Source organism: Canis aureus, chromosome 6 (genome assembly GCF_053574225.1).
Source record: "Canis aureus isolate CA01 chromosome 6, VMU_Caureus_v.1.0, whole genome shotgun sequence".
Taxonomy (NCBI): Eukaryota; Metazoa; Chordata; class Mammalia; order Carnivora; family Canidae; genus Canis; species Canis aureus.
Genome location: NC_135616.1, coordinates 23465434 through 23587041, shown reverse-complemented (window position 1 = coordinate 23587041; position 121608 = coordinate 23465434). Strand labels below are relative to the sequence as shown.

The 121608-nt window shown below is 38.3% G+C and overlaps 2 protein-coding genes and 1 non-coding gene across 8 annotated transcripts; 1 reads left to right on the top strand and 2 right to left on the bottom strand.

Annotated features, from left to right (window-relative positions):
- Positions 1–24000: 24000 nt before the first annotated feature.
- Positions 24001–57751, bottom strand: RNF138 (ring finger protein 138). Of its 5 annotated transcripts, XM_077900368.1 has the most exons (9): positions 57670–57751; positions 57050–57251; positions 41863–42028; positions 40567–40682; positions 37255–37317; positions 29954–30010; positions 29046–29154; positions 27431–27538; positions 24001–25605 (listed from the first exon to the last, which is right to left on the bottom strand). In XM_077900368.1, the coding sequence occupies exons 2-9, from the start codon at positions 57157–57159 to the stop codon at positions 25537–25539; spliced, it is 798 nt and encodes a 265-aa protein (XP_077756494.1). In that variant the 5' UTR covers positions 57160–57251; positions 57670–57751; the 3' UTR covers positions 24001–25536. The 5 variants fall into 5 exon arrangements, with proteins under 5 accessions (XP_077756494.1, XP_077756496.1, XP_077756497.1 ...); XM_077900370.1 differs by lacking the exon at positions 37255–37317; XM_077900371.1 differs by lacking the exons at positions 57050–57251; positions 57670–57751 and adding an exon at positions 56312–56653.
- Positions 57752–65051: 7300 nt separating this feature from the next.
- On the top strand, positions 65052–65158 carry LOC144316659 (U6 spliceosomal RNA). Its single transcript, XR_013382583.1, has one exon. It is a non-coding gene; the product is annotated as a U6 spliceosomal RNA (small nuclear RNA).
- A 7379-nt stretch (positions 65159–72537) lies between these two features.
- RNF125 (ring finger protein 125) lies at positions 72538–109283 on the bottom strand. Of its 2 annotated transcripts, XM_077900374.1 has the most exons (6): positions 108980–109276; positions 92687–92840; positions 90174–90268; positions 87932–88022; positions 80010–80117; positions 72538–76604 (listed from the first exon to the last, which is right to left on the bottom strand). In XM_077900374.1, the coding sequence occupies exons 1-6, from the start codon at positions 109141–109143 to the stop codon at positions 76518–76520; spliced, it is 699 nt and encodes a 232-aa protein (XP_077756500.1). In that variant the 5' UTR covers positions 109144–109276; the 3' UTR covers positions 72538–76517. The 2 variants fall into 2 exon arrangements, with proteins under 2 accessions (XP_077756500.1, XP_077756501.1); XM_077900375.1 differs by lacking the exon at positions 80010–80117 and having other exon boundaries at positions 108980–109283.
- Between the last annotated feature and the right edge of the window lie 12325 nt (positions 109284–121608).

Below are 121608 nucleotides of genomic sequence, written 5' to 3'. Positions count from 1 at the left end.
TCCTCATTATTATTCCTAATCTCTCATTTCTAATAAATGGGGTAAAAATATCAATTGAATGGATCGTTGGGAGAATTAAATACGTTAATAACATACAAACTCCCAGAAAGCGGGTAATGAATGTAACAGGTATTAAATATTACCGGTCAGTCTGGGTGGTCTAAACTGTTCCCACGGTTTCACTGGCCTCCTATCCATAAGCTGCAGATTCAAGATCCAACTCCTGCTGGACATCTCTCAAAATCAACAGGTCTAGAACTCAACTCACTTTGGTCTCTGGGCAGCTCCATCTTCTGCAAGCTTGTCACAGGCTCCTTGCACTTGGGCACATCAACCAGAATGCTGGTTCTCATACTCCCTCTTTAACATTTTGAAAACCATTTCTCTCCTCCCTTCTCTCCTCTATCATCATCCTTCCTACTGTAACCTTTCACCCTCTCAGGCATTTTTTTTTCTAGACTTTGACCTCCTAACTGATTATTTCTGTCAATGTGGCCCCCTGATGACTCTCTCTTCCACATATGCAGAGTGATCTGTCCAAAACACAAATACTGTGCCACTTCCTGGAGTAAACATTTCGGTGGTCCAGTTTATACTTAATGGTGCTCAATGCCTCTCACGCTACATTTACTTCTTTAGCTACATCTCCTGCTCCTTCCAACCTGGTACTTTATATACCAATTAGACTAAGCATTAATGGCTTCCCTGCACAACACTCCCCAAAACTACACCCCCTAAACTGTTGAGTACCTCCATGCTGATGTCTGATTACCTTTCAACTCTCAGCTTTGGCATCATTTCCTCCAAGGAGCTATCTCTGATCCAGCTTAAGCCAAGTGCCATTCCTCAGGGCTTTCACAATATCAAATCCAAACACCTGGCACATTACATGTGCTCAATAAATTGGTTGACATTATATTAGATGAACTACATCTAATTGATCAAACTACATAAGATAATATCTTGAAATCCTTTCCAGTACTATGGACACAGCAGCAGGTATTTTTCTTTTGGTCATTTTTTAAAGACTATTTGAGATAAAGAGAGTGCATAAGTAGGGGGAAGAGGAGGGGAGCAGAGAGGGAAGATGAAAGAATCTCAAGCCAACTCTGAGCTGAGCGCAGAACCCAATGTGGAACTCAATCTCACAACCCTGAGATCCTGACCTTAGCCGAAACCAAGAGTTGGATGCTTCACGGACTAAGCCACCCAGGCACCCCATTAGGTCATTCTTTTTTTTTTTTAATTCCAGTATAATTAACATAAGTGCTATATTCATTTAATGTATATAATAGATTCGACAATTCTATACATTACTCAGTGATCATCACAATAAGTGTATTCTTAACCCCCTTCATCTATTTCACCCACTCCCACCCACCTCCCCTTTGGTAACCATCAGTGTGTTGTCTAGAGTTAAAAATCTGTTTCTTGGTTTGTCTCTGTTTGTTTAGTTTCTTAAATTCCACATATGAGTGAGTTCGTTCAGTGTTTTCTTTCTCTGACTGATTTCACTTGGCATGATACCCTCTAGATCCACCCATGTTGTTGCAAATGGCAAGAACTCATTCTTTTTTATGGCTGACTAGTATTCCATTGTATCTTCTTTATCTACTCATCTATTGACGGGCCCTTGAGTTACTTCTGCTTCTTGGCTATTGTAAATAAACCTAGGGGTGCATATATCTTTTCAAATTAATGTTTCTTTATTAAGTAAACACCCAGCAGCGGAATTAGAGGATCATATAGTAATTCTATTTTTAATTTTTCTAAGGAACCTCCAACTGTCCTCCACAGTTGCTGCACCAGTTTGCATTCCCACCAACACTGCACAAGGGCTCCTTTTTCTCCACATCCCCAACAGCTATTGTTTCTTGTGTTTTTGATTTTAGCCCTTCTGACAGGTGTGAGATGATACCTCATTGTAGTTTTGATTTTCATTTCCTTGATGATGAGTGATGTTGAGTATCTTTTCATGTGTCCGTTGGCTCTTTTGATCACAGTCTAATTGAGGTATAATTCACATGCCACACAATTCACCTTTTTTTTAAAAAAAAGATTTTATTTATGTATTCATAGAGACACACACACACACACAGAGAGGCAGAGACACAGGCAGAGGGAGAAGCAGGCTCCATGCAGAGAGCCCGACGTAGGACTCGATCCAGGGTCTCCAGGATCACACCCTGGGCTGCAGGTGGTGCTAAACCGCTGCGCCACCAGGGCTGCCCCATTCACCTTTTTGATGTGTAGAATTCAGTGGCTTTTAACATATTCATAGTTGTGTAACAAGCTCCACAATCAATTTTACAACATTTTACCCAAGAATAAACCCTATACCTTTTAGGTGTACCTCTCCATTTCCACACAACCTACTCAAGCCTTGGCAATGCTAGTCATCTTTCTGTCTCTGTAGCTTTGCTTATTTCAGACATTCCATATAAATGGAATGTTACAATATGTGATCTTTTGTGTCTGGCTTCTTTCAATTAACATAACATTTTCAAAATCCATCCATATTATATGACGTATCAATGTTTCAATTTTTATCACCAAATAACATTTCACTGTATGAATATGCCACATTTTATTTATCCATTCATCACTTGATAAACATGTGGATTGTTTCCAGTTTTTGTTTACTATGAATAATGCTGCTATGGGCATTCTTGCACAAGTTTTTAATGTGGCTATATTTTCATTTCTTTTGGGCATAGGTGTGGAATTGCTGGGTTCATATGGCAACTCTATATTTAATCTTTTGATGAACTGCCAAACTACAGCAGGTGTATTTTCCCATTACACAAGTGAAAATGTGGATACCATTTGTCTTTACAGAAGGTTTGTGCTGCAACCTTTACAGAAGGTTGGCTGGAGGTCTTGAATAAGAATTTTGGATTCAGGTTAGCTGGCCCTTTGACACCCCACGGGGTATAGCAAACTACCGTTATGTTGGCCACAGAAAACCCCTTTCAAAACTGAGATCCTGCTCTGAATAAAAACCCAACCTCTAGGTTGGGTTTGGATCATGACTTCCAAATAAAGCCATGGCCATTGTTCCTCTTCATTCATCATCCACTCCCCAGTAACATCAGAACTTAAAATACTGTGTTTAGGGCACCTGGGTGGCTCAGTCGGTTGAGCATCTGCCTTTGGCTCAGGCCATGATCCTGGGGTCCTGAGATAAAGCCCTGTGTGGGGCTCTCTGCTCAGCAAGGTGTCTGCTTCTCCCTTGCCCCCCACTCCCACTAGTATGCAAGCTCAACCTCTCTAATAAAGAAATAAATCTGTAAATCTATTTTAAAAATTACTGCGTTTAAAATAGCATGTGCTTCTTGTATTTATTTTGTGATTCAGTTATAATTGTGCAATAAATCTACTGGCTGTAATGCATTTGAACATTTATATACACATAGTAGCTACAGATTGTTTGGATAACTTCTAAAAAAACAAAATAAGGGGCAACTGGGTGGCCCAGTCGATTAAGTGTCACACTCTTGGTTGTGGCTCAGGTCATGATCTCAGGGTCCTGGGATGGAGCCTCCCGTCAGGCTCTGCACTCAAGGTAGAATCTGCTTGAGATTCTCTCCCCCTCTTCCTCTGCCGCCCCCCACAGCCACTCTCTCTCTCTCTCTCTCTGAAACAATAATTAAATAAAGAAGTAAATAAATAAATAAATAAATAAATAAAACATCATCTACATCTCTCATCATACCCAAACCAACATACATGGCATAATCAATCTGTCAGCAATTCAGCCTCCACCAAGTCACTAGCCTCATCAGAGACCTGTAGTGTGGCTGGTAAAGAACAGACTGCTGGCTTGGCTCCTGGGGAGTCCTCAGCTCTGGCGCCCTGAAGGTATCTCAGCCTTATCTCCTGCCACACCCTCCATGAACTTCTGTTCTGTCCACCCTGCTTTTTTTACCATCTTCCGAGCACACCTTCCTGAGCCTGTTTCTTGGTCCTCTGCTCCAAGAATGCCCCTTCCCCCACCCCCCTCCATCCTAGAATTATCTAGATGTGATTCATGTACCAAAGTCGAGGACAGTGGCAGTCTCCTCCATGAATGCTTCAACGTCAGAAAAGGGATCTCTCCCTCCTCTGGGCTTCTACAGCATTTATTTTGCCTTCATTATTCAATATGTTTGTATAGACATGTCACTTTTTCCCACCATTACAAGTTCCTCGAAGGCAGAATGAAATAGTGACCTTTGCCCTACCTATAGGCATTGTTTTGAGCCTAGTGTGTGTGTCTGGGGAAAGATGATTTTACTAAAATGTAATTTCGATTTGGTAGATACTTAACAAGAGTTATGTTTTAAGTAATACACAAATGGTTTAGTAGAAATAGCATTTCCTTTTAATGACTCCAGTCATTCCCTATATTCATGTGTTTCGGTGCTTACCTTTTGAACTTCTTTTTGGGCAGGTTGGGTTTGTAATCGGGCTTTATCCAGTACTTACTCTGAGCACAGTACTGGGAATAGTTCAGACTGCATGTGCCCTCAAAACTTTGCCCTCTAGTAATCAGGTTTGTTTGTTTTTTTTTTACTAAAGTCTTATTTTTACTAAAGTTTCATTCTCATCTTAGAAAAACTGGTGTTCAAATCACTAGAAGGAACATGTGAACATGGTGTCAGCTTGGATCAAAACTGAGGAAGATATCGTGGGTCTCAAGGACCCCTGGAAGTGGTAGGTTTGCTCAGAGAAGAGGCAGAGAAGTGGGCATTCTCTTTTTCACTTGTTTTCTTATCCCTCTACACTATGTTGAATAGTGTATGACCCTCTACGCTATGACCCTCGACACTATGACCCTCTATGACCCTCTACACTGTGACTCTTTACGACCTCTACACCGTGTTGAATTTTTGCTCTGCTGCCAAGTCTGCACCTTCCTTTTCTGGACACTATCTCTGTTTCCCTTCAGTAAACATACATTGAGTACCTACTGCATGCAAGGAATGATGGAAAGCACTGGTTCCCTGATGTATCAGCATATGTCATATATTTTTATAACACATACAGTGTGTTTATGTATAATCTATACACACATTTATAAAAGTATATTTTCATAAGCAGGGTAGAGGAACATATTGTACGAGGATGAAGTTCAAAAGTAAGCATGTTAGGTGAAAATCAAATAAAAGCACAATTACCCTCAGGAAGTCCTTAAAGAGTCTATGAAAGCATGCAGTAAGTGGTACAGAGGAAGTGAGGGCCACCTGAGGACAGCCAGGTCAGGCATGGAACATCTCAGACTCACAGTGGGGCTTCTTGAGAGTGAGGCAGGTTCGGGGTGCATTCGATGAGACTTTCTGGGGTCTGGGTGTGGACATGTGTGCTGGACTTTTATTCTAGGGGAAACAAAAGTATGAAGATGTATGCAGCAAGCACTACCATCTCTTTCTCCATTTATTTATTTATTTATTTATTTATTTATTTATTTATTTATTTATTTATTTATTCTCCTTTTAAATTGTTCCACTGTACCTGTCGTCCCTTCTCCACTCTGGAGAGTGTTGCAAGGTACTCCGGCTGCGGACATTTGATCCAGAATGTCCTAGTTCTAAGCTGCCACCTTGTGGCTGTTCCATGTACCTGCGTCAGCCGGCCCTCACCAGCACTCGTAATTTGATGCCAGCCCTCCTCAACCTTCTGCATTTTCATCACTACAGCGAACTCCACTGGCATGTAAGAGCAATGCATTACCTACATGACAGATTAAAAAAAAAAAAAAAAAAAAAAAAAGTCAAAATACGTGCTTCCTTCCTCTGGAGCTGCCAGTTTTCCTACCACAGAATCATGAAAATGCATTAACACTATATCCTTCAGGATAACAACTGGCCCAAGAGCTTAAAATCATGGCAGGGTTGAGCATCACTTTGCAGTCTACGCATAATTATAGTTTACTCCTGTCCCCAATTGCCATGTAATCTTTATTTTAAAATAGCGGTATCCCACAAGCAATGGCAAATTTCCTTCGTGGGCGTTTACTGAGCTCCTGGGAGCCGCAGCCTTGAGAAGAGACATGAGGGTCTGCGGGACAATCGCTGGAGGCAATCTGCTTGCTCTGGGGATCCCCCTACACTGAGGGCTGGGGCTGGGGAAGAGCACTGGAATCTCTCCAAAGGGGTCAGTGATGTCTTCACAGAAGAACCTAGACTGAGGGAAAGCCAGGAGGTCAAGGGGCCAAGGTTGGGAGGGGTCCAGGCCAAGAGAAGGAAAAGCAGTGGTGTTTTGCTGAAGGAGCTCACACAGCACCACTCTGGGACTTCATTTCCAGAGTTCTGGCAGCCCAAGTAGCACTCCAGAATCTTGCTTTTTTAACAGGCTGGTTTAAATATTCTTAGGAGAACTCTTTCCCCTCTGACACCTTTTTTTTCTAACAAAATCTTACACTGACCCATGGTGGATTCCTGATACATGTACAATTTGACCAACCACTGTGTTACCCAATGTGTATTTTCTCTTTCCTTAATATAATTTCCCCATTTCAAAATTATTGAGTCTAAAGCAAAAACCATCCATCCCCTAAAACTGGATTGGAAACTGGCTGAGATCGGTGTCTGCAAGAAGCCACTGGAAAATACACTTCTGGTATGTGGTAGTGGAGGGTAAAAGAGAGAAGAAAAAGGTCTTGCTCTCTTTTTTTCCAGTAGCAGATGCCCACAGATTTGCTCAGGGAAGGACAACCCACGGGTACCAATCCTGAAAGCCTTGGAGAAGATAAGGAGGCCACAGGTTGTAGCAAGTGTTGTCTATATGGTCAGTAGTTAATATTCCACAAAAATAAGAAATGTGGTTCAAACTTATGTAAATGTTTGAATCATAAATTCATTTAGTGTCCTGGCTGCATTAATCACACTGAATATTTTGTCAACCATAAAAATCAGCCACTCATCCATGTGGGGAGGTCTGAGAAACTTTTTGAAGTTTGAAAGGAGTTTGTAATGCTGGAAGAGACTGGAAGAACTAGTTTAGTTCTCGACCCTGTTTTTATCTAGTTCACACCTACTTCTTCAGAACTGGTTTTCAGTAGGGATCTTTTCTAGGACCTCTCAGACATAATAAAATCCTGTGAGTCTGAGCCCTCATAGCATCATGTGCTTCTTCTCTGTAGAACTTATCACAGTTGCAGTTGGGGACTTGTGTGTACAAATATTTAATGTTTGTGTCTCACCCACTGCTATAAAATGTCATAAGGGCAGGGACTGTGTCTTTCTGTTCCATATTGTCTGCTAGCGTGCAGCACAGTTCCTGGCATACACTAATCACTCATGAAATAAAAATCAGTCACTAAACAAGTAAGTAGAACAAGTTTTAAAGTCCTGAGTCTCGGTTCTGGGAAATAATTATAGGGAAAGCATGTAAAAATATATCATTTGGGGCCTTAGTGACTATAAATAACTCCAGAGACCTAGGTCCAGAAGAAGATCTCCTTGGAGGGGAGACCCAGACATGTAGAAGAAAGGGAATGTGGATTCATGAATGTCTTCTGCTAGACAATCAAACTCAAGGACGATTCATCCTTGGTGGGTAGCCAGTGTGTGGAAAGAGCATTGGATTAAAACCAGGGACTAGGTTCTTGTCCTAGCTCTACCTACTATCAAGCTGGAATATAACCCTGGACCATCACCTAACCTCATCTACCACGACTCGGAGTCCCCATCTGTAAAATGGGAATGATATTTGCCCTGTACACCATCATAGTGAAACTCAAGCAAAACAAGGGGCCCCAAAGTACATTAAAATTATAGAGTATTTAATAAACAGAGGGATGCCAAGATTGCTAGAACTCATACAGCAATTTGGCAGTGTGGCAGGATACAAAATCAATACCCAGAAATCAGTGGTATTTCTACACCCTAACAATGAGACTGAAGAAAGAGAAATTAAGGAGTCAATCCCATTTACAATTGCACCGAAAAGCATAAGATACCTAGGAATAAACCTAAAAGAGGTAAAGGATCTATACCCAAAAAACTACAGAACACTTCTGAAAGAAACTGAGGAAGATACAAAGAGATGGAAAAATATTCCATGCTCATGGATTGGAAGAATTAATATTGTGAAAATGTCAATGTTACCCAGGGCAATTTACACATTCAATGCAATCGCTAACAAAATATCATGGACTTTCTTCAGAGAGTTGGAACAAATCATCTTAAGATTTGTGTGGAATCAGAAAAGACCCCAAATAGCCAGGGGAATATTAAAAAAGAAAACCATATCTGGGGGCATCAAAATGCCAGATTTCAGGTTGTACTACAAAGCTGTGGTCATCAAGACAGTGTGGTACTGGCACAAAAACAGACACATAGATCAATGGAACAGAACAGAGAACCCAGAAATGGGCCCTCAACTCTATGGTCAACTAATATTCGACAAAGCAGTAAAGACTATCCACTGGAAAAAGGACAGTCTCTTCAATAAATGGTGCTGGGAAAATTGGACAGCCACATGCAGAAGAATGAAACTAGACCATTCTCTTACACCAGACACAAAGATAAACTCAAAATGGATGAAAGATCTAAATGTGAGACAAGATTCCATCAAAATCCTAGAGGAGAACACAGGCAACACCTTTTTAGAACTTGGCCACTGAAACTTCTCGCAAGAAACATCCATGAAGGCAAGGGAAACAAACACAAAAATGAATTATTGGGACTTAAGATAAAAAGCTTCTGCACAGCAAAAGAAACAGTCAACAAAACTAAAAGACAACCTACAGAATGGGAGAAGATATTTGCAAATGACATATCAGATAAAGGGCTAGTTTCCAAGACCTATAAAGAACTTATTAAACTCAGCAGCAAAGAAACAATCCAATCATGAAATGGGCAAAAGACATGAAGAGAAATCTCACAGAGGAAGACATAGACTTGGCCAATATGCATATGAGAAAATGCTCTGCATCACTGGCCATCAGGGAAATACAAATCAAAACCACAATGAGATACCACCTCACACCAGTGACAATGGGGAAAATTAACAAGGCAGGAAGCCACAAATGTTGGAGAGGATGCGGAGAAAAGGGAACCCTCTTACACTGTTGGTGGGAATGCGAACTGGTGCAGCCACTATGGAAAACTGTGTGGAGGTTCCTCAAAGAGTTAAAAATAGACCTGCCCTACGACCCAGCAATTGCACTGTTGGGGATTTACCCCAAAGATACAGATGCAATGAAACGCCGGGACACCTGCACCCCAATGTTCATAGCAGCAATGTCCACAATAGCCAAACTGTGGAAGGAGCCTCGGTGCCCATCGAAAGATGAATGGATAAAGAAGATGTGGTCTATGTATACAATGGGATATTACTCAGCCATTAGAAACGACAAATACCCACCATTTGCTTCGACGTGGATGGAACTGGAGGGTATTATGCTGAGTGAAGTAAGTCAATCGGAAAAGGTCAAACAGTGTATGGTCTCATTCATTTGGGGAATATAAAAAATAGTGAAAGGGAATAAAGAGGAAAGGAGAGAAAATGAGTGGGAAATATCAGAGAGGGTGACAGCGTATGAGAGACTCCTAACTCTGGGAAACAAACAAGGGGTAGTGGAAGGGGAGGTGGGTGGGGAGCTGGGGTGACTCGGTGACGGGCACTTGAGGGGGGCACTTGATGGGATGAGCACTGGGTGATATGCTATATGTTGGCAAATTGAACTCCAATAAAAAAAATTTAAAAAAAAATAAAGAGTCTGGGGATGCCTGGCTAGCTCAGTGGTTGAGTGTCTGCCTTCAGCCCCGGGGGTGATCCCGGGGTCCTAGGATCGAGTCCCACATTGGACTCCCTGCGGGGAGCCTACTTCTCCCTCTGCCTATCACTCTGCCTCTTACTCTGTGTCTCTCATGAATAAATATATAATCTTAAAAAAATCAAAAAGTAAAAAAGTAAACAGAGGGATGGTATTTTCAAACTATTTTTCTTTCATGATTCTCCTCCTTAGTGTCTCCTAATACATAATTTATTCCTTATCTTTCCTTTTTTAAACCCTCAGGGTCTTTCTCAAGTTTCTCTATGAAATGCTTTCTATTGTTTTTCTGGATATTATCTGGTTTTTTAAAAAATTTTATTTGCATTTATTTTATGCAAAATTTACTTCCAGGTCGTAAATTTTTGTTTCTTCCGTTTCTTCTGGGTATCTTTTTCTTCTGTGCAACCTCCTCCTCTGGTTTAGGAACAATCTGCCCTTTTTCATTCAGTAAGGATCATGTCAATGTGGCAGGGAGAGCTCACATAGGGGTTAATCTACAAGCCCTGTAAATTCAATACTGCATTTGGGGGGCTTTGTTTACCTGGATGTGCTCAATAACCAGAGAATCTACATCTAAACCCTTCGGTTCAGCATTACTCTCTGCATTTTTAACCATGTACTGTCAAAATTCTGCACTCTTTTTGGGCCACCAGCCCTGTGTCCAGCCCCAATGTTTGGCCCTGGGCACACCTACGAGCTCTACCACAGTAGCAAACCATGGCACACATTGTTTCTGCAAAGTGACAGCTGTCAGATACTTGGTGGCTTTTCAGATATGCATACCCTTGATGGCCTGAGCAGCTTAACGTGGGTTCTTACAGCTCACATGAAAATTTGAACCTCTTGTTTGCAAGATTTCATAGGATTTTCTGGGGCAAATGAAAAGCAAACCATTTTCGGAGATCACCTCAGGCCACTTATGGGAAAAGCTGATTATTGTCTGTTAATTTTTATTGATTATGCATCTTAATAATTATTTAAATTAATCCAATTTCTTAAAGTGCCCATCCATCTCAACATCTTAGTCCGGCAGTAAAAGGAGAACCCAAACCATTTTTCCTTACTGCCAAAACAGTTCAACAAACACGTATTGATTGCTCACTCAGTGCTAGGTGTTGGGTAGTACCAAATGAGCGCCATAATCACACCCTCAAAAATTTCATAGTCTGGTCTGTTTTGTTTTTAAGATTTATTTATTTATTTGAGAGATAGAGAGAGAGAGAGCACATATACACATGCAAGAGTTGAGCAGGGGGTGGAGGGGAGCAAAGAGTTTTAAGCCACCTCACTCAGAGCCTGGGGCTGGGCTCAGTCTTACTACCTGAGATCAGGGCCTGAGCCAAAACCAAGAGCCAGGTGCTTAGCTGACTGCCCCACCCAGGTGCCCCTGGTGCAGTGATTCTTAACCCTTGGCTGTACACTAGAATCATGTGGGCCTTCCCCCAAACCAAAAAAAAGTCAAAATCCCTAGAGATGGAACCTGAATATGAGTGCTTTTCCAAAGTTTCCCAAGTGATCCTATGGAGCAGGCACTGTTGAAAACTGGTCTAGTTAGGAAAAAGACTTAAAACAAATTAATTGTAATGTTCTGTTAGGGGTATAAACAAATTGCTATCAAAGTTCTAAATTCTTCCTGAAGATCAAGGAGAATATAAGCTTCAGGAAGACAGAGATCTTTGTTTTGTTTACTGATGTATCTTAAGTACTAAAACATATCTAAGCTAGCCATTTATATTGTCGAGCTGTAGCTTTGAGAGTGAATAAATCAAATTTCAGCAAGATGAGGTATGGGAAAAGCATTCAAAGCAGAGATACTATAAAGAAAAAAATGAAATGAGAGTAAGTGAAGAGTGTTTGAGAAGAATTTCAAATAGTTAACTAAAACCAGATTATAGATTGTGTAATGGAAACTAGTGGAAAACTACACTGATTTTCATGCTAGAGGATTTGTTCTATAGTGTGCAGAAATTAGTAAAGATCAAAGAACAAAACAGTACACAACTGATAGTTTTCAAAAATAACACTCAAGTGCTAAGGTCATCAAATATTTCTCTTTCTGGATATGTGTTCCTATGAACAAGACCACTGACTGCCTCCACTTTTAGAATGGAAAAAAGTTGATGAAGTTAATCTTCCTGTGTTCAAAACTCCAGTAATAGTTGGACCAAAGAAGCTAAACTGGCAAGCGCCTGGCTTCATTACAGAAGCACAAGACATGAACAGAGATTCAGTTAAAGATTCAATACTGGAAGACAGTGAAAATCTATAATATTGTTGGGACTAAATATCACCTAAAATAAAGCAGATTATCAAAGTACAACCGAAAATAATTCTGAATGGAATATTTTAGTAGATTGTAAAAAAAATTCTTTAAGGGAAAATTTTCTGGAGGAAGACTCATGAATCAGTGGAGGGAAAAAAACCTCAGATTTCAATGGTTTAGACAAAGGTACCTTGATCCCCAGAGACATTCATTAAAAAAGACTTTTTTAAAAAGAAAAAAGTATTAGAAAAAGTATTCTAATAATGTTATGATAAATTGATGTCAGTGAGGAAGTAAAGGGAGAAATAGTTAAGGAAATCAAAGTAACAGCATGTCTGATTAACATCAATTTTTTTAATGGGATCAGTCTGGTAAATGGGTATATACAGGAATAAGTATATACAAGAATAAGTAGCTGTGATGGTCTAAAACTCTTAAATTGTTTTAAGAAGCTTAGTCCCCAAATAGCTAAGATTTTTTTTTTAAGATTTTATTTATTTAGTCATGAGAGACAGAGAGGCAGAGACACAGGCAGAGGAAGAAGCAGGCTGCATGCAAGGAGCCTGATGTGGGACTCGAACCCGGAATCCAGGATCACTCCCTGAGCCAAAGGCAGACGCTCAACCACTGAGCCACTCAGGCATCCCAATAGCTAAGATTCTTATAAAATTTTGAAGATTGAAAAAAAATTCTGAAGATTTTATTTTTTAACTTTTTAGAGATATATTTGGAACAAGGGGGAAAAGAGCTAGGTTTTCTGTTTGAGGAAGCAGGTATGACTTATTCCAATGGTTCTCACATTTTGGGATGCATAGGAATCATCTCAAGACCTTGTTTTTGGTTTTCTTTTGAAAATTTTATTTAGTTGAGAGAGAGCGCACAAGCCAGGGAGGGGGGCAGCAAGAGGGGCAGAGGGAAGAGAGAGAAGCAGACTTTCCCCTGAGCAGGGAGCCCGAGATCATGACCTGAGCTGAAGGCAGATGCTTCACTGATTGAGCCACCCAGGCGCCCTGTGAGGCCTTGTGAAAACACAGATTGCTGACTCCCAACTTCAAAGTTACTGTATGAGAGGTCTGGATTAAGACTTTGCATTTTGGTAGTTCCTGGGTGGTTTAGTCAATTAAGCATCTGACTCTCGATCTCAGCTCAGGTCTTGATCTCAAGGTAATCCATTCAAGTGCCACGTTGGGCTCCACACTGGGCATAGAGCCTACTTTAAAAAAAACAACAAAAAACAACAAAAAAAAACTTTTGTTCCAGAAACCAATTTCTGAGTAATGTTGACGCTGCTCTAGTCCAGGTACCACACTCAGATTTATGGCATAGCTTGGTTTGGGTTCCACAAGAAGTAGACACTAAGACAAGGATTCAAGTGTAAGTGGTTTATTTGGGGAGCTCAGTAAACACCCGTAGTGAAGGTGGGAAGCAAGTGCTCTGGAAGCCTATGGCCAGTATATGGCCATCACATGAGGTAAGAAGTGTTTTCAGATGAATAGATCATATACAGCTAGCTAGATGAGGAAGGGCATACGGGTGGAGGTATCCTCCGCTGAGGAAACAGCACGTGTGAAGAGTCTGTGGGAGGAATGCATTTGACCACGCTGGGGGGATGGGAACCTGGCCAACCTGCTCTGGTCTCTAGTCGGGAGAGCAGTGATAGATGTGGCTGTGAAGGTGTAACAAGAAGCAAACCAGGGAGGTTTGTAGCTGCCCTATGAACTTCTGTTTTGTTTCTTTTTCTCATGAGAACATTGGATGATTTCATCTAGAAAATGAGAAAATTGAGGATGATATCTACTAAAGGGAGCAAAGTAGATTCAGGAAGACTGGTAGCAATCTACGAGTAGGAATGATCTCTCTGAGTGATGGAATGTTAGTCAATAGGAAGAAAAGCAGAGATATTTAAGAGATAGGAGATAAACTAAACAGGATTTGAATTTGATATGTGAGGTAAGGGGAAATACAAGTTCCAAGGATGACTCTCAGGTTTTTTTGACTTAAGTAAGTGCTGGGAGGTACCATGATTCTGAGTTCTGGAATACAGAGGCCTGGGCATGAGAAGATAGCTAGCATGAGCTTGAGGTACTTGCAAAAAAAAAACCAGAGATACTGAGCAGATATCGGATGTACCTATCTAGTGCTCAGAGGACGGGTGTGGAAGAAAATTTGAGATTGGTTAACATAGATGGTACCTGAAACCTGTACAAATATGATCACTGATGTGCAAAAATGAGATGCTTGAAGAGGGATTAAGTGTGCAGTGAGAAAAAGAGGGATAGGACTGAGCCTTGAAGAACTCTTAACTTTTTTTTAAAGACTTATTTATTTGAGAGAGAGCAAGGAGGCAGAGGGAGAAGCAGACTCCCCACTGAGCAAGGAGCCCCATGCGGGGCTTGATCCCAGGACCGTGGGATCACGACTTGAGCAGAAAGCAGATGCTCAACCAACTGAGCCAACAGATGCCCCAGAATTCTAGCATTTAAGGTGAGCCAGCAGAGAGGGAGCAAGAGAGGGATCTAAGGAGAACCAAGGAGAGTAGAGTGCTACCTATGCCAAGAGAAAGCAGTATTTCAGCACAGTAAAATAAAACCAGTACAAACTAGCCCTGAGACTGCCATCCAGGAAATAAGGGACTTTTCAATATTAAGGTTCTCAGAATACAAACCCTGCCTCCCATCTTTTCTACTAAGGAAAATAATATATACCATAAACATAGTTAACAGAGAATCGAAGCTGGAGATACCTGAATACAAGTAAATAGCTACCTCGTGTGAGTTCATATCTCTAGTTCCAGATAAACTGTGTCTCACTGTAAGAGTGACAATCTCATGATAATGGTGACGATGATAGCTGTTTGCTGAGAGCCTCCCACATGAAAGCTTCACATCCAATCTCCAGAGAGCATGTAAAGAGTGGAAGGAGTGCCTCTGTTCAGAGGATCTCCTTCTGCTAAGGTTCACCTGAATCTAACCCACACCACAGCATACTCATGCTTCATTCCTTCTTTCCTTGCTCTGGGTCTGCTTCTGTGACTAGAAGCATCTCCTTTCCCCAACCAGTTCATTGTAGTTTACCTCTTCCTTCTTGACTCAGTGCTTTTCATCTGGACATGCATGAATAGACCTCTGGCTTCATCTCAAGATTTTGATTTTTGGACCTGGGTCCACAGATAACCTAAGACATACAGCCCAGGGCAGGCAGTCCTGTCATATTCTCAAGGTGGGTTGAATACCAATCTATAGTGGTTATGATGTTAATCGCTTTTAAACTTGTGATATCATAGAACTATCACAAATAATCCTTGAGCAATGATAAAGGCAAGACAAAAGACAAGTAAACTCATAATCCCTAGCCTTATTTTATTTTTCATAGTAATCTCTATGCCCAACATGGGGTTCGAACTCACAACCCCAAGATCAAGAGCAGCATGCTCCACTGACTGAGCCAACCAGGTGCCCCCAGTAAATCCCAGGTTAACAAAGACACAGACTTCATTGATTTCATGTGTACATTTCTACCCCTGTATTAAATGACCTGATGTCATAAACCCAACTCAAAGTGCTATAAAGTAAATATAACCTTTGCTGTATTATAGCTTTCACAAACTTCAAATCAACTTGCCTCCTTAACATCATATTTGGCCACATCACATAATAAGCAGTAGGGTCATTTATCAGGAATATGAAGGGAATATGCCTGCACATAGAACCTTCTCTTCTATTTAGACGTGTTTGCATGGAAAAGTGTTATACTCATGATATTGTAGGCCTTTAATAAGCACCACTCAGTACCTAAGAAACTCTATCAGAAAAAAAGAAAAAGAAGAAAGAAAGAAAGAAAGAAAGAAAGAAAGAAAGAAAGAAAGACAGACTATCTGGATCAAACTGCTCCCAAACTTTGTGCAAGAAATAATTCTTCAGAATCATAATGTCCTCCCTAATATTCAAGACCTAAATAACAAATTGAAGAAACGTAGATTTCCAGCTCTATTGAAATAATACACCCATCACTACTGAAGACCATACAATGGCCTACATATAGTCTCCTTTAAGCATTCCTGAAAGAGCTAATTTTCCAAAGAGAAATTACCAGTGAGAATTATGTTGCTTGGCAAAATTCTAGAGTAGTTGGCTTGTAAGCAATTAGAAAAGAAAATAGTAATTAAATAACCCACTGTATATTCACTAAGTCAAACTGAACTAAATCTATTTTATATTTTAACACATTTAATGGACGACTAGATGAAGAATTGTTAGTCTTGTGAACATTATTAAAGAGCTGGAGACTAGAATATTTAAGCATATTCATAAGTGGGGCTTGATAACCATACTCAAATATTAATAGATGAAACCTGACTAAAGCAGGCTTTAATGATTTGCTCCTGGGCTGGTTTGGTCATGTGCAACAAGGTCAAGGCCTCATTTACCCAATGTGCAAATGAATCTTGGAGTGATAGCTAATGTGTTGAATGCCAAAATTAAAAATCAAAATATGTATGTAGGGCAGCCCCGGTGGCTCAATGGTTTAGCACCTCCTTCAGCCCGGGGTGTGATCCTGGAGACCTGGGATCGAGTCCCACATCGGGCTCCCTGCATGGAGCCTGCTTCTCATTCTGCCTGTGTCTCTGCCTCTCTCTTTTTGTGTCTCTCATGAATAAATAAATAAAAATTTAAAAAATATGTATGTAGCAACAATGAGCCAAAACTAAAAAAGAAAATTCACTAGTCACAAATGGAAGGTCCTAAATTATGAAAAACATTTTAGAGGCTGTAACTGATATGAATTGCTATTAATGCCCATATATTCTTGAACAATTTTGATGAAAATATGGTTTCTAATACAATGCACATAATGGGGGTGCCCCTGGGTGGCTCAGTCAGTTAAGTGTCTGCCTTTGGCTCAGGTCACGATCTCAGGATCAAGGAATAGAGCCTGCGTTGGGCTCCCTGCTCAGTGGGGAATCTGCCTCTCCCTCCCCCGACCACTCATGCTCTTTCTCTCAAATTAAAAAAAAAAAAAAATCTTAAAAAAAATTTTAATGCACGTAATAGTACCAAAGCATTCTGCATCAATCAGAGAAAAAAAAAAAAAAAAAGTAAAGCACTGTATTGCAGTCAAGGAGCCAACAATTCAGACCATTAAAAACTGAACTGGGACCAGCTAATGAAGATCAAAAAGGTAAGTGATACTAAAACCAGGCCATGAGGAATGACTGAAGAAAATGAAAAAGTCTAGTCTGAAATGGAGTAAATATATTCCTGATATTGCAAGAGTTTCTTACTTTATGCATTCAAAAGAAGAAGCACCTACAGATTCAATACAATCCTTATTAAAATTCCAACGGTATTCTTTCACAAAAACAGAAATAATGCTAAAGTCCATATGGAATCACAAAAGACCCTGAACAGCCAAAACGATCTTGAGAAAGAACAAAGCTGGAGTCATCACACTCCAATTTCAAACTATATTACAAAGCAACAATAATCAAAATAATATAGTATTGGCATAAAAATAGACACATTGAACAATGAAACAGAATAGAACCAGAAATAAACCCAGACATATGGTCAATTAATTTACAACAAAGGAGCCAAGAATATACAGTGGGGAAAGGACAGCCTTTTCAATAGGTGTTGGGGGAACTGGACACCACTATCCTACACCATACACAAACATTAACTCAAAACTTAAAGCACTTGAACATAAGACCTGAAACCATAAAACTCCTAGAAAAAATAATAAATGGAAAGCTCTTTGGTGATAATTTTTTGACTTGACACCAAAGCAAAGGCAAAAATAAGTGGGATTGCAAGAAACAAAAAGCTTTCATACAGCAAATCAAATGATCAATAAAATGAAAAGCTAACCTACTAGGAAAAAGTATTTGCAAACCATTTATCTGATAAGAGTTTAATATCCAAAATATATGAAGAACTCTGACAGCTCAATAGCAAAACAAAAAATCCAGTTAAAGAATTGGCAGATCTGAATGGATGTTTTTTTCAAAGAAGATATAAAAATGGCCAATGGTACATGAAAAGATGCTCAACATCTCCAATCACCAGGAAGATGCAAACCACAGCCACAATGAGATGTCACCTCTTATCTGTTAGGATGGCTATTATCAAAAAGACAAATAACAAGTGTATGGTGACTGATGGTAACTAAACTTACAGTGAGCATTTCATAATGTATATAATTATCAAATCCTTATGTTGTATACCTGAAACTAATATTGTATGCCAACTATATTTCAATTAAAAAAAATCAAAGACAAGAAAGTGTTGGCAAGGATGTGGAGAAAAGGGAACCCTTGTGCACTGTTGGTGGGAATGCAGGTTGGTAAAGCCACTATGAAAAACATCATGGAGTTTTCTCAAAAAATTAAAAATAGAACTGTCATATGATCCAGCAATTCCACCTGAGTATATATCCAAAGGAAACAAAATCAAGCTCGCAAAGATATATTTGCACTCTCATGTTTATTGCATTTATAATAGCCAAGACACAGAAAAACCTGTCTACACACACACACATACACATTCAGCCACAAATAAGGAAATTTTGCCATTTGTAATATGATAGAATTTGAGGGCATTAAGCTAAGTGAAATAGGTCAGAGAAAGACAAATTATGCATGATCTCATTTCTTTGTGGAATCTACAAAACAAAAACCACACACTCATAAATTGAGAACAGAGTGGTGGTTGCCAGGAGAGGAGGCAGATGGGAAAAATGGGTGAAGGTGATCAAACAGTACAAACTTCCAGTTATAAAATGAGTTAAGACATGGGGATATAATGTACAGCATGGTGACTATTGTTAATGACACTGTATTGTGTATTTGAAAGTTGCTAAGACAGTAAACCTTAAAAGTTCTCATCAAAAGAAAAAAATTTGCAGCTCTGTGTGATGGATGTTAACCAGACTTATTGTGGTGATCTGCTGCACACCAGAAACTTAAGTCAATCTTATCTCAATTAAAAACAAACACAAAATCAGAGGTGGTAATACTGTTAATCAGACTAAAATATAGAATGATGATGGTGCATCTGCATGGCTCAGTGGTTGAGCGTCTGCCTTCAGCTCAGGTCATGATCCCAGGGTCCCAAGATTGAGTCCTGCATCGGCCTCCCCACAGGAAGCCTGCTTCTCCCTCTGCCTATGCCTCTGCCTCTCTGTTTCTCATGAATAAATAAATAAAGTCTTTAAAATGGATAAAATATAGAATTATGAAGTTGTTTTGTGGAGATTGCTTAGATGGGATGTCATCAGGCTACAGCCTGAAAATATTCTGGAAAATCTCAGTAGCTCAGCAAGTGCTCCTCTCAGCAATACAGCACTAACTTCACAGACTTGATTACTATTTTTGTTTGCTAGGCCATCACCTCTGTTCAACTCAGTCTTCCCCATAAACTGCCGGAGTTCTGCAGCTTACCAACTAAAGACATAGCTTAAATTTCAAAAGGCAGAATGCAAAAAAAGCCAAAAAAAAAAAAAAATGTTTTTTTCTTGGTAATTAACATCTGCCTAATCTGGTATAAAATACTTGTTTTTCTGTGGAATCCCTAAAATACCTTCTTAAAGTACCCAAATTACAAAAAGCATCAGCTAGTACACAAAAATGAAGTTTCCCACAACACATAGGTAGAGTATGGAAGCATGCTTGGATTGGTAATTAAAGAACTTCTACTTGAACTGCAAAGTTTTAAAAAGAAACTGCATACAATGTTAAGGATGTTGCCATAATAAGATGTTTGTTAGGACATATTCTTGGTTCTTTTTTGTTTTTAAGGAATAAATTTATGTTAGGAAACATCTTGCTTGATTAAATCCTAAGTGGAGGAACAGACAACCATCAGTTGGGAGTGTGTCAATTCTAAAAGAGCATTTTCTAGGAACTTTTTGTTAATACACCCCAACTAAAAAATAATAATAATAATACACCCCAACTATGTAAATGTTTAGAAAATTACCTTTTTTTTACACTTAGATCATATGCTACAGCAGAATTTTTTTTACATCAATCATTTGAGTGTCATGGTGTCTTGAGACCAAGACGGTTAAGAATTGTTGGTCTAATGAGCCTAAAATGACTTTTTAACCATGAAATAAAATGCTTTTAAGATGCAATGCATCAATTCTATCTAGAAATGGAAAAACAAAGTTAACATAAAGCAATATTCTCAACACTCAGGAATATTTCAAAAAGTTCAGAAAAACTATGTAAACCCTTTAAGAGGGACACATGGGTGGCTCAGTGGTTGAGTGGTTTGCCTTTGGCTCAGCGTGTGATCCTGGAGTCCCAGGATCGAGTCCCACATCAGGCTCCTTGCATGGAGCCTGCTTCTCCTCCCTCTGCCTGTGTCTCTGCCTCTCTTTCTGTGTCTCTCATGAATAAATAAAATCTTTTAAAAAATAAACCCTTTAAGACTACTGAATAACCTAGATAAACCTATCTATATAAGCTATTCAAGTGATGATATATAAACTATTCAAGTGATTTGTTAATATTGCAAAGTAAGTTTTTTCCTAGACAGCAAGTTTCTTCATGTTAGTTATTGGCTAAGAACTAGGCATGTTTAAAATAAAGTCGGTCATAATGCACAACATGAGGACTATAGTTAACATTGCTGTATGGTCTTTGAAAGAGTAAATTACAAGAGTTTTCATTACAAGGAAAAAAACCCTCTTTTTTTTTTTTTTTTTTTGTATGTATAGATAGGTGTTAACTAAACTTACTGTGGTAATCATTTCACAATTAGCCAATCAGCCATTATATTATACACTTTAAACTTCTACAGTGCTGTATATCAATTAAATCTCAATAAAACCGGGCCAGGGAGAGAACAGGCTAAATAAATTTCTCATCAATAAATCCTGGGCCTACATTTGATTACTTAGTATGAGTATCAACTGATTATTCTTTATAAGGATTATTCTAAAAGATATATTATTTTATTTAGAATTCCTCCTTATCTGGAGCATTTGTACTTCTTGGAGACAAAAAAAAATGTATCAGATTTTCGTGCAAAAGTTTAGGATAATAAAAACTAATAACCCATTAGGATCTATATTCTGAAAGGAAAAATACATTACCCCAGGCTTTCCTGGCAGGACTTATCGAGAGACTTGCCAGATATAAACAACTGGTATATATGGACTGAACACATGGGAAGAGTAAAGGTAACAAGCACTTTGTATATTAGCTTACTCAATCTTCACAACTCATAGAGGTGAGAGGCTGAGTAATTTGTCTAAAACTATGTTAAGTATCAACCCACAGAATCATCAAAACCATTCTAACCCAAGAAACTAGGCTTGGTTGTTTTAAACATTTTCAGTTTCCCTTCTTTTGTATTCAGTGTAACTCCTCTTTAAGTTTCTACTGGTGACATTAGACTCAATTTCCAGGAAATAGAGTCCTTACTTTTAGTAAAATCTGCTGCCTGCAAAATGTCCTGGAAAGAACCTCCTCCATGCAGCTGAGGAGAAAGGTCAGGGGCTACTCTCTTCATCCATCTTTCCCAGTTACTGAGGAGGGAAGGCCAGCCAGTTCTTAGTTTTCACCTATATCTGGTACCTGTGAGTGCCAACAACATACATCAGTCACTTGGAATAGATCTAACATTCATAAAGGCTTTTTATTTTAGCTTTTCTGTTCTGCACAAAAGACAAGTCACATATTAAAACCTATATATTAATTAAATTAAACCTACATATAAATTAAAACCTGCATATAAATACCTTAAAATAATGTTGAGCAGGGGGATCCCTGAGTGCCTCAGTGGTTTAACGCCTGCCTTCGGCCCAGGGTGTGATCCTGGAGTCTCGGGATTGAGTCCCACATAGAGTTCCCTGCATGGAGCCTGCTTCTCCCTCTGCCTGTGTCTCTGCCTCTTTCTCTGTGTCTCTCATGAATAGATAAAATCTTAAAAAATAATAATGTTGAGCAAAAACAGCCAGATAGAATTTTTATTGTGTGCTTCCTTTTCTATCAAGTATAAAAGTAGGCAAAACTACCTGTGGTATTAAAAATTAGTGGTGGTGACGAGTTTGACTGCAAGCCAAAATAAGGGTATTTATGGGATTCTAGTAATGTTTTGCCTTGATCTAAGGGCTATCATTCACTTTGTGCACATGATCATGCATTATTTTGCCACATTGACAAGTATGAAATTTCTTCATTCACATTTTATGTGTTCCTTCTCTCTATATATATAGAATGGCTGTAATTCAGATGACTAGTCTCCTCCACATTCAGTTTCGTGCCCTGCTCATTTTGAATTCTGTAATGGTATATCCTTCACCATTACACTCTCAAGAACTTCTATTAAATACAGTAAACTAAAAATAAATAAATAAACACAATAAACTGGTCTAGTTTAATGCAAGTTTGTCAGTTAAGTACATAATGGAATACACACATTATCTTTCTTATTTTGGGATGTGTGTATGTGTGTGTGGTGACTGTCACCTCAATCCCAGATTTGGACAATTGCTGTCATATTTGGGGGGAATGGAAGTGGTAATACTCATTTTCTTGAGGCTCCTATATTCTTTTAATTTCTTAATGTAACTCCTTTCTATTCCAGAATTTTTTTTCAAAATTGTATTGCATAATCAGAAAATTATATTGACACTAAGTCGAATCATGGAATGATTACTTTATTCATATTTCTATCATGAATTTTATTCTACATGTATTTACATGTTTTCTGGGTCACAAAGGCTAAAATGTCATCACCTCCTCAAAAGGTTTATTCTTTTGAGTAGCAGCCTTAATGGATTTCTATAAAAGTTAGGATTCAATGAAGGTCATAATTAGTACTTATTAAGTAGCCCAAAAGGTATATGACATTGTATTTAGCAATATGTTCTTACAACTCTGATATCTTACTTAAGGGTAACTTCTCCATATAAAAGTGTTTATTAACCACTTAACTACTTTTCTGCCTCGTTGCTAATAGGACTTGAAAATCTTGTTGCATAAACACTTGACAAAATAGCCTTATGAGTTGATTAACACTTAAAATAAAGATAAAATAGGTTTATAAAGTTAAATCCAACATATAGCATCAGCATGTGTTAGCTTTCCCCTATCTACTTTTTGAAGTGCAAAATAACGGGTTATCTCCTACATGTCTTCCAGGGTGAGTTATGAGAATTAAATGTTATCATGTTTGCCTCTTGACAAAATTTTAATTAGACACACAAGTAGGAGAAAACCACTTTTAATTGAAAAATAAAGCAATACATCTCAAATAAGACTCTGTTTAACAACATAAACTGTTTGCTGAGGGAAATAGCTTTCCTATAAGTGGTATTTGAAATTTAGGTTATCAGAAATCAATAGTTTCCCTCCTTTATTCTGACTCAGCTATAAGCATATTAAAAATAAGAATAAATTCACTTTTCATGAATTTAAACTGTAAATCTGTAAAGCCTGTCCCTATTCCTAATCCACTGACAAAAGGTGAGATTTTAAACAAACATTTCCATACTGAGGAATTCCCAGATAATAGCAAATAGTCAATATTTTCCTTATGAAAACGTTTATAGGAAAGACACACAAGACTATTATTGATATTTAACTAATCCACAAACTTCAAAACACAATTTCATCAAGATGATCTCTACTACAATTTTGCTTTAAAGAAACTCTCAAATCTCAGAATGGTTTAAAACTTGATATACTCGAAGTATTAACTTTGAAAGAAAGTAGTAAAGTTATTGCTTTAAACTGGAAAAACCTATGGTCAAAAATCTTTTAAAAAAGAGTTCATTAAACAGCTATTCTTACAATTACACTCATGTAACTGCAGAGAAAATGTTCAAGCACATAGTAAACATCACTCTTTCGAATGACAGAACAAAGGCATATGTTCATCAAGATGTATGGCTTTTTTGGTGATTGTTATTTCTACCCATAGTTATTACTGTTTGACTGAAAAACATTTTTACAAAACTCCACTTCCAAAATTAACATTTTTATTAAATCAAGTTAAAAAAAATGTTCACTGTAGAAAAGTCAACAAGGGCTTTAACAAAACCAAAATATACCCTTTCGTACAATATATGTATATATTAGCAGCAAACTACTTTTGAGATTTTCTTTTATGTTCTTTTAGTTATTTTAAAGAAAGCGTAAACAATGAATATTAGTATGGAATGTCAGCTAATATACTCTTCCTCTTTTCTGTGATTTAAGCCTTCTAGTACAAGTTATTTTGTGATTTTCATTAATAAATACTAAGAACAAACCCAGTTTTGACTAAGGAGTAGTGAAAAAGAGTGGCTGATAGCACCCATTCTCATTACTTCATAGTCATGCATTACCTTTGAGAGTAACAAATGAGCACCATATAAACAAGGTAATTATGTGTGTGTGTAAATTCAACTTTTAAGGTGTAATAGTAGCCAACTAGACCACTTAGCATTTTATTATTACTTTCTAAAAATTTGGTGATATATAAAATTTTAATCAAATCAGATAAATACTTCAATTCCATATTGCTTGTCCATTTTTAAAATTTTAATAGAAATTCTGTATATATATAACCTGACAAATTGCATGCATACATGTGTGTGTATATACACATACAAAAGTGTATGCATATATACATATACATCTTTAGCTTTGGATGAATTTCTAAACTGAGATGAAGCCAAACCTCTCATTTAAATATACATGTAGACTATGATATCACCAACTGAAAGTTTCTAATAAAAGTTTCATCTTAGCTAAAGAGAAATACTGGCTATTGAAAATTCTGAGGCCAAAGAGCTGTAATTCAGCTTAATATACTTTAGGCTTACAAATTAGCCAAACAGAATTTGAAATTACCAACAGTCCACTTAAGAAATAAATTTTTTTCTTAGTATTTCCTTCTAAAGCAAAAAGGGAGTGTCTTTACAATGAACTTTCATTTTTTTAAAGTTATAATTATTAAAGAAATCTCACAAGTCTTCAAAAATACTAAACATTATATAAATACAATTTTCTTATAGTTGAATTCTTCAGCTAGAATCTGTATTAAAAAATTTCCTTTGGATTGTTTCATTTAGCACTTCAAGTCTCCATTCTGCAACTCTGATAACTGGCTCAGATTTGGTAGGTTTGTATCAATCACATCTACTGTGTGTTACCTGTGTACAAGAACATCAATGGGAAGAACTGCACCAAATTTCAAAAGCAACATAAGGAAAAATTCAAGAATGTGTAATATAAAAAAGCTAAGTACAACAGGGAATCCCTTTTTTTCATTACATTAATGAAATATAATCCTTTCGGTATTTTTAAAGATATGTCCTAACTTTCAATTTTTAACTTATCAATAAGATGAAGCTTTTAGACAGCCCATCTTTATTTTTTAATTAAAAACCTAAACCAATAGACTGAATTACTTTTATTAATATACACATCAAGTTACTGAAACGGTGACTTCATGTAGTTTTCCCCTTAAAGATGGCACTTGCAGGTACAAAGATGCAGAGATGTCTATAGCCTTCAGATGTTTACTTGAAAAGATTCTTCAACAGCAGTTTGATACTGGGTTTCCTCATCTAGCTGAAGATTCTAAAAACAACAACGTCAACATGTCAATATGAAAAAAACATACTCAACTACTCAATACTTTGCCCAATACATTACACACACTTGAAATGGTTTATATTTACGTTACAATATATACACTATCCTTTAAAATATGACTTAAATACTTGAACTTTAGTAATTAAGTTCAGTTGTAATTAATCAAGAATAATTTTTATTAATTATTCTCAAATGGGATCAGCAGAGAATGAAATTTGAGAGTTACAGTACCTTATGATGAGGTTATTAATTAAAAGTATAGGTAAAGGTAACCTACAATTATAAATGATAATAAATTCTGTCATCGCTAGAAAAGAGTGTCAAGTGTCTAAAAACAAATTCATTTTATTTTTTTTAAAGATTTTATTTATTTATTCATGAGAGACACACACACACAGAGAGAGAGAGAGAGAGAGAGGCAGAGACACAGGGAGAAGCTTCCCTCTGGAGAAGCAGGCTCCACGCAGGGAGCCCGATGCAGGACTCGATCCTGGGTCTCCAGGATCATGCCCTGGGCTGAAGGCGGCGCTAAGCCACTGGGCCACCCAGGGATCCCAACAAATTCATTTTAAAGAAAATAAGCATTTGTTGAATGAAGAGAACTGAATAGCAGCTTATTCATAACATGAAGCTAAAAACTATAGCTCATCAATCTTAGTTATACTCCCATTCTTCACTTAATTCTACTTGCTATCAGTTATGTCCTATGGGTTTGCTTTAAAATAGGCTTCCACTTGACAATCTCAAATAATTAAAATTACAAACTCTTTTGTGGCATAATATAACTGGACAATTAGGTCAAAAGTGGTTCATAAAATATATTTTTGTTTTTCCAAATCATAGTTCTCCACAGTAAACTTTCTTAAAGTGAGAATTTAAGAATCTACAAGTATTTCATAAAAATGCTAAAATTATAAAAGTACACTTGAATTTTACGTTTGTTATTTTAAAACAGTATGACTAATAAACATGTAAATTCCACAAAATAGAAAAGCATTTATCAAGCCTGATATAATTTTAACAATGGAAAATTAGAAAAGAGAAAAATGTAAATTCTGTCCATGCCACTGTCAGAATTGCACATTGCCCGTGCTTACTTAAACTGGAAAACAAGTGTCAGCCATTCTTTGTCAGGATTAATACTGAATTGGTATGGTTTTAATTCATTCAAGTTGAATAAAATGTAATTTCAAAAAAAAAAAAGTCATCTAATTTTTTTTAAAAAATCATGACACATTTGGGAGGTATAAAGTAACCCCATGTTTTGATTTAGGGATTTGTTTTTATATTATATAACTTCCCTCATGCCCTGTGTTAAAGCCATCATCTAAGACCAGACTCTACTCAACTTGGCTTTATTTAATAATTAAGTTTCCTCATTTTTAAAAAGAATGTGTCTCACATGTAGATATGAGAACTCTGTTATAATAAGCAACTTATACTACATGAGAAATACACTCTCCTTCATCTGTTGTACCAATTTTACTTCTATAAGCACTTGGTACAACTATCCCTTAAATCTAGACAGTTTTCATATAAATCATCATTTTGTCAATCTAGGGGTTTGCTCTTCTTATGTTAATTATCCCTCTAGTATAGGAGGTGAACAGTAAATTCAATTTTCACCACTTCTCACAAGCCAAATTATTATTATAAAAACACCTATATTATTGTAAAAACAACAGAACTTGCTCTATAACCATCCAGTATGATACAGCAACTTGTCTCAAAACTCAAGTCTAGATCAAAAAAGTTAATTTAACTTGAATATTTATAGGGTACTTTCTTAAGCTTAAAGAATTTCACTTACCACAAATTCTCCATAATCAAACTGATGTCTTTGATTTAGATGACTAACGAAATTTCTAGTAATCTGGCTAGGATCTCCCCAAGGAAGAGACACACAAATAGGACATGTCTATGAGAAACAGAATGTTTAAGTAAAAAATAATGAAAAATAATCAAACATACTAATTATTTAAAGTATTAAAACAACACAGGCTTATGTTACTGAAAATATTTACATGAAAACCATTTCTGAGATCCAAATTTCAGGATAAAATCATTTCCTAATCAAATTACCTCAGATAAATTATATTAACACAACACAATAAAAATACAGATCTTATATATTGTTACTTAAATTGCCAACTACACAACTGTTTGAACAGAAACATCACACCCAAGCTTAATAATACCAATCATAGCTGCTATCATTAACCAGTATGTAATCTCATCTGAGCTACAAAACTATAATTATTAGCTTAATTTTATTTATAAGTAAAATGAAAGTGAAGTAAACTTTAAATTATATCCTTAAGGTTTCCAACGAAGGACACACTAAAAAGTAAATGGATGGTACGTTCAAATGAAATTAGAAGAAACTTTTGGGAACTTTTGCAACTTTCTAGCCAAAGTTCATGCTGTGCTGAAAATAATGCAGAAACAAAAATTTGCCAACGTAATATAAAACAAATGAAATATCTTAAACGTGAGATTTTTTTCCTGGAGACATCTTTGGCAATTGTATTTGTTTACTGAACAGTAACTGACCCTCCCCTAATGAGCAAAGTAGGTGGTGTGTTTCCCTTAGTGCTATGTAAGAGTTTAAGGCAGCCTCAATAGATACTGAAGCATATTCTTTCAAAACTTTCTAGTATAAGCAAATAAAACCACTTAGAAATACCTATAATCCTTTTTATTTATAAAATTTTCCTACTACTCATGTCTGAAGAAAATACTTATATATCAAAATGTACAGCTAAAAAGAAATCTCTCTTCCAGCTCAGTTTCTCCTGTTCCATTCACAGTTGAAATCACTTACCTGTGTGACTCATGTTCCAAAAGAGGACTTGTAGGACCATTAACACAATGCTGGAATCCTGCACTCCACTCTGTCTCCCTCATTCATCAAAAAGATCTCACCCCTTTCTTACACAGCCTCAAAATGGCATCAAAAAGATATCTTTGCATCAAAAAGTATGTTTCTTTTCCTTCCGTGCTTTATGCATTCATATACTAGATTCTGTAAGTGTATTTGTAAGTGTATTTACCTGCAGCAGAGCCATCAGACCAGATCCAGTTGCCTGCATCCTATAGACTAAGAAATCAAGAAGCTCCAACAGAGTCTGGTTCTGCCACTCCTCAAATGAAAATCCCCAGTTCACCTTTCACAATTTTACTTTCCTCCAGGCTGTTCTCCTATATTACCCGTACAGTAAGCATCTCCCTTTTTATAAGTGAGTTACTGGAATTTTAAATATCTCATTCTGCTTCACAGGCATTAATGTTTTTGTTGACAAAAACCTACCTTAATGATAATGCCCCATTGAAATTTAAATCAACTACTTTCCCTTGTACACATGAAGTGAAATAAATGCAACAACATATTTAAGCAGAAGACTGTCTTAAATATGGGTACTTACCACAGGAACTATTTGAAATAGGTGATTACTGTTACAGTGATCCAGTAAACGTTGTCTGGTAAAATTTGATTCTTGACACAAGGGACACTTAAAGGTAGGATGCCCAGAACTATAAAATAATTTTAAATGAAATGTACTTACTTTGAAATCAAAACATAAAAATGATGCTTTCCCATTCTTTGGACAATTATTGTCTTTTTTTTAAGTTATACTTATTAGATTATTCAAAGATTCCCTCATTTTGAAAAAACTATTTTCAGTAAATGATCTACAACAGATGTTTCCAAACAATCTCAGTTTACAGTACCCTTAAAATATCTCAGTACATTTTTTTTGTGCTGAGGTGCTTTTGGCCTAAACAAAAACAAACCTAGCTGTTACGTCCTAAAAAAGTTAAGTTTAGTCATTCAGATAAGGCCAACAGATGTCACTGTAACTCCCTTGAAAGTTGTAAATATCCTGTGGTGTCCCAGTTTGGAAAACCCATATCTAAGAACTCAAAACTTTTAAAAAGACTCCCATCAAAGTCAGATCTTTAGTCTATCCCAGTGTCTAGGAATCTAACGTACAAAATTCATAGGAAAAGTGAAAAACAAAAGCATCAATCATCAGAATGATCAACATTTCAAAACATTTTGAGGATCATGCATCACTGAAGTTTAATACCTCAGAATTTCAGCAAACGACAACTCTACCTAAATTATTCATGGAAGAAACCAGACCACAGTGAAAAAGGAGAGCTAGACTATTCTAATTTAACGTGATCTGTAAAAGCATCTGTGGCATTTATTTCTAAACTGCTAACCTAGCATTATGTCTGATGATTTCATTGAATAAAAAAATTTTATTTAAAAAAATCTATTATAAAGTAACAGATATTTACTAAAGTAGAATTTTCAAAAGCTTACCTTGTATTCTCTTGATAAGTTTCTGTGTTATCAGATGTAGATGTTTCACTCCTATTACTAAGAAGCATAGAGGGGGGAAAAGTTAATACCTCAAGTAATAAAGTACATTACAGACTCATTAAGTTGAATCACTAATGAAAATTACTAGTCTGAATTTGTTTTAAAAGCCTGAACTTCAGGATGCCTGGGTGGCTCAGTCAGTTAAGTGTCCGACTCTTGATTTCAGCTCAGGTCATCATCTCAGGTTTGTGAGATACAGAAACATGTAGGCTCCATGCTGGGTGTGGACCCTGCTTGAGGTACTCTCTCTCCCTCTCCCTCTGCTCCTCCCCTGCACATACATGCCCTCTCTCTAAAAAAAAGAAAAAGGCAACTTCAAATAGTTCTAAACTATGAAATAATTGTGGCCTTAATTAGTTTTTAAATAAATTCTGGTTAGAAAATTGCTTATTAAATCCTTATTCACATCCTTTAAAATTAATTGATGTAGTTACAAATAGGTAGAGAATATAGAATTTTGCAGAATTATCTTAAATCCCTAGCATGGTATTTCCCCAGGTTCTTCAGACTTTCAAAGAGACTCTTCTACCTAGCCTACTAGGTTTTTGAAGGGTGGGACAGAAGCAAGAATTTGTGAACTTTTTGACTTGTCACAGAATATGGTTTAAAGCTGCGGCCTCCAAAGTAGAGTAGGTCTAAGAAAACATTTAAATGTTCATTATGTTCATATTTCTCAAAAAGGAAATAGGCTTTCCAACATTTATTATACAGAACAATATGACATCCTCAATGGGACCCTATGCCAGAGCCATATGTTATATGCAGTCTCAGAGAAATTCAGAGGGAAGGGTGCATATATCCCAGATGGAGACTGTCACTTATGCCTTACAGAATTTCATCAAAGTGGTCAATTTTATAGAAATAAGATCTTTCAACAGCAGACACATTAACAGAAATTAGACAGGCAGTGGGCAAAAAACTATCATATAGATATCTGTTCTTATATCTCAATGGCAGAGTTAAAAGAGTTTTTAAACCTAGAAAACTGCTTATTCATTTTTCTTTTATAAAAAAAACAAGCAGTACTATATCAGCTGCCTAACATATCCTTTTCTTTTTGAACTTTCTTTTTTTGATTTTTCATAATAAAACTACATGCAACAAGGCTGTATTTGATGTAGGCACTCTCCCAATGACAGTCCCTTCTATGATGATAACCATGTTATCTCCCCACATGCATCTATCCTATGCTGAGCCAGCAAGCAAGCCTCCTAGTTTTCACTTCCAAAGAGGAGACTAGTAAACCACTATTTTCTGTATCTTTCCAGCAGATACTAATCTGCCTCTTCAGGTAAAGGTGGCATTTTAACAATGTGAAGAATAAACACCTTTTTAAAATAAACTCAAACTATGGAGACCTTTCCCTCTCCCTCTAGCTCCCCAACTCATACACCTGTGCAAGCGCTCTCTAAAATAAGTAAATCTTAAAAAAAAAAAAAAAATCTAGAAAGTATAGTCAACAATACTGGTTTTAGTAAAAGTATTTCTGCGACTTTAACAAAAATTTCTTATAACATTAGGTAAAGTAAAATTTTTAAAGTAATGATTTCATCTTTATCTCACTTAAATTTTACATGTATAATGTAGGTAAAGTACCAGTACTGTAAAATACATGAACAGTTTTTAATATTTCATATTTTAAAGATTTATTTATTTTAGAGAAAGAGAGGGAGCAGAGGGAGAGACAGAGGGAGAGAAGCAGACTCCGTGCTGAGTGCAGAACCTGACGCAGGACTCAATCTCACAACGCTGAGACCATGACCTAAGCCAAAACCAAGAGTCAGACACTTAACCAACTGAGACACCTTGGTGCCCCACATACAGTTTTTAAATAAACATATGCATACTTGATTTTTTTTCACTGATGGGGTATACAATCACAAAAGTGATTTAAAACATTTTAAGGGCAGGCCAGGTGGCCCAGTGGTTTAGTGCCACCTTCAGCCCAGGGCCTGATTCTGGAGACCTGGGATCGAGTCCCACGTCAGGGCTCCCTGCATGGAGCCTGCTTCTCCCTCTGCCTGTGTTTCTGCCTCTCTCTCTCTCTCTGTGTCTCTCATGAATAAATAAAATTAAAAAAAAAAACATTTTAATATCAAATTTAATGCCCTTTTCAAATGCTTTCTCCCTTCCCTCTCTCATTACAGTCCTCTATTTTCCAATAGAACTAATGATAATTCAATAGAACTGATGATAATTCATCATTCCGGCCCATTCTAATCATCCTATACCACATCTGGGCTACTGGTAGCCTACTCATTTATTCCAAAAAAGCATGAATGAGTTCAACAACTGGCACCCTATTATCAAGTAAAATTTTAAAAAGATAATTTCATTTGATGCAGAAAAAGCATTCAATAAAATTCAACCTCCGTAATGGAAACAAAACCAAAAACCCTGATCACAATGCTTTTAAAAATACAAATGCCTAGACTCTATCAGAATACCTGGGAATGGTGCCTAATATACATAATTTTTTAATTTCATAAAATATTCTGATTGGAACAGACTCATTTAATGGGGAAATCTTAAATTCAGAGTGATAGCATCATTACACAGATAAAGAATACCTATGTTAGAAAATTACAGTAAACATAATACTTAATAGTAAAATTTTAGATGCATTCTCACTTAAAATTAAAAACAAGAAAAAGGTGCTTGCTATATAATATTGAATAGAGATCCTAGTTAGGCAATAAATTGACATGAAGCACTAAGAGATAAAATCATATTAAAAAAAACAAAATAAACTAGGGGTGGTAGAAGGGGAGGAGGGCGGGGGGTGGGAGTGAATGGGTGACGGGCACTGGGGGTTATTCTGTATGTTAGTAAATTGAACACCAATAAAAAATAAATTAAAAAAAAAATAATTTTCCATATAATAAATCTAAAAGAATCTACAGGTAAATTATTTGGTGCTATCAGAACTAGTAAGTCAACAGTTGCTAAATACAACCTTAATGTAAAAATCTGTACTATTCCTACTCACTAGTAATAACCACTTAGATTATGAAACAGGAAAAAAGATCTATTTGTATAGCAACAAAAACTATAAAGTTTTACTAGGAAAAGATATAACAAAACTTACATGCTCTAAATGGAATTCTTTTAGTACATTTTTAAAAAATACTCTTTTAAAAAAGAGATGGGTCACCTTGGTGGCTCAGTCAGTTAAGTCTCTGCCTTTGGCTCAGGTCATGATCCCAGGGTCCTGAAATGGAGCCCCATGGTGGGCTCTCCCCACTCCCTCTTCCCCTCCCTACTTGTGCTCTCTCTCTCTCAAATGAATAAATGAAGTCTTTAGGAAAAAAAGGTAGAGATAGGCTGTATTTCTAGGATGGAATAATCAGTATCATAGGATGTCAATTCCCTCCAAATACATGATTTCAATATTCAGCCTCTATAATGCTTCTGATCAAAATCTCTTCAGAGATTTTCAGGAGACTCAAAAGTCTGATCCTAAAATTCATATGAAATTATCAAAGGGCCAAGAACAGCAGAGACAAGTTTATAAGTAAACCAAGAAAGGAAACTTTCCTTACCTGACATTAAGATTTATTGTTAAAGCCATGGTAATTAAGATAGCCTGATATCAGAGAAATAAACAAGTGAACCAACAGAACAGAATAAAGAGATGTATAGGACTGAAATGGCATTGTAAATCAGTGAGAAAAAACTGACCCAACAAATAGTACTGGGACAAATGACTAATGATATGGGTAAAATTTTTCCTACCACACATTACACATCCAAAATAAATGTGAAAAGCAAAGATTTAAAACGTTAAAGAAGAAAAGATCTTATAACCTTGATAGAGGAAAAAATTTCTCAAGCATGACACAAAAAGCAAAAATCATAAATAATTATACACACACACACACACACACACACATACTTTTGTACATCAAAAGACACCACAACAAAACTAGACAAAAACTGAGCAAAGACATTTGTCATCAGGAAACAAAAGCCAGAATAGACAAGTTAGGACTACCTTAATTAAAAAGCTTCTGCATAGCTAAGGAAACAATCAATAGAGTGAAAAGATGACCTATGGAATGGAAGAAAATATTTGTAAACTATGTCTCCGATAAAGGGTTAATCTCCAAAATATCTAAGGAACTCCTACAACTTAACAGCAAAGAAACTACCAACCCAATTATAAAATAGGCTAAAAGCTTGAATAAATAATTCTCAGATGATATACAAATGGCCAAGAGATATATGGAAAGATGCTCAAGGTCATTAAACAATTGAGAAATGCAAATCAAAACCACAACGAGTTATATTCACCTCATACCTGTTATGATAGCTACTATCAAAAGAACATAAAACAAGTGTGAGTGAGGGTATAGAGAAATTAAAACCTTTGTACACTGTGGTGGAAATGCAAAAATGGTGCAGCCACTGTGGAAAACAGTAGGGAGGATTCCCCTCCCCCCCCCAAAAAAAACCAAAACTATCATATGATCCAGCAATGTTACCTGTGGGTATTTATCCAAAACAACTGAAATCAGGATTGTGAAGAAATATTAGCATTCCCATGTTCACTGTGGTGCTATTCATAAAAGCCAAGAGGCAGAAACAATCTTGTGAATGCATAAATACACAAAGATATGAATGGATAAAGAAAATGTGGTATATATTTACCATTCAGCCTTAAAAGGAAATCCTACAAATGAATGAATCCTGCAAATGACAACATGAATGAACCTTGAGAATGTTCTAAGTTAAATAAGCCAGTCACAGCACAAATACTGCATGATTTCACTTATATGAAGTATGCAAAATAGTCAAACTCAGAGAAGCAAAGAATAGAATGGTAGCTGCCAGAGCCTAGGAGAGGGTGAAATGGGGAGTTACTAACCAACATGTATAAAATATCACTTATGCAAGGTAGGTTCTAGAGATTTGCTGTACAACACTGTGCCTATACTATAAGTAAGAATACTATATGACACACTTAAAAATCTATTAAATAAGTTAGCTAGCCAGCTCATGTTAAGTATCCTTCCCAAAATTAAAAAAAAAAAAAAAAAAAGAAAAAAAAGAAAAGAAAAGAAAAGAAAAGAGGCCTTTGGCTGGCTCAGTTCGAAGAGTGCAATTCTTGATCTCTGGGTTGTGAGTTTCAGCCCCAGGTTGTGCGTAAAGATTACTTAAATAAATAAAACTTAAAAAAAAAAAAAAAAAAGGAAGAGGGGGGCCTGGGTGGCTCAGTAGTTAAGCATCTATCTGCCTTTGGCTTAGGTTGTGATCCTGGGGTCCTGGGATCAAGTCCCACATCAGGCTCCTTGCAGGGGAGCCTGCTTCTCACTCTATGTTTCTGCCTCTCTCTGTCTCTTATGAATAAATAAAATCTTTAAAAAAAGAAAGAAAAAAGAATTAAAATTATGTAGGACTATGCCAAATTAAACACTATAAATCGCAATAGTTCTTAAAGCAAAGCTTTCAAACTACTAAAGTATTTCTAGTTTTTTAAAAATATGTAAAAATAAAAAAAAAAAATAAATAAAAAAAAAAAAAAAAAAATATGTAAAAATATGAAGAAAAATCTCAAAGTCTGTTTTTTTTCAAAGTCTATGTTTATGTGTTTTACAAAATGGCCAAAAAAACACATTTAATTCTGAATTATATATATATATATATATATACAGACACAAGCACACCACACACACACACACAAATACGTGGAATAAAGGATTAGCATCCACAATATATAATGAATGCTTATAAATAAGAAAAATTTTATCTAATACTTGTACCAGATTCCTTAACAGTTATTTAGCAGGGCATCTAGGTGGCTCAACGGTTAAGCATCTGACTCTTGATTTCAGCTCAGGTCATGATCTCAGGGTCATGAGATCAAGCCCCATATGGGCTCCTCACTGGATGTGGATATGGCGCCTGCTTAAGATTCTCTCTCTCCCTCTCTCACTCTGTACCCCCCACACCCATGCCCTGTACCTGCGTGCTCTCTCCTGCACTTGCTCAAAAAAAAAAAAAAAAGGTTTTTTAGCCACTTAAAATGTTCAACATCTTGGAGAGAAATTTGTTAGGAACAACATAAGACTGCTTGCAACTTTCATTCTCTTAGTCTTTGTGAAGAGCTATATTTGGACTAAATATGTAAACCTACTGATACCTACTTATTAATGTTTACAAAGAGTTAAAATTAGTAGGAAAAGCCTACAAACAGACCAAACAATTTGGTCTGGAAGATAAATAAAATATGTCTGGTATCTTAATGATTATATGCATCTTCCCTCCCTCTCCTCCTCTTCCTCACTTCTATAGAGGCTAAAGAAATCAGGAAGCATAGTCTTATAGATTAAAACCAGAATTTTATTATGAACTAGAAATGGCCTTAAACAACTAGCCCTGCTATATAATTACGACAAGCTACTCCTTACTAATGCAATAATTTTGTTAAATATCCTCTAACATTTATTACTTTATAGTAAACAGTTCTACCTTGAATGATTTGACTGAAACTAGTGGGCTAGTTTATCTTGAACTGCTCAACTGGTAGTTAAACTGTTTATATATACAGAAAAGGGGACTGCATCTGTTTTACTCATCCCTGTATATTCTAGAACATGTAGAGTGTGCCCAGTATTTAAAAGTATGATAAATCTACATTGAATTAATCAAATGATCTAATGGATTTATTTTGAAATATTTTTTACTGCTGAGATAGGTGCATGCAAATACCACTTTAAGAATTTCTACAGCCATGGAGTTCAGAGTTTAAATCATCCATTTGTACATATGAGGGAATACTATAAACCATATTCTGAGAAAACACATGCTCTACTCTTAGGTAGTCTTTTGACTTTGCCACAGAGAGGTCTTTTTTATTTTTTTATTTTTTTATTTTTTTATTTTTTTTTTTTATTTTTTTTTTTGAGAGGTCTTTTTTAAAGCAATGAATATTCATAAAATGCCACTAAATCCTGCTCAGCTATTAATTATATGGCTCTGTTCTTAATCAGCAATATAAAATGTATCTGTTCTCTAGTTACTTGACAAAGAGTAAGACCTTAAATTTTCCAAATTGAGCTGTTTATCAAAAGCTTAGCTTCTGGCAATAATCTTCAAGGAAAACTACATGAATATACAGATTCTCTCCATCCTACCACCACACCTAGATTAAGCCAGGAATATCAGAGAAAAGTCTCTAGAAGAAAAGTTTTTATCATATGCTACAGTGAAGGAGGCCTTTAAATTACAGCCCTATGTACCTTGTTTTGTATTTACCACAGGAAAGATGACGTTTAACTGTATGGTTTCTCCTTTTCAGGATGCTATGGGCAAAATCATTTCAGTATCATTTCTTTTAGTATCAGAAATACCTATGTTTCTCATTAGAAACTATTTTGTTTACAATATCACAGACTGTTGATAACTTAATGGATATTTTATTCTTTGTACTAGCTACTTGGAAGCTGTGAAACATAGTTTATAAGATATTACAATATATTTGGCTACTAACTGAAATCCTTATATATTTGGTATCTTTTGCCTCCCCCGATCTTCTCTCCTCCATTTTTCACCATGCTTTGTGTACTGACAGACTAACCTGCATCAACAGGCTCCCCTCTCTGCTTCCCAGTTGGGTTCAGCCCAGCTGGCAATTGGAAGGGTAAAACAAGAGGAGAGTTAGGATATTTATTTCCCAGACTCTTTCCCAGCAAAAGTGCCTTAGCTGGCTGCATACCTCCCAACTGCTCTCTTTATACAGCTTACTTTCTTCCAAGAAAGTATCTACTTCTTCCCCTCCCCTGCTTTCAGCAGACCCAGTACATCACTCACTACTTGTGATTTCTAGCTGCTCACATAGTATATCCAACACTCTACTCTTTGAAAATAGTCCCTTTAAAGGCTACATTCTCCTCAAACTACTTAATTTGAGCATACTATCTCTTTCCTCCCAAGACCTTTACTATATATTCTGGCTTCACATCTTCTATTTCCTACCATTAAAAAAACAAAAACAAAAGCAAAACAGACAAAAAAAACCCTTATTTTCCTTCCTTCACCAATTTCCTTACTAATTATTCATAAATAAACCCAATTTTTCCATTACAATTAGAATTTTGTATAGGACTTAAAATTAAGACCAAGAAGCCCTTTCTAGATTTCTAGATTTTAAAAAGACAGACAGTAAACAAATAAATATAATAAAGTGATAGAGGGTCTAGTTGGAGAATAAAGAACAGTTCTACCAAAAGGAAGAAATTCTAGAGGTCAGGAAAGATTTTACTGAGTAATACTTGGTCTAAATCTTCAAGAGAAAAAAAAGTCCACTGACTGGCTAAATATGGGTTGGGTGGTGGGAAAAGGTACTACTACCGGTAAAAGTATGGAGGTGAGGGAATGATGAAGGTGATAATTAAAAACTAACATTTCCAAGCAAGGGACTCTTCAATATGCTTTATCTTTATTAACCTATTTATTGTCTCCCAACCCAATGAGGTACTAATAGTATCACTACTATCCTCCTTTTTAAAACAGATTAAAAAAAATAATAAACTGAGGTGCTGTTTCTTGTCAAAATCATACAATTAGTAAGTGACAGAGCCTGGGACCCAGGCAGTCTGACTCCAAGAGTTCATTTTTTAAAAATCACTAACTTATACTGCTTCTCAAGGAAATAGTACAATTAATTCAATATGGTTAAGGCATATGATGCAATGATGGTTAGCCAAGAAAAAGAAAGACTAAAAAAGGCATGGGAAAGTGCCAGATCAGAAAGCACCTTAGAATAGAGAATTTTGTTGGATAAAACAGTTGCTGGATTTTAGATCATGGAATCTCTTAAGAATCTCAGCATTCTTTCCCCAGAAAAATTTGGCAGTTCAGGTAGTTCACAGAGTCTTTACTGGCCCATGGAGTCCAGGATAAGAAACACTGGTATGGGGCCATGTTAATTCACTGACAATGTACAAGGAGAAAGGAATAAGGACAGGATGAAAGAGATCAGAATAGCACTTGTGAAATATCACTTTGGCAACAGTGAACAGGACGGGTTAGAGGAGGACCACCAAAAGACTATTGTAATAGTTCAAGTGAGAGATGATGAAGGCTCAAACTAGAGAAGTGACAACAGTATTAGAAGAAAAGCATAGATGAGAAATACTGCTATCAGAAATCAAACTGGATCTGAGAAGTAAGAGAGAAGGCAGCAAGACTCCTGAGAAGAAACTCCAGTCCTTTAACAAGCAGTGATTGCACAAATCATACATACACTAGGAACTTTGCTAAGAACCAGAGGTACAATGTTAAACAAGACAAACACCACCTAACACTTAAGAATAATCTACGAGGCCAATAACAAATTGCTGAGTAATTTCAGTACAGTAGAAGCACAATAATAAAGCACAGGGATGAAGAAATCTGAGGAGATTTTTTTTTTTTAATTACAAAATAGGAGTGACCCATTTCATCCAATGACACTAAGCCAAGTAAAATGAGAATCTAAAAGAATTTTGCAGACTAGGCAATCAGAAAATTACTCAAGACTAGAACAGTTTCAAATGAGGAATAGAGTATGAACCTATAGTATGAGTGCTTAAAAGTGGTTCATTACTGAAAATTAGCAGCACATGAAATGCCACTGAAACAAAATCTTAAAAGACTCTGCTTAACACACTCTCTCCTGAAAGCCTTTCTATAATACTGCCAATACTGCCTTTCCTTACACAACTATGTGTGTGCTTGCTATTGTTTAAAATCTAAGCACTTTATCATCTAGGATACCTGCATAGGTGGTAATATTACAAAGAAAAGCAAGGGAATGGATAACCTAAAAGAGAAGAGTGGTTACCTCTGGGAGTATGTGGTTCAAAAGGACATGGGCTCACAAGGAGATTCTAATACCCTGAAGAATGTCCTATTTCTCAATCTGGTTTATAGTGGGTAACTGGATATTCATTTTATCACTACTTAAAAAAATCATACATGTGTATTTTGGTCATTACTCTGTGTAAAGTATACATTCCATAAAAATGTTTAATATACAAACATCAGAGACAATAAGATATATCAAACCAAAATCTAGCTTAAAAAAAGGGGGAACTAAAATAGAACTAAGAATTCAATATACTAAGTCTCATTTTTATATGACATTTTTTTCATGAGAATTAAAATTTCAAACAACTCTTTCTCAGATAGCAAATAAAGATTTTAGTTGAAAGGAATTTTCTTTAGTTTTCAAGTTAATTTCAGTTGCAAAAGAAAACAGCCTTCAATTCTCACGTTTGTTTTTTATTCAAAATGTAGATTGTTTTTTTTTTTAGAATTATTTTCAAATAACATAAGCTTAAGTATATCATGAAGAAGAAAAAAAGAAAAGTATATCATGAAGATACTCTCCCAGATGCAATCTTACAGGAGTTAAACAAACTTGAAGACAAATCTTACAGATCTGTTACTTGGCAATTTACTTTAAACACACACACATACTCAAAATAAAAAACACCTTATTATATAATTCCCCAAACAATTCCATTTCAACTATAAAAATTCTCTTTTTAAGAATAAATATTGCTTACCTGTTCCCTACTGAATCTTGAGAGATCTGAAAGTTTGGAATGATAGAGGAAACACCATATTCATCTTGATACTTCTTACAAGATTTGTAATGATGTCTCATGCGATAGAATTTAATCTGTAAATTATTGATCAAAATATAATGTGATTTTTAATTTCAAATAGAATTCATAAGATTTGAGATATTGTCAACAGGAGAAAAACAAGATAAACATAACTAAATATTCCATTTAAACAAGAGTTTTTTCATGTAAATGATTTAATTCTTAAGTGGAAGCTGAAAATAAGTATTAAGTATTTGTCCTTTAGATACAGATATAAACTCACTGCAAAAAATATTAACAAATAAATTTACATTTGAAACTACACTACCGATAATAGACTTTAAATAAGCAGTAATAGATTGCCTTATGTTATTGGGCATTTCTTTATTCTTTATTGCGTCCAGGTAGAGTTAGAAAGTGCTTTAAAAAAAATTAAGTTCCCAGGTTAACATCTGGAACATTTTTCAGTTTCTCACTGAGGAGCAGGGCCTGAATCTCTCAAGTGTATTTTCCAGTTTCACTTCATTGCCCTGTCAGTTAACACTTCCTTCAAAGAGATGGAAAAGCAGATCTGACTTGTGTGAATGCATGAAATAGCAACTGGTTTTGCTCACTGACTTTATTAGCTGTTTGAAAAAGTGGCTGCAATAAATCCATAAACATATGGATATACTCAAAGCCTAATCACCCCTCACTATTTCACTCCCTCTTCAACTGATAGAATAAAATCCAGACTAGAGAGTTAATGCCAGTTATTTGCCAACACCTGGTTTTCTTACCCGTTCCTTAAAAATTAGCCTTCTGCAAAATATTTTGTGATTTCTTAAACACATGAATACAAGGTAAAGCAGGCAGCTAAAGAGTTCCTTGACTACATAAATCCATTTGGCCCATTTCTATATACAAAATTACAATAATGATGCTGCTACCATCACAATTTGTACCAGAATAAGGTTTAAATGAGTTAAATGCCAGTTTGCTCAATTAATAGGTAATCTGTGAACAATTACTTTGAGAAAAATGCCCTGTTAAAAATTATGACAAATTCACAAGTTATATCTTTCAGTCTCTGTTCTCAACAAGTTTATAATCTATTAAGATCTACCATCAGTTTGTTTGGCCTTTCTACCCAATTTAAGTTAATTTCTTTCTCATCAAACCAGCACCTACCAAGAAAATTCCAACAGGAATTTGACTTTCGAAGCAGAACAGAACCTTCATTTTCAAAGAAGAGCTATGTCAAATTTACTCTACCTGTTTTGCACAGCATCTGCAGCTACCAGAAAACTTCCTCATGATATTTTCAAGGTCTAAGGCCCGTTCAGGACATGCTCTCTCTCTTCTAGTCACATTTCCACGACAGAGAGGACAATGTATTCCGCTTTCTCTCATTGCAGTCAGGAAACATTTTCTACAGAAACTAAACCAAACATTATGACATGTCAACTACAGAAAAAAAAGACTCTTTTCATTTCTATGATTAAACACAATCATGTGGTTATGGATATGTATTCATGTTAAATGAGTTAGGCTATGCAAATGTACTCATAGAATTTTAAAAATTGTACACATATTTCTCAGAGTCTAAGACTAATAATTAAACTAAATGGGAATATAAAAGATATTGCACTCAATTATGCTTTAAACTTTTTAACATAATATATGAAAAATAAGTATTAACACTACATAACATTATCAGAGGAAGGATGGTACAAAGCAATGACTGATTGGCTTCTCCTGTATCATTTAGTAACTGTTACCTTATGCAACACATTCAGTGATACTAGATCTCCATTTCCTCCCCTTATAAAATGAAAGAATAGACCACATCAGCTTTTGTCTCAAACTGATAAACTTCAAGATATTCCACAAGATATTAATAGGTCTACCACCAAATGGTGCATAAATTGATTTGGGAAATTCTAGGATAACATTCAAGTTTCTCTGCTAGGAAAAATGTTAAGTATTACTCAAACTTATATTGCCAGGAAATATGAAAATTTCCCACAACAATGTGCAATGGAACACAATTTGAGAAATATTTAAAGACCCTTCCAGCTCTAAACATCTCTAAATGTTCTAATTAGAACCAAACTCACTAAAAATCTTTATTTCTTCTCTCCTAACACAAATAACAAACTTGATCATTTAGCTTTAAAAAAAATAAATAAATAAATAGGGGATCCCTGGGTGGCTCAGCGGTCTGGTGCCTTTGGCCCAGGGCGCGATCCTGGAGTACTGGGATGGAGTCCCACGTCGGGCTCCCAGCGTGGAGTCTCCTTCTCCCTCTGCCTGTGTCTCTGTCTCTCTCTCTCTTTGCTCTCTCTCTATATCTATCATGAATAAATAAATAAAATCTTTAAAAAAAAATAGATAAATGACAGCCATCTGCATCTGGAGTCCAGAAGTACATATAAATTTAATCCAATCACCTATACATGCAAATATTCAATCTTTCTCCTCTAATAAAAGTTGAGAACAAACAGGTAATAAGTGATCATAGAAAATGAGTTTCCTAACTATGTAGCATTGAACAAGTCACTTTTTCCTCTGCAGTTTCCTCACCCATAAAATACTTACAGTTGAAACAACTGTTCAGAGGATTAGAAGAGGTAATACAGTAAAATGCTTATCACAGTATTTTTGACAGTTATAAAGTCCTCATAGTAACTAATATCACTAACATAGAATTTGATATGAGTGCTAAGGCCACAAATTAAAATATTAAAAATATTTATCATAAGAAAAAAATTCATCATAACCTAGAGTCAAAAAAATGCAAAGTAAACATGACTGAGATACCATCTTTCAGCTGTCAAACTAAAAACTGGCTTTAAAAATAATAACCAGTGTTAGAAGAGATATAAAAGAAAGGAGTAATCTATATTTCTGGGTAACAATTTGTCAGTACTTATCAAAGTCTTTATTAAAGAGGGCATCCTAAAAGTCTTAGTGCCATTCTGAGCTTTAATAATTTTGGAAAGTATGAAAACTAGAAAGCTACAAAATCATCATTTGTAAGTTCAACTGTTAAAAACTGAAATTTAATTGTCTATATATCTTGTAGATTTTGAATAATAAATTTTTAACTTAAATTCTTTGTTTCAGTCACTGTTTGCATTCTGTAATCAAAGAGGGGGAAAAAAGAAGGGAGGATGAGTCAGAAAAAAAAAGGAAGACTAACCGGAGCAATGGTCTAGACCATGGAAAGGTCTACATTAAGGCAGGGATAGGAGAAACAGAGGATCTCTACTTCAGAGACACATTTCTCAGTTTCTGATTGTGTATATAGGGAGCTTCCTATGTTAGCAAATAAAATCAACAGAATTGTTTGACAATTACTTGTGGGAGGATGAGAAAGATAAGCATTTCTAACCTAGAAGAGTAAGTAAAAGGCAATTGTATTAACCAAATTAAGAAATAGTGGAAGAGCTGGTTTGACAGAGGAAAGATAGATGCAAGTTCAAAGTACCTACGAAAACCTCAATGCATGATATTCAGTTAACAACTAGAAATACGGATCTTGGAGTTATGGAGAAAAATATGGAGGGCTGATAAAGTGCAAAGAGCACTAAAAAATCTAGAGAAATATAAACATTTATAGGAGAGTTCAGAGAGAAGACTCAGAGAAAAAGAAGACTAAGTAATATTAGAGAAGCCAAGTTTAATAAGCTGTCAAAGAGAAATAATAAAAAGATGAAAGTAAAACTGTCACCAGATAATTAAGTTAAACTTTCCTCTTTAAATAAGGACTTGAAAACTGTCCACAAAGTTCATACCAGCGAAATTCATTACAAAGAGATAATCATGCATAAAAATGATGATGCTTGAGTGAAAGAAATGAAGTAGAACAGTAACTATTAGAAGGTAAATTAGTCAATATGCTGGCTAATTTAACAATTACTTATAAATAAAACATAAACATAGACTATTAAAAGATCTTGAAAAACCAAGATAAACAAATGCTGTAGTTAAAGGAAGCGGCTAAAATAAAGCAAAATTTCAAAACTCACTCACTGATTAAATAACTAAAATAGTAAAAATGTGGTAACACCATATACCAACCAGAATGACTAAAATGAAAAAGGTAGAAAATACAAAGTGTTGAGGGGGATGTGAGCCAACTTAAACTCCCATTTGATCTAGGAGAATGCAAACTAAATACAATCATTTGGAAAATTAATACAATCATTTAGAAAACTGACAGTATCCACTATAACCCAGTAATTCCATCCCAAAGTTTATACCCAACAGAACAGTATATACAATTAGAAGAAATTTCTAGAAAGTTCACAGCCACACTACCAGTAATAGCCAACTGAAAATTATATAAATGTTCATTACAGAAAAATGAATAAATTGTAGCATATTCATAAAATGAAAACTATAAGATATTGTAATGAGAATATGGATATTATGTTGAGCTGAAGAAAGCCAGATGTAAAAGAGTACAACTATATGATTCTTTTATAAAGTACAAAACATGCTTAAATGTTGAATGAATTTTTACTAAAAAAGTAAAATAAATACATTAATTTCTATTTACCACTAGCCAAAATATTGGCAATGGTTTTGAAAACAAGATTTAAAGGCATAAGATACAGAAAAGCAAGAAATAAAAATCACTTTAGAAGACAAAACTGTTTTTGTTAGAAAATCTTCAATTAACCCCCAATATTACAATATGTAGCAACTGTACAATACGAACTCTCCAATAGTAATTGCATTATTAAAGATCATTAACAGAATCAAAAACAATGAAAAATATTCACATAAAAAACTAAAAAAAAAAGGTAATCAGGTTTAAAATTAATTTAGGGTTTTATTCAAAATGTAGACATAAATGAAGAAACAAAGATTTCTAATGGAAATACACATAATAAAGTAATAAAGACAAAACAGGGCTTTATTAATAGATATTGAAACATCTTAAAGAATGGCAAAAATATATCTTAAAAAGCAAAAATGATAGGGGGGCCTGCTGATCAGTCAGTAGAGCACGTGACTTTAGATCTCAGGTTGTGAGTTCAAATCCTATGTGTGGCAAAGAATTTACTTAAATTTTTAAATCATTTTAAAGGCAAAAATGACTAACAAAGATGCAAAAAGTGACTTAATGGAGGAGAGTTAGACTTCAATAAATGATGCTAGAGCAGTTAGATGTCCATAGGCACAAAAATGTACCTCAATCTAAGTCTACCAACTTTACAAAAATTAACTTGAAACAGGTCACAGACTGTAGTAAACTGGGAAATTGCCATACAAAGATATATTCACTTTCTAATGCCCAGAACAAGTGAATATTACGTTATATTGCAATAGCCTAGACTAAAGCTAAGGATTTGGGGGTGGAGAAACTAGCTAGGATTATCTAGAAGTGCCATCACAAGTGTCTTTGTAAGACAGGCAAAAGGAGATATGACACAGACACACAGGAGAAAGCCATGTTCAGATGAAGGCAGAGATTGGGAATGGTGTGTCCCCAGGACTTTAGGCCTCTGCCAACACCTTGATTTGGGCCCAATAAATTAGTTTCAGATTTTTACCCTCCAGAACTATGAGAAAATAAATTTGTTATTATAATCCATCAAGATAATTTGTTACAATAGCCCTCAGAACCAATACAGAGTTAAATGTAAAACATTAAACTACAAAAAGAAAATATTCACAATATAGAGCTACACAGTTAGATTTAGTGTTAAAAGCACATTCCAAATAGAAAAAATTAAAATGGATTTCATAAAAATTAAAAAACATCTGCTATTAAAAAGATAAAAAGACAAACTACAGACTGGAAGGAAACATTTGTAAATCACATATCTAACAAAGGTCCAGTATCCAGAATACATAAAGAAGTCTTGGGGATCCCTGGGTGGCTCAGCGGTTTAGCGCCTGCCTTCAGCCCAGGGTGTGATCCTGGAGACCCAAAATCGAGTCCCACGTCAGGCTCCCTGCATGGAGCCTGCTTCTCCCTCTGCCTGTGTCTCTGCCTCTCTCTCTCTCTCTCATTAATAAATAAAATCTAGTTTAAAAAACTAGGATATCTACACCAATGGAATAACGTTAAGAGAATATTTCCATCACCACAAAGATCCTTCATAAAGCCCTTTTATAGCCATGCCCGCTTTTCTCTCCATCTGCCCCTCTTTAACCTTTGGAAAGCACTAACATTCTTGAGTTCTCTATTTCTATAATTTTGTCACTTCAAGATTCTTATATATTGAACTCTGTAAATAGAGTAAAAACAATTTAATTGTACACTTCAAATGGGCGAAGTATATGGTATGTGAATTATATCTCAATAGAGTCATCATCAAAAAAAGAATGTTAGGTGCTGTACAATGCCATGTAAGTAGAATCAAACACTATGTAACCTTTGGGGATTTCTCTTTCCACTCAGCATAATTCTCTGGAGATTCAGGTTGCTATATGTATCAGTTGTTCCTTTATTGCTGAGTACAATCCATGCATGGTAGGATGTCACCTTCTGATTAACCATTTACCCACCAAAGGACATCTAGAATAGCCAGTATCTCTCCCATGCAGTGAGCCCAAGGTGGGACTCGATCCCAGGTCTCCAGATCAGGCCCTGGGCTGAAGGCAGCCCTAGACCGCTAAGCCACCGGGGCTGCCCGGATATCCTAGTTTTATTTAGAAGATGTTACCATTGGGAGAAACTGGGTCACAGTACATAGGATTTCTGTATTATTTCTTACAACTAAATGTGAATCTACAATGATCTCAAATAAATTTAACTTAAAAGCTATATAAAAAAAAAGCAAAAATAATAAATCTAGTTTACCAGACTTCTAAAAATTATGTCCACATACTATAATACATACTAACTTGATAAAAATCTATATAAATTTACTACACAACAGACACTAGGTTTACAATAGACAACATAAATGACAAAATCCCTATCCTGATGGGACTTACCGCATTATATGCATGTACGTACTTGTGGCAGGTTTTTGTGTATACACTATATCCCCAAAAAACATTTAATAAGTAATATTAAAAACAGGAAGATTATTGAAAGGGAAGGATCTCCAAAGAATCAAATTATTCTAAGAATTCAAATACACTAAAGACAAGTACCATATGACTTCAGTCACATGAGGAACTTAAGAAACAAATGAGCATAGGGAAAAAGGTGGGGGCAAACCAAGAAACAGACTCTTAACTATAGAGAACTGACAATTAATAGAGGGGAAGTTGGTGGGGGGATGGGTTAAATAGGTGATGGGGATTAAGGAGTGCACTGGTTGTGGTGAGTGCCGGATACTGTATGGAAGTGTTGAATCACTTACTGTACACCCGAAACTAATATTATACTGTTTGTTACCTAATTTAAATAATTTAAATAAAAACTTAAAAAATACATAAATAAAATTTTAAAAAAGAATTCAAATATACTAAAAAGGTTTTTAAAACAATGGAAAAAGAATGCCCTCGAAGAAATAGTGAGATCAAATGAATAAGAATGGCAAATTAAGATTCAAAGGCACACATTATATATTTCAGTAGATTTCCAATGTGTCCAAAAACTTGAAAAAGTTTTCAAGAGACTCAACAAATAAAATTGAGTATCATCATAACTTTAGATAAAGAGAATCAAATATCTCAAATCTGACTGTGGAAGATGTAATAATACACAAAAGGAAAGCATTAAATAGAAAAAAATGTAAGCCTAAGTAATAAATTATAGTAATCATTAAAATATAGCCATAGAAATGATCACAATATACCTATAGCACTCTGTGAGCAGTAAAAATATAAAAATTTAATATGGAAAAACACACACAACCTAACTAAAAAAACATTTTAAAGTGACTTCTAGGGCACCTGAGTGGCTCAGTCGGTTAAGCATCTGCCTTCAGCTCAGGTCATGATCCCAGAGTCCTGGGGTTGAGCCCTGCATGGGGCTCCCTGCTCGGTGGGGAGCCTGCTTCTCTCTCTCCTTCTGCCTGTTGCTCCCCCTGCTTGTGCTCTATCAAATAAATAGAAAGAAAGAAAGAAAGAAAGAAAGAAAGAAAGAAAGAAAGAAAGAAAGAAAGAAAGAGAGAGAGAGAGAGAAGGAAAGGAAAGGAAAGGAAAGGAAAGGAAAGGAAAGGAAAGGAAAGGAAAGGAAAGGAAAGGAAAGGAAAGGAAAGGAAAGGAAAGGAAAGGAAAGGAAGATCATTTTCTAGAAGGCATTTTGAACTTTATTTTTTCTTAAGATTTTATTTCTTTATTTGGGGGAGAGAGAAAGCATGTGCACAAGTGGGAAGAAGGAGCAGAGGGAGAGGGAGAAGCAGACTCCCTGCTGAGCAGGGAGCCTGAAAACCTGGGGCCTGGGGCTCAATCCCAGGACCCTGAAATCACAACCTGAGCCAAAGCAGATACTTAACCAACTGAGCCATCCTAGAGCCCCCATTTTGAACTTTATTAAACTAGGAAAAAAATGCTAAAAAAAACCAAAAACAAAAACAAAAACAAAACCATGGTTGGCAAAGATGTTGGAATACAGATATACTTTTATAGTACTAAAGGCATTTTGTAAGCTACCTAAATTTTGTGTCAAGGATCAGAACATTTATACAAATAGTAGTAACTATTTGTTGAGTATTTAAAATGTGGTAGGCAAAGTTCCGGACACCTCATATTCATTATCTTGAATCCTTTAAAAATAATACTGTAAATATTTTAAATGGTCCTTTATTTTAGTCAAGGAAATGAAGACTTAAAAAATGAAAAGTTAAGAAACCTGTAAGAGGCTGAAGGCTAAAAGATGCTTCTTCATTAAAATACAAGGCCCTGCATGTTCCCTCTACCTCAGGGTCTTTGCCTAGAATGTTCCCTCTCCCCAGAATATTCTATACACAAACAGCCCTCCACAGATTAACATCTACACACCATTTAGATCTCTGAAAGGATCTTTGATTACCTACCCACCTACCCATCAACCACCCTAGATCTGGTTTCCTTCTTATGCTCTCTATCTCAGAACCTGTGAGTTAGTAACTACAAGTTTATCTGAGTGTTTATTTGAATTAAAATATCTTACCAATGCCAGCTTCAAGGGCAGGTATCACATTTACCTGCTCACTACCCTATGCCCGGCACTGTAACACAGAGCTGAGCACTTAGGAGGCATTCATTCATATTTGTTAAAGCAATGAATGTTAATTTACCTTAATCTCCAAACTGTTAAATTGTTTAACTCAAAGAAAGAATCTAGTTTTCATGTTAAAACCATAAGCATCTTCCATGTGTAAACACTCCCCTAGAGCTGCAATTGTCCTTGTGTGACAGAGCTGACAAATTCCCTTGTATTCACCCTTTGACCCAGCAATTTCACTTGAGAATTTACCTTACAGGAAAAACTCTCACACGTGAAATGGCATTCATACAAGTTTAATCATTGCAGCATTACTTGTAACTGCAAAAGACTAGACATAACCTAAATGTTCATCAATATGAAACTGTATAAATAAATCATCAAACAATGGATGATGATTTGTTTGATGATACATCAAACAATGGAATATTAGAACACTAAATATGTTCCATGAAGTCAGGGATTTTTATCTGGTTTGTTGAATATTCTAGCCCTAGTATCTACAATACTACTAGCACATAATGGCTACTCAGTGTTGGTTGAATAAATGGAGAAAACATGTATATATGTACTGATACAAAATGATCTCCAAAGTAACATGAAAATAGTATGGTACAAAATAATGTATATAGAATGCTGTTCCTTTTGTGAAAAACAAAAAAAAAATAATATTTATAACCTTTTTTATATACACATCTCTGGAAAGATATGTAAGGTTAACAGTGATCGTGGGAAACAGACATATTACCTTTTGTAACTTTAAAATTGTAAATTACAATATTCTCCATTCACAACAATTCCTTTGGTATTAAATATCTGGACCAAGAAACTTGAAATAGATTCCTTTCCATTTTGATAATAATCTAGCTTTTTGTGTTAGATGCTACAGTTATCAAACTAACAATAATTTAATACTTGTATAGCTTTTGAAAACTGTGAAACAAATAATATTATTATTATTCACAAACATTACTTAATTTGGTCCTTACAACCACCCTGTGAAGAATGTTGTTTCTACCCATTTTATAGACAAGAAACAGGGTGAAAAGAAGTTAAATGACTTGAGAAAGTTATATACCCAATAAGCTATGGCCTCCAACACAAACCCATTCAGTCCTTTATTCAATACTGAATGTGTATAGTAGACTCCAGTAGGTAAAAGGAGACTTAGGTTGCTGCCTTCATAGAGCTTATAGTGAGAAGGATATTAGTCAAATCATCTGAATCCAAAAACATTAAGATTATAAACTGTGAAAAGTGCAAAGAAAATTATTAAGGTCTTTTATCTCCAATTCTACTGTTCCTTCCTCTATACCACCAAACACCAAGTTTCCTCAGACATAAAACTGGCTTATTCCTCATCTCCCTTTGGCTGAACTATTTGAATTTGCTAAACAGAACCTATTTCAAAACAAAGTAGGGGGGTAAGGAAAATATGCAGATCAAAATTACTAAAACTGTTTTGATGTATCAAAGGAGCTTACATCTTTAAGGACAGTTCATTACCCAAAAGCAATTTAAAAGGTTATTTTTAAGTTTCCCACAATTTTAAACTAGCACATGCCAGATGCATTTCTGTTCTTACCCATTCTCCTACCAAAAGTCTGATCAATAGACACTGGGAGAGGAAAACTGTCCCACTCATCATGTTCCTGATTTTAGTATTAATTAATTAAAAATCTAGCATTTTTTTAATAGTTAAAATTATAAAGATAAATGTCCAAAACAAACTACCAAAAGAAAAAGGTCACAGGCGCATAGGTGGCTCAGTCAGTTAAGTGTTCAATTCTTGATTTCCACTCAGGTCATGATATCAAGATTGTGAGACTGCACCCAGTGAACTTGCACTAAGCAGGGAGCCTGCTTAGGGTTCTTTCTCTCCCTCTGTGCACCTACCCCCCACCCCGACTCTCTCATGCACATGCTTTCTCTCTAAAGAAGAAAAGAAAGAAAAGAAAAGAAAAGAAAAGAAAAGAAAAGAAAAGAAAAGAAAAGAAGAGAAAAGAGAAGAGAAGAGAAGAGAAGAGAAGAGAAGAGAAGAGAAAAGAAAGAAAAGAAAAGAAAAGAAAAGAAAAGAAAAGAAAAGAAAAGAAAAGAAAAAGGTTATAAAACAGCACATGTAATATCACTCCACCTAACTGATCAAATATTAATAGATAGATGACAGAAAGGTAAAGATATATAAATCAGTTAAACCCATCAGTCAGCCAGCCAGTCTTTGGAAAGAATACTTCATACTGCTTACAACTACAATCAGGTACTATGTGAGTTTCATTTCATTCCTTACATCTTTTTGCACTCTACATTATATCACTTTTATAAATAGAAAAATAAAACTATTTTAACTCTGGAAAGAAAAAAGTTGCAATTGTCAAGTAAGTTTGCAGTATTTCTGAGAATGGGTTTTTTAGTTTCTTATACTTCTGAAGCATAGTTGACATAAAATGTTATATTAGTTTCAGGTGTACAACATAGTGATTGGATATATTATTCAATGCCTACCACAGTAAGTATAGTCACCATCTGTCCCCACACAATATTATTACAGTACTACTGACTCTATTCCCTATGCTGTACTTTTCATTCCCATGTCTCATTTTATAACTGAAAGTTTGTACCTCTTAATCTCCCCTTCACTTATACATGTCATCCCCCAATGGCAACCATGAGTTTGTTCTCTTATTTATGGGTCTATTTGTTCATTTGTTTTTTAGATTCTACATGTAACTGAAATCATATGGTATTTGTCTTTCTTTGCCTGACTTATTTCACTTAACATAATACCCTCCATGTTGTTCATCCCTGTTGTCACAAATGAAAGATCTCATCCTTTATTATGGCCAAGTAATATTTCATGTGTGTGTATTTTTTATGTTCATACACACATGCCTTCACATACATATATACACACATCTTACTTTAAAATCTAGCACTCTTTATCTTCTAGTCTACAGTCAAAATCATACTCCAAAACAACAAACGTAAAAAAAAAAAATCAGAGATTTTAAATAGTCTTCAGGACTTAAAACTAAGTCGACCTTCTGTTATATAAGTAAATAGCATAATTGCTTTCTAATCGTGTCATTTAATATTTGTCAAGAGAATTTGGTAGTCTTAACATCCTTAAGAAAAAAAATGGTCTAGAAAAGCATTTATTAAATCAGCAAGAACCTATTTGTCTGGCTTTAAGGATTGTAACAAGTCTATAGGAAAGTAGAAATTTTAAAAGTATATATTTAGAGCATGACTGCTCAAAGGATAAGGTACCCATAAAGTTGTTAAAATGATAAGAAATGTGAGGCACCTGGGTGGCTCAGTTGGTTAAGCGTCTGCCATCAGCTCAGGTCATGATCTCAAGGTCCTGGAGTAGAGACCTGTGTCAGCCTCCCTGCTCAGTGGAGAGTCGGCTTCTCCCTTCCCTTCCCCCTCCCCACTTTTGTGTGCATGTGTGCTCAAATAAATAAGTAAAATCTTTAAAAATAAATATAATAAAATAAGAAATATAAACTGAAAATTCAGGAACTAGAGAACCTAAAGCAGGTCGAGAGAGAATCCTATTAGTATGTGCCTAATAAGAAATGAAAACTGATTTAGATTAGCTCATTTTTAAAGATGACTCCTTACAGAGATGCCCCAAAACAAACAAATTAGATTCCATCTTTAAGTGGTACTCAAGTGGCTTAGCTGGTTAAGCATCCGCCTTTGGCTCAAGTCATGATCCCAGGGTCTTGGGCTCCCTGTTCAGCTGGGAACATGCTTCCCCGCCCCTCCTCCCCTCATGCTCTCTCTCTCTCTTACTCTCTCAAGTAAATGAATTGTTTTTTTGTTTTTTTTTTTTAAAGATTCCGTCTTTAAGAGTTTGGCAAGGTATCTTGCTACATGTAATTTTCATTGTGATGGAGTTTTCTTTTAACCATGTACAAAAGTTATTCCCCTAACCACTCAAAACAGGGAAGAGGAGGTTTGGTTCAAAGAGCCTTTGAAGATTACAACTGAAAACACCAAAAGAAATACCTTAAAACTATGCCAGTCTGTGCATTCTTCTGAAACCCTACTTTGAATACCTTGTCAACTTTAATATTCTTAATTCATACTTACTTGCTTTTTAAAATACTACATCTGACCACAGCAAGGCAGCTAGCTACCTAACACTGCTAACTACTGTTTCCTTAAAATTCTTCTCAGTTTCCCCTGTCACACTCTATCCTGGATTTCTTCCTATCTTGTCCATTCCTTCTCGGGCTGCACTTTTCTTCATTTCAGATTTAAGTATATATTCTCCAGCACTTTGTCTTATCTAGCCCCTCTGCTATCTTCCAACTTACAGACCTCCCTCAGCCGCTACACTCAAACTCACAGCTTTAGTATTCCAGATCCACATAGATACTCTTTAACTACTGGGCATCATCAAATCTTACATGCATCTCCTTAAAATGTCAGGAATCTCTTCTCTCCATTCCCACTATCATTACCTTGATTCAGGTTCTAACCATTTCTCTCTCTGACACAGCAATGAATGACCTCTTCACTAGTCTCACCACTACACCAAGAAGTTGAATCCTGTTACTAAAGTAAACTTTCTAAAATTGAAATGTGATCATGCTTCTCCTCTGCCAAAAATTATTGAGTAGGTCTCCATGGCTTTCAGGAAAAAGTTCAAATTGGATTACACAGAAAGTTCCTGCCAACATCTCTAAACTCTCTCTCTACTATATTCATCCTTTGGCTTCGGCCTGCAAACTGTCATCCTCTTAACCCCTCCTTGCCTCTACATAAGCCGTAAATCTAATCAGGGTATTCCCCAACAAACCCTGAATAACCAATTCTGATCTAAAGTATTACTTCATCCAGGAAATCTCCCCTTTAGTCATAGGCTGATTTAGATGCTGCTCTTAATGCTCACATAAAATTTTCCTCCTAAATCACTTCCATATCAATCACATCCATGCTTAGGTCTTCTCCATTAGACTATTAACACAGTCTTAACTTTTCCCCAGGGAAAGAGCACCTTGTATTCTTTGTACCTGACATACAGAAGACATTCAACAATTACTGTTTGAAAAAATAAATAAGAATTATATAGAAATTTATATTATGATGAAGTTATTCTAATGATAATGAACTTGTTCCTTTCATTTGAATAGTCAGTGGGCAAATCCTTTGCAGTCATTGAAATGGAGATGAAATTTTTTTTACTTTCTAACATATTCAGAGTGACCCAAAGCCCTTATCACCTCATTTCCTACTACCTATGAGTCAAAAACTGATTCTGTAGCTAAATGGAAGTATTTTTAAAGGCACAGGTTTGTCCTTTGTGAAAAAGGAGGAGCAAATGACATGGTAAACGAGATTAACAATTCTATTTCCCCACAAACTCTTTCCAGTCAGTCAAGACCCTGTTCCACCATTACCATCCTTTCCAAATAAAACTTTTCCCTCCCTCTGCCTTCTTTTAATTCATTGAACCTCAGAGCAACTGTGTGTTTGTGGAGGTGGAAAGAAAAATGGGTTGAGGAGGACAGTGATAAAGCAGTTAAGTGTCCATTCTTCCTATCAACAATATCTACTCTACATTTCATTTCCACATCTAGTCTTGTCATATCCAAGTCCAATGAGATGATTAGAAAAAGGTCCTCAAAAATCATCTCCACTCTCTTTTCCATACCGTTGATGTCAGGCCAAATTAGTCTGATTTAAAATGTCCCACATGGGAAATGAACTAGAGCAAACTGCATGGAACTTTGAGGAGAGCTGAAGATTACAATGAGTTCTATGAGGTCAATGACCCAAAGGGTAACTGAAACGATTCTGTCCAGAAACACCTACTTCCTCTCAATCTGACTTCCTACCTTCCCCTTTGTCCACTCACTGCCAGCACAAGCACAGGAAAGGCATCAAGTTATAATAACGAATAGGGACAAGTTAAAGGCCAAAAAGTTATACATTGTGCTGTGAACATCTCAAAATATTTCCCTTAGCAATCTGCATTTCTTGAACCAAATCACAAAGCAATTTTGGACTGTCATTCATCTCCCATAACAGCAAAACATAACTGGCACAACTCCTATAATGAAAAGTTACATACTCCTGGCTTACATGACTGCAGAATAGGAAGAAGGTGGGGATCAGAGTCAGAAAAATGGGTATCAAACAATAAAACATCTGATTAAGAACCCCAAATTCAATCCATTCTTTACAAAATTATAGAAGAAAATACACTCAAAAAGAAAAAAAAAAGGTGGAGAAATATAAACTTGTGCCACTCTTTTCAGCTACTTGCGAGCACACAGAACTTTCAAATTTGAGTGTATTTTTTCAAATAAAGATTTCCAGGCTTCACCTGCCAGAAATTCTTCTGTAAATCTGGAATGGAGCCTGGGTATTGGTATGTTTACTTAAAAAGTTCCCCAAGGACTCTGATCAGCAGCCAGGTTTGTCAGATGTGCTATGTATCTTTACAAGAAGGGCTCCTTCCAACCCTGACTGACACTCAAGCCGTCTGTAAAATTATCGAAGTTCTTCCTAGAAATATGCCAAATCAGAGCACTGTGCCATCTCACCCAATCCCTTTGTGTCCCACCCCTGGAGTCACTGCCTTGCCTTCGGTTCATTCCATGGAACAGCAATCTTCCTTTTCTATCTCTACCTTGGTAGCAACCAAGTAATAAGCAGAAGGGTAAAACAAAGGGAAACTATCACTTCAATACCCGGAAATCCTGTCAGTTCTAACACAGGAGAGAAGACACCCCATTCTAGATCATTCCAACATGTACCGAATTTTAAAGGAAAGGGAACATTTTCCAGGGTGGCCTGGGAAGCAGGGCTGAAAAGCTAAGTTAGAGAAGACTTCCCGAAGGATCTGGAAAGAAGGGCCCCAGGTTCTGAAAGAAAAGTTGAAAGCAGGGCAGGTCACAGACAGAGGGTGGTGGGGGGAGCGGGCCCGTGCCGGCACCTTCGGCCGGTTTTGACACTCGACACCCCAGCCTTCACTCAGGTTGCTAGGAAACAAAAAGGCTCCACGTTCCCTGCCATTCCTCCCGGGCCCGGAGGAGAGGGGGGCCTCCGGGGGCTGAAGCCACGACCGGGAGGAGCCCGGCCACAGCCCCGGGGGCGCGCAAGCAAGGGATGGATACCCGAGGGCCGGGGGGTGAGGGGGTGGGGGGGGTGCTGGCGCAGGAAGCCGGCCGCGAGCTCGGGAGGAGGGCGGGCCGCGCCCAGGGGCGCCGGGGCAAGTCGCGGTGGGCCCTGCTCCCGCCAGGCCGCGGCCGAGGGTCCGGGGCTGGACGCCCGGCCTCAGCGCCCACCCGGCTCCGCGCGGGGGAGGACGCGTCTACTCACACGTGCTGACAGGCCGCGGTCCTCACGGGCGTTTTGAGCACCTCCTGACAGACAGGGCAGTAGAAATCATCTTCGGTGTAGGACGTGGCCGCGGAGAGCTCCTCGGCCATGGCGGGGGATGGGGGATCGAGGCGATGGCGGCGGCGGCAGCAGCGGCGGCGACAGCCGCCAAGCTGGCGGTGGCGGCCCGGGGCCCGACTCCCTGCGCGAACCCAGCGGGGGGGAGGGGAATCGCGTCAGGAAGCGGCTCGCGCCAGGAAGGGGGCGGGGCGGGGGCGGGGCGGGGGCGGGGCCGAACGCCGGGACGCGGGGGCCGCACGCGCCGGGCGGGGCCGGCCCCGGGGCTGCTCCTCCCCCGGGGGCGGGGCCTGGCGGGAGGCCGGCCGGGAGCTGCGCCTTCGCTTTCGCTTCCACGCGGGCTCGCGCGCACGCGGGACGCCGCGCCCCTCCGCCCGGGAAGGAAGGCGACCCGGGCCCTGGCCGCCGCCACCGGCCGACGGCCTCCGGCGCCGGGCCGCCCCCTCGCCCCCGCCCGCGCCGCAACCCCGCCGCCGGCGGCTGCCCTCCCAGGTCGGCGGCTGCCCGCCCCGCCCCGCCCCTCCGCGGGCCTAGCGGCTCACCTAGGAGCCCCCGAGCGCGCCGCTGAGGGAGCGGCTCTCCCGGCGCGCGGGGGTGAAGCGGCGCTGCGCCTCCTCGGGCTCCGCGTCCGGCCGCTGCCGCCTTCGCCGCGGAGGCCGGGAGGGGGGTGGCGAGCGGAGCGCTCAGGGTTCAGCGGCCCGAAGGGGGCCGGGCCCGAGGCTCCTGGTGCGCCGGGATCCCACCGCCCCCTGCAGCCGCTCTCCGGGGCATTGCGCCGCCCGCACCGCCCGGGGTCGGGGAGGGGCGGGGGCACCGAGGAGTGGGGCGAGGGCGGGGCGGGGCGGGGCGGGGAGGGCGGCCTCCATAGCAACCGGCGCGTGGCTCGCGCCGCAGGTTGTGACCTCAGCAGCCGGGCGTCCTCCCGAAGCCCCGCCCCGCAGCCTCCCTCCAGCGGGGACCCCCCCCCCCCCCCCCCGTCTCACCGCGGCTGTCGAGGATACTGGGTTTTTCAGGAATTTGTTTTCCTCATAAAATACTGTCTAACGTTAAAGGCATGGTCCTTGCCATTTGCCTTTGACAGCATGTATGTCAAGGCGTGTTAGGAAGCAAGTAATACGCCTTTGCGGGGTTTTGATCCTTTAGGGAGGGAGAATTAAAAATAAGCTCCCTGGAGAGGGTTTGAACTTTCGCCCTCGACACGAGTCTGACGAGTTACAGTCGCAGATGGCAGTCTTCCGCCATCAATACTTTTTTTTGCTAGCTTTGAAGAAAAGTGAGGTAGAAGCATGGATCTAAGCATTTCATCAACGTTATTCACTATTTAAATGTTTTGCTTTGTTTTTTTTTTTTTTTTTTTAATGAGCCCTTAGTTCCCAGATATAGCCACACAATTGATAAATCAGAAGATGGGGTCACAACCACATGAAAGGAGCTAAGGAAAATCGGGAACCTCATAAAGCATCCTCAATTAGCTTCAGAAAGAAAAAAAAAAAAAAAAAAAAGATTTCATTACCGTGCTTGCTTAAAGCTCTCCACCACAGTCTTCAGTGAATCCTACGCAGGAGCCATTGAATAGTCAATGCAGGCCTGTCATTCATTGTCTACATTGCCCTTGGAACTGTTAGATGTTACACTGGTGTCATGAACTTTGTTCTCAACTAGTTTACACTCTTGGGTGTCTAACAAAAGGCCAAAAAAAAAAAAAAAAGGATATCTGCCAAAGTATCATTTTTCATAAACAGAGGCTCTAATGAGGATAGGAAGTGGAATGATTGGATTCGTATAGGTTTAGAGAAAAATCTGATTGAGGAGATGGGTCTTAATGTACATCTTAAAATAACAATTCCTAGAAAAATACTGAATTGTTTGTTCAATGAACAGGTTAATTCCCTTTACCAAAATACATTTTGTATTTTTGTGCCCTTTCTTCCCTAGGAAGAATAGTGGAAGCAGAGCAGGAAAGCTAATTTTAGCTTCAGATTTCCTGGGATGAGAAAGAGCACTTGACAAGAGGGACACCAAATAGCATAGTACAGGTACTTTTCAAATTTATTTATAAAATGGTTCTTGGATTTCAAACTTCACCTTTTTGCTAATATATTTCCAATCATATCCCACTCTTTTTGACCGCTTTAAGAAGTAAAGTGTATTTTCTGTTGAATAAAGTATTTCCCTTTACTCACTGGGAATCTTTAACCAGAACATTAATTTTGTGACTTTAATTTTATTTGCTTCATTTTCCTCTGGCAGCTTTACTGATGCTGTAATGGAAACATGTTTGCATTACTTCATCATATATGCTAAGAAGTCATTTGTGGGGTAAATGTAAGCATATAGTTGTTACTATGTGGAAATCCATAAAAAAAGTGGTTACTCTCTGAGTGTTAACTAAGACAAATAAACCATAATGGCCAGAAGACAATCTGCTGTCTTGGCAGCATTTCATGTGAAAAATTAGTTGATATTTTTATGGCAATGTCACAGATTTACTCAAAATATCCTCATCCTTTGGGCAATAGGGGGAAAACCCTAAATATTACACCAACTTGATAAACTTAGTCTGTTGCAATAATTTAATCAGTTCCTTTACATTTAGGCTAAAGCATTAAGCTTTTAATATTCCATCTCTCTCATTCTGCTCCTCTCAAAATAACATCTGGAAGGAAAAGAGGGAAGACCAGGGGTAGCTGACATGAACTTGAGAATGTCAGTCTTGGTACCTACAAGGTCTCCTTTGAATTCTTGCTGGACTATGCTGCAGGGAGGCTAATTTTGGCTCCTTTCTGAAATGCAATGAGTGCTGGACATTCTGCTGCTCATACCTGCTGGTAAAGACTACTCCTGCCTGTCTCAGCCGAGTCAAGGCCCTGTGTTGAGTCAGCCTCACTAGCACTATAGAACCCTCTCAATCTCTGCCGCAATCATCTTCCAGTGCCTTGATCCTCAACATGGAAGGCCCTCCTTGCTCTGGTCTCAACACAGCTACCTTCCATGGCATCCCTTGGAGCCCTCTCCTCTCTCACTCTGGGATGGAGAGTCATTCCTTCTAAACATTCTGCATCACTGAATTTGCATGAAGTGCTGACCCCCCCAGCTTCGTTCTGTACAACCCAGAAGGCAATGTGCTCTCAGCTCCCTAGCCCTCACCACTTTCCTCATCCTATCTAATCACCTTTCCTCTATTCTGCCTTTCTTTTCCAACCACAATCCCTTGGACTGGAAAGAATGGACCTTTTCACCTTGCCTCCTACTCCCAACTGCCCACGCCTCCCACCACCACATTCAAAACTTTTCAGCCAAGTCCACTTGGCCAGGTAATTAACACACTAAAAGAGGAGATTGGTGAATCTAGAAAATTAACTTCTTTCTTCACAGAGCCTGGCTTTGTCTTACTACAGAGCCTCAAAAGTCTGTTTTGCCAGTAAAAGTAGTTGCGTGACTCTGAAGAAGTGAACTGGGAAACTGGGGAATGGAATGAGAGGGAGGCTCATATTTCACTGTCTACCTGTTGGTATCTTTTTAAATTGGTACCATGTGCAGTGTTGACATTCAACTGGTTTGCACCAGTACATCTCTGCTAGTGCTTTTCACCTTGCCCACTATGATTGGGCAATAGTCTGTCCTGAATGGCCAGTGCCCATTTGGTTCCAGTTGTTAAATATTTTTTCACGTTAGTCCTGACCATGGACATAAACAACCTGTTAGCTGAAGGCATATAATTTCATTGTTTATGCCTGTTTTGGAAATGTTCTTTAAAAAAAAAAAAAGCAACATTCTTTACATTCCTGATAAATTAATCCTAATTTCTTCTTTTCCCTACCTCACCCCTACACACATACAGGCAGATGGATCCCTCAGGCTGAGTAGGAAGGAGGTCAAGTGAATAAAAATGTGAAAGGGAAGCCATACAGGGCATTATGTTCCCATCAACAAACATTTATAAATCCTGTTTCCATCCGCCACTCTAAAAAATCATGATTTTTGTTTAGGTATCTTCTCTTTTTTTCCTGGATGTGTCCTTTAAGAGGACATTCCCAGCTCAAGGGGAAATACCAGAATTGAGATGAACCAATCTGAATGGGTCATTTCTTCTTGCCAGCAGTTTAAGCCTGGGCATGTGATTCAGTTATGACCACAGATGTGTGAGGGAAGTTCCATTGAGGGGCAAGTGCCTCTCTTTGCTGATTTAAAAAACAAATAGGAATAAATACTTCCATGCTATATCTGAATGTTTTCTTGTCCATCTGTGCCCCCTGGGACTCTGCAACCATCATGAAACCATGAAAAGAATAAGCCAATATGCTGACCATGGCGAGCTGAAAGATGGAAGGGAATGCAGGTCCTTAATGTAGTTAAGCCATTCTAAAAATCTAATTAACTTTGAAACTGTCTGACCTCCTGTTAAGCCCTTCTAGTTTAAACCATTCTCAGTTGGCTCTTTTGTTACTTGTAGCTCGCAGTATCTGAGCCAGACATTTGCTGGTTGATTATCAGTTCTGTTTCCCTACCTGTCACCTGTTCTGGTTTGTATTGCTGGAGCTGACCCTTACAGACCGTTTCCTATTTTCCCTTGCCCACTGACATCTGTCTATATTCAGTCAATGGCAGCCACTGATGGGAGACTAGAAAGAAGCAGCCAAGCGTTTCTCCCTCTCTCTGCTTCTGGCTGTGGCTTCATTTTTTTCCATGTTTTCAACTTCTGGAAGACCACCTTTCCCTCTAGGGTCCCAGAACCTGCTGGGCAGTCCCTGACTTTTCTCAGCATCTTTGGGGGTTTGCTTCACTCTCCCATAATGTCTTTCTGCGTTTCTGACATATTTGCAATTGTTTTCCATATTAAACATCCTCTTTTGAACTACTTATTGAACGTTCTCTGTCCTGATTGGACCTTGATGGATTTTCCTAACAGAATCAACACTTTAGGAGGAGATAGGAAGGCAAAGGAGGATGGAATCCTGCAAAAGTGGTTCCTCTTCCCCAAAGAGAAGGAACCAAGTTACTTGTCATTGTGAGTTTAAATCCTCTCCTCATAACTCTGCAAATTAACACAAATGAAAACTCAAAAGTGAGGTTATTAGTATTAAGTATGGAAAATAAGGGAATTTACCCTTTTATAGTCCATCCCAGTTTGGGACGGTTACATTGCAGCTCTTTCATAAATGTCATTATGAATATGCATTTCTCATGCTATTTAATGACATTTAATTTCCTATCATCAGTATTTTATAATCTATTAGACAGCTGTCATTTTTACTAATATTCCTATTTGAAGCCCAAGTGGCCCTAGTTATCCCATAGAATCCAGCTTCCGTGCTACAACTGATTAAAATAGAGGAGATATAGCACCACTATGTGCCAGTTACACTCTCTCCCCAGAAGGTAGAACTGAGATCCCCATATTCTAGTCAGTCTCTATTAAGTGCCTTAACTTCGAAGTTATATTAACATGATCTGAGGAATAAGCACCCTGTTCCTTTGCCCAAGCAGAGAAAGCCAATCAGTAGATAGACCAAACCAAAAATGAAACAGACATTTTGAATGCAGCTGATATCGTTTCATGGACTACACTATGTTGTCCTAAGAAGCAGGGCCACAGATTAGACCAGAAATAACAATACAGTCCAACCAATTAACTCACATTTCAACTTTGCTTTGATGCTGCGTTTTTTTTTTCATCTTTGAGAGAAATATATAAATTTAAAGCTAAAACATCTCTCCTCTCTTTCTCTTCTCCTCCCACCCTTCCCCCCCCCCCCCCGCCCTTTTTTTCCTTCCCCCTCCACCCTTTCACTTCACATATTTATCGACATCCTCTGGGCACATACCTTGAATAAAGGCAACTACAGTAAGATTAGTTCCAGCATAACAGTGGAGGCAGAAGCCTGACACCAGTTTTAAAAAGCAAACAAAGCCTAATTTTTAAAGAAATAGAAGAACTATCCAGCAGAAATATACACCCTTCTTTCTATACAGAAAGTTCAATTATTCCAGCCATTCCCCCTCAAAACATACACATAACCAGTTATTCAGAAGAACACAATCCAAAGAACCTTCCAGCTATGCTTCTAGAGGCAATGTCATGAAACCACTATTTTTCCAGTCCAGTGTCTCTAAATTATTTATTTATTCCTTTAGTTGAGTCTTAATCTGATCCAGTTGTAGTATCTCGTAATCCTACAGCCTAGACTAAATCATAAATGTAATCCCTATCAACCACCTCTTATGTACCACAATGCAGAGCAAATACAACTACAATGAAAACTTCCATTTAGAACAACACAGAGAGAGGGGAAGAAATCATGCAATATGTATCATTTGCTGCTGGACAGAGGTAATGAAGCAAAGTAGTGAATGAATCATTGAGTCTCATGAGCATCATTTGGTTGACTTGGCAGTGGTGAGAATTCTATTGTCGACTAATGTGGCTCTCTGATATTGCCTGCTGAAATCATTCCTATTGCCAAGGGAATACATATAAGGACATTAGAGTAGACAACCCATTTGGGAAGGAAGGGTATATTTCATTTGCAATTCACTTGTTAACTGTATGGGGGTATAAAAATGGCCTGAAGCCATCTAAGGAATTGGGTTCTTCTGTCCCATTGATTTCCGTGCATCACAGGCCTGTTATATAGTTTGGTTTTTGCTGGTGCTACAATTCGAATAACACCATAGTCACCTATGAGTTTCACTTTATGGCAACATCCTAAAATCAAACAACAAAAACTTTATCAGGTCAGCATGGTGGTTGAGTTGAAGAGCCAAGGCTGGGCTATACTGATAAATTTTCTGTTCATTAGCCACAACTTTGAGGACCACACATACCTAGTGCTCTCTGTTTGACAAACTTTGTTTCAGGACAGTATGGGTGAAGAAACTGTCTGAGCTGGCTGAGAACTCTTCTTTCTCTTCTAGAATAGCACCCTACCCACAAACTGAATTCCAGGCCAGTGTAGTTTGCAATGGCAGTGTCATCCTGTTTATCAGGAGAGTGAGTGTGAGGCCCAGTGGTGTGGCTCAGGGTATCAGGTATCCCACATCCTCCATTAATTCCTCCCTGTTGTAGTTGACAGGATCTCCCATTTTCTCAGTCAGTACTTCAATGTTACACAGAGAAAGTGAAGCAAGTCTGAGAACTTGACTTCTCTGCACTTTGGTCTATCTTGATTTGGACCTCAGCATTATTAGTTCCCAACTCCTCTTTTTTTCCTGCTCACATTCAGGAAAATCTTTTATTTTTTATTTTTTAATTTTTTTTACGGGGTTGCTTAAAGATAAAAGCAACCACTTTTTTTTTTTTTTTTAAGATTTATTTATTCATGAGAGAGACAGAAAGAGAGGCAGAGACAGGCAGAGGGAGGAGAAGCAGGCTCCATGCAAAGAGCCTGATGTGGGACTCGATCCCGGGAATCAGGGATCAGGCCCTGAGCCAAAGGCAGACAGATGTTCAACCGCTAAGCTACCCAGGCATTCCATATGCAGGAAAATCTTGATGGTTGCATGCAAATTTTTTGTTGTACCTTATTGAAGTTACTCAGGAAAAATCAGCATAATCTGATTTATCAGTCTGAGTATAATCAGGAGAAAAAAAATCACATAGTTATTTGACTAGTTATTTTTAAAGAGAAAGTTTAAAAAAAAGATTTTATTTATTAATTTGACAGAGAGAGAAAGCGCAAGCACACAAGAAAGGGAAGGGGCGGAGGGAGAGGGATCAGCAGACTCTCTCTGCTGAGTGGAGAGCCACATTCCATGTGGGGCTTGATCTCAGGACCCTAAGATCATGACCTGAGCTGAAGGCAGATGCTTAACCAGCTCAGCCACCCAGATGCCCCATCCAGAGCAAGTTTAATATAAAGTTTTTAAAACTCTAATAAGGGATTGGTATAATAAGTAAAGAGGAGGCTAAAGAATATAGGCTTCAATGCTTACTTTAGCAGCACATGTACTAAAATTAGAACCATACAGAGAAGATTGGCATGGCCCCTGAACAAGGATGACACGCAAATTCACAGAGCATTCCATATTAAAAAAAATTAAAAGAGACTTGAGTACCCAGAGAAGGGCCCTTCCACCAGTAGGATGGAGATCCTGACCTTGCTGGAGAGGACCCAGCCGTGGTTCACTGGATGGCAGAGAAGTCTCTATGGTATCATGCTGGGGGAACTTGCTGGAAATACATCCTCTAGGATGCAAGGGAAAGCTGTTTACAGAGATGTGTCTCATGGAGGCATTTTGTTATAAAACCAACCAGGGGGACTTTGGAGCAAGCTGCTATCTGCTGGGTGCTGCTGGCCACCGCACTGCAGAAGCTGGGGTTGACCCTGTGCGCTATGGCGAAGCAAGCACATCAGAAATGGGAAACAATACCCCTTTCCTCCTGCAATTTCTCTCTAGTGCCATCTGTTGGAAAAATCTAGTATAGTGCCAGCTGGCAAAGGAAAAGTACTTAAGGGCCCAGATCTATTTTCACACAACAAGCAAAAAGAATACATTTGGAACTTAAGAATTAATAGACTGATAACTGGCAGACTGACCCATTGACATTTTGCTACTAAGTTTTCTAAAACTTTACCCTTCACAACCACGTGCCTTAAGCCCAAGAAACTTAAGGATATAGCGTTGGCCATTGCTTTATAACTTAGACAATCTTAAATTTCTAACTCTACCTGCAGGAATCTACTGCCTCAACTCCCACTGAGCCACAGCTCAGCTAGTTCTGCATTTTCTCTGATGATCTGAAACAATGATCCCACTTCTGGTATTGATGTCTATTATCACTTGGAACTCTATGGTGGTCACATTACAGAACCCAACTTGAACTAGGTGATGGGGGAAATGCATTTTAAGGGTGCAGAAATATTGAATGGAATCCATATTAATCAAGTTTCTTTGCATTCCAAGTGATAGAAATCCAAATATTAAAATGTCTTAAGCAATAAATAAAATTTTCTAGTTCACATAATTCCAGTGGTAAAGCTGAGATGAGGCGTGTTTGAAACCAGAGACTCAAAAGATATCATTAGGATTGAGTTTTTCACTTCCTCTTGGCTCTGCTTTTCTTGAGTTCACTTTAGCCTCAGGCATACTTCCCTCATAGTGGTCTCCAAGTACAAAATTATTTGAGTTTAGGATTCTCAGTTTAAAAAACAACATTAACAGCATAACCAACAACAAAAACAAAAACTGCCTTCTTGTCTTAAGCGTTCCATCAAAAAACCTATAAGTGATACAAACCCAGATTGCTGACTCAAAACAATAAATATCTAAGAGAATGTACAACCACTGCAAATAGGGGAAAAAAGAATCAAACAAAGCTGTGTGCCTTAAACTTTATCCCAAGTCTGGAGAGAGACCTGTGGGTGGAAAAAATAGCAACAGGGAGGAGAGTTGTTTGGTCTCTATATTTAAATACTTTATTTTTGAAATCTCAAGAATTTTACCAGTGAGATGATACTTCTTTCCTAAATTTCACTGACAATTATAATTTTCCAAACTGGGTGGTGTAGAATTATATATACACCATGGTATTTGGTTTACCCACATACTAATTTTGTTTGTTTGTTTGTTTGTTGTGGTAAAAAATTATATAACATAAAATTTACCATTTTGACCATTTTAAGTGCATAGCTTACTAGTGTTAACCATAAGCACCTTGTTATGCAATGGGTCTCCAGAACTTTTTCATCTTTTAAAACTGAAGCTCTATATCCACTGACCAATAACACCCCCTTCCTCTTGCACCTGACAACCACCATTCCATTTTGTTTCTAATAGTTTTACTAGATGATTAAAATTTTTTATAACAAAATTATTATTTCTCTAAGATAGTTTTCAAACCAACATGCCTCAAAACTGAATATTTGGAGAACATACTTTTGAAATACTATCAAAGGACAGTGTGAGTTTACTTATAAGATTTTGACCTTCTGGGGATCCCTGGGTGGCTCAGCGGTTTGGCACCTGCCTTTGGCCCAGGGTGGGATCCTGGAGTCCTGGGATCAAGTCCCACGTCGGGCTCCCAGCATGGATCCTGCTTCTCCCTCTGCCTGTGTCTCTGCCTCTCTTTTTCTCTATGTCTATCATGAATGAATGAATGAATGAATGAATGAATGAATGAATGAATAAATAAATAAATAAATAAATAAATAAATCTAAAAAAATTTTTGACCTTCTTAAGGCACTTGGGTGGCTCAGTCAGTTGAGCAGCTGCCTTCGAATTGGGTCATGATCTCAGGGTCCTGGATTTGAGCCTCACATCGGGCTCCCCACTCACAGGGTGTCTGCTTCTCCCTCTCCCTCTGCCTCGGCTCCCTTTCTCATACTCTCTCTCTCTCTCTCTCGAATAAATAAGTAAATTCTTAAAAAAATATTTTGACCTTCTTGCATACATTATTAAGAATGTATCAAAGGGACAATGTGAAATACACTTAGAGGTATATTAAAAAATATGTAGTATATCAAATTCCTCAGGATGGGATTAGTGCCTCATAAGAGTGTTCTAGCTCATGTAAGGACACAGCAAGAAGGTGGCTATCAGCAAGCCAGGAGCAGAGCTCTCACTAGAAACCAAACGCTGGTGGAACGTGATGTTGGACTTTCCAGCCTCCAAAACTATGAATAAATTTCTGTTAAGCCACCCAGTATAAGGTATTCTATTATGACAGCTCTAGCAGACTAAGACACTTGTATTGAGTTTATAGTGGGGCTTTGTGAAGATAAAGTCAGTATCATTCTCTGCCCTTAAGGAAATTCCAGTCTCCTGAGCATTAGGCATATAAACAAAGAAATAGAATAGCTGTAGCAACGAAGGTGTGGTGGAGGGATAGTAATGATATAAAGGATAGTGTCATTGACTCTACTTGGATCGCTCAAAAAAGTCTTTTCAGAGAAATCATGGAATTTATTTTAGGCTAAGGAAAAAGTATACAAAATCACAGAGGCAGGAAACAATATAATGTATTGGGGGTAAAAGGTCAATGATAAAATATTTCTTAAGAGCTTGAAAATAAAAAAAAACCAAAAAGCTTGAAAATAGTGAATAGGATTGCTCTCTGGGAGTTAAACTAAAACTAACCATAGATGACAGAGTTTAAGTGTGATAATTTATATATAATCTTCTTCCCAGGCTGACCTGACGGTAAACTGAATGATGTATTAACATATTGAATGACAGTGTCAATCAAAAGGCTACGTTTTAAAAATTACTGGACTTGGGGCACCTGGCTGGCTCAGTCAATAGATTATGTGACTCTTGATCTCTGGGTTGTGAGTTTGAGCCCCATGTCAGGCATAGAGATTACTTAAAAAAACAAAAACAAAAACAAACAACAAAAAAGGAGGCCTTTGAAAAAGCAAAAATAAAAAATAGTGACCTCTTTTTCTGTTAGTATGGATGGCAGTGCAATAATTACAATCCTGCATAGAGGTTCCATTCTGGATTAGAGTGCCAGGAAATATTTCCAGAAGTACAATTATTAGGTCAAGAGGTAAGATACCATTACCAAACTGATTTGGAATGTATAAATTATACCACTACCATCACCACAGTGTGCCAGTTCTACATCTTTCTTGTGTGAAAAACTATCAGTTGAGAAATTTTGCCGATACTTATTCAAAAATTTATCGAGAGATCACACAATGCCAGATATTGTGTCAAGAGAGAAAAAAATGGTATCATTATGGTGTTCAAGTTAATATCTCAGATAACTGGTAACATTTGCATGTTTTTTATATATGTGCTTTCCAATATTTCTTCATTTTTAACTATATATTTACCTTCATTGCATATTTATCGTTATGGTTGAATGTTATCTCCCAGAATTCAGGTCAAAGTCCTAACTCCCAATGTGATACTATTTGGAGTTATTACTTTGAGAAGTAAAGAGGTTTAGATGAATGTATAAGAGTGGATCTCCCCATGATGGGATTACTACTCATAAAACAAGAAAAAAAGAAAGGAGGGGCACCTAGTTGGCTCATTCATGCCTTTGGCTCAAGTCATGATCTCAGGGTCCTGGGGTGGATATATGCATCCGGCTTCCTGCTCAGCAGAGAGTCTGCTTCTCCTTCTCCCTCGAGCCACCGTCCCCGCCAGGTTGTGTGCTCTCTGTCAAATAAATAAATAAAATCTTTAAAAAAATAAAAAAGGAGGGGATCCCAGCATTGCTCAGTGATTTAGCATCTGCCTTTGGCCCAGGGCTTGATCCTGGGGTCCCAAGATCGAGTCCCACATTGGGCTCCCAGCATGGAGCCTGCTTCTCCCTCTGCCTGTGTCTCTGCCTGCCTCTTTCTCTCTCTCTCTCCCTGTGTCTTTCATGAATGAATAAAAAAAAAAAAATCTTTTAAAACAAAAATAAATAAATAAATAAATAAATAAATAAATAAATAAATAAATAAATAAATGAAAGAGAACAGAGCTTGCTCTGTCTCTGCTATACAGAGCTGGCCGTCTACAGCACAGGAATAGGGGCCTCACCAAGAACTAAATCCACTGACAGCTTGATCTTGGACCTCCCAGCCTCCAGAGCTGTGAGAAATAAATGTCTGTTGTGTAAGTAACCCAGTCCATAGTATTTTGTTATAACAGCCTGAGCTGAGTCACTCACCTATTGAGATATTTTTACTAATTATACTGCTTTGTTACATAAAGACTTTCAGCAGATTACTAGTTTTAATACTTTTTTTTTATCATTCTTATGATCTTTATATAATCAAAACATGTTTTTACATATCTTTATATCATCAATAACTATAATGGTTGATAAGAGAGCAGAAATATTTACTAAGTAGCTACCATGTGCCATTGTTTTAGATGTTGTTTTAAAATGGACATTAAGATGTTGGTTAACTTAGTGGTGTCTACCCACACTCAAAGAATTTACATTCTAGAGAGGAGAGACACTCAATAAAAATGAAAATAAATATGCAGGCTAATTGCAAATTCTAGTAACAGTTAAGAAGAAACTACAATAGGCTAATGGCAAAATGGGGAAGAGTCTTTGGCTAGAATTATGAGGAAAGATTATGACATGGAACTGAGTGTTGAATGACTTAAGAGGACAGACATGCCAAACTCTGGGGGAAGAGCTTTCAAACAGAAAAAATAAAAAGTACCAAAGCACAGGGACCATTACAACCTTGGTGTGTTTAGTAAGACTACAGACCAGTGTGGCTGAAATGTATGGATCAAAGGCAAGAGTGGGATGAGATGAAATTGGAGAGATAGGCAGGGGCCAGATCATGAAAGTCTTTTGAAGAGAATGGGAAGGCATTTGGATTTTATTCTGGTAACAAGAGGAAGCCTTAGAAGCATTTTAGTAGTGAGGAAGGAAAGAGGCATATTCAGATTTATGCTTTTGAAGATCCCTCTGACTGCTATATGGACCTAATGTCAAGTAGAGACAGGGAGGCCTGTCTACTGCAGAAATCCAAGCAAACGAGGATGGGTTTGATTAAAACTGTAATCACAGAGATGGTGAGAAATGGATGGATCTGATTACATTTTGACAACTTGCTGACATATTCATTAGAATTCAGATATTCTAATTCTGTCCATCTGGGGAGGGCCCAGAAAAACACAGTAACAAGTAACCCAAGTGGTTCTGATGAAAGTACACAGTAAGTTATGGAGAAAATACATGTGTAAGGGACTGAGAACACACTTGGCTTTTTTTTTTTTTTTAATGAAAGGGAAAAAGTGACTACTCAAAAGACAAAATTATTGTTTTATGTTTGAGAAACTCAAAGATCTTTCATTTGGTAAAATGATCCCAAACTTTGAGTAAAATTAAGCAAAATATTACAATGGCAAAATGAATATGAGTTCCTGTCTCTAATAAGCTAGTCTCTTTTTGACGTTTTGCCTCTCCTGGCTTGAACTCATGACCCCCAAGATCATGCTTTACCAACTGAAACAGCCAGGTGTCCCTCCACACGTGTTTTTAATCCCTTTTTCCTGTGGACCTCCTGGTCTCTGCCAGCCCTTCCTGGCTTTCTACTTCCATGGTTGGCATTACTATTTTATTCCACCATCCAATTCTCTTCTACCCAGAAGGTTGCATTTCCCTCTATGCCTTGAAATTACATATGGCCATGACTTGCCTTGGCAAATGAAATGTGAATGGAAATGCCCTGTGTAACCAAATCTCCAGCCCACTGTGGTATGGCGTGACTGGGGAAGCACATGGTAATATACAAATGCCCCGAGACCAAAACAATCTGGGATTCTGAGGCTGGAGAACAGGGGGGAGAATAGCCAGGATCCACAGTTGACTTTGCGTGAGCACTGGGGTTTGGGGTTGTTTGTAATCGCAGTATGACCTAATCTATCTTGACCAATCTCTCCCCGTGGTTCACCTTCACTGGGCTCTCATATGGCTGCTTTGCAGCAATGATTAGCCTTAATCAAGACCCATGTGTAGCCTTCTCTGAAACCTCCATGATTAAAATACCAGATGGTTTTCTAGTTATAAGGTAGAAATTTAAATATTTCTTAGGGGATCCCTGGGTGGCTCAGGGGTTTAGTGCCTGCCTTTGGCCTGGGGCGTGATCCTGGAGTCCCGGGATCAAGTCCCACATCGGGCTCCCTACATGGAGCCTGCTTCTCCCTCTGCCCATGTCTCTGCCTCTCCCTCTCTCTCTGTGTCTCTCATTAATAAATAAAATCTTTAAAAATAAATAAATATTTCTTAGCCTCAAGAATTTCAAACATGCATGTCCTTCTGCAATATTTTGTCTTATCTTCAGTAAAGATAATCTAGGGGATAGAGGTAAGTCTTCTTAACCCATTCTGGGTTGCCTCTTTTACTTTCAGTAAACAGTCATCAGAGGTCATGTCCATAACACCGGAGTTCTGGCCTGTACCTCTTCTTGTGAAAAATCCAAAAAGCTTTCATATGTTTGAACACATTCTGATCTGGGGTACATATGATAGCTATTGCCACCCAAAATTTCATATGCACTTAACCAGGAGTTGGATTTATAGAGTCCATTTACATCTTATCTTTTAAATTTCAATGAAGCCCCTTGGAAACAGAACAAGTACTAACTCGATGATGCTTAGCACTACCCTGGCCTAAATCTGGGTTTCTAAACCTTAGCATTATTGACATTTGGGCAGGGTAATTCTTTGCTGTGGAGAGTTATCCTATGCATTATAGATGTTGAACAGCATCCATGGCCTCTACCCACATCCCTGCCAATAGCACACACCAGTTATGACAACCAAAAATGTATCTAGACATTGCCAATGTCCTCTGGGAGGCAAAATTGCCCCCATGTGAGAACTACTGGCCTAAAATGAAGGTATATGTTTGTGATAGATATTGCCAAATGATAACAATTTAAAAAGCTAATCAAATTTGTAAAAAATTATCAAGATTCATATTTAAGAACAGACACAGTAGACATTTTAATGAAAGCAATGGTCCTGCCATTCTTTATTTCTAACAATAATACATATTTACAGAAGGAAAAGAATTGTACATTTAAAACTCTAATCATCATACAGATTTGTTGTTGCAATTGAATAATAAAAGAACAAATCTCTTAGTGACTTTTTAAAACAACTTCAGTGTTTAAAGATACAAATGCTAATATCATAAACTTGCAATAACTGGAGTAAGCTCACTTCAAAATGAAAGATACCTAGCACCAGTAAAAGAAATGAAGCAACATCACTGGAGACAGGATCTCTTAGGAGTTCTGATCTGAAGCTCTGTTCATCACAGATTCATAATCCAATTTTTCAACCTACGTTTTAGAAACTTGGGTGAAAAAGTATATGAAGGAAAATCTCCATAGCTTTTTGCTGGGTTAGAAGATGTTAGTTTTTTAAAGAATAACATGTCGATCAGTTTTTTTCCTTATAAGGCCTTGGAAAAAATGCCTCTGGAGGCGCTATAAAGAAAGTGAATGAAACTTTTTTGTTAGTAGTCAACAGCTTCAAATATTGGTTTTCATCCTTCTCCCCCTCCCCCCATTTTATTAAGAAATAATTGACATAGATCAGTATATAAGGTTTAAGGTGTACAGTATGATGGTTTGATTAATTATTTTCATTTTTTAAAACAATTAATTATAAATTCCTTTTTATAAAAGGTTAAAGGCACAGTGAAACAACAAATATTTGCACTTCAGCATTTAAGAACTCAAAATAATTCAGAAAGCCAACTAATTCAGGTGGCCAGCACCTCATTTGTCCTGTAGGTGGCAAAATTATCCTAAGAGGAACCCAGGAACAGGCTGTATAATTGTATAATTGCACTGAAGTTAATGGTGGTAGATGACTTTTTAAAGCCTTTCTTAAAATCTAGGTTTTAAGATTTTGAAGTTTTTTCAGGTTCAAGTTTTACAGATTTAAAGATGCTTTTTATGTTGCTCTGAACTAACAAAGATTTATTTTCTGGACAGAAAAGATTGATTTTTTGGACCGTCGGTACTAATGCTCAGAAATATATTGTTTTATTTTTTAGGGACTAGATTTTCAGCCTGATTATCTCTGAAAAATTCCTCTCTTTTTACATTTGTTGTCCAGCGGGTTTTGCTTTATCGGATGATCTATCCAAATTGCAGGACAAGAGCTTGTGAAACTAAAAATCTGTTCTTACTTGTCTGCAGCCATGAAAAGCAAGCTTGAAAAAGCTTCCCTATATCCTTCCTTCCCTATATCTAAAAGGGAGGGAATAGGCCCTCTAGATTTTGGCTGGTTTTTACATTTTTCTAATTACCTCACAGTAGATAGCAGAATAGTAAGCAAGCCTTTAAAGAAGGAATGGACAATTTATTATAAAAAAAAATTGGGGGCACCATGATTATGACTACGTTTATGTGTAAGGAACAAAGTTTATAAATGATGACAATTAGAAAGCTACCTACAGCCAAATAGTTTATCCTCAATTGTTATCACTACTCTTCATAGCTTCCTTTGCTTGCTTACAATACAGAGACGTCATTCTACATCCTGGATTCGTCACTGAAGAGCCAGATATGAAAAATAGGACCATCAGATAACTACTAGTGGCAAGCACTGAATACAGTTATTTGAAGAAATAAGACTAAATGGAGAATAGAAGGGAGAGAGTATAATATGTTACACCAATATGTTCTGCAAATGCTGCCAAAGTATGACTTTTAAAAATAGAAAATGGGAAGAGCAACTGAAAAGGTTTTAATTGTTTCAGTTATCATACTGGTGGCGGTTGTATTAGCATTGTTATTCTGAGGCTGCTGCATGTGTAAGGTAAATAAAGGAAATGAATAACTGTGGGATATTCTAACTCTATCATGCCCCCATGTCCTTGAAAACCAGGATTTTCAGTATAGAAAAAGGAAATAGTAGTAGTAGTAGAAAGGATTAAGTAGTAGAAAGGATTAAGTAAAAGCTAGTACTCAATTTAATTTGGAAGTTTCACAATAAACTCACAAAGTGTTTTATCTTAGAAAAAATAGGGATTTCCTAGCTTTCTCCTAGAATCAATGGCCAATCCAATAGCAATGAGCATTCTTTGAACCTTAATTATGGTTTTGAAATACCATTTCTCACTGAAAGTAACCAGGCTTCCTAGAGAAATGGCTCATTCTAGGTCTGGGGCATGAAGCTTCTAAGTTGAGCCTGGAATATCTTGTCTTCCAAGATAGCAAGGAAGCTAATAAAGACAGCTCATGTAGTGTCAAAATGATTCAGAGAAAACTTGATGAGGCTCCCAATGGCCAAAGATGGGACAATTTGAACTCCAATAAGGTAATATTTGAATTGGTTGAAGCCTATCAAATACGTTTGAGTCCATGAGTTCGTAACACTGAAAAAAGAAGTGATCTCTGGCAGGTAACAGGAATCAAGTTTATTATCTTGAAAATCAGTAAATGAAGGGAAAATACAAATAATTACTTTCCCTTTCCTATACAAACTTTTTTTTCCTATACAAACTTAACCACTGGTTAACCAAATAGTAGATGTGAGGAAACATTTCTTTATAAAAATGTTCCAGCTAGTAAATGAAAGAGAAATGATAGAATATCCTCCAACTCACAATAAATCAATGGATCCAGACAATAAGTATCAATTTCAGCTGACATCACAAAAAGAGAGAACCAGACACAGTGTACCCTCTGATGAAAGAACACACCATGACCTATAGTCTTGCCAAACAGGATTGAACCTGAGTGTATTCAAACATCTGGATCCATGTGTCAATATCCAGAGGAAAGAGGAACATGCTGAGTTGTACCATGAGTATGCTATCAGCAAAATACAGATTGTGGGAAACTCTATAGGTCATAAGATCAAGTTCTTCAGGAAACTCCAAGGAAAAGAAAAGGAGAACTTATGGATTAAAAAGATGTAAAAGATATAGCCAATAAAACAATTTTAAATGGATAAGATTGAAATATAGTGTGTAGAGATACACACTTGGGTAATAATAAAGAAATGCAAGGAAGTGACAATGGCTATCACTGTAGTGGTTACTTCTGTGGAGTTTGAGAAGATGGTTGATAACTGCAACTGGACACACAAGACAGAATGGCTGGCAGAATTCTAAAACAGTGTTTCCTTAGAATGATGTAAAAAGCTACATTTTGTTTGGTTTAAAGTATTTATATTTTACGTTTTTTCTAAAGAATAAAAGTAAAAAAAAAAATCAAAGCCCTTAGGGTTTTCCACTAAAAATTATAGATGTGAACACTTCTACTATAAATATCAGCTGAAGGTTCTTAAGAAATTGCCTATATTATAGAAATATTTCTAAATGATAAGCTACAAATATTTGAAAAATATAATATTAAATTCTTATTGTGCATAGTTACAAAAAGTCAAAGAATTAAGTATACATTCCTAACACAAAATTTATTTTGTTACAGTATTATGTTTTATAATTTGGTTAAGTGGACTTTGTTGACCTGCAAAATTTTCCTCTCCTACTCCAATACAAGGCTACTCATATTATTTTATTAGAGATTAGATAAGCACTAGAACCGAATATCTGTACTTTGTTTCACTCTCCATCTTTTTATATAGAACAAAGATTAGTTATCTTGCCCAATCATGACAGTAGTTACTAATATATAGCATTACACACAGTATCATCCAATTTGCAAAAAAAGATCCTTCACCCACATATCCTGCCTTATGTTCTCTTCCACATATTAATGGCTGATAGAGGCTATTTTTTGTTGTTAAGTGTCTAAAAAACTCAAGAATGTAAAACAGATTTAAGCCATCAAAATGAAAGCAGTCTTAAAATGCAATATAATGATAAACATGGACAAACATATAACTGTGTTGTACATTTTTGCCCACTGAACATTGACGATTTCCCTCCAATTGTTCAAGCAGCATCTGAACACATGGTGCAACTGTACGGTCTCCTTCCCTTTCCTTTTAATAAAATTATGTGGTGTTTGAGTGATTCACATATTCCAGAAGTGACCGGTCTAAGACCCTTCGGATAAGAGCTTCCTCAATTATATTAAAATCCTACAACAAAGAAAAACAATTAGAAACATACAATCAGAGATGATAGTTTTCAGCACCTGGAGGATAAGAGTCAAGGCAATGCCTCATTTTGCAGGAAAATAGAGCCCTGAATTTAGTGACCTGTCCAAGTTTCCACAAAAACTGTCATAAACCCCAGGACTTTTGTTTGGGGCTAGTGCATTTTCTACTTCATTTTACTACCTGGTAATTAACTAGTTATTGTCACAGTCTTGATTTGGAATTTAAATTAGTAATTTTTAGTCAACATTATAAATCATGGTCAGGGTGCCATGTTCCAAATAAACATGTAATATGGAGTAAAGTTAAGACATTCTCCTAGAATTCACCAATCCCAGTAGTAATACTAAATCTCTATTTCTGAAAAATATGTTGAGTGCAAAACTCTTCTTTTTCCTTGCCTCCCTATGGTCGAAATGGCTTTCAAAACATTAGGTCAGCACATGCTGTAAATAAAACAAAAACTATTAAGAGCCCTATTCTCTGCAATCCATCTCTTCTTCTGCAATAAATCAAAAAAAAAAAAGAAAGAAAAAGAAAAATCCTTTGGAAATCCATTCTAAAACATAAGAGCATAAAGGCAAATCAACAACATCCAAAGAAAGCCATATAGTCTAGAGGAACACAAGATCTGGACTGAATCCTGGCTTTTTCCTAGGCAATTTATTAATCTTTGAGCTTCAGATGTTTCACAGCTCAGCGAGGATAGTAACACAATATTTATTTCACCAAAGTTGCTGTAAGGAATAACATGAGATAATACACTTAAAGTGCGTAGTATAGTAGCTGGTAGCTTGGGAAACCAAAAAATCAAAACAAATAATACTGCTTCCACCTCACTTCCACATCCAAAAATACTGTTTTGAGTGGGTTGAAAGTGCTCTCATCAAAATAGCTTCCTCCTGACCAGCCCTGGATCATACTTTGGAGAATCTTGAGAAGGATGGGCGAATGTGAATAGCCAGAGGAGACACGAAATCAATTTGGTTTTAGAACATCTCATGGAGCTAAGGTAAAGAGGAAGCCCTATGTGTTGTAAGAAATGAGAACATATAGACCAGAACTAGCCTCTGTCAAAGGCCCTGGGTGCTTCAGAGGGCCAGGAAAGACATAATTTGAGCACTGGAGCCTCTGTTTCAGTTCAATTCTTCAAGTGGTCCTAGCACTTCCGTTTACCCTCTTCCCCATATCCAGCTGGCCGAACAGCCTTGCCCAAACTGGGCAAATCACTTTACATGCACTATCACCTTTAATCCTCACAAGAGCTTTCGAGAAGAAGTGTTTTTACTCTCCTCACTTAACAAATGAACAGACAGGCTCAGTGGTGAAATACCTTGCCCCTTGCCCGTGGTCACAGAACTGTGACAGAGACAGAGCTGTTACTCAAACCCAGGTCAGAACCCAAGCTCCTTGTGTTGCATCTGGATAACCACAGTGGGCAGATCAGAAAGCAGGGATGATCTTCAACAATTACTACATTTTATCTTGAAATTGCATGAAAAGACAGCGATCAAAATCATGTGAAAATTATATGCAAAGTAAAATTTAGCCCTTAACATTTCATGTAGTAATAATAAAATACACTATTTCACAACATGGGTTTGAGGGATTTTCCTTCCATAACAGGCAACACCCCTTTGCTGAGAGGGACTCAGAAGATAACACATTACCCTCACATGGCAACACAGAGCAAAGTAGAACAAAGGCGACATTAACTTTTTGCTTGTTATTCTCATTCCTGATCATGGGAAATACAGTCATAAGTTAGAACTATTCATACTACATCTAACTTTTCTTCTAAAAAAAATTCTCAGGATGGGGAAGGGGGATTTGGAGGAAGGGAGGGTCAGAAGATACACACTTCCACTTATAAATAAATACTGGGAATGTAATATACAACATGAAGACTATAGTTAACACTAATGTACGGTATTTTTGAAAGCTGATAAGAGGGAGCAGCTGGGTGGCTCAGTGGTTGAGCGTCTGCCTTTGGTTCAGGTTGTGATCCTGGGGTCCTGGGATTGAGTCCCACATCGAGGTCCCTGCAGGGAGCCTGCTTCTCCCTCTGCCTATGTCTCTGCCTCTCTCTCTGTGTCTCTCATGAATAAATAAAAATTTTTTAAAGCTGATGAGTAAGTAATTAAAATTTTAAAAAAGGGGGGCGGCAGCCCGGGTGGCTCAGTGGTTTAGCGCCACCTTCAGCCCAGGGCCTGATCCTGGAGACCCGGGATCGAGTCCCATGTTGGGCTCCCAGCATGGAGCCTGCTTCTCCCTCTGCCTGTGTCTCTGCCTCTCTCTCTCTCTCTCTCTCTGTGTCTCTCATGAATAAATAAATACATTTTTTTTAAAAAGGTGATACGAGAATAAATCCTAAAAGTTCTCATCACAAGGAAAAAAAAATTTTGGTAACTATTTGAGATGATGGATGTTAACTAAAATTATTGTGGTGATCATGTCACACTATGTAAGTCAAGTCACTAGACTGTATACCTTAAACCTACATAGTGCTACATTTCAATTATTTCTCAATAAAATGGAAAGAAAAAATTCTTAATTTTTTACATTGGCCATTAGTGGGTAGTTATTGATGGGTAGTTACTGATATATGGGGATTCATGGTACTATTTTGTCTGCTTTTGTATATGTTTATAACTTTTCATAATAAATTTTTTTCAGTTTACAAAAGTTCATAAACATGAGTTTTGTGTTTAATGGAATTTAGATAAAAAATGAGGCCTGTTTGTCTTACTACACTGATGATGCCATATCTGTTATTAGCAACCAGATGCAGAACAAATTCTGATCCATTTCATTACTGATGTGATTCTCATCTCATCTCAGCTACATAAATTTTCAACTTCATAAAAATTAAGACGATATCTACAGAGGGGACTAGAGTAGAAATTAAAATAATTTGAAAGTGGGATCCCTGGGTGGCGCAGCGGTTTGGCGCCTGCCTTGGGCCCAGGGCGCGATCCTGGAGACCTAGGATCGAATCCCACGTCAGGCTCCCAGTGCATGGAGCCTGCTTCTCCCTCTGCCTGTGTCTCTGCCTCTCTCTCTCTCTCTCTGTGACTATCATAAATAAAAAATAAAAAATAAAAAAAAATAAAAAATAAAAAATAAAAAATAAAATAAAATAATTTGAAAGTGAAATATAGTACCTTATACAATGACTAATTATCTAGATGAAAAAGAAAATAATTTTGTCTAAGGCAGATATAGTTTATGAACACTGTATTTTATAATTTTCTACATAATGCTAATACTTAACTTCAGGGTTGTACACATTTTTTTCTGCTATAATTTTATTTGCTTGGATTTAAAAAGATAAGCTTAACACATACCACACAGAAACATAATGTAAAAGTAAAAAAATATACTTACTATGAAATCATCATAAAACAAAGTGTGGTTGACTTGCAAATGTCTTATTAAACTGCCACTAAAGCTGCCTGGATTCTCATTAGGTAGTAAACGGCAAAGTGGACAGAACTGGAAGTAAAGAAAATCAAGAGTTCAAGAAAGAATTTAAAATAACCAGTCTCACAATTTAAAAATTAACTAACCATTCAACAAAGTGAATTTTAACTTTATGAATCTATTGGCCATTCTTCAGCATAATGTTTTAAAACTGCATAAATATTAACAATACTAACCAAATAAAATTGCATTTCTTTCTTCATATGCATTTCCTGTACTTAACAGTATAGCTATTTATTTCATATTTATCAATCTATTATTGCAGTTAGTAGGTGTATTATAATATACCTAATTAGTTGCCTCCCTCTTGAAATACTTAATGGCTTTAAAAAATACCCTTTTTCATTTTCAAGTATTCTTAAACTCATGAGAAATTACAAAGATAATGCAAGAGGTCCTACAATTCTATCATCCAACTTCCCCAATAGTAATATCTTATAAACTGCAGTACATTATCAAAATCAGGAAACTGGCAATTAACTAGACTACAAACCTTACTTGGATTTCACCAGTTTTTCCATGAACTCAGTTTTTGGGGTATATGTACCTAGTTCTGTGAAATTTTATTACGTGTATAGATTTAAAGATTTTATTTATTATTTTAGAAAGAGAGCATGTATGAGCAGAGGGCAGAGGGAGAGAAAGACTCTTAAGCAGACTCCACGCTGAGGGAAGAGCCTGATACAGAGCTCCATCTCACAACACTGAGATCATGACCTAAGCTGAAATCACAAGTTGGATGCTTAACCTACTGAGCCACTCAGGTCCCCCCACATGATAGATTTATGTAACCACAAACACAATCAAGGTACAGAACTGCTGTGTTGCTATAAAAGAACCCCTTTATGCTACCTCTTTGTCTTCTCTCCCTAAACCCTGGTATCCACTGATCTGTTCTCCACCTCTAAAATTTCAACATTTTGAAAATGCTATATAAATAGAACTATACAATATTTGATCTTTTGAGATTGGCTTTTTTCACTGAGCATAATGGCCCTGAGATTCATCCAGGTTGTTTTTTTTTAAGATTTTATTTATTTATTCATGAGAGACACAAAGAGAGAGGCAGAGACAGAGGCAGAGGGAGAAGATAAGATTTATTTATTTTAGAAAGAGAGAGAGAGTATGCTTGCAAGTGAGCAGGGAAGGGGCAAAGGGAGAGAGAGAATCCTGAAGCAGGAGGTAGGGTTCTATCCCAGGACCCTGAGATCAAGACCTGAACCAAAGTCAGAAGCTTAATGGACTGAGCCACCCATGCGCCCTCTTTCTTTACCATATACTATTTTATTACTGCTTTATTACATTTTAACCTAGGGGTTTTTTTTTTTTAAGTTCTATTTCTTCACCATTCTCATTTTTTAAAATATGGTACTGAATGCCAGGTACATATTAGGCATTAAATTAGGTGGTATTCTTATTTGATCCTCACAAGAACCTCATGAATTAATTACTGTCCTATTTCTTTCATGAACTCAATTTCAGAAAGAAAAACAAAATTACCTTAAATTTATACCATTATAAGTATCAGAACTGAGATGAGGCCTCCTGATAAACCATTCAACATTTTTTTCATATTATAACAGTGCTTAATTTATCTGTTTGATTGATAACATCTTCTTTTAAATTTAAATGAGGTCTTAATGTAATTCTTATTGTTTTATGGGGTTCTCAGTTTCAGTATGTTCAATATCTATACATAGTGCTACTTCTGAATTTTGCTCTAATCCATCAATATATTTTGTAATAAAATGACATCATTTAAGTTATTACTGCTTTATGGTCATTCATGATTTTCTAATGCTGTAGCTATTTTGGTTATTTGGCAACACTGGCTATCCCAAGATAGCACTTAATCTACCCTGAGACCCCTATGTAGTAATGAGAACACAGCTGAGACCAAGAAATTTTAACAAAAAAGCAACATTAGTTTTTTTGTGATGTGAAAGAAGGGAAACAAATTATGGAAATTTGCTCACTCAGTACTCTTTATTGTGCCTCTACTATGAACTAGGCACCTGGAATACGGAAACCAGTAAAGATACCGTTGTGGGGCAGCCCGGGTGGCTCAGTGGTTTAGCACCGCTTTCACCCCGGGGTATGATCCTGGAGATCTGGGATCAAGTCCCACATCAGGCTCCCTGCATGGAGCCTGCTTCTCCCTCTGCCTATGTCTCTGCCTCTGCCTCTCTCTCTCTGTGTCTCTCATGAATAAATAAATAAATTAAATAAATAAATAAATCAAATCTTAAAAAAAAAAAAAAGATACCGTTGTGTTGTGTGGCCTGTGAAGTCAGAGAGCCCTCAAATCCCAGCACCAGCTCTTATTAGCTGTGTGACTGACCTTCAGCACATGAATATCCCTCTTCTGTGAAGTGCAAATACCACCACCTAACTTGTAGAGTAGGTATGGTGTTTAGAGATAATGTGCTCAATGTGCCAGGTACATACAAGGCATTTAAGAAACACCATATATTTCCTACTATTTGATCCTTGTTCTTGAAGAGTTGGAGTTTTGTGAGGGAAGAAACTCCATGTATCCTATTCACTCCAGCATTCCCAGTACCTGGAAAATAGTTTCCAACTTCATCTCTGCCTCTCATGGACTTAACCTTGGAAGTAATTAATCTTATCCTGCAAAATGAGAATTATTTCCGCTTTGCAGAGCTGTTTGTATATTTAAAAGATGTCACTTAACATTAGGAAGCTCAGTCATTATATTAGCTTGGTCCCTGGCACAAATACTAAATGGTTGCTATTGTTGTCTCATGAGCAGATACTTCTCAATACTGCACAGCAAGTGCTATACCCAAGATATGACATTATTATATATTCAAGTGTTATACTCAGAAAGACAGTTCGAGACCTAAAAAAGGAATCATTAATTTTGCCCCGGTAATCAGGAAAGGCTTTAGCCAAGCTGCTGGTAACTGAAATTTGTCTGGAAGAATGAGCCAGCGATGCCAGAGTGAGGAGCATCACAGGCAGAGAAATCAATTTGGGAAAAGTCAAGAGACCCTTAAAGGACAGGCCTGCTTAGGGAATGGGAAAAGCTTTGGAAAGGTGAAAGTAAGGCATGTTGGGGGAAGCAGTAGAAGATGAGTTTGGAAGGCTAAGTTAGAACCAGTTTTGCTCAATAGATATTTGAGCACCTATTGTGGTTTCTGTATGCCCCGTGTCAAGAGTCAGAGGTACAGAGATGCTAGGCGCTGGCCTAACATTAAGGACCTTCAACATCTAGTGAAGGAGAAAGATACAAAAAACCTGGAACTTTAAGCAAAGTAGTTTTGGTTTTTAGTCTGATGTTAATAGGAGCTAGTGGAGACTTTGGTCTTCTGCCATACATAAAATTTAGTTGTGTAACTCAAGAGATTTCTTCCAGAAGGACAATGAAAAAGAACAGGTGAACATCTATACTATTCTCAAGATTTGTGTCTTAAATTGAGGAATCTAACCTGAGGGAAGAGATGGTAAGCACAGGAAGGAGAAAGAAGTGGTAAGAGACTGACTAATCATCACCAAGTACCTAGGTGTTCACCTAAACTCTCCCAAACGTTGTCAATTTGCTAACATCAGCTTATCCTTTATTATGCGCCTCAACTCAATGCTCCGAGGCCATGATACTCATATTAGGAATCAATCAATGCACAGTATACATTCAAAAGATGCTGGCCTCATCTCAGTATTGACTTTATCTGATGGTGAACTCTGCGGGTGAAAAACAGCCACCATATCAGAAGCTACCACCGACTTTAATCCTTCAGAGCATCTATTACAAGGGACACCCAGCTCTATCTGTGGTTTAGATTAACTTCCACAGCAACTATCTGATGGAAAGTGCCATTTGGGGAAGAAATTTAAAATTCCTGAATCCAAAAAAAGAGAAAAGAGACGTACACTGAAAATAATTGCAGGCAAATATGTAACCAAGATTAAGGTACCAGATTGCACATCTAATTTAGCAAGTCTATAAGCAAATTTAATAGAAATTTTTCTTTCTTCCAAAACATTTATGCACACATACTCCCACTGTCCCATCGAGTCACAGATATTCTAAATACCAACAGAAATAAACCACTGTTGGGGCATGTGGCTCAGGCTTTAGTCACCATAGTTTATATTCCAAACCAATAAAAATCTTATCTCTTCCCTTAAGAAATAAATCTCAGGAGCAAGGCAGAAAATAAGAGACTACTGGCACCTTTGAAATTGGGTGAATGGAATTATGTTTTCCTTTAACATCTTATTTTTCATAATCACTATATCCTCCTATGCGCAAGGCTCTCTGCCAACAGGTGGGCAGGCAACAAAGAAGTCAAGTTCCATGACTTCGTGAACCTGATAACTTACAGGGAAAGACAGATGTGAAACAAAAACACAATTACAAATTGTAATAAATAAGAAAGAAAGAAAGAAAGAAAGAAGAGGAGAGAAGCAGGAGCCGAAAGTAATTTGGATGTCAGGGAGGGCTTCCCTGAGGAAGTGAGATGCAAGCAGAGTTCTAAAGGATACTTTTATGAGCCAACCACTGAAAGAAAGGGCACTTTGGGCAGAGAGAAGAGCCAGAAAGTATGGCTCCTGCTGAAACATCTATCCTTCACAGGACAAAATACCAAATTTTCCTCAAAAGTGGTCTCACAATTCAATCTGAAGCATGCTGCTTACATAATCGGCCTCCTCTCAGTTTGATATTCCATAGATTTTTCAAATTTTCAAAAAATAAAGCATGGCAGGCATGCCTAGGTGGCTTAGTTGGTTAAGCCTCAGATGCCTGGTTTCAGCTCAGGTCATGACCCTGAGATCCTGGGGTAGAGCTGGTGTTGGCTCTGAGCTCAGGGACGACGTCTGCTTCTCTGTCTCTCCGTCTGCCCCTCCCTCCTGCTTACACACACACACACACACACTCTCTCTCTCTCTCTCTCTCTCTCTCTCCCCCCATCTCTTTTTTCAAATAAATAAATAAATCTTAAAAAAAACAAAACATGGTAGAATTATAATTACTATGTGACAAAAGGGAGCTGTTGGTTCTTAAAACTGCACGTAAGTCAAAATTCCTTGATGTCCTTAACCTACTACCCAAGTGTTGAGCAACTCAGAGAGAAAAGATTAGTTGCTCCTGGTTTGATGTCTGAATTATCTAATTTTATCTCAAAGGCAGAATCATTTGCTCAAATCTCTAACTGCCATGAAACTTCTTACATCAGATTAAGTCAGATGATGTCAATGATCTTATCTGTAAGCAAACTCAACAACCCAGCCCATCAAAGATCTAATTCCTTGCTGACTTCCACACCAATCCAGAACCAGTCTTGGACTTAGGACTTCTCCCAGGGTGTTTTCACCTATGTCCCCCCATTAGGGATCCCCAGGCATGTGAATGCAAACCCCAGTTATGCCACAGTATCTACTTCCAGCCTTTTCATAACCAAAGTGTATACCCTGAATTCTAGGGGCTCTAGATCCTTCAGAGTGACATGTAGCTTGAGTTTCTACTCAAGCACAAAACATTAACAGGAACCCTAAACCTCTTCTGTTCTAGTGACCACTTGTAGACAGCCCTCGTATATTACAGAACCACAGATTTCGTGAACAATGTGCTCCTGCCTCAAGGTCACAATAGCATCCTGGTCTTTTGAAATTTACTAACACTTCCCCCACTCTTCCAGCTTGGGTTCCCCAACTGTGAGAGTACATGGCTTCTTCGAAATCGCCACTAGCCTTGGTTTCATGTAGTTGCGCAAGTGGTAGTAGCCCACCATTATCACCTGACTCCTTTACTGCTACCCTGTGAAAAGGGCATCATTATCACCCCCATTTTACAAATGATGAAACAGAGGCAAAGACATTAGTGGAATTTGCTGAGATTGGCACCAAAGTTTATCTCCTCCAAAGCCTAGGCTTTTAACTATAAAATTCTACGGGCGATCTGATTCCACCATTCCTGGTTTATTTCTGCCCAACTTTCCTCAATGACTTCTATCACCTCTGAATCAAGGAAGACCTAGCTTCCACGAGCCACCTTCAATCTGATGGCCAAACTGAGCAGCACAGGGGCTAGATTTCTGCTGGAGCACGCACACAGTACCAATGGATAGACCTGCCCCAGATTGCTGCTGTAATAGAGCAAGACCATGGTCCAAAGCACCTGGTGTTCCTCCAGCCAGAGCAGCACCTGGATTCTAGTGGTTAGGGCTCAGGTTGCGTGGATAATGCCACCTTAGGGTTGCTAGAAGACAAAGAAGCACTTAGAAATCAGTATATGGTTGCTATTATTATGCCATCCTAACACTTTCTTCTAACATCCTCTAGCTCCCGGGGACCTATCATAAAACAGCTCCATAGTTGGGTTCCTTCCACAGAGCAACTTGAGCAGTAAAAGCCCAGGATAATCTCCCCTGCTCTCCCAACACATACCAAGCCATTCCTCTTAGAGCTAAAACCTCTAAACTATTAGGATCAATAACAAATATCTTTGACTGTACTGTGTGGCTTTTCTTGTGAACCTGCTAGTAGAGCACAGGGGTTCACTATGTTCTGGAGCTAGACTATCATGTTCAGATTGTGGCTCAGCTACTTATCAGCTATGTGACCTTCAGGACATAGTTAACCCCCCTGAGCCTCAACTTATCATTTGTGAAATGGAGGTAAGCACACCTATCTTCTAGGATTTTTGTGAGAACTATCCTTGTTTGTAAATTATCTATCTTTCTAATATAACTATGGTTTAATCTCATCACTTTTCAAGAGGATTTCACAGAAAAATAAGCCCCTTAAAACTAAAAAAAAAAAAAAAAACCACAAAGCAAAACTCATATCTATATAAATGACACACATACACTTATATGCCTGTGTATGTAGATACACACATGCACATACATATATACAGATATACACATATATATTTATAAAATTAAACTAAAACAAAATTCAAAATAATCTTCAAGGTATCATTTTATTTCAGCAAAGCCTTTTATTTTAATTTTAAACTAAATGTACCCAATACTAACCAGGTTAAGGTGAAAGTGGTTTACCTCTAAATTGCTAACACAAATATAAATTGACTCAACCTTTTTGGAATGCATTTAGAAGTCTATTTCAAGAGCTATTAAAAAGTTTGTACTTTCTTGGTCCCAGAAAGATAAACCTAAGGAATTTCCTCTTAGGAAAAAATCCAATAAAGGGAAAAGTTCAAATGTACAGTATGAATTAAAATCTTAAAATTGGTTAACAAGTGTACAAAAATAGTAAAATGGCTAAGTAAATGAGGACGTACCCAGTACTGCCCTGCTTTCCCTCACAACTATATAAAAATGAAAATTATCAAAGCCACACAGAAAAGTAGGACAAAAATGCCAGGCTGAAAAGAAAAAAAAAAAGGAAGCATCACAATGAACCCGGGAAATGATGAGCAATATATATATTTAATGTGCAAGCATATGGCTAAATAGTCAAGACTATGAAACAAAAGACTGGATAAGACGAATAACTTCCATGATGACCCTCTCTGCATTATTAAAAAATGTTTTTTACTTAGGACATGACCACAGTATACTAAAGTTGGATCTTAGCTGTGTATTTTTTATCTTCTCAGTTGATTATGCCCATAATTATCTGTGAGATATGTCAAATTTCATAAATGAGAGAATGACTGTGCATTAGTAATTCTTACCACTTTCAAATTAACACTTTCACATATTAAGTCACAGGATTAGCACAACCTTGACATAAACTATCCTTTATAATATATCTATAAATAGAAGCCTATTAAATGGATTTCTAGTGTATATTGAATTCAGACATTGCAGAAATATAGTAACGAAATTCCTTACCACAGATCTCCTTTCTGATCTGTGATGAGTGATACAGTGATCCAGCAAACTGTCTTCATCCAATTCCCTCTGACAAAACGGACATACACACCTGGAAATTGCATACAATACAGAAATTACTAAAATTGTTGGCATTTAACTAGAGATAAAAAATAGAATGTAGGTGGATCTAGTTTCCAGCCCTTATTCTTCCTGATTTAACATTATTTTTCCATCCTGATAATGGTCAGATATCTACGTTTTTTTCCTCATAAAAAAAGTAAGTATCCTCACAAGGGCACAGTAGATAAACAGTTATAATGAACATGAAGCCCTTTCTTCTCTTTGGGAGAGAAGTGCTGTCAGAGCGCCCATTAACTGAAAAACTGGGATCACATCACCCAGATGTCCCTGGGTTACTTTTTGTTTCTTTTTCTTCCTCCCGTTCCTAATTCAGGTAACATAACTGGGTGTTATTTGTTCTCCAGCTCTACCAGCATATGTGACTACAGGTGTATATAAGGAATATTTGTCCCTTACATGTATGCTGTCCACTACAGGAACTATTAGTCATATATGTCTACTGGCACTTTAAACCTGGCTATTGAAATTGAGTTATGCTGGAAGTACAAAATGAATACTGAGTTTCAAAGACTTTATATTAAAAAGAAAAGTAAAATATCTCAATAATGTTTATATTGATTACATGTTAAAATGATAATATTTAAGCTATCTTCAGTTAAATAAAATACACTAAAAATTAATTTCACTGTTTCTTTTTACTTTTTTAAATGTGGCTACCAGAAAATATAAAATTAGCTATGTGTTCTAGTGGACATTGCTGCCTTCAACTCACAGGGACAATATGGAGGCTTGGAATTTTTTGCTCACTTTCTATCATAGATACAACTTCCTGTTCCCTAACACTTGTACTCTGTAAAAGCACCTTGTATAAGAATTTTTATAATTTGAATTATGTAGTAGTAAGTTCTTTTATAAAGCAAAGATTTCTATCTTAAATGCAAATATTAATGTATACCATAAGATTGATTAATCAACAACCCTCCTCATTTTGTTATTTTAATTCTTTATTATTTAATTCTAACCAGCAGAAGAAATTAGGATTTAAGTTAGCTTGCATGTATTTTTAAATTTTCATAAAGCCTAAAAACCTTGCAATCAAATCCATGCATTTTCTTAATCCACTTATCTTCCTTCCTTTTGGTCCTTGCAGCCAATCTAACAGAATTCATACTCTGCTTTGAGCCAAAATGCTCATGGTTTGTAACATCATGGTTTAGGACTAATCCTACAATACTGGATACATTTGCAAAGCAATATCTAGTAAAACAAAAAGAAGGGGGGTAATCATTTAGACTTTCGGGTTAAATCTAAGCTTTGAGTATATTTTCTTAAAATAAGAGTAACATTTTCCTCAGGAAAAAGAAAAAAAATCACACTCTTACTGAATACCACTATTGGTAACTGAACTTGTAAGTAGACTTAATGGCTTCCAAGTTATCAGCCTAGACAGGGAAACATAAATCATTTCCTCATTTTGTTGGTAGAGAGAGACTCCAACCTTTGTAATTACTCTCGCCATCAGGGTAGTAATGGCCCAGATTTATATCTTTTCTTTCTCTTTAAAGGAAAAACAAATAATGATCAATATTTGTCATTGAGCCTACTAACCCCCTCCATCCTTCCTCTGGCCCCATAAAAGATTACCCACCAAAAAGGTCTCAGTTCAGGATGCCTGCCCTAGGCCTGTTCTTCCTTGTTAGACTATATACTGAGATGCCACTTCCTACCTTCTAAAGCCAAACCAGCAAAACTGAGAGGAAATGAGCTGGGGCACTGAGCAGTGGCAGTGGAAGAGTGAAAACGAATAGGCTCTGAACCAGGATCTACTTGAACCCATTAGTTAGAAAACAGAGCCTTGCAGAACCTCAGCAGTTCCACATTCTATTTTTGGATCTTCCTGAATACACAATCGTCTGAGGAAGTTCTCCCAATCTCTCCAGTACTCGGTTGGCTCCCTTCATGCAAAGTTTTTCGAGTAAAGAAAGCAAAACTCTTTCATAATTCACTCTTTCATAATTATTGCCATTAACAAATGATTACCAATAGTAGGTGTTAGGGTTCAGAGCCTAAACACAACTCCATACATATTTTCACCATAAGAAGGTTAACCTTTCCAGCCTATGAACTTCTTTATAGGCATATCAAATTTAACATTCAACTACATTGTGTTGAAACAAACCTGGTTGCCGTCTCCCCAAGTTCCTGCAGCGGTCCGTATTTATCTATATACTTCTGACAAGATCTTATGTGTGCCCTCATTTCGCTGAGGCAAACCTATAGAAAAGCAAATTCAAAATAAAATCCCTGTTGAAAAGAGGCTCAGTAAAGTCTTCTGTGATCCAGCTTTATTACTTTCATTATTGCAAATAAGTTCATGGTGTGGGTCAGTGGATTCAAAGGATGCATTCATGACAAGAGTACAACAAAGTTAAGGCATTACCAAGAATAACACTTTAAAAATACCTCTAATACTCAGAAGATCCAAATGTTGAGTTCTTGAGTTTGGTTCTCCTAGAAGGCACATGTTTTTTTATTCTTATTTTTAAAATATTTATTTATTTATTTGAGAGAGAGAGCGAGCACCTGTGCACACATGTGTATTTGTAGAAGTGAGGGGGAGGGGTGAAGGGAGAGGGAGAGAGAATCCTTAAGTAGACTCCACACTAAGCACAGAGTCTGATGCAGGGCTTGATCCCAGGACCCTGAGACCATGACCTGAGCCAAAATCAAGAGTCAGATGCTTAACCAACTGAGCCACCCAGGCATCCCTAGAAAGCATATGTTTTTTAAAGTGGAAAGACATAACAACTCAAATTTCCTTTTTTGGATACCATTACCTAACCTGATGATAATAAGAAGTGAGAAAGAAAAAGGAGAGAGGGGAAAGACAGCAAGCAAGATGGAGGAAAGAAAAAAAAATGAGAAGAGATAGAGGGAAAAGAAAACAAAGAGAGATAAAAAGAACCAATAGATGGATTTTAATTTTAAAGATGCCCATAGTAAGTAAAAGGAAATCCTGTGCCTCAGAGAAAGATATAAATACCATGGTTTTATAATATATCCAGCAGTATTACATGAATTCACAATACACAGTATACTTAATGGCCCCATTAAGAGCAAACATAAAAGACAGCTCTTACAAGTCCATTTTTACCAAGACAGAATAAAGAGCCCTTGTTCCTCCAGATATACATTCAGAGATCCTAACCATGAGGGATCTGTGGCTAAAAAACACATCTTCTACTAAATGTTTCATTAGAAACTCTGATAAGATCTTGTGCTAAAGGAAGCTTTGTAGAGCTGTGGTAAGGTGGTCGACCCATCTTGCTTCATTTTGCTCAAGCGCCGGAAGTTAAACCTCAAGCATGAAATCTACCCTGTCAAGGAAACTGTTATAATTGCTTCACTAAAGACAAATTGCTTCACAAAAGACAAAAATAAAAGCGAGTGGAAAAGTGAGAACAAATCCTTGTTTCACAAATATCCACCTGGGACTCGTTGAGGTAGAGGTCTTAAAAACACACTATTTTCCAAGTTTTCACATTCCAATTTTGTTTTTTTTGTTTTTTTTTAATTTTTTATTTATTTATGATAGTCACAGAGAGAGAGAGAGAGAGAGAGAGGCAGAGACACAGGCAGAGGGAGAAGCAGGCTCCATGCACCGGGAGCCCGACGTGGGATTCAATCCTGAGTCTCCAGGATCGCGCCCTGGGCCAAAGGCAGGCGCTAAACCGCTGCGCCACCCAGGGATCCCCACATTCCAATTCTGACCATCAAATCTCTCACATCTCTTTATTACTTTTCTTAAAAGATTTCTCATTTGTATCAAAAATGCTTATCTTTGTTGTTTAAGAATACAAAGGAAGAAGGAAGATACTTCTGCGCATGTTGATTGTCGTGTGACGACAAAAAAAATCAAAGTAAAAATAAGTAATTATTATTATGAATGGAAAAAGCTAATGATTTTGAGCATTGTACCATGTTCCAGACAGTGCTGAAAGCCATATATATTTTATCATTTTCCTTTGCAACTATGCATCATTCCATGACATGAATGCTATCTTTTTCCTCATTTTACAAAAAGATGAAAACTTAAATAATAATGTCCCCAAATCACAATTAATGAGTGAGAGAATTCACATTTGATCCCAGGAAGTCTGACTCCAAAGACCATACATAAGTTCTATAGTCAGACAGCCATGAATAAGTTATTGAGTCTCAGATAAATATTCAAAACAATATATGAAGCACTAACTATGTGCCAGTCACTTTTCAAAGTGCTGGGTACACACACAGTCACCAATAAAACAGACATGGTCCTTACCCTCACAGAGCTTAAGTCTGGTCGGGATAACTGACATAAATTTTAAAAAATCACAAAAGCATAATTCTAAATGGTGGTAAATAGTACAGAGAGAAAGCACAAGGTACTCAGAAAGTAGAACAGGCGACAATGTCGATGAACAATCAAGAAAGGTGCTCTAAAAAAATTCAGGCCCTTAGCATATGATTTCTCTTTTGATCTCAAGATTCCCTATGATAGTATCTTCCCCTTGGCAGTTCAAACATGACATATTTAAGACTTCGTGGATTTTTCTCCAAATCTGCTCCTCCCATCAGCACCTTCACCTACACCTACGCATGTCAGAAACCTGGGAGGTACATCTGATACTTTACGCTCTTGTCACGTACCAGTGTGTCACACTCAGTGCAGTTCTGGTACTCTGACTTCATTCTCTTGGCTACATCAGTGGCTGGAACTCCTTCTGAGGGAAGATACGCCCGGCAATAAGGACAGGTCCACCTATTGTTCTTCAGACTGGTAGCGATACAGGAACGACAGAATCTGAAAGAAACGAAGCACACATCATCCATCATTTCCCTTAAAAGGTGTAAGGGACAGCAGCCCGGGTGGCTCAGCGGTTTAGCGCCGCCTTCAGGCCAGGGCATGATCCTGGAGACCTGGGATCGAGCAGGTCCCTGCGGGGAGCCTGCTTTTGCCTCTGCCTGTGTCTCTGCCTCTCTCTCTCTCTGTGTCTCTCATGAATAAATAAATAAATAAAATCTTTAAAAAAAAAAAAAAGTGTAAGGGAGCCACCACTATGTGTTCATTTGTGTAAAGTGTGTTTTCACGACCCCTTACATACCAGGAGCTGTATTGCCAAGCTAAAGGTGTGCTTGCAGCCTATACCTTGGCACAGAGTCCCTTACCTTCCTGGCAGACCGCCTGGGGGTCGCACATTCTCACCACATTTGCTGCTTGCATTTGGACAGAAGAGCACAAAGCGGTGAAAACAGCATTCCTATAAACGGAATTAAAACTATAACCCAAAGGGTAGCCAATGTGTTCTTTCTTTTCTTTAATCCTATTTTACTCCAAATTGGGGTTGGGGTGGGGGAGGGCAGGAAGAGGTCTTGGCTCTGTGGGCTTTTGTATGTTAGAAAAGAACACAGCAAGAAGTCAAGGAGGAGAAATACCATGTGCATTATCAGGCTTATAAAATGATTTTAATGTTATTCCCAGGTACAGAAAATGATCTAATTAAAGTTACCACTACTAGGAAATGTTCTCCAAGTCAAGACATTTATTCCCTGGCTTACTTAAAGATAATCGTAATAAAATCTTAACATAATCAGCAGAACTCACAGAAAATCTTGCCCTATTTATAGGAGCTGTTGAAGGCCACGTGCACACCAAAGTTAAAATGACCTTTAGATAAATTACATACATTAGCGTGACCTGAGAAGCACCGCTAAAGTACTTGCCATATACCATCTATCTGGGAGTATTAATATTATGGCAAAGTTAAGCTTTTTTAAAATTTAGATATACTATATATATATTGAAAGGTTCACATATCATAGGTATATAGTTCACTGAAATTTCCCAGACTGAACCCCCAATTGTATTAGCCATGACTGATGCCTAAAAGAACTCTCTTCTGCATCTGTTATAAAATTCTTATACACACACAGAGGATGCTGACATTTGCATTGTTCTTTTTTTTTAAGATTATTTATTTATTTATTCATGAAAGACACACAGAGAGAAAAGCAGAGATGTAGGCAGAGGGAGAAGCAGTCTCCAGGCAGGGAGCCTGATGTGGGACTTGGTCCTGAGACCGCAGATCACACCCTGAGCCAGGGGCAGGTGCTCAACGGCTGAGTCACCCAGGCATCCCCATTTGCATTGTTCTTGAGGCATCTGCTTGATGTTTATGCTTGTTCAGCATCCATTTCCTCTTTTTCTTGCAACAGCACCCTGATTTTGCTCTGCAGGAACCATATGTCTTACGTGAGATACAATCTGCTGGGCCCTCACCAAGGTGCCCACATTCAATTGCTGAAGACAAGAGTCCCGCAGTGGGCCAGACCAAGTAAACCCTCTCTCTGGATGAGGAGTGCAAAACAGACTGACATAAGGACTGATTCAGCAACAACATGATGGGATGTGCTGCTCTTTATTTAGAATCCCAGATCTACCTGGATTCCTACCTTTTTTTTTTCTAGGTGTTTTTATTTTTACCGTTGTCTTAGTAACTTTTTATTTGATATGATTTCAAACTTGGTATGCTGTGGTTTTTTGTTTTTTATTTTTAACAAGTATTAAAACATACCCTAATTCATTTGATTTTAACAAACCCCTATGAGGGGTGCCTGGGTGGCACAGTTGGTTAGGCATCTGATTCTTGGTTTCGGCTCAGGTCGTGATCTCGGGTCTTGTGATTGAGCCCCACGTCAGGATCCTCACAACTTACTTGAGTTTTATACCCATACAAACAGAAGACTAATATTGGTGTCAAGCCCTGCAGTGGGCACCCATAGACACAATCTCATTTAGCTCTCAGAGTAATCCTACAATGCTGCTTTGCTTTCTCATCACTTGACTGGTGGCAAACAGAGATTCTGAGAGGTGTAACAACAGGGCCACATGGGTGGCTCAGTCAGTGAAGTGGCTGCCTTTGGCTCAGGGCTTGATCCCAGAGTCCTGGACCCAGCCCCAAATCGGGTTCTCTGCTCAACAGGGAACCTGCTTCTCCCTCTCCCTCTTCTGCTTCCCCCTGCTTGAGCTCTTTCACTCTCTCTCTGTCAAATAAATACATAAAAATCTCTAAACAAAACAAAACAAAAAAACCACAGAGGTGTAACAACTTGCCAAGTTTATACAGCCTGAAGACGGGAGTACTTTGAACTTCAGTTTTGAAAGGGGCTTGAAAGTATGTGTGGAAGGTCCCCAAATTAACTGGTTCCACTAGGATTTTTTGACTTTACAGTGACACAAAAGCGATACTCATTCAGTAGAAACTGTACTTTAAATTTTGAATTTTGGTCTACTCCTGGTATTCAGTAAATATTCTTCTTGCAATGCTGAGCCATGCAGATAAACAACTGATACACTTACAACCATTCTACACCCAGACAAGCACTCTGTTTTGCACTTTCAGTACACTATTCAATGAATTACACAAAATATTAAACACTTTTATTATGAAATAGGCTTGTGTTAGATGATTTTGCCCAGTTGTGGGCTAATGTAAGTGTTCTAAGCATATTTAGGGTAGATTAGGCTAAGCTATGATGTTTGGCAAGTTAGGTGATTAGATGCATTTTCAACTTACTTTAACTTAGGATGGGTTTATCGGGACAGAACCCCACTGTGAGTCGAGAAAGGTCTGTAGTTCTTTTTAAGTCACCTCGATTCCTCCCAGTGACAAGCAGAAGCAGTAAAACAGTTAGACTGTGGATGTACCCGTATAAACCAGCGGGCTTGTTAGAGTACGTTTCTACTGTCATTGTGTAAGTGCTTTTGCACATATTTTTGTAACTAAAACTGATCACTACTGGGAAAAAAAAAACTGATCACTACAACTACAGAAATATCTAGTAGTCATGAAAAGTAGTATACTTAAGGAATTTTTAAAAATCAAGGCTCTAAGCCTTTATGACTACACAGTGGTGTTACATGTGGCGTAAAACTCTCAAATGAGATTAGATAGACACTATTGCATTCTATGAGATTATTAGTTGCAAATCCCATAGGTCAGTCAACTAGCTGTACCCCTTTTAACAAAAGTGATTATTAAATGGAGAAAACACAAGACCAAGGTGTTTTGGGACAGACCGAACGTGCTGGTTATCAATTCATAAAAACCATGACTTTTTAAAGTGTTACCAATAAGGAGAGGAATGGATGCCATCACACCTCAAGTCTTGTTTTTGGGGGTGCAGAAATAAGATTGCAGAACCGCTTAGTTCAAAAAAAATCTGAAGTTAAAAGTCTCCCCTTACAGGTACAGTTATCAAATTCAAGTATTGTGAACCGGAGAATTTAACATCTTTAGTATATTAGCATAAAAAGTATGTAAGTGATCAAGCATTAAACGAGTTGTGTAATTAGAATCCAGATTTAAGTAATTATGTAATTGTATGTGTGTGTATGTAAGCTATATAACAAGGCACAAAAACAAGATAACTCAAAAATAAAACCTCTTAGAAAGCAAAGTGTAGTTGGTGAGAATGCAAACTGGCTCAGCTACTCTGGAAAACTGTATGGAGGTTTCTCAAAAAGTTAAAAACTGAGTTACCCTATGAGCCAACAATTGAACTACTAGGTATTTGTCCAAAGGATACAAAAACAGTGATTGGAAGGGGCACCTGCACCCCAATGTTTATAGAAGCAATGTCCACAATAGCCAAACTATGGAAAGAGCCCAGACGTCCATCGACAGATGAATGGATAAAGATGTGGAAGATGTGGTGTGTATGCATGTGTGTGTATACATATACCTATATATATAAACATACACACATACACATATATATGGGTGTGTGTGTATACCACATATATACACAATGGAATATTACTCAGCCATCAAAAGAATGAAATCTTGCCATTTGCAATGACGTGGATGGAGCTAGAGGAACTAGCAAAATCATTCAGTCAGAGAAAGACAAATACCATATGATTTCACTATATGTGTAATTTAAGAAACAAAATTGATGAACATAGGAGAAGAGAAGAAAAAAATAGGATAAGACAGAGAAGGAGACAAACCATAAGAGACTCTTAACTATAGGAAATAAACTGAGGGTTGCTGGAGGGTTTGGTGGGTGGGGAGATGGGGTAATTGGGTGATAGGTGTTAAGGAGGGCTTGTGATATGATGAGCACCGGGTGTTATACGCAACTGATGAATCACTAAATTCTACCCCAAAATTAATAATATACTATATGTTAACTAACTTGAATTTAAAACCAAAAAAAAAGGAAACCAAAGTGTAGGCTATGTATATAATATGAGCTATTCATAGCCTTGTAGATGTATAAAAACATCTAAAAGGATAAAAAAAAGAACACTTACCTATCTTTTGGAGAAATGGGAACTAAGAAGAAGAGGTGAGTATTTTCATTGTCAAATTTCAAGTTTGAATCTTATGATAGTATCTACACAATAAATGATTCTTTAAAAAAGTTAATCACCTATAACTTTGAAATAAATGGCCTGGTCATTTTTATAAAACAAAATATATAGGTACCTTTGGTCCTGCAATAACAAGCCCATGTATTTATTAAAGAGAAATGAAAATTTATACCTATTGGTACAAGAATATTAATAAGAAATGTATTCATAGCAGCCCCAAATTGGAAGTTACCCAGATGTCCTTCAACAAGAAAATGAATAGTAGCACCCGTGTGGCTCAGTGGTTGAGTGTATGCCTTTGGCTCAGGTCATGATCCTGGGGTTCCTGGGACCGAGTCTCTCATCAGGCTCCCGGCAGGGAGTCTGCTTCTCCCTCTGCCTGTGTCTCTGTCTCTGTCTCATGTCTCATGAATTAATAAATATACTCTTAAAAAAAAAAACCAAGACAATGAATAAACCAACTGTGGCATATTCCTACAATGGAATACCACACAGCATTAAAAAATAACAAATTACTAACATACACATCAACATTGATGAACCTCAATGACATACTGAGTTAAAGAAGCCAGACATAATAGAGCACATCCTGTATAATTTTGCTTATATGAAGTCCTGGAACAGGCAAACCTGATCTATGGTAGAGAAAAAAAAATCACAATAATGGTTTCCTGTAGGGGTACATGGACAAGCATTGGCTGGCAAAGGACACCAGGAAACTAACTGAAAGTATTCTGTATCTCAATAGGGGTTATGCCTAGAATGTACTCATTTCACTACATGTGTAATTTACCTTTAAAAAAAACATAAATACTAAAGTCTGGTTAATACTATGCCTCTTGATATAAGAAGGAACAGAGTGTGCTGATCATTGTAACCTACTCTGAAATGCATCCAAAAAGAAGACAGATGGATGATGGATGGGTATATGATAAAATGAGAGATAAAAAGCAATATAGTAAAATTAATAATTGTAAAATCTAGGTAGTGGATATACAGGTATTCACTATACATTTCTTTCAACTTAGCTCTATGGTTGAAATTTTTCAAAATAGTATGTGCGGGAGGGGCACCTGGGTGGCTCAGTCGGTTAAGGGTCTGCCTTGGCTCAGGTCATGATCTGAGGGCTTCTCCCTCTCCTGCTGCCTCTCCTCCTGCTTGTGCCTGCACATCTTCTCTCTGTCTCTCTCTGTCAAATAAACAAAAATCTTTAAAAAAAAATACGATGGGAAAAAAATGTTAGAGAAAATTAACCACCTTACTATGACTTAAATTTTCTTTATTCCTGAGAAAAATTTTAACCATAAAATTAGGAAAGGAAGTGTTTGGAGGATGAAGAGACCTGATATTTTTAATGGAACATGAAGAGAAAAACATTTTTATTTTATTTATTTATTTTTTAAAGATTTATTTATTTATTCATGAGAGACACTGACTGAGACAGAGACACAGGCAGAGAGAGTAGCAGGCTCTATGCAGGGAGCCCGATGCGAGACTCGATCCCAGATTCCGGGATCATGACCTGAGCCGAAGGCAGGCGCCCAAACGTTGAGCCACCCAGGCGTCCTGAGAAAAATATTTTTTAAATATTTTATTTTATTTTTTATTAATAAATTTATTTTTTATTGGTGTTCAATTTGCCAACATACAGAATAGAATAACACCCAGTGCTCATCCCGTCAAGTGCCCCCCTCAGTGCCCATCACCCATTCACCCCCACCCCCCTCCCTCCTCCCCTTCCACCACCCCTAGTTCGTTTCCCAGAGTTAGGAGTCTTTATGTTCTGTCTCCCTCCGAGAAAAATATTTTTAAAAATGTATTTTTAAGGGCACCCAAATTCAGTATGAGGAAAAGATTACATTGCATTTATGATTATTTAAAGAAACTTAAAGAACACAGAACAATTTGGAATATAATAAAGGGCTGAATAGAGAAAATACAAACCTTCTAAAACTGATTATGTGAAGCTATTAGCAAGAATAGTTGGTTACAGAGAAGACTTTATTAGAGAATGCGTAAATCTGCACAAACCTCCCTAGACCCATCCATATAAGCATTCATGCACTGGTGAAATTTTTAGCAATAGCTAATTATTGCCAGCTAGTGTTTGACATGCCAGGGATGAAATTGTGGCAGTGTCTAAAGTCCCTGCTCTCAGAGTTCTGGAAAAGGGAGGGGGGGGAGCAATAAGCAGGTAAACAAATAGGCTGGTCAGATGATAAATGCTTTGAGAGGAAACAAACAGTTGACGATAAAAACAGAGTGAGTGGGGCAGAGGGAGTATTTAAATGGGTGGTCCCTGAGATATTTGAAGTCACCACTCTAAGGAAGATCTGGGAATGGTTTTCCAAACTGAAAACAAAGGGGACAAAAGATAGGGAGCATCTTGCTGAGGTATAGAAAGCCAACCTGCTTGAAAGGCAGGGCATCCCAGGGAGAGTAACTGGAGATGTGAGACGGGGGAGTAGAGAGGTCAGGAGACAGATCATCAAGCCGTAACTCAGGGTGGTGGGAAGGTGCTGGAGAGTTTTAAGCAGGAGGGTAACACAATTTGATTTATATTACATAGATCACTCTGGTTCATGTGTGAAGGATAGATTACAGAGGTACAAGAGCCACGGCAGCGAGAAGCTCAGGTTTAAGCCACTGCAAGAGTCAGTTCAAGAGAGAATGATGGCTCAGACAAGCAAAGTAACAGGAGGCAGTGTTAGGATTTATTTTGGAAGTGAGGCAAAGGGACTTACAACATACCAAATGACAACAAATATACGCCCTGTTATACTAAGTGAGAGAGGTCAAACACAAAAGACTACTTTCTGTATGATTCCAAAACTTAGTGACAGAAAGCAGATGGGGTTGTTGGAGCCAGGGGCTTGGGGGAGGGAACGGACCTTTTTAGGGTAATGGAATTAGTTGTTCTAGATCTCGTTCGTGGAGGTAGTTCTATAATCACCAAAATTCATCAACTTGTACACTCTGTGTGAATTGCACTGTACCACCTCAACAAAGCTGAAAAACAACACAACAAAACAAAAATGCCCCAGTGACAACAGGCCAGAAACAACAACATTGCATGAAGAAGATCACAGAAATACATAAAACATTCCGAATCTTGCAGGCCTCCTGCCTACACCACCCCAGTAACTACTGAGTAGTAGTTACTCAGTAAACTGAAATAACAAAATTAGTTACGAGGAACCGAACAAAGAATTTTCTGGGCCAGGCCCAACATTCCCATTAATAAGGCAGAGTGTTAGATCCTTCTGAAAGAACCCAAGGGATAGAAATGAACACAAACCAGGGCACCTGAGTGGCTCAGTCAGTTGAGCAGCTGCCTTCAGCTTAGGTGGTGATCCTGGGGCCCTGGGATCAAGCCCTGCATTAGGCTCTCTGCTCACTGGGGAGCCTGCTTCTCTCTCTCTGCCCTTTCCTCCATTTGTGCTCTCTCTCGATGTCTCTTTGTGTCTCTCTCTCAAATAAATAAATTAAAAAAAAATAAATAAGTGAACACAAACCCTGAGATAAAGGATTCTTATTTGTCTGCCCCATCCCCACTTCATAAGGTGGTTAAGAATGATGAATCAATAAAGATACAATCAGAATGAGAAATTAGATGAAAGGCAGAAGCTAAGTATAGAAGTCAATTACATTTTTTTTAGACCAGTTCAATGTTTTCAAAAATTCGGAGCGAGTTGCCCTTGCTTTAACATCCAATTTTATAGGAGGTGCCCGGTGGTTCAGTCAGGCTCTGTGCTGGCCCTTGGAGCCTGCTTAAGATTCTCTCTCTCCTTCTCCCTCTGCCCCTCCCCCTAATTTTTCTTTTTTTAAATCATATTTTACAACTAAACCCAAATTTCTGGCTTCTCTTGAAAAACTGGTCTCCTCCAACTCTGGACTCAATTCCCATATGGTCACATGGGCTGGCACCCCTACCCTGTGGAGTGAGTACTCACCCTCCCCATTCATTGATATCACTTGCAGTCTGCAGCTCCTAAAGACATCGATTAGGAACTGGATGGCTCTAAGAGCCTTGAAACCAGATGGAAACTTAAATACCTTGCTCCCATTGATAATTTTATTAACCCCTTTCTGTTTCCCTAAATTAAGTGATTATCAATTAAACCCTTGTAATGAAGAGATCAGCAAAGCATTTGTAGAAAAATGAGGAAAGGCTTGCTGAGGACACTGGGTAAAATTAGGTACCCAATCTTAAAGAGGTAAAACTGAACACTAAGCATCATAGATTTAAGGAGGGAAGGGATGCATTAGGGACTCCATGGGGTCCAAGGCTAGACAGGCAAAATAAGTATTCACACATGGTCCCCAAATAGGACTCTGTAAGACCCATTGGCAACATGAGGCCGATCTAACATTCTATTTGTTCTCAACACTAGGCTGCCTCACTGTGGGGATGTGAAACGAAGCTGAATGAAAATCTTGAGCTGGCTTGGTGAGCTTGAAAATGGAAATGGAAAAAAGGGAGTTGTTATTGTTATTCAAAATCATGATAAGAGTCTCAGGCTAAAATATTTCAATGTAATAAACACACGCACACACACACACACACACACACCCTACTCCCTCCTCACCTACACAGATGAGCCAGACAGGCCGGAGTACAGCTATTCGTAGAGCAAAGCCCTCCAGCCACTCACTACCCCTGAGATTTCCTTTGATGTTATTTCTGTATTCAATTAGGTCCCACTCCAAGTTCATCCTGGGAATCATTCAGCCTCCAAAATCTGATTCTGAATACCTCTATACCGGGTTATTTGTTGATTCAAAATTTAACCCCCAAAGAAAATGTTATTTCCTTTAACTTAAAATCTTAGCAGGGTGTCTTTCTAAAACCTACAAAACTGTCCTCAACTTGCTGTATTTTATTGTCAGTTAAATAGGTTTTAGTAAAGCTGTGCTTCACACTTTAAAGTGAATATAAATCACCTCAACATCCTATTAAAATGCAGATCCTGATTCAGTGGCTATGAGATGGGGCCCAAGATCCTGCAGTGCTGCTAGTCCACAGGCCAGTAGCCAAATCCTAAGGAAAATCTGGGCATAAAACTCAGTCTGCTACATTATTTAGGTTCTGTTTGTTAGAGAATACATAATTTAATAGATCACTAATATTTAATTTGCTTGTGACAATACTAATGTTACTAAGTAAACACAGAGCAGTCCAAACACCAGAGGAGGCAAATTTCAGGCCAGCTTAATTACATCTTTCCGAAATTCTCAGTAATACAGGGACAGATGAGTAACCCCATAAAAATAATGGAGTTCAGAAACTATCATGAGACTCCTGTTACTTGACTACATAGCAGCCGTTGGCTGGCACTACAGGGTAGTTGTCCCCACTTGAGGGGCATTCACCAAAGTATTCAAACTGCATTGTATTTTAGAATCATCCATTAACTCAACTCATATTGAACACCTACTAAGCACCAGATCCTTAAGGGGTGGCAGTGTAGCATTTCTTTACTAGAGCAAAGACTCTCCAGAGTTTTTGGATCTTGATGGTACCAAAGGCTCTAACCATCCTATTTTAAGTGATGCTTACCCAAGCACACTGGAAGGAGGAAGCATTCTAAATACATTTCTTTTAGCATCAGGGGCCTGTATGTTCATATTTAAATTTCAAAGTTTGTCTTAAAGTCAAATCACAGGTCAAAAAATATGTCAATGATAACTGGTAATCAGATGGGAACTTACACAATATTCCACTTCGACTCCCATCATCTGTGCCCATCTAACGCCCAATATCCTATGAAATGGATGAACCATTCAGTCTCCTGCCATGGCCACGCCTCCCCTGGGCCCCAAGACTCACTGTAAATCCCAGCTCCTCTCCTACTCAAGGCCATTGCTCTTAAAATTCTCTTTCCTCCTGTGTATCAGTTCCCCCCTCACTACAGGTTCATTTCCATAACCATACAGAATATTCCACTTTTCCTCTCTTAAAAGAAAAAAATATTTAAAAATTTTTTTATTCTATTTTATTTTTTTAAGATGTTATTTATTTATTCATGAGAGACATGCAGAGAGAGGCAGAGAGACACAGGCAGAGGGAGAAGCAGGCTCTCCGTGGAGAGCCCCATGCGAGACTCGATCCCAGGACCCCAGGGATCAAGACATGAGCTGAAGGCAGATGCTCAACCACTGAGCCACCCAGGCATCACAAAAATATTTTTTTAAAAGAAAACTCTCTTGATCCCACTTCTCCTTCCAGCTATTGTCCCAATTTCTCTCCTTTGCTTTGCCTCCCCACTCCATGACAGGGCCTCTCTGTCTCTGACTCCTGTGATCACTCAGGAACCCACTCCAGGTAGGCTTTGGTGCCCAGCATTCCACTGACACTGCTCTTCTGGAGGTCACCAATAGCCTCCATATTAATAAAACCAGTGGTCATCTCTCAGTCTTGTATAGATATCTGCCAGAATAATTTTATGTCTGTTGAATGTAATTATTACTTTTTAAAATGAAGGCTTGTATTTTATAGATCTTTGGTATTTTTAAATTCAATTTTTTTCAATAATTCATTTTTTATTTTATCAGATTATTGATCAGTGATGGGCTAAAAGCACAACAAAACAAAACCTCACTGCTTCTTTACAGCAGGTAATTTGAGAAGCATTGCTCTAAATATCTTAAAATTGCAACTCCCCCACATACTTCCTATCCTATTTCCTGGCTTATTTTTTTTTTCTCTTTAACACCCATCACTATATAAACAAGTGACATATTTAATGCCGGTATTTTGTTTATTGTGCACCTGCCAGATGAGAATGCAAGCTCCAGGAGGATAGATATCTGTGTCTATGTGCTCAGCACAGGACAGGGGATATTTGCTTGATCAATAAATGAAAGCATTCCATGCAAAAGCAGATCTAACCAAACAACTCATAATAAACCAAAATAAAAATGATGAAGAAAATGAACAATGATTTTATTTTAAAGAAAACTGTGTGGATTCTTACTGTCTGCTTGAGCAGCATGTAGGTGTGTACATGGTTGCCTGACAGCCAGATTTTTTAGTAGAATGCTGAACGGTCTATAGTAAAGCCTGACAATGATCTAATTTTTGTTTTTGATACCAGATTTTAATAACCCTTAAAAACTCAGTTGATAGGTGTGATGGTTAGTTTTATGTGTCAACTTGGATAGGCTATAGTACTCAGTTATCTAATCAAACACTTACCTAGGTGTTGCTGTGCAGGTATTTTGCAGAAGTAGTTAACATCTATAATTAGTTGACTTTAAGGAAGCGATTATCCTCAATGATGTGAAGAAATTCCTTAAAATCAGTCTTTTTACACACACACACACACATACACTATTGGTTGTTTCTCAGAAGAACCCTCACTAGTAGATAATATACAAGGAGATAATAAATATCTGTAATAATCAATAAGGCAAATAGCTTTAATCTTATGTTAAAGAAGAATTCTTTGGGATTGCACAACTCCTGTAGGAATGAAATGGGCAGCAAAATGGCTGAAAGGGGGTCAAAAGGTATGAACTTCCAGTTAAAAATAAATAAATCACAAGGCTCTAATGTACAACATGGTGGCTACAGTTAACACTATATGTATAGTACTGTAGTATATATTTAAAAGTTGCTAAGACAATAGATCTTTTTGTTTTTCCAAGATTTTATTTCTTTTTGATAAAAAGAGAGCACAAGCAGGGGGAGTGGCAGGCAGAGGGAGAGGGAGAAGTAGGCACTGTTGAGCAAGGAGCCAGATGCAGGCCTTGATCCCAGGATCCCAGGACCATGACCTGAACCAAAGGCAGATGCTTAACCAACTGAGCCACCCAGGTGCCCCAAAACAATAGATCTTAAAAAGTTGTAAGAAAAAACTGCGTAACTATGTACGCTGACAGATGTTAACTAGACTCTTCATGGTGTTTGTTTTCCAATTTATATAAAGATTGAATCATTATGTTGAACACCTGAAACTAACATATGTCAATTACACCTTAATAAAAAATTTAAAATATATTTAAATATTTTAAATAATTTTTAAAATTTAAATATAATAAAATATATTAAATGTTAAAAAAAAAAGTGAAAGCACTGATGTATATTTCTGGGTCAGTTTAAAACTCATCAGGAAACTCTCAGAGAACCACTAATTTGATGCAGGCTGTACCATTCATACTTGACCACAAATGGAAAGTTTTAATCCACTTACCTGAAAGCACTTCAGAATTATCCTCAACAGTTCCATTTTCAAAATTAGGCAAATTCTGTGATTTGGAACTATTTAACCCAACTCAGTTCGATGAAGATGTAGCTCTTTGTGCCTTCTAGCATGCTCCAGTCTGTACCTACTAGTTCTGTTAGATCTATTCTCCACCTCTTGATTCTTTTAGATAACTCCCTTAGCTCTGGCTCTGACCTTTCCCCAAACCCGTTCTCCCAGTACCTTTGGGATATTTCCCTTTGGATATCTCCCTATCAGACTACTGTATACTTGACAAGCCCCATTACAAGTTCACTACATTACCTCTGGAGCTGAACTCTGCCCCCCTTTATCTCTGTCACCTGTTAGGGAGTTGCCTTCCACCCCTTTCTCCCCCCTTTATCTGTCATACGCAACTGGTCAACAAATTTCTTTAAAAATACTTATTTTAAATATAAATCAGATTCTGATTCCCTTTCAGTTTCATTCACACAGCTTCAACTTATCTACTCCTCACCCCCATAACAGAAGATAAGGCAGAGGTGGGAAGCCTTTCCCCCAAAAGCTGTTTTAACAACTGATACAGACGTATGAGCAATGTCGATTTGAAATGACAGCACATTAAAATAGAATATCTTAAATTAAAGGCCACCAAAGGAAAAAGAACTCAGCTAAAAGGAAGATAATCTGCGACATCTTAGAAATGTCATAGATCTATCTTTTGTGGCCCAGTTTTATTCCAAAAGAAATACAGATAAGAAATAATACCCATTCCTGGGTTTTTGTTTTGTGGAATGTCTTTAAGGGAGATAGAAATTAAGTGTTGAGGCTTTATGATGGGCCACTTTTACATTTTTAAAATACTCATAAAAATTCCATTATTCACCCTATTGTACAAATGAAGAAGCAGTCAAAGAGATAGCCCATGGTGGTCACACAACCAGTCAGTGGCAGGGCTGAATTTCAAATACTGCTCTCTCTCAGTCCCACTGTTTCTACAATTTATAGAGTGCTATATACATACTCATTCAATGTATTTTTGTCATTATTAAGTACTTGATTGACTCGAAATAGGTTTATGAGCAGAAATCAGCATAAACCAACGAGTTCAACAAGTTTGGAAATTAGCTTCAATAGGAGATAACATACAGAGATTTCATTTGCATTTCTCCATTTTCCAATTTAGGGTCAATGGAAGAGAGTAATTTATTTAGGAAGTACACAAATGGTGTTAACAGCACTCACCATTCCCAGTGGAGAAGGAACTCTAGTTAACATTTATAAAGTGGAAGGGGCCCAAGTAAATTTGCCAAAAGGAGGAATATGGAAATTCTGCCCACAGCCAGAACAATGGACATAGATTTGTCAAAACAAAGAACAGTAAAGTGAGGGAAGGCAATTCATCCAGCCCTTGTGCTACTTCATGACTATTTTTTCCAGTTGCTGGTTTCCTATTCAAACTCTAACAAAGAAAAAGATTAAACAAAAGATTTAACTTTTTACACATTTACATTATCCTTTAGCAGAAGCAAAAACACTACAAACAGTAAGTTATGGCATTCAAAATCCAAACCAGGTGGGATCCCTGGGTGGCTCAGTGATTTAGCGCCTCCCTTGGGCCCCGGGCGTGATCCTGGAGTCTGGGATCCAGTTCCACTTCGAGTCCCACACTGGGCTCCTTGCATGGAGCCTGCTTCTCCCTCTGCCTGTGTCTCTGCCTCTCTCTGTGTCTCTCGTGAATAAATAAGTAAAATATTTTTAAAAAATCCAAACCAGGGAAAACAATCCTCAATCAGATAACAACCTCCAATATCAAAGTCATCCAATTCAGTTCTACAGAAGGAACTTTCAAGACTCGATGCCCGCTGCGCATTCCTGGTGCAACTTTAAAGTTTTAATGCACAGCCTAAATTTACCCATAGCTACCCGGGGATGATTACTGTCCCAACTAATCAATATATTATACTGTTACACGATGCTATCTCGGCTTCCATCTTGGCCTTGGGATTTCATATCATGAGCTACATCTGGACAGCTGGGAAACAACATCAGTAATCAGTCTGGAGGCCAATTAGGCTTGAGTTTAAAGTACAACGCTGAAACAACAGGCCTTGAAAACACAGCCACAAAATAATGCCCAGGGCACTCTTTATTTAAACACTATGTGGGCTGCATTTTTCCTTCTTGGCTCACCACCGAGGTTTTCATGGTGCTTCTCAGTCACTAGTCTATAGGTGTCAAGAACCATCTAAGTCTTTTTGAAAACATTTTGTGCACTTGCATTTATAATATGGGTTTTTCCCCCCTTGCTAAGCCAGAAGCACTTACCAGCCATTGCGGTATTGCCCTGGCGCTTCATCAAACTCTAGTCAGCCAAAGAAGACATTAAGTGGGCTTCCGTTCTCACTCTGTGCAACTCCCCGCACCCCACCCACCCCAACAGGCACACACTCACTCACACACCCAGGCAGCCACGGAAAGCAAGCTTCTGCGGAAACAGAACACGAAACCACAGGTCCAACTCCCATCACTAGTGGCCCCAGCACACATGAAGGACGGGCCAATTTTATATAGGGATTTTGTTTTCAAACTCTTTTTAGAAACGACTAATTTTTATCTCTGCTTTCCATCGATTTTAGGGAAGCGCCGCGTGAGGCAGGGAGTCTGCAAACTCCTGTCACTCTGTGGTTAGATTTTAAAGGGCTACACTCAAGGGCCTGGCGCTAAGGTTCTCAGGTCCCGGCCCCACCCCGACAGGCACTTAAAGTCTAAGGGCTACGAGGTCACTCCGCCTGCTGAGCTGATCTTTGAAGGGCCTGAGTGTGTGCATTAGGATGGGGAGGGGGAGGTGGAGGTGGAAGGACAGTTTGCACGGATCTTTGTTTGCTCAAGAGGCTGCCCCAGTGGGCGTCCTGGAACACGTGCAGGGCCAGCAAAACAAAACCGACCTGCGGGGCGGCGGGGGGTGGGGAGGGGGCAGCACCTCCCGATTGATTGAGCTCGGCGGGGTGATTGCTCTGCAGAAGCCCACTGCCCTGTGTCCAAGCGGGTGCCGGCCGTCCAGCCAAGGGCACCCTCCCCAGCTGACGGCCCCGGCCCCCGGCGGCTCCTGCGCCTGGGCACCCGGTCTGGGGCTCCGCACCTGGGCTTGGGGCAAGCAGCGCCTCGGGGCCTGGCGGGGAGGCGCCGCGGCGCCCGCCTGTTTCTGTTTTCGCCTCCTGCATGCCTGTGTCACCTTCCGACAGGTCGCCTTCCCCGCGGCCCGGGCTCGCCGGGTCCGGGTGTGTCCCCCGCAGGAGCTCCGTTCCCACGCGCGGGCTCCCCCGGCCTCGCCCTCCCCAGAAGCGGGCGCGCAAGCCGAGCTCCCCCCGCACTCACACGTGGCCGCAGCGGGTCCGGACGGGCTGGTGCAGCACCTCGAGGCACACGGAGCAGTCGAAGGACGTGACGGGCAGCTCGGGGTCCCCGCTGCGCTCCAGGGCCCGGGGGGCGGCCGAGGCGGGGGCGGCTTTGGCGCTGTCGCTGCTCAGCACGGAGCCCATCGCGGCGCCTCTCGCCCAGACAGCGGCCGGCAGCTCCGCGCCCGCGGCCGGGTTGTTTTGCTGTCCTGCGGCAGAGGAAGGAAGTCCCGGCCCAGCGGCGACCGCCGCCTCCCCGCGCGCCCGGCGACAGCAGCCCGGCGGCGGCCGCGGCCCGGCGCCCCACCTCCGTCCAGGGCCGACGAGCGCGCGGCCGCGGCCGACACAAGGAGGCGGGGGCGGCCGCACGGTGCGCGCTGCCACGGCCCGGCTCCTGCGAGGGCTGAAACCTGAAACCTCCCCCGCAGGGCCCGGAGCGGCGGGGCGGCTGGCGGGCTGTCGCGCGCGTCCGTACCGCGTTCTGGCGAGCTCCGGAGAGGGTGGAGCTGGCCCCGCCGGCCGCGACGCAGGGGCCCCGCGGGAGGTGATGCTCGCGTCCGCCCTGCGCGGCTGCGAACCCAGCGCGCCCCGGCCGCGGGCTGGCACCGAGCGGCTCCCGAGACCGCGCCCCCCTGCGCTCGGGCCGCAGTCGGCGCCCCACGGGGGGAGGGCTAGCACGCGGCGTGCAAAAGGTTCTGAGACCCGGGTTCGGATCCCAACTCACGACGATAAGGGTTCTAGTGCTATAAATTCTACTGCCTCAGTTTCCTGGGCGCAGGGTGTCCCGCTGTTGCCCCTGCTCCCTGCCCCTCCCTCTTTTAGCCATGACCAAATACATCATTTAATGAGCCATACCTGGGCGCCTGGGAGGCCCAGTCGGTTAAGCATCTGCCTTCTGCTTGGCCATGATCTCGGGGTCCTCGGATCAAGCCCCACCGCGGACTCCCTGCTGCTTCTCTCTCTGCCTCCTCTGCCCTTTCCCCTCTGCTTGTGCACTCTCTCTCTCTCTCTCTCTCTCAAATAATAAATAAAATATTATTTTTAAAAAAGCCACACATTTAATAAGACTTCTTTAGTGCCCACTGCATAGCAGACTTTGTTCTGGTGATGGGAACACAATTCTGACCAGGAGACAAAATCCCCGTTCCCACAGAACTTATTTTAAAAAAACAAAACCAAAAATGTTGACTTTGGTTGAGATAATTACAGATTCACATGCTTATCATTTTCTTAATATCTTTTTTTTTAAGATTTCATTCATTTATTCATATGACACACAGAGAGAGAGAGAGAGAGAGAGAGGCAGAGACACAGGCAGAGGGAGAAGCAGGCTCCAGGCAGGGAGCCCGACGTGGGACTCGATCCCCGGTGTCTCCAGGATCAGGCCCTGGGCTGAAGGCGGCGCAAAACCGCTGAGCAACCAGGGCTGCCCCAACATGCTTATCATTTATTTATAAATAACACCTAGTAATATATGATCCACACAACCCATCACACAACAATACATGTAATACATAGTAATCCCATAAACTTAACCCAGTTTCCCCCAGACTTTGCTTTTAATAAGAAGATGTAAGTAATCAACGAGTAAATGAGCAAGATCATTTCAGATGATAAGAACCATGGAAAAGGCAAGACAGGGACTGACCATAGGAGTGGGGAGGGTAAGAGGGTCCGAGAAGACTTTTGGGATGAGGCAACATCTGAGCAGTCATAAATAATGAAAGGGAGTCAGCCATTCAAAGATGCAGGAAAAAGCTTGCTAAGCACTGGGACAAGTGAGTGTGCAAGGAACAAAGAACAGAAAGAGACTCTCTTTGGAGACAGAACAAGGGGAACCAGCAGGGTAGCACAGGGTGCCTTAAATAGGAGAAGGGCCTGATTCTATTTGATCTCATAGGCCAGTTTGGATTTTACTTCAAAACCATGATTTCATGTATTATGACTGTTCACTGTTTTCAAAAAGACAAGAACAAAAGAGGAATGGAAGCAGAGAAACCACTTGGAGAGGACTGAGCCCAAGTGAGGATGACGGCTCAAACCAAGGAGTTATCTGGGTCGAAGGTGAGATGGACAGATTTGGGATACATTTAAGAGAAAGACCCAAAGGGGCTTTTGCAAATGAATTGGATATAGAGGTGAAGGAAAGATAGCCATCTCTATCTTTAAAGATTTTATTTAGTTATTTGAGAGAGAAGGAAAGTGCATGTGTGAGTGGGGGACGGCGGTGCCCCTGTTTTTCTTTTAAAGATAGGGATGGTGGGAGCCTAGGTGGCTCAGTCGGTCAAGCGTCCAACTCTTGGTGTTGGCTCAGGTCATGATCTCAGGCTCATGAGTCCAAGCCCTGCATTGGGCTTCATGCTGGGCATGGAGCCTGCTTAAGATTCTCTTCCCTCTGCCCCTCCCCCCACACTCACATGTGCACATGTTCACATGCGGTCTCTTGCTCTATAAAATAAATAAATAAAATCCTTAAAAAAAGAAAACAAAAAACAAACTCAGCTCCTGCCCATGTCCTCTTAAAGGCCAGATTTCTTGACCTGCTTCTCTGCCATCTATGTCTCCGTTTCTTAATTATGCTCTCTTTATCCAGTCCAACCTGGGTTCTGAATTGACCAATCCACTTCCATCTGACTAAAAGTTGCTTCATCACCCCTGTTTATCAGTGACCTTCATGTGGCTAAATCCGATAGAATCTTTTTAAGTCTTTTTCTTCCTTGACCTCTCAACTGCATTTGTTGGTATTGAGCACTCCCTCCTTGTAAAAATTCTTTGGCATTCCCTCTTTCTTTCTGGCAATTCTTCTCTGTCTCCTTCACTGGCCTCTTCTTCGTTATGGAGAAGCTAAGTTCTGGAGGTCCTAGGATTCTGTCTTAGGACATTTTCTCATCCCTTGTTCCCTCCCTAAAAATCTGAAAACTTATATAGATTCTGTTACCATCTTGATTCCAAAGACTTCTAAGTCTTTATCTCTACTCTGGGCCACTCAAATGCCCAACTGCTTACTTGACATAACCACCTGGTTGCTTCAGGCACCTTCATTTCAACATTATAGTTGAATGTTATAGTAATCTCCCACCTGTTCTACTTCCTCCAGGTGTTTATCCTACTCTTAGTAAATGGCGCTACAGTCTAGCTGGTAGCTCAATCCAGATGCCTGGAAGCCATCTTGATTTCTTCCCCTTCCTTATTCACATTGAATTGAAAACAATCATAATCACAATTCTGCCTCCAGTGTATTTTCAGTAATTCTTGGATAGATTCATTTTTCTCTATTCCAATGGTCACCACATATTTTAAACCATTACATTCTTTCTGTGACTTGTAATAGTTTCTATCTGCTATACTTGCTTCCACTCTTGCTATTGTCCAATCTATTATCAACACTGTAAATCTTTTGAAAAGCAAAATTCACCCCATGCTTAAAGCTTTTAATGGATCCCCATAACCCTTAGAATTAAATTCCAGATCTTTGATATGATCTACAATGTCTTGTGTGATCCTTCTCTTTCAATACATATAATCAGTTAGGATGCCTTCGGTCATAGGGAAGTTCAATTAAATCTGCCTTAATCATAAGGATATTTATTATCGGGGCACCTGGGTGGCTCAGTTGGTTCAGCTCAACTGGCAACACAGCTGACAGGACCAGTCATGCCCATACGGAATATCTATAAGAAAGAGACGGCCAGAGTCCTCACAGAGGAGAAGAACTTCAAGGCGTGTTCACTAGCCTCCACATGACCCGTGCCAATGTCTGGCTCTCTGGCATCCGGGGAAAAAAGGGCCAAGGAAGCTGCAGAACAGGAAAAATAAAGTGCCATTGGAAAAAAAAAAAAAAAGTCATGATCCTGAGGTCTTGGGATTGAATCCCACTTTGGGCTCCCTGCTTCTCCTGTTTGCTCTGCTGCTCCCCCGCTCTCTGGCTTGCTCTCTGTCAAATAAATAAACAAAATTAAAAAAAAGTATATTTATTATCTAATAAGCGAATTAGTCCAATTTTAGTATATGTGCTGCCGAAGCGAGCACGCGAATTAGTCCAGAAGTGAGCACGTCCAGAGTTGATTCAGTAGTTCAGTGATATCCTCAAGTGTCCAGCCTCTTGCCATCCCATGTGTCAGCACTGTCTTCCTTTGTGGCAAGAACAGCTGCAACAATCACATCTATATAAAACAATCTCCAAGACCAGAAAGGAAAGATGGGGCTTCTCCTTCTATCTTTTTATGGGAGGCAAATGTTTCCTAGAGATCTTCCCTTCTTAAAAAATATTTTATTTATTTATTTGACAGAGAGAGATAGAGCACAAGCAGGTAGAGCAGCAGGCAGAGGGAGAGGGAGAAGCTGGTTCCCCACTGAGCAGGGAGCACGATGGCAGGAATCCATCTCAGGACCCTGGGATCAGGACCTGAGCAGAAGGCAGATGCTTAATGGAATGAGCCCTGACATGGAGACCTTTTTTTGCAGATTTCCCCTTATATCTCATTGGTCCATATTGGGTCCCATGACCATCCTTAAACCAATCACTAGCAAAAGATGAAGTGCTATCTGAACAATACACCTGGGGGTTCTTTTACCAAGAAAGATGAGGACAAGGCGATTGGCTAGGCTGACAACAGGGCCTTCCAAAATAACCATTTTTTCCTCACCTGCTATCACTCTCTCCTTTATTCTCCATGATCCTATATTTCTCTACTTCTTTCAATTCCTTGAGTAACTAAGTTCTCTCCGAACTCAGGGCCTTTGCACAGGCTTTTCTGCTTTGCTTGAACACTTCCTGTCAATACCCTCCACTCTCAACTTCCTCCAACTCAAAGTTCAGGTCTTTGGTGATTATCTACACCACATCCATTTCATATTATTTCCTTGATTTTCTCATCACCTGCTGCGTTTGCCTTCCTCTTTATCTTGCTGGTGACTACTTCAAGAGTTAGAGATAATAGATGTAAAGTACCTGATGTGTAGGAGGTGGCACATATATTTATATATGTAACTCAATACTAATCTCGCAAGGTATATGTTATTGTTCCCATTTTAAAGGCTCAGGAAATTGAACTTAGCAAAGGTCACATAGCAAGTAAGTAGCACAATATTTTAATTCTAGATCTTCTTTTATTGTAAAATCCATGTATTTGGAATGCCTGGGTCGGTCAGTCAGTTAAGAATCTCACTCCTGCTTTTGGCTCAGGTTGTGGCTCAGGGTGGTGGGACGGGGCTCCCCACCCAGCAGGAAGTCTACTCTGTCTCATTCTGCTCCCTTGCTTGCAACAGTGTGCGCATGCATGTGCATGTTCATGCTCTCTCTCTCTAAAATAAATAAGTAAATCTTTTCAAAAGAGTAAGTAAATAAAGCCTATGTGCTTTTCACTAAGGAGCTTGTGTAGAGATAGGAAGTACTAAGAATCATGGAAAAGAATAAGACAAAATTAAATAAAATAAAACAGGATAATGGAATAAGGGAAGCTAGGTAAAAATTAAGCATCTGATATTATATATAAGACTCTTAATCAACTTATGAAGGTGACAATAATGATGATGGTGATGATGGTATCAGCCAGAAATAAATTCACAATCCAGATTCTAGGTACTAGAAAGCATTAGAAGTATAGATTAGTGTAAAGGAAATTTCAAAACCTTATGATCAACATCTCTGATATCACATGGAGTGGGAGGAAAGACTTTTATTATACAATCTTTAGCGCATTTTGACATTTGTACTGTGTATAGCCATTTGCAATGGATACAAATTTGTAATTTTTATGTACATATGTCCTTTAACTCAACAATTCTACTCCTCAAACCATTGAGTGGACAAAGTGCACAAGGAGGCATAATCAAGAATGTTCTTTGTAGCAATGTGTATAAACATCATAAATTTGCAACCAACAAAATTTCCTTTCACAGAGGAATAATCGATTAAATATATTGTAGTACATACATGCTGTGGAAGGCAATGTAATAGTCAAAAAGAACAAGTAAAAAATTTTTAGCACTTAACTGTATATTAGATATTAGTCTAAGGGCTTTATATGTGTTAACTAATTTAATCCTCATAATATCCCTAGGACATACATAACTAAAATCCTGATTTTAGCTGGAAGTCCAACCCAGGAAATTGGATTCTTAATGTCTTTGAACTTCGTGCAGTACTGGCCTTCCTCTATTGTGGATAACATGGAGGTATCTCTAAGACACTGTCACTAAAAAAAGGGTGCTGATGAAGAAAGGGATGTTATTAAACAAAACAAAAATTAATATAAGGTGTATTTCTCATGGAGAAAAACCATGATATATTTCTCACTGAAGGAAGGCAGTACAGTATATTTTCAGGATCCTAACTTTTTCTAGGATCACTGAGTGACCTTGGCATGTTACTGCTTTGGTTTTAGTTTCTTCAGTTGAAAAACACAGGTAATGTTTACTTGTAGATTGGTGAGAGTTTGACTGCAATAACACCTAAACCCTTTGCTCATTGCCTGGCAGGTAGTATTAGTTCTCTCTCTGATGTCATTTATTCTCCAGATTCAGTGAGAGCCTGCTATGTGGCAAGCTCTGCCCGAGACACTGGGGGCATAATCAGGCGCAAGACTCAGTGAGGTGGACAGCTGTTCTTTTTTGTCTGCCAAGCCTCTCCTCTTCTTCTGTGACAGCACCACACACTCTTTCTTTGGAGAAATTTTCCTTTCATCCTGCCACATGACCCTGATGGGGCTGCCCATCACAGGGCCTGCTTTTTACCCCTCATGGGCACCCCCTGGCACGGGTGAGAGTCCCTGTTGCTGTCATCTGCAGCTTCCCTGGTGTCTGTCCTTCCTAAATGTAGTTGACACATGTCCTTTTTCTTCAAGCTATGCAGCATCTTACCAATGCCTCCTTTTTTCTTGATTAACTTATTCAAAATTTATAATTTTTTCTTGAGGACATATTTGTCCTGTGTCCTCAAGGACTTCCGTAGTCTAGTAGATAAGATGGACAGAAAAGTGGCATCACATTTATTTATAATTTGATAAAACACATGTGTAGACAGAGAAAGAGCAATGGTGCTGACTTATCCCAGGGGAGATATAACAAAGGAAGAGGGGAAACAAAGAACATTACAGATTAGGGAATGAAGGAGAGAAAGGCAGAGCATTCTAGAAAGAGGGGACTTAGTGAACACAGACAAGAAGGAAAGAAGCAGTATGCTCTGTTTGGAGAGCCTACAAACATTTCCTTGTTGCTGGAGTTTTAAGCACATAGCAGGCGATGGGGAGAAAAAGAACCAGAGTCCTGAGCAGAGGCGAAAGTTGTATACAGGTTACAATTTTTTATGAAAGCTGTATGCAGGTTAAGCTTTTTCAGCTTGCTTTGTGATGTGATGGTGCCAATTAGGGGCTAGCTAGAAGAATGATGTGGCAGTGTCTGCAATTCTGACAAGTCACTCTGTTTATGTCGAGTTCTCTAACTTAATCTAGCATCAGAATCACCAGAGTACCTTGTTAAAATGACCCCATTCCAATATTTTAATTCAGTGGGCTGGGATAAGCTACAGAACCTGCATTTTTTTTTTTTTCAAAAGTAGGCTCCATGCCCCATGTGGGACTCATATTCACAACCCTGAGATCAAGAATCATATGCTCTACGGACTGATCCAGCCCAGGAGCTGCCTTTTTTTTTTTTTTTTTTTAGGAGCTGCATTTTTAACAGTCTCTCAGTTGATTCTGATTCCGGAGTCAATGAGCCATTCTTTGAGAAATGTGATTTTACACAATGGGCAAGCAGCAGATGCTTCGGGTTACTCTGACAAGAGCAGAGATATCAGGTAGGAGGAGAGAGTTACTCACATTCATTCCTAATGTCATCTGTTCACCATCATGACCATGCCTCCTCAGTACTGGAGACATTATTACCCTGGTTAATACCCTGGCACGGAAACACATATGCTTCTGAATTTACCAAGACCATTAAAAACTTCCTATTCATTAACCTATGGAGAGTAACAAAGATTCATAGTGTTCTACAGAAATATAAATATCCAAGAAGTGATCTCTAATAGTGCTTACTTAGCACATGTCCACCATCTGCTGTTTGATAATAAAATGAGGCACTAGTCTCTTCTTAAGGGGAGAGGGACATCATCATAAATGAAACCCTATTGAATATAAGACCCAGGAGTTCAATCAGAGGAACCAGTCAAGTGCCTGGATCTTCTGCCTTGGTTTCAGTATAATTGGTTTTGCAAATCTGAATATTGTCCTCAGTTTTTCTCTAGCTGGTCTCACTTCTAGTCATTGCAGGTTTCCCAGATAGCATTTGGGGGTCTGCTACCCCCATTTCATTCTTCGCATTGCAGTTTCCTGGAGTCATGAACAGTCCCACCGCAGCATATCCTCCAAGCATCTGGATTACTCCAGGAATGACTCAGAGAATACTTCTGTGACCTTTAGTGGGCAGCATGACTGTGTGATGATTGAACCAAATCCGCATTTAGAGTGATTTACTGCAATGACGGCAAAGTCATGGCATGCTTACAACAGGAAAGGGTCACAGTAGGCATCTGACCTAGTCCTCTCATCTTGCAGATAAGTAAACATTCCCAACGAGGTGAAAGCATTCAAATTGCATCCTTCAGCATTTCAAATGGACACATTTGAAAGAAAAATTACATCACTAAGTACTTGGAAAGATGTAAGCTATTTAGGGAGATGAGATCACAAAGGGTGAAAAGAAAAATAACAGTAAATGATTTAAACGATAGTTTATATTTTTATTAAAAATTTAAAAAGTAATCTCTACACCCATTGTGGGGCTTGAACTCATGATCTGGAGATCAAGAGTCATCTGCTCTATGGACTGAGCCAGCCAGGTGCCCCTATTCAAATAGCAGTTTTTTTTTGTTTTTTTTTTTTAAGATTTTATTTATTTGACGGAGAAAGCAGGTGAGAGCACAAGCAGGGAGAGCAGCAGAGAGAAAGGGAGAAGCAGACTCCCCACTGACTCCCCCCGCATGGAGCCCTATGCGGGGGTCCATGCCAGGATCCTGGGATCATGACCCAAGCTGAAGGCAGACGCTTAACTGATTGAGCCACCCAGGTGTCCCTAACTAGCAGTTTAAAACAAAATTAGAGGGATGCCTGGGTGGCACAGTCAGTTAAGCCTGCCTTTGACTCAAGTCATGATCCCGGGGTCCCAGGATGGAGCCCTATGTCAGGCTGGGCAAGGAGTCTGCTTCTCCCCCTGCCTCTCACACTTGTGCTTTTTCTCTCTCTCAAAAAAATATAGAAGTAAAATCTTTTAAAAAATAAAAATAAAACAAAATTAGAAGCAATATAACAAAATAGTTTGTGATTAATCGCATACAAATATAAGATCTTTTTTGTGATTTTGCACAACACCAATAATTATATAAATAGTTTGCCATTGGACATCTTTCTATTACCTATACAACTAGCCATCTTTTATCACAGGAGAAAGTTTATGCTTCAGTGTTATTCCAAAAAACGTGATTGCTTCCCATGCTACCACTATAAGCAAATAATATAGATAAAAGATGTTTTTTCACTTAGGGAGGTGGTGAAAATATATTTTATCAGTATATAGGAGTGTATGTAGGATATGATTCTATCATGGAAGATTTCTTTAAGCTTACAGATAATAAATAAAAGAATAACAGATACTATTTTGATTGATTACTATGGGTCGTGCACAATGTTTAATGCTAGAATATGTATATGGTCGAGTACATGTGTGTTGATATTGTAACAATTGAACCACATATATATATATGTATAAATACATGCGTATTTATACATATGTGTGTATATAGTTTAATGTTTATGACATTTTTTTCTTATCCTCTTTTCAAAATTTAAGCTCAGAGAGAAACTTGCCCAAAGCCAAACACTCTTTACACAGGAGAAACAGAGTTTGAAACCATGTTGTTTCAGCCTCCTAAAAGTCTTTGCTTCTGACCACTATACAAACATGGTACCAAGTTTTTCCATCCTACGATCAGATATATAGGTAGGACTGAGTCTGTTCTGTTTATGCTGCTTGTTTTTTAAAATGTGTTAAAAGTTTAACATTCTGAATTCCCAAATCCCAGAAAATAACATAGGATATGGTGAAAATTGGCAGACTTGATTTTTTTAAGGCACAATATAGGTAACTTAAAGTATCTTATAATATTGAAGATATCCCTGGAATAAAGCAGCTGCAAATCTTATGATACTGATTTTACAAATAGAAAACTCAAGCATATAAAGAGGCCTAACATACCGTTTAGTTCTAGCCAATGCCCTCAAAATTGGAAACATAGGTCATTTGAAAAATAAACATACAGAAATTATAGTAGAGGTTTAACTCCAATGATCTGGAGTGGACTATTAGTGTATAGACTTTATGCAGAGATTTCTGGGAAGCTTAGTGGTAAGAGCTATTCTTCTGTGACTTAAACTAAAAGATCAACTTCTCTTTAAAAATAGCATAGTGGTAAGAGTTATGGGCATCATTTTTTGACATTATATCAAAATCCACGGGCGCCTGGGTGACTCAGTGGTTGAGCCTCTGCCTTTGACTCAGGTCATGATTCCAGGGTCCTGGGATTGAGTCCCATATCAGGCTCCCAGGAGGGAGCCTGCTTCTCCTTCTGCCTAGGTCTCTGCCTCTCTCTCTGTGTCTCTCATGAATAAATAAATAAAAACTTAAAAAGAAAACCCACATCAGTTGTACCATGCGAAAGAATTACGGTGTCCTCAGATGTTGACGTCAACCACAAATTGCCTATAAGAAAGTGTTAAAGCAAATTCATTATGTGTGTTGTTTGTGTTCCTTCCCCTGCCCCCAGCCCCGCTCCCTGTTTATATTTGGTCTTTTGTTTAAACAGTTGGAAAAGTGGGGCAGGGTGGAGAGACATTGTCCACGTGGGAATATGGGGCCACAGGCGAAAGTAGGTGCAAACCCATGGACCAGACGGGATGGTGACATGCAGTGAGGGAACCCTCCAGAGGTGCATAAACCTTTCTCAGAGCTGGTGCTCCGCTGGGTCAGGTGGGGTGATGGCTGGATGGAGACACTCTGTCTCTTTACAATGAGCAAAAGCTGTTGAAGGAACAGATGTTGTGAATTAATGGACATTGGATTAAGTTTATTAATTTTACGACTTTAACTGGGATTACTAAAAGAGTAGAATTTCTCCAATCTCCGTACAATATACCAAAACAACATGTCATCACTGGTAATAAGAGTTTATTAAAAGCACAATATCCAAGATTATAGAAAAGGTCATACAAAGAAAATTAACTTAAATCCATAAATCCTTCTTCATGGCACTGGGCAATTGGATACAGCATGTTAAGAATTTGCCATGATTATTTTTTAATATATGTATATAGCTCTAATGAATTATATTGGCCTATTTTCTTTTTCTATTGATTCCATCATAAAACTGGCTGCCTACCATTCAACATATGAAACTGGCTGCTATTGAAATGTCAACATGTGTATGGTGAACAATTTCATGATCAGAAACACATCATTACGGTCTGTCAAATTTGAAGTTATTAAGTTATATAATTTACATATGAGTCTAATCACAGACATTCCACTTACAGAAAAATAAGCAGCTCTAAGTTTGCCTTATATTTAACCTTTATGTACAATTGCTAACCATAATACATAAACTAACAAAGTCAGAAGACTTAATGACAATATTGCTTTATTAGATTTATTTTAGAGAATTATCTGGAGCTCCACTGCCGAATGAGAATGAATATCCAAAAGGTTGGCCAAAACCTGAAGTTATTAATAGTGATCTGTAGAGAAGCAGTAGTGCAAAGGACAAGAGGACTTTAAATGGAATGATGTTTCTGTTAGAGTAACATAAAATTAACATTAATCCAAGATTAACTCTACCCTAAACACAAAATTGTTGGAATAAAAACTAAACAAAACATTTATAATGAACCACCATGCCCCTGGCCCATATAAGGCTTAATAACTCAGTAATAATCCCCTTTTATACCGCAGAGCAGTACCCTGTACCTAGCTGTTCTCTGTGTTATCAAAGTGAATCCAGAAAAATCAGATAACTGTAGGTCAGCAATTGCAGAGGTAAGGGGAAAAAATCATTATTTTCTTTACTTTAAGGCTCTGGAGAATCCTCTTTCAGGAGACAGTGGAAAAATCAATACCAGATGGCTTTCAAGGAGACGCTGCTAATGGTTTTGCTACTGTCAAGTCCTCTGTGAAAAAAATTCCTTCACAGTTAATCAATACAGCAATGCAGCACTGTGAGCCTCAAGTCTTGTGAACCACGACTTCCACAGTAAAAAAAAGCATCCTACTTGATCTCACCCCTACAGGCCTAGCAAAGACCGTTTCTCACAGTGCCCATGATTTATGACTTGGTTCAGAAAAAGCACAGAAAATTTCCCCCTTTCACTTCTTAGTTTTTGGAATAGTATTTTAACCACTTAAATAAAATTTATAAATAACCTTAGGTACTACTTCTGAGGCACTTATTCTGTGCCAGTAAAATGCGAAGTGCATTACTTTTTTTTTATTGAAGTATAATTGACATACAACAACTTATTAGTTTCAGATGTATGATATAATGATCTGACATTTGTATGC

Bases quoted from the DNA above. Each gene is read 5' to 3' on its own strand.
- RNF125 (XM_077900374.1), bottom strand. From the start codon at position 109,143: ATGGGCTCCGTGCTGAGCAGCGACAGCGCCAAAGCCGCCCCCGCCTCG. The intron at 92,841-108,979 runs GTGAGTGCGGGG...CGTTTCTTTCAG, and splicing joins CGGACCCGCTGCGGCCACGT to ATTCTGTCGTTCCTGTATCG. The intron at 90,269-92,686 runs GTACGTGACAAG...GCTTTTCTATAG, and splicing joins GCACTGAGTGTGACACACTG to GTTTGCCTCAGCGAAATGAG.
- RNF138 (XM_077900368.1), bottom strand. From the start codon at position 57,159: ATGGCCGAGGAGCTCTCCGCGGCCACGTCCTACACCGAAGATGATTTC. The intron at 40,683-41,862 runs GTAGAGTAAATT...AATAATTTACAG, and splicing joins GCAGATGCTGTGCAAAACAG to ATTAAATTCTATCGCATGAG. The intron at 27,539-29,045 runs GTAAGTACCCAT...TGTTTCTCATAG, and splicing joins TATTTCAAATAGTTCCTGTG to ACATGTCCTATTTGTGTGTC.